Source organism: Ischnura elegans, chromosome 9, assembly GCF_921293095.1.
Source record: "Ischnura elegans chromosome 9, ioIscEleg1.1, whole genome shotgun sequence".
NCBI lineage: Eukaryota > Metazoa > Arthropoda > Insecta > Odonata > Coenagrionidae > Ischnura > Ischnura elegans.
The window spans coordinates 115,028,475-115,159,600 of record NC_060254.1 but is presented as its reverse complement, the minus strand read 5'-3'; the positions used below and the strand labels follow the sequence as shown (position 1 = coordinate 115,159,600).

Here is a 131,126-nt window from a genome sequence, read left to right as displayed (position 1 = left end):
CCGTGTTCGCAAGTATATTATAATTATCTATGACCATGGAAAATTTCATGTACCAGACTTCCTAAATAAGGAAGCAAGACATGGTGCCTTACAACCCATGCATCCAGAGCGCTGCAGTGCGAAATTTATTTTTCCCGTGAGTTGACAATTTTTCTGGAGTCGAACCGAGGTCTTCAGTGTCAAAAACTGCCCGTGTTCGCAAGTATATTATAATCATCTATGACCATGGAAAATTTCATGTACCAGACTTCCTAAATAAGGAAGCAAGACATGGTGCCTTACAACCCATGCATCCAGAGCGCTGCAGTGCGAAATTTATTTTTCCCGTGAGTTGACAATTTTTCTGGAGTCGAACCGAGGTCTTCAGTGTCAAAAACTACCCGTGTTCGCAAGTATATTATAATTATCTATGACCATGGAAAATTTCATGTACCAGACTTCCTAAATAAGGAAGCAAGACATGGTGCCTTACAACCCATGCATCCAGAGCGCTGCAGTGCGAAATTTATTTTTCCCGTGAGTTGACAATTTTTCTGGAGTCGAACCGAGGTCTTCAGTGTCAAAAACTGCCCGTGTTCGCAAGTATATTATAATCATCTATGACCATGGAAAATTTCATGTACCAGACTTCCTAAATAAGGAAGCAAGACATGGTGCCTTACAACCCATGCATCCAGAGCGCTGCAGTGCGAAATTTATTTTTCCCGTGAGTTGACAATTTTTCTAGAGTCGAACCGAGGCCTTCAGTGTCAAAAACTGCCCGTGTTCGCAAGTATATTATAATTATCTATGACCATGGAAAATTTCATGTACCAGACTTCCTAAATAAGGAAGAAAGACATGGTGCCTTACAACCCATGCATCCAGAGCGCTGCAGTGCGAAATTTATTTTTCCCGTGATTTGACAATTTTTCTAGAGTCGAACCGAGGTCTTCAGTGTCAAAAACTGCCCGTGTTCGCAAGTATATTATAATCATCTATGACCATGGAAAATTTCATGTACCAGACTTCCTAAATAAGGAAGAAAGACATGGTGCCTTACAACCCATGCATCCAGAGCGCTGCAGTGCGAAATTTATTTTTCCCGTGATTTGACAATTTTTCTAGAGTCGAACCGAGGTCTTCAGTGTCAAAAACTGCCCGTGTTCGCAAGTATATTATAATCATCTATGACCATGGAAAATTTCATGTACCAGACTTCCTAAATAAGGAAGCAAGACATGGTGCCTTACAACTCATGCATCCAGAGCGCTGCAGTGCGAAATTTATTTTTCCCGTGATTTGACAATTTTTCTAGAGTCGAACCGTGGACCATAGACTCAAAATACAGACGTATCATAAATTTCCATTTTATTAACTATTTACAAAAAAAATTTCATGTCCCTGCATCGATTACGTTGTGAGATAACCGTGTTCCCTTTTACCTATGTCTCCCATTTAAATGCACGTAAAATTTGAATTCCCGCCGCGCTTGAGAATCAAGATGGCGGATTACATTGGTCAAGTGCGTGACACGACCTGGCTTTTACCGACCTTGGATGTCCCCAAGGTCGGTAAAAGGCAGGTCGTGTCACGCTCCCATAGTGCATTTCGGTTTGATCATCTTGGTTCCCACCTGTCTGTTGTTTACATGGTGTTTGCATAGGGCATATGAATTAATTTCAAAAAATTGTGTGCTGCAGTGCTCCGATTTGCTCCAATTCCACGAAAAACGGAGTATGAATATTTCGTTTTCCTTCTGATCGTAAAAGAAAGGCTCCTTGGTCGATAGATTGCAGAAGAAACAAATGGAAATCTACAATAACATCGCACATTGTGAGGTAAGGAAGTGACAATATTATAAGTATTTTTTGCCTGTATTTGTACTTTGTAAATATTTATATATTCAACGTAAGTCTTAATAATTCTAGCAATAGTCTATGTCAATGAGGGAACGTCACATAGTAGAAATATAGGCTTCTCAAAAGTTGTTGACAACGCTGTTGTCACCAGCATATTTTGATACGGATTCATCACGCTTTGCCTTGAAATTATGTTAAGTAATGCAAAAGTGCCAAACTTTTCAATGTTATTTATTACTTCGGGTCATGTTTCATACGGAATAATACGGAAATGGTGCATTTTCATTGTAAATTAGTAGAATAATCGGATCGTATGTAGGCTCGCTTGCGCCAGTATACATTTCTTCAATTCAGTTTTATACGTGCAATGGATAATGCCTTCTCTGTTCAGAAATTCCTCAATTTTTACGAATATTATTATTTAGGTTTGTTTCACTGCGGAGAAGTTAAGAGTGTCGTCAACAGGATGGTCGCAAACTACATAAACAAACTGCCGTTCCAACAGCGATTTCTGGAAAAAGGTATGTATTCTGAAGATAAGTTATACAAAGTTTGAATAAGTTTACATAGTTTTAATATTACAAATTGGCGACAGTCGAATCTAGTCTTTTCTAATAATTTCAGTTTTTTATGCACTTTTGGAAGTCGTAATAAGATGTCCTGTTAAACTCGTGCATTCGTTATACGTTATGCATAGAAATTCTTGCATCCAAACAACTCGGATATCAACCCGTGTGCTGGAGGAGAGTTGGTGGAAGAACCAGACGTTCCCGACTGTCAACAGGACGAGATGTTGGTGATTAATTAGGAAATCCGGATGCTGAAAGCAAAAGTAAGTGTATTATGATATTATGGAAAAGTATTTACAAATTATGATTGTGAAGTTCAATGCAACCATGTACGAGAAAGTTATATGCTTTACTCGAGTTTTAATTCTGCTAGTGTGTAGTAAATTTATGAGTTATGTAGTAGAATATTGAATTATCACTTGTTACGTTATTTGTTTGGCTTTCAGTTAACTTTTTTGTATCAGTGCTGTTGAAGTGATATTTTCATGATACTGGATATTATGCACACCGAATTGCAGTAACCTATAACTTCATACATGGACTCCTTCGCGTATAAATTTATATAAAGCCTATGTACCGTTTATAAAGTTGTCTGGTAGTTTTTGAGAATGTCGCAAAGTATATCTTCATTTAAAGGAAGGGTCTATTGACAGGAATTTAATTAAAGTGTGGGCTATAGGGATATCAATATATGGCAGTTCAATTATTTGACAGTTATTTGAGTGCAGTCATTGTGTGTTGAATTCATGGGAATAAGGACATGTGGTATTATGTGAGGTTAAGTTATTGAGAGTGTAACAGTAGTGTGGGAAAAATAGACCTTAAATCTATGCTATCATTCATTTACTGTGTAAATGGTGCAACAACATCAGCCCATTTTATTGTGGATTAGTGCAAAAGTTGAACATTATATGGCCAAATTCATGCAAAAAGTAATAAATATTCAACATTGTAATAGATACTAATCATTATATGTGTTAATAGATTACCCACTGTAGGATGTGAATCAATTGATATTATTACGGTGTTAATAGTATTAATACGGTGAAGCCTAATGAAAATGACCACATACAATTTATAATCTGATATTATTGTGATGAGCATTGCTTTTCGCAGGCATTACCTGTCCTTCCTATGCAAACTATTTCCAAGGTTGTTCCTATTATTTCTGCCATTTTTTCAGGTTGAACTATGATGAGCTAGTCAGGTGAAGCAGCAACAAAATAAAAATGTACTCATGAAAGCATTTGAACTGTGGAATGACTGCTGGATAAATTAAGGAAGCAAGTGACCGTCTTATGAGGAATACTGCCTAAGTCTTGGAAGCTGTTTCATAAGTACACAGGTGTAAGTAGATGTTTTTTTCCATTGTCCTCCCTTGCAATCGCAAAATATTGTTATAAATTTATAACATATTACCAAGGTTGTTTTTATCATTATTGTCATCCTTCTAGGTTGAATGGTCTATGGTCAGTTGAAGCGTGTACATATTACTCATGAGAGCTGGTAAAATCATTGGAATTGTAGAATTTTGCTGGATAATTTAAGGACAATGTGACAGTTTCCTGGGGGAACATTATTGAAAGAAGTCATAGATGCTGTTCCACAACCATAAAGGTGTAAGTAGATGTATTTTTTCATCCAGTCCTTCCCTTGCTACATATTTCCATGGTTGTTCTTTTAATTCTAATAATTCTTCTAGGTTGATATATGATCCATGGTCAGGTGAAGTGTGAACATGTTACTTATGAGAGCTGGTAAAATCATTTGAATTGTAGAATGTAGATAGAGAAATTAAGGAAGCAAGTGAGAGTCTTATGGGGAACATTGTCGGAAAAGTTTATGAAGCTGTCTCATAACCACACATGTGTAAGTAGGTGCATTTTTTCATCTTGTGTTCCGTTGCAACATATTCCTTGTACCTATACACACGGAGCGCTGTAGAACGAATGTTTTTTTCGCTTGGCTTGTAAATTTTTCCAGAGTCGAACCGAGGTCGTCAGACTAAAAACCGCCCATGTTATCAAGTATACTATAATTTCCTATGACCTTGGGAGATTTCATGAATCTAATTTCATAAATAAAGGAATAAAACATGGTTCCTTGTACCTATGCACCCGGAGCGCTGAAGTAAGAAAATTTTTGTCGCGTGGGTTGACAATTTTTCTAGAGTCGAACCGAGGTCTTCAGTGTCAAAAACTACCCGTGTTCGCAAGTATATTATAATTATCTATGACCATGGAAAATTTCATGTACCAGACTTCCTAAATAAGGAAGCAAGACATGGTGCCTTACAACCCATGCATCCAGAGCGCTGCAGTGCGAAATTTATTTTTCCCGTGAGTTGACAATTTTTCTGGAGTCGAACCGAGGTCTTCAGTGTCAAAAACTGCCCGTGTTCGCAAGTATATTATAATCATCTATGACCATGGAAAATTTCATGTACCAGACTTCCTAAATAAGGAAGAAAGACATGGTGCCTTACAACCCATGCATCCAGAGCGCTGCAGTGCGAAATTTATTTTTCCCGTGAGTTGACAAATTTTCTAGAGTCGAACCGAGGTCTTCAGTGTCAAAAACTGCCCGTGTTCGCAAGTATATTATAATTATCTATGACCATGGAAAATTTCATGTACCAGACTTCCTAAATAAGGAAGAAAGACATGGTGCCTTACAACCCATGCATCCAGAGCGCTGCAGTGCGAAATTTATTTTTCCCGTGAGTTGACAATTTTTCTAGAGTCGAACCGAGGTCTTCAGTGTCAAAAACTGCCCGTGTTCGCAAGTATATTATAATTATCTATGACCATGGAAAATTTCATGTACCAGACTTCCTAAATAAGGAAGAAAGACATGGTGCCTTACAACCCATGCATCCAGAGCGCTGCAGTGCGAAATTTATTTTTCCCGTGATTTGACAATTTTTCTAGAGTCGAACCGTGGTCTTCAGTGTCAAAAACTGCCCGTGTTCGCAAGTATATTATAATCATCTATGACCATGGAAAATTTCATGTACCAGACTTCCTAAATAAGGAAGCAAGACATGGTGCCTTACAACCCATGCATCTAGAGCGCTGCAGTGCGAAATTTATTTTTCCCGTGAGTTGACAATTTTTCTAGAGTCGAACCGAGGTCTTCAGTGTCAAAAACTGCCCGTGTTCGCAAGTATATTATAATTATCTATGACCATGGAAAATGTCATGTACCAGACTTCCTAAATAAGGAAGAAAGACATGGTGCCTTACAACCCATGCATCCAGAGCGCTGCAGTGCGAAATTTATTTTTCCCGTGAGTTGACAAATTTTCTAGAGTCGAACCGAGGTCTTCAGTGTCAAAAACTGCCCGTGTTCGCAAGTATATTATAATCATCTATGACCATGGAAAATTTCATGTACCAGACTTCCTAAATAAGGAAGAAAGACATGGTGCCTTACAACCCATGCATCCAGAGCGCTGCAGTGCGAAATTTATTTTTCCCGTGATTTGACAATTTTTCTAGAGTCGAACCGAGGTCTTCAGTGTCAAAAACTGCCCGTGTTCGCAAGTATATTATAATCATCTATGACCATGGAAAATTTCATGTACCAGACTTCCTAAATAAGGAAGCAAGACATGGTGCCTTACAACTCATGCATCCAGAGCGCTGCAGTGCGAAATTTATTTTTCCCGTGATTTGACAATTTTTCTAGAGTCGAACCGTGGACCATAGACTCAAAATACAGACGTATCATAAATTTCCATTTTATTAACTATTTATAAAAAAAATTTCATGTCCCTGCATCGATTACGTTGTGAGATAACCGTGTTCCCTTTTACCTATGTCTCCCATTTAAATGCACGTAAAATTTGAATTCCCGCCGCGCTTGAGAATCAAGATGGCGGATTACATTGGTCAAGTGCGTGACACGACCTGGCTTTTACCGACCTTGGGGTTTGTCGAGTCCGTTGGCGCATGAGACACACAGTGGAGACCTCGCGGACGAAAGAAAGAAAGGGTCACCAACACACGCGGAGGGAACGGGGGAGGGGCAAACAAGCAGCACGGGAAATGTTTCCCTCCGCCGCTGGAATCAGTTCCGTTTCCCCAAGCGGGCCCGCGCGTATTTGTTCCGCGACCGACCGCCATCGGGGAGCCGTCCCAGAGGTGTTCGCCGGCCGACGCCGCCGCCGCATCCGATGACGACAAACCCCCAAGCGGGAGCGGCATATCGCGGGAAAATCAGCCGCTGGGCGTCCCCAGACCGCACCACTGTGTGCGTGCGGTGCGGCTCCAGCGTTTGCTTTATTTGCACGCTTTGCGATTGTCTCTTTTTTCTCTCCTTTCCTCCACCTCTCTTTCTCTACTCACAATACGCGAGCCTCGTAATGTCTACACACACGCGAAGGCAAAACGTGCGACTATGGTGAGCGCGATAAAAATAAAAAGATTTACATTTCACATCAGATCCCAGCCTGCTTCCTCTCGCCCCAGCGACATCATCGGCGTCGATGAAACGGGTGCAATGCACATAACATACGCACGCAAATGAGTTATTCTTTTCTTTTTCGTAGGCCGGGAATAATAAAAAAAATAACCGTATCCTTCCTCATAGTAACACAATGGAGCAACACTCAAACAAATGACTTACAGATGCCGGCCCGTGCGTTTCTCCTCATCGCCGTATGCATGGGAGGGGATTGCTGCCTCACCAAGACAATCGACATGCGCCATGCATTATAGAATAGGCCCTGCTTTGGGGAAACAACGGTACATTTTTCCGGCACAAATATGTATGCATATACTGTCGGAGAATGATTTGTTCGGTTCCGCACTTTTTTTCCCCGCATGTGCGTGGCCTGCAGACTCGCGGGGCGATAGCCTATAGCCAGCCTCCGTTTCCCTCAGCTCAAAACATTTCGCCCGAAAAGCGTCCGCCAAATGCGAAAGGTGAAGTCGGCAGGGTCCGCGAACCCAGGGATCACGTCGGGCTTGAGAAAATGTTTATCGTATGGAATGTATAACGACTCTACAATTGAAATGCCAATTAAGGACTTTGAATTACCACTCCACTTAAACGTTGATTCATGCCAAACAAAAGGACCCCGCGGCCTGTGACCAGAGCTCAACGCCTCCCCGATCGCTGCACCCCCCCCTCCTAATCCCCCTAAAACTATTCCACCTCCCCCGTTGCCCGAACACCCCAACAGATTGATTGTATCGGAGCAAAAATGGGGGGGGTGAAGGGCGGCGGTAATGACGATTCGTCTCATCACGAGTTTACTTCGCTCTCTCGAAATCGGACGCGAGAAAAGAAGAGTTTTAATTAGACGTGGAAATTCGCGTCCTGCCCCGAGGGTGGGGGAGGTAAACGTGTGTAAGCGCTAATCGAGCGGCGAAGCAAAAATATGTGACGCGATGGACGGAATCGAAGCTTTATTATGGCGGAAAAACAAAGAAAGGTCCTTTGCTGAGCGAGTGTGGATTTATGCGAAGAAGGAGCTCGCGAAATAATTGGCGTTTCTCACGCGCCGATGAGCTCACAGGGCGAGAGAGAGAGAAATGCAGCGGGTTCGATCCCTACGGCACAGGATGGTTCACGGCCGAAATTTTTGGGCGCCGCGTGCACGTCAAATATCGAGAAAAGGTCATTACGAGCGAGCAAATAAAGACGAATGCAATGGAAATGATGGAATATATATCCAAGCTTGACCGCACCTCAACCAATAGAACTATTCTCATCAGGAAACAAAACGAAATACACGCATCCTTCCAAGTGTGCATTCCCACCGCAATAGTTTAGGCGGCAGCGCAGCTGAAGAAAGAGTGAGTAAACGCTACCCAAATGTGGAACAGAAACTAACATGAAGGAGAGCGCATGGGCCACATAACGAAAAATGCTGTATGTAAGCTTCATCATAGTTGAAACAGTTTTAGATCTAATTCTCTGGTTTACTTTTGAAGACTAATAAGGACCAAAAGATTGATACCTACGAAAATTTGATTCTCTCTTCCTGAGGTAAAAAAATCTCCGAGTTGTAAACCAAACAGTTGTGTATGCCCCGAAAATGTCAACGCAAAAATGTTTAATAGGCATAATTCAGCGAATATTTACAAGAACACGATTTCTCCTTCCCACCATGCAAAGATTTTGACTTATCTATGCTATTACTGGTTAGGATTGCACCCGAAATAAACAGTAAACTTCCTGCAAAGTAACTCTCATCCTGGCATCTTCCTCTTTCACCAGAGCATTTTTCTGGTCCGATATATTTTATCTCACTGTTAGGTAAAGTCACAGAGTGACTAAGAGGGTACACCGCCCAATACCCCAGTCTCTGTTTAGACACCAACATTATATTTTCCTGTTTTGACTTTATTACTACCATTTTTATTATATCAATGGTAGGTGCGTTGCTAATATAGTCAACAATCATGTTCTTGCTCCAAATCCCAACAAATAAGACATGGCAAGGTGAAAGCAATGGTAACGCCACACTGTGACCACACGGTTACACTTCCCATGACTCCGGTCATAGCTTACACCAATTTTTTTCTAACCTTTCCCACATGAATACCATAAATAATAAAAGAATGGTAGGTGCCATATCGAGTTGCTACCATATTCCACAATCATGTTCCTACCCCAATGCATCACAACAAATAAATATGGCATAATTACAGCCAATCATCGGATATATATTCGAAGAAAAAAATATCTATGACATATGGAAAACAAAGCAGTCCGCAGCAGAAAACCATGATAAGCGTTCGCGATCTTCCTTCCACCTCACCCCACCTTCGGTCCCAACAAACCCTCCCATTTTTTTCTGCCTTCCTTACATCGTCAAACATGAAAACTAAAGATACGCGTTTATGAAACAGCTCGGGCACATGCGAAAGGATGGGATTACGGCGAAAAAAAAATTAAGAGAAAGAGAGTACAGAGATTCGAACAGGGAAAATACAAAAAAAGAAGAACGGAAAGTACACACAGATGCCTACCACGTACGTAGGTAACATCCCTCAAACTTTTCCCATCCACCACTGACGACCACATAACCAACTCTCCCTCCTCCTTCCACATATAACGAGCGAAAAACTATAGAAGCGACCGAGTGATCGATAAGGTTTAAGTGCGGGGAAAATGGTGGGATGGGTTGAAACGGTGCGAGGATCGCAATGGACAGGGTTTTGCCGGAGAGGGAGGGTAAAAGTTGGGTGGGGGTGTAGGGAGGGAGGGGGTGGAGAAGGAGGGGAAAACCTAATTGTAAGCCGTCTCTGATAAGGATTAAAGAGTGATTATAATGATAAAAGGATGGGGGAATGGGCCCATCGCAGCGCGGGAGGACGGGCGACCGCCTTTCCGGGAGAACAAGGGAAGAGCGGGTCTCGAGGGGCGATAGGTCGTAGATCGTAGTCAGCTCGGTAATGAAACATCTAGACGCGCAAAACTTATTAATGGGAAATCAACATGGATTCAGGAAAAACAGGTCGTGCGAAACTCACTTAGCGCTTTTCGCCCACGATATTTTAGTCTCCGAAGAAGACAACATTCCAGTAGACGCGATTTTTCTTGATTTCAAAAAGGCATATGATAAAGTACCCCACGGAAAGTTAATAATAAAACTGAAATCTTATGGTCTAGACGAAGATGTCATTTCCTGGATAAGTGAATTTTTGAGCGACCGCGTCCAAAGAGTAGTATTAGACGGTGCAGTCTCCAATGAGGTTAGAGTCACTTCTGGCGTTCCTAGGGTAGTGTCATAGGCCCACTCCTATTCCTTCTTTATATAAACGACATTGGCGAAGTAGTACACAGTAAGTTACGATTATTTGCAGACGACTCTGTAGTTTACAGAGAAATCCGTTCCAGCAAAGATATAGACGAACTAACGAATGACCTTGCTGCTATCCAAGCTTGGTGCGATGCTTGGCAGTTAGAATTAAATTTGGAAAAATGCGTCTTAATGAATTTCTGGAAGAAGAATAACTCCCTACAGCGTAACTATATCATTCGGGGAACCCAGTTAAAGGGAGTTGAATCCGTGAAATATCTAGGGGTTAGACTCAATAATGATCTATCGTGGAATAAACATATTCGAGTAATAACCGGTCAAGCTAATCGTACAATGGGTTTTGTTAAAAGAATATTAGGAAAGTGCGACGACAAAGTGAGAGAAATTAGCTACTTTTCCCTCGTTAGACCACATTTGGAATACGCTGCCAGTGTTTGGGACCCTCATGAAAAAGGCTTAATAACAGAGTTAGAACGCGTGCAAAGAAGAGCTGCCAGGTATGTGAAAGGTCGTTACGATAGTCTTGTTAGTGTAACTGACCTCTTAGATAAACTCGGATGGGAATCTCTGTCGGACCGTAGATTGAAAAATAGACTAAACCTTTTAGATAAATTCAAGAGCAGTGTCTTTTCTGACGAAGTTAACCATATCTTGCGGACGCCAACGTCTTACGGAAGATCAGATCATATAAATAAAATAAGAGAGATAGATTGCAGAACGGACAGATTCCGAATTTCATTTTTTCCACGATCGATAAGAGATTATAACGGCAGCAATAGAACTCGTAAATAGATTGCATGACTTGTAGTGTAGCCTACTAACCTATGTAAAACTTATTGCATGTTTCTGAATTTCTATTCTATATTCTATTTCTAACAGCATATAGTAGTATAGTTTGTTATTATACGGGACGTTTTTGGATGGTGTGGTGTGCATGTGGGAGTCCAAATGCATGCTGCATGCTGGTGATTGATCACCCCCCGCCAAACACCCTAGAGGTGGCTCGCAGGGTATTATGTAGATGTAGATAGGATTTGCTTGGAGGAAGGAAAAGTACAAGGACCCTGGGTAAGGACCATCGCGGAGCGTCGCAGTGAATAAAACTACAATTTCCCGAAGTTTGAAATCATATTATTAAATTACACTCCTAGATTTTGACGAACGCCAGTGTTAAAAAACTTAAATGTCTGACATCAAGTGACATTATATTTTAATTAAAAATTGGTCAAAATAGTACAAGCCCTATAGTAACTTTGCCCTTTCAACTAAGCCACTGGGCATAACACTAATATTAGAAATAGGATTAAGATCTTAATAACTCCTGTAGGCAGCAATATCAATAAAATCTGAGTTGGTACCTATATCTAGCTCTGGAGGAGCAAACACTTTCAGATACATCCTCGATGAATACGATAAAAATATCAGTTCTTCTCCACATCATCCATGTTAGGAAAAGGTATACCTTCAGAGGGCGCGAAAAGCTACCCAGTCAACGCCTCCCCAATCGCATGAGTGTTACCAAATAGACGTCATTTTTATTTTCTTCGAAATATTGGTTCACTGGCGAGCGATATATGTACTACTCTTGAGACACTTTTTTGTGCAGCCAGATCTACCTTTCCGACCACCGTACGTCTACCGGGAGGGAAGGTGCAGCGGGGGAGGGAACCGCGGAAGGTTGGCCGAAGAAAGAGCGATGCATGGGAGGAGATGGGTGGGTGGGGCTCCACCAAGAGGAAGAGGAGGCGGAGGAGCACCAAACGGCCTAACTTGGACTCCACTCCGGCGTACAAATAAAGGGAACTACCCAATCCCACAAAGCACGCCGTAATTGCATCTGCATTATCGCACAGTACACGATACAAAGTGCATACACAGGAAGCTTGTGCTCGGTGCAAATGGGTTCATCCGTTCGTGCGTACCAGGGGGTGGGGGGCGGGTGGGAGGGTTTGAGGGGGGAGGGATGAGTGGGGGTTTAGGGAGGCCAACGGTGTGGGAAGGTGGAGTAATGGGGAGGGCCGTGTGTTGCTGGGAAGCCGGACGTTTGGGGGCGTAAGAAACGCGGAGAGAAGGGAGGGTGGGTGGGTGGACAGGGAGTGAAATGGGAGAGAGGCCATATGGAAGGAGGCCAGAGGGTGAAGCGAAGTAATGAAGGCATGTGAGAGGCTCACGTCGGAGCAGCCTAAAATCTCAATTGTGAATGATGTTCTACAGCTCAGGGCATACAGGTCATATGGGGCACACTTCTACCCTCTCGCAATCTCTACCTTGAAGCACCTCTTTCCGACGATGCATTTCAATCTACCGCATAGTACATGCACTCCTTACATACCTCACTCAGTCAAACGCAGCAATTTATCCTTATTCTTCTTAGCTCGATTGATAAAATTTATCACTGACGTTATATTTCCTCTAGTATTAATAGGATGTTAATTTTTCCTTGCCTGACAAGTACAAAGTGGAGACCAAAGGGTTTTACAGTTATACGAGCATCCACTTTTTAATTTACACGTAACGCAGTCGAGTTGGAGGAAGATTCAAGCGTCATAAGGATAAAACTTAATTTTGAGGAAGAAAAGATTATTTTATCATTCGGTATTTTATCATTATTTTATCATTCGGTATCAGTTGAAGAGTTCGGGTCATCGATTGAAGCCTGCAATCCCGATATTGTGATTGGTACTGAATCGTGGCTTAGTGATCATGTTGATTCCAATGAGGTTTTCCCACATAATTTTGAACCCAAAGGAGAGATAGGGATGGGAGAGGGGGAGGAATATTTATCTGCGTAATAAACAAACTAGTGAGCACTCTAGAATGGATAAGAGATGATTGTGAGATGATGTCTGTAAGTTTTAAAGGTCAGAAAACCCTAAAAATTATTGCTATCTATAGAAGCCCAAACGAAGGGATGCGTGCAGTGGAGGTTTTAGCGGACGCATGCTCGGAAAGTCCGGAGGGTCATACAATAATAGCAGGGGATTTAAACCTTCCGGGAATTCACTGGGCTGGCGACGCTGTCGCGGTAGGGGGCGGTAAGGCCCAGGAATTTGCTAGTCGCCTTGTAAATGAAGAGGGCTTTGTGCAGGTGGTGGAAAAACCCACCCGTGGGGCAAACATACTTGACGTCATGCTGGTGAGACCAGGAGGGTTGGCGGGTGAAGCAATTGTCTCTCCGGGAATAAGCGACCATTCGGCGGTGTGCGTACAACTCAACTGGGCCAAGGCTCAGTTTAAAGAACCAGACAAGGAAAAGATAATATGGCACTTTGGGAGAGGGGATTGAGAAGGATTCCAGTTATTTTTAAGGGAGAGATTCTCTGAATGGATAAACAAGGGACAGAGTGTTGAGGAAATTTGGGAGACATTTAAGCAGATAATGAATGAAGACCTAAGTACCTTCGTTCCGAATAAGAGAATCAAAGAAAATACCGACCCAGAACACTACAACCATACAATTAGATCACTGAAGAGAAAAATAAGAGTGATTCACAAAAAACGGGATCGGAGTCCAGAGTTATCTACCATGTATAAAATGTTAATCCGCTTATTAAATAATGAAAAGAAATTAGCCAAAGAAACGTTTTTGCGGAATGTTATCTCTAAAGACAACGGTAATAAATTTTATAAATATTTGAGAAGGAGGAAGGGGAGCAGGGACAACATCGCAGTTTTATTAAACAAAAAGGGGCCTTAGTTACAGATGATAAAGAGAAGGCTAATGAGTTCAGCGACTGGTATTCTAATGTTTTTTGCGAGAGCAATGAATAGAATAGATAATTCAGATATTTCACTGGTTTCTTGGGAACGGTCGGGGATGACGAACACACAGAACCCTATAAATATTTCCACTACCAACTCAGAAATATATAACAAAATCAAAAAAATGAGGCCAAATAAATCAATAGGACCAGATGGAATTTCAATCGATTGAAACTGGGAGGGAGTGCTGTGACAGGTTATATTCTTCATTTATTCAATGTAACTATGAACAACAATACTCTACCCAAGGACGGGAAGAAGGCTAACATAAAGCCCATATATAAAGGTGGTGACGAAAAACTTGTTGAGAATTATAGGCCAGTAAGCTTAAGCAGTGGTTTGTAAATTAGTTGAAAAGATAATTGCTGAGTACCTCTGGGATTTGTGGGAAAGTGAAAATTGGCTATTCGAACGAGAACACGGTTTTAGAAAAGGACACTCATGTCAAACCCAACTCTTAGGGCTCTGTCAAGAAATGGCCGACTCCATGGATGCGGGTTTGGAAGTGGACGCCGTTGTAGTAGACCTGTCTAAAGCCTTCGATAAAGTCGAACACAATCGACTCATACTAAAGATGAGACAATTACCCCAGCAAATAGACAAACGGGTGATCCTGTGGGTTGAGGACTTTCTGAAAGGTCGAACTCAAAGAGTACAAGTTGGGGATACGAGTTCCGATGAAACAATGGTTACATCGGGGGTGCCTCAAGGTAGTGTTCTTGGGCCAATCTTGTTTTTAATTTATATAAATGACCACCCAAACAAAATTAACTCGCATTTTAGACTTTTTGCCGACGATTGCATTATTTATAAACAGATAGGAGGAGAGAGCGATCATGAAACTCTGCAAGTGGACATTAATAAAATGGCAGATTGGGTGACTCAGAACGGGACGGATATAAACGTTAGTAAATGTAAGCTTATATCCTTCGGCAACAAGATAAAGTCTACCAAAAGGGACTATCAGTTCTTAGGTAACCCTATTCCTAGGTGTGACAACTGTAAATATTTAGGTGTCCACCTGTCTAAAGACTTGAATTGGGGGCTGAACGTTCAATATACTACAAAATTCACTAACTCTTGGTTAACTATGTGGTATTCCATTATTTCCTGGATATAGACAGTTACTTATACCACTTATTTTATAAGAGCGCGACCCGGGTTTCAATGAGTAATCATCATCATCAGGCGCTAATTATAATTTGTTTATCTTGTTGTTAATCTTGTTGTTACCTAGTTACTTGATGAATTTTAAAACAGACGCCAGAATAGGTGAAAAGGATGGGTAGAGGTATTCATTTATAAGGGTACTATCTTGATTGTCAATAATTTTTAAAATTTCTAACTGTTCCCTAGAATCCAGTTCTCCACGGTCATTGCAAAAATTTAAAATATTCATTTTAAAGTCGCTTCTGTGGCAGTTACATATTAAGTGCTTAGCAAAATTACTCTTTTCATCTTTATTATGTTTGTAAGCACTTAAATGTTCTTTTTTCCTAATTTCAAAACTTCTTCCTGTCTGTCCCACGTACACACCATTGCAATCGCTGCATTTCAAAGAATATACTCCACATCTATCCAATCGGTCTATATGGTCCTTGCATTTAACGATCAGTCTCCTTAAGGTGGAATAAGGTTTAAAAGCCAAGCGGAATTTGTCCTTGGGTAAATGATGAGCCATTTTCAGAGAAAGTGCATCGAGGTACGTCACTGTGCACCACTGCTTCTTTTTATCCTCGTCCGCCGAAAACATTTGGTCGATAGCCAATCTTCTCTGTTTTTTTAAAATCAGTTTATCTATTAAATTTTGAGAATAACCGTTGGCAGAAGCAATTTGTTTAATGGTGATGATTTCTTTCTTAAAGTCTTCTTTGGAAAGTGGTATGCTTAACAGGCGATGAATCATGGAATGAAAAGCCATAAGTTTGTGAGAGTAATGGTGTCTTGAACTTGCTGGGATGACATGATCGGTATAACAGGGTTTCCGAAAAATGGAGAAGGAATGCCGGCATTTATCGAGTTTGATTGTAAGATCCAGATAATTTAAACAATGGTTGGAGTCTCTTTCACAGGTAAATGAAATTGTGGGATGGATGTCATTCAAAAAACTCAAGAACATATCCAGTTGCCGATCAGTTCCATTCCAAAGCACAATAATATTGTCAACGTACCGGTACCAGTATACCACAGAATTTAGTAGGCTATGCCCTGAGCTAAAAAATTTCCTTTCCAAACTATCAACAAAAACATCTGCCAGCAACGGAGAAAGTGGTGAGCCCATAGCGAGGCCACTACTTTGTTTGTAAAATTTACCATCGAACTTGAAATAATTTTGTGCCACACATATTTTGAGAAGGGTGGATAATTCGTCCTTCATTTTCTTTGCAATATTGGCTGCCCCCAGGAGATCTATTGCTAGGCCGGTTGCTTCCTCTGGTGGCACACAAGTGAAAAGGTTGACGATATCAAAAGATACTAGTCTTGAGTTCTTCGGAGGTATGATGTCTTTAATTTTGTCCACAAGATCAATCGAATTTTTGATACCACGCTTAGACATAAATGCAGAGTGCTGCGAGATCAGTTGAGTCAAGGTATGGGCAAGTTTGTGCGCTGGAGCGCTTATACTCGACACCACTGGTCTGATTGGTGCGTCCGGTTTGTGAATTTTAATGAGCCCATAAAGTCTAGGAGGAATAGGGTTTTTAGATAACAAAAAATGCCTATCTTTGGGTTGGAAAAGTTCTTTTGAGCTTCGTATGACATCTCTGATAGATTTTTGGTACTTCTGCGTAGGGTCTTTCTCCAACAGTGACAAATTTGATTTTTGAATAAATTCATAGCACTTCTTAATATAATCCTCCCGCTTCAAAATCACCAGGCAATTTCCTTTATCAGCTTTCTGAATCACCAAATCTTCAGTCACTAGCTGTCTTTGAATTGATCGAACTGTTTTCAGCACTTGCACTGCATCTCTAGAAGGTCGTGAGTCACAAATAGCTGGATAAATCTTACATATCTCGTGGGCAACAACATGTTTCAGGCTTGTATCCGCTCGTTTAAGGGCAACATCGAACTCAATCGCTAACGTTTCCAGGTCACTACGGGTTATAGGAATCGGAGGGGCGTACTTTAGCCCTTTAGAAAGGACATCCATTTCTTCCACTTCAAATTTGTGATGAGATAGATTTAATACTCTCTGGTGGAATTTATGGCATTGTGGTGCTCCATTGACGTCGTCGATCGCTGCCGTCGTCCGTCCTTTCAACCGCAGTATTTTACGATTTAGTATCTCACGTTTCTTAAAAGCTGCAACACTGCTGAGTTGACGAACATAATCATCTATAGCTGACCATTCCACAGTGTGCAAGGAATGCGTAAGTTCAACATGCAAAACGAATAGATAGTAAGAGATGCTATCTCGGATTCCGTACCATTTTCTCAATTCTCTCCGAATCCATTCACTTGAAGCCTTCCTAACGGCATGGATGGCAGCTGGCGACCGTGAAGATGTTGTGATGTTCACGTAAGATGGGGTAAGATTCTGCCGGAGACACATGCTGTTGAAGTAAATATTGAGAGAGGCGATCCGTTTCTTGATGGATAACTTTCGGTATAACTTTACTTGAGTAGCCGTACTTGCTTCACGAACAAAATTCACTAACTCTTGGTTAACTATGTGGTATTCCATTATTTCCTGGATATAGACAGTTACTTACACCACTTATTTTATAAGAGCGCGACCCGGGTTTCAATGAGTAATCATCATCATCAGGCGCTAATTATAATTTGTTTATCTTGTTGTTAATCTTGTTGTTACCTAGTTACTTGATGAATTTTAAAACAGACGCCAGAATAGGTGAAAAGGATGGGTAGAGGTATTCATTTATAAGGGTACTATCTTGATTGTCAATAATTTTTAAAATTTCTAACTGTTCCCTAGAATCCAGTTCTCCACGGTCATTGCAAAAATTTAATATGCGTAAATACGTGACTAATGAGTCTCTTGAGACTCCCACTCCCCGTTTGACCCAAAGCAGTTTTTGACGCCTCGCGCATTTTTTCTTTGCTGTTAATTTGGTTCGTGGGTTAAATATTTATGCGGTGTATCTCATAAGCGTGCAGTACATTCGGGAAGAGACTAGACGCATGCGAAGTAATAACTCTTCCATTTTTTGGTCCGAAAACCTTCCCATAGAGCCAAAACGCTTGACGAATCCTTGCTCCTTCAGATCTATGCTACAATTATTTATAACTCATAGGAGATCCCCACGATAGATTTGAAGTTATCGTAACTCCAAGATATGTGACTCCTTCATGTTGACTTTCCATATTAGGCGATAGGCAGACATCCTACGGAAGTTACGTAATGAATGCCGCTGCAATGGATAGGGCTCAGTTCTTGTCTTCACGCCTGGTTCCACGCATGATCGTTGCTTGAACAGACGATGTCAACGTCAAGGTCTTCTGTCAACTCATTTCGCGGTAGGTGACAATTTCGTAAGAAAAATAACGAACGATAACTTGATGAACCAACCAACATCGTAACATACTAATGACTGCTGTGCATTTATGTCATCCACGACGAACATCACTGGTTCATTAAGTAATCCAACGTCGAACGATGCGATTCACAGGAAAATTAGAACGAAAACTCTGTGTCAGTAAAAGAGTTAATGACTTCGCCGGTCTCGGTGCCGGCAGATTAAGTCCTCCCCTGCCACAACAACGATCGCGATTTCGACTCCCGCCTACATATGATTTTATTGAATGTGTTGCCCGACTTCATTACAATTATCGTATCTGAATAAAGTTCATTGAGCTCTACGATCACTTGAGATCGCATCGCATCGCATCGCATTTCTGGTTAACGTATTCGTTAATGTCACGATATTCAGCATCAGCTGGTAATCGGCGAGTTGGGTTTTAGTATATAATGGCGTTTGTGTGATTTGTGGTTAATTAGTCAATTTTGTTCAGCGGTTTGGATGTGTAATGGCTCTTTTGGGTTTGTTGTATTTAAAGTGTGGGTTTTCTTCGTAGTTCCAAATTGGTGTGAGTAGCGTGTTGTTTGTTCTGTGCAGAGAGTGTTCGAAGGATTTGGCTATGTCGTGTAGGCATTGTGTAAGTGTTTTAATTTTGAGGTTGTCGTGAATGTATTGGTTGCGGACGAACCAGGGGGCGCCCGTGATGGTCCTTAAGACCTTGTTTTGTAACACTGTTAGTTTTTGTAAGTGAGTGTGTGCTATTGATCCCCAAGCCGGGTAGCCATAGGTGAGATACGGTCGAATCATCGCCGTGAAAAGTAGTTTCTTGGTGTCCAGCGCCAGGTGCTGGCTCTTTAACAGAGGGTAGATGGACGCTGCTGCGCCCCTTGCTTTTCGGATGGCTGCGGATGTGTTGGCGCTCCAGGTGAGTTTCTCATCTAGAGTGATGCCCAGAAATTTGGTGGTGGCACTACGGACGATCCTTTTGTTCCCGTAATAAATTGGCGTGGACAGGGATTTTTTCCTCTTGCGTGCAAATTGCATGACCTGGCTTTTGGTTGGATTCAGCTGAAGTTTCCATGTGGACATCCATTCTTCCACGTCATCTAGATGATCCTGGATGTGGTCGGCGGCCGTGTCTGGATCAAAGGACTTGGAGAGAATGGCAAGGTCGTCTGCATAAAGGTAGGTATCGGTGTTTGGATGGGATGGCAAATCGTTGATATACAAGTTAAATAGGGTAGGGGAGAGGAGTGATCCTTGGGGAACGCCAGAGTTGATAGGGTATAATTTGGATTTTGAATTGGAAAAGGATGAAAAGAAGGTTCGGTCAGTTAGGTAGGATAAAATAATTTTGGTGAGGTATGAGGAGACGGGGGAGGTGTGGAGTTTGTGAATAAGTCCCTGATGCCAGACACGGTCAAATGCCTTCGACTGATCGAGGAATACGCCAACGATGTATTTTTTCATGTTATATCCTAATTGGATGTATTCCACGAGCCTGGTAATCTGGTGGGAAGTGGAGTGACCAGTGCGGAAACCAGCTTGTTCGTCACGGATGATGGCGTTGTCGATGAGCTCAGGTAGCAGGCGATTTAGGATAGTCTTCTCCAGGATTTTGCCAAATGCCGATAGAAGACTAATTGGTCGGAAGTTATTCGGGTCCCGTGGAGACTTTCCCGGCTTTGGGATGTGAATGACCTTGGCGGTCTTCCAAGGTTTGGGGAAGTAGGATAGCTTGAGGCAGGAGTTTAAGAGGTGTCTGAGGAACATGGTATAGTTTGGAGGCAGTTGCTTGATCAGGTGGTTGGAGAAGAGGTCCGGGCCTGGGGCTTTCTTTTTCGGCATCTGCTTGACAATGGATTGGAGCTCTGATGGAGAGACCGGCGGAAAAGGCGGTGTAGGACATTGGAGAACGGTGGAGTGGGAAATTTGGCAATCTTCCGCCATGTCTGAATCTGCTGAGTCCCGGAAAGTTTCTGCAAGCAGTTCCGCAAACTTGTCGGCTTTCTGTTGATCGGTGGCCGCTTGTGAGGTACCGAAATCGACAGGCGGAGAAGGGGTTTTTCTATTTTTTAAGGAACGCGCTAGTTGCCAGACGGAATGGTCCTTATGGCTTAGAGAGGCGATTTTATTATCCCAAGACTTTTGACGGTGGTCCCTGATGAGACTGGTAACTCGGTTGCGTAGCGCTTTGTAGAGATTCCGCATAGCTGGATCATGAGTTCTTCTCCAGCGGAGAAGTGCATTGTTTCGGCGCTGCATCAGCGGAAGAACTGACGGCGGCAGAGAGTCGTCAATGAGGGGAGAAGGTTTGGGCGTGAAAGAAGCTTCAGCAATGCAGTGGTTTAAACTGTTGTTCAGGAGGGTTACATGGTCTTCAAGATCCGCGGTGGTGCTGCAGGTGCGTGGGTCGGGAAGAATGACCTTCGAGGCACAGGCTGTAAATTTGTCCCAGTTCACTATAGGGGAAGGAAGAGTCATCGGGTATGAGAGAGGTAATGAAATTGAAATCGGGATATGATCAGATGAAAGTTGTGGAAGAGTTGTAGGCAAGAGGAATGGAGAAAGGTTTTTGGTAAGGAAGAGATCTAGTATGTCAGCTGAACGGTTGGGATCGGCAGAGATGTGGGTGGGGTTTGGTGGTGGGAGAATAGTGAACGGGACTGTTAGCTCTGCATGATGCAGATCTCGTCCTCTTGAGTTTGTGATGCGGCATCCCCAGGCAACGTGTTTACAGTTGAGGTCACCGCCGATGATTGCGGTGTTAGTTAGTACAGATGCAATGGCGTCAAGATCGGTGCGGCTGATGCCATGCTGTCGGGGGGGGAGGTAGGCACTCCAAACATCGATACTGCCGTTGCAAGTGGAGAATTTAGAGCCGACAATTTCCAGTCTATCGGTGGTTGGTGACTGTAGTGGCGTTTCTGATAAGGACTTCTTGTAGCCAAGCATCACACCGCCTCCATTTGTCCCTTCAGCGCGGTCCTGTCTTCTGATGTTGTAGTTTGGGACTGAAAAAGCATCTCTCTGTTTGAGCCACGTTTCTTGCACGAGGAAAATGTCCGGTTGGTTGCTGTGGACTAGGTGTTTGAATTCCTGGGTTTTTGGCCGAAGGCTGCCCGCGTTCCAGGACAGTATTCGGAGATTGTGGACTGTTCTGTTTTTATAATCCATTGAGGAGGATCATGGCGCCTGCGATGACTTCTTCTATTAAGATGTCCATTCTGGATTTGCCCTGTTCCGGGGCAATGATTTTTTTAATGAGCCCGGAGAGCCAACCTTTCAGTTGACTCTTCCAGGAATCATTATGAACATTTGGGGCCGATGGCGGCTGGCTGTTTTGCGGCGTTTGTGGGTTGCGGCGGGGGAGATTGGTAGTAGCGGAAGATGTCGAGGGTGCTGAGGGCATTGTTGTGGTTGAGGGTGCAGTCTGGGTCTGAGGAACTGTGGGCGGAGTTGTGGCTGGACGGTTTGTCGTCCGTCGCTGCGTCCAGGCGTTCGTAGGAGGGGGTGGAGGAAAATTTGTTTCGTTGTTGACCGGAGCTGCGGGGGCTTCTTCGGTTGGAGCGTGTTTCAAGCGCAGCGCGAGAGCGAGCTCTTTATATTTTGGGCAGCCTCTGTATGTCGAGATGTGCGCTCCTTCACAGTTTGCACATTTCCCCGGCTGTTCCTTAGGCTTAGTGCAAGCTGAGTGGTGATGCGGGCCTGCGCACTTTAAGCATTTGATTGCCAGGGCACATGCTTTGTGTGAGTGCCCAAACGCTTGGCATCGTCGGCACTGTATGGGACCGGGAGTTGCTTTATAGACTTCGACCTTGGCAGTAAGGCCAAGCATGTGGTTGATTTTGGTAAGATTAACTCGTTGCTCCGGGTTGTCAAGGCGTACCTGAAACATGGGCAGCGGTTTCAATTGGATCGGTGGCAGTTTTGCGTTAGGATCATCACGACGCATTTGAGTGCGTTCGCGATTCTCAGCTGGCGTTAGGCGCGACGTGTGCAATTGATGCACGTGTTCTGTGCGTACTCCTTTAGATTGGAGTTCGTGAGCGATTAGTTCAGGCGGTGAGTCGGCTGGAAGGCCACGTATCACAAAATGTTGCTTTTTATCCTGTTTGAGTTGATAAGAGTAATGCGGAATCTTATGTTCCGCAAGAATTTTTGTTGTGGCTCTAAAATCGTCCACTCGCTGGCATTTCACCATGATGTCGTTTTTCCGGAGGGAAGCGACGGGCAGAAACTGGCAGGCCGATTTAATCAGCCGCCATTTTTGTGACCATTTCGTCGTCTCGGTAATAAAGATTGGAGGGATATTGGAATGGCCTTCCCTAGCGTTTTCGGCTTCTTCATCTTCCTCGGCGTTGCCTTCCTCCATGTCTGTCGGGGCGATGGCTGCAAACTGGTTGGCTGTTTCTATAGATGGCTGCTGCGGCTGGTCTGCTGGCGGAGTGTTTGGGCGAGTCCGTTTGGTTCCCACAACGGGCGTGAAATCAGGTGGAGGCGCGGGTAGAGATTGGGCTGCCTCTGCCTGGCCGGCAAAGAAGGCACGCAGATCGGCACTGCGTTCGCTTAGGAGCGCCAGAAAGCGCGGATCTTGGTCGATGGGTAGATTGGCTACCGCGGCGGGAGAGAGTGGAGAGTCGAGGGACTCCATATTGGCGTGTATATGTGGGTTTGACATATTTAACCTATTGCATGTGTGTGTAGTCCTAGCGAGGGGACCCGGCGGGTCCCCCAAGACGTGCAGTGAGGTTTCCCTCTGCCTTGGGGTTGCCGACCGAGAACGACCAGGGTGTAGGAACGGTCAAAGCGCCACCTGGGGATTGCACCCGCCTCCCCCCAGATGCCTTTGCCGAGTGAGTGTACCTAACGTGTGAGTATATGTGTGTAAATAGGCCTCGGAAGGCCAATGTTGGTTGTGAACAAGTGGTGAGTAAATTTACGTGAAAAGGCCCTTAAGAGGGCCGATGAGCTTAAAAATTGGGTCTTTATACGAACCAGAAGCCACGGAGGGCTTAGTCCTTGAGGGCGCTGTGCCCGTCTAGGTGTCTGGGTGCCGATGCGATGCCTTCCAAGAAATTTTCAATTTCTGGCGAAAAGGTCCTCTTAATGGCCTCTGCGGCCAAAACCCGTGAGGGCGCTCGACTTCTCTTGGAGTCCGGATGCCGGTGCGATGTTTAGTAGACTCTGACCAAGAGTCACCAAAATGGTCCTCTTCAGGTCCTTGAAGGCCTTTACAGGCAGGCGGAGTTAGTCGTCGGGTGGTGGCAGGAGACCTTCTCGACTGCCGGGGGGTTGGCCGGAGTACGTTGTTAGACGTCCTCAACGGCCGGGGAGTTGGCGCCGGTTGGCGTCGATGCCGCGCTCAATGCCGCAGCAGAGTTGGCTGACGCGGAGCGTCGATGGCGTGTCTGATGGTGACCAAGATCAATGACCAAGTGAACCAGGTAGCTACCCAAGCTCTTAAGGTTGTAAGCATTGGAGTCATTCCAGAGCATGTCGATGATGTCGATCACTTGAGATGAATCCGTTTATTTATTATATAGATAGTTTCATGTATTGATCGTAATTGGGGGAACCTGTGATCATTGGTCAGACATTACTATTATCATTACTCCTAGGCGTGAGGGTAAAAATCAAATATTCCACCGCTGAGAAGTACGAAAATTCTCCTCAACACTTGCTGTACCACGAGTAGAAGGGACAGAGGGGACAGAGGCTGCGGAGCGGAGTTGAAAGAGTCGGAGATCGGATGGGGGTCGGAATCCTTTCCCGCCGACAGCTTTACGAGCTCTGCGGGCCTCGTTACCGTATCGAGATGGTCCTCGCAGTGAGGGAAATGTATCGAGCAGATAAAGTGCTGTTCGTATGCGAAGTTAGCTGCGGAGAGTGGAATGGGTTAGTGGGAGAAGTGAAGGAGGGGAAGAAGAGGTGTGTACGGACGTTGGCAGTGAAGTTAGCGAGTCCGAGATAAGGAGTCGAAAAGGTTAGAGAAAGAGATGGAGAGGGACGGGGGGCTGGGTGTGGGAGGCGGCGAAAAAACAAACACGAAGCGTAATGAGGATTGAAGACGCATGGAGGGCATAAAGCACTTTGGGGGAGGAGGGCGAGCGGTAACAGCAAGTTGTGTGCGCGGGGGTGAACTTATACGGGTGGAGAAGCGGAGGAGAGCGGAAGCAGATACGGGTGGGACGAACGAAAGAATCCTTTTCATCCGGGACGCATTGAAAAAATGAATAATTAGACATATTGGAGGTCCAAAAAACCACTGTCATACGCAGAATAATAATTCTCGGGAAGTTAATAATAAAACTGAAATCTTATGGCCTAGATGATGATGTCATTTCCTGGGTAAGAGAGCTTTTGAACGACCGCGTCCAAAGAGTGGTATTAGATGGTGTAGTCTCCAATAAGGTTGAGGTCATTTCTGGCGTCCCCCAGGGTGGTGTCATTGGCCCACTCATATTGCTTCTTTACATATAACGACTCTGGCGAAGTAGTACACAGTAAGCTACGATTATTTTCGGAAGACTCTGTATTAATAGACTGCAAATCAGAGATATTTAAATCGTTATTCTTCCCTCGTATTATTAACAATAGCAATGGTGTCTCAATTACTAGAATTATTCGCGTCACTCCCTCGGACGACTCTCTGCATGTTTTGTATTTCTTTTTAGTTCTACACTTGCATGGAGTTTCGTCTTCAATGCTGCATGTTGAAGATTGGTCGCCCCCTGCCAAACACCATGGTGTTAGGTGTAGATGTAGAATTTACCAATAGGTTTGTTGACTTGTTGTGTATCCTACTAACTTATGTCTTCCTTAATTCATGTTTCAGAAATTTTCCTTTTTTAAGGCCGCTTTACACAGTGAATTTTCATTCGCAAGATCATTCTAATGATCTTTCGAATGACCATCATTAACCGTGTATAACAGAAATTTCCTGCGTTCGAATGGTAATTTGAATAAAATTTACGGCATGTTCTAATTTGCTTGAATGATTTCATCTACATCTACATAATACCCTGCGTGCCACCTCTAGGGTGTTTGGCAGGGGGTGATCAATCACCAGCATGCAGCATGCATTTGGAACCCCACATGCATACCACACGGTCCAAAAAACGTCACGTATACTAACATACTATACTACTATATGCTGTTAGAAATAATAATTGAATTAAGAAACATGCATTAATTTTTACATATGTTAGTAGGCTACACTACAAGTCATGCAATATATTTACAAGTTCTCTTGCTGTCGTTATAATCTCTTATTGATCGTGGAATAAAATGACATTCGGAATCTGTCTGTTCTACAATCTATCTCTCTTATTTTATTTATATGATCTGATCTTCGTAGTATGTTGGCGTCCGTAAGATATGGTTAACTTCGTCAGAAAAGACTCTTGAATTTATCTAAAAGGTTTAGTCTATTTATCAATCTACAGTCCGACAGAGATTCCCATCCGAGTTTATCTAAGAGGTCAGTTACACTAACAAGACTATCGTAACGACCTATGAAACACCTGGCAGCTCTTCTTTGCACGCGTTCTAACTCTGTTATTAAGCCTTTTTCATGAGAGACCCAAACACTGGCAGCGTATTCCAAATGTGGTCTAACGAGGGAAAACTAGCTAATTTCTCTCACCTTGTCGTCGCACTTTCCTAATATTATTTTAACAAAACCCATTTTAAGATTAGCTTGACCGGTTATTTCTCGAATATGTTTATTCCACGATAAATCATTATTGAGTCTAAGTCCTAGTTATTTCACGGATTCAACAGTCTCTAATTGGGTACCCCGAATCATATAGCTACGTCGTAGGGTGTTGTTCTTCTTCCAGAAATGCATTACGACGTATTTTTTCAAATTTAATTCTAACTACCAAGCATCGCACCAAGCTTGGATAGCAGCAAGGTCATTCGTTAGTTCATCTATATTTTTGCTGAAACGGATTTCTCTGTAAACTACAGCTTCGTCTGCAAGTAATCGTAACTTACTGTGTCCTACTTCGCCAGTGTCGTTTATATAAAGAAGGAATAGGAGTGGGCCAATGACACTACCCTGAGGAACGCCAGAAGTGACTCTAACCTCATTGGAGACTGCACCGTCTAATACTACTCTTTGGACACGGTTGCTCAAAATTTCTCTAATCCAGGAAATGACATCTTCGTCTAGACCATAAGATTTAAGTTTTATTATTAACTTTCCGTGGGGTACTTTATCAAATGTCTTTTTGAAATCAAGAAAAATCGCGTCTACTGGAATGTTGTCTTCCCCGGAGACTAAAATATCGTGGGAGAAAAAAAAAGCGCTAACTGAGTTTCGCACGATCTGCTTTTCCTGAATCCATGTTGAGTTCCCATTAATAAGTTTTGCGCGTCTAGATGTTTCATTACCGAGCTGACTACGATGTGTTCAAGGACTTTGCATGAGATGGACGTTAAAGATATCGACCTGTAATTAGATGGCTCTTCCTTGTCTCCACTTTTAAATATTGGCGTTACATTAGCAATTTTCCAGTCATTAGGTACTTCGTGTTGCTTTACTGGATTTACTGAATATTAACTGCAAGTAATGGGCGATTTCAATATATTTTCTATTCCGAGCGTACTAATGTCAATAGCTGGCATCTTATGTATACAGGGATTGTCATCGGTCTCGGGTGAGTTCTCGGAAGGCTCGGTGAACACGCTCTTGAAGTAGGAATTTAATAAATTGGCTTTATCGTAACTGCTTGTCAACACATCTCCATTGTCGTTTCTCAGCGAACATACGGTAGATCGTTTACCTTGAACTTCCCTAACATATGACCAAAACGCTTTTGGGTTATCCTGTAACTGCTCTACTAGTGTTTTTCTTTTAAAATTCGTGAACGCATTGCTGAACGCTTCCCGCGTGGTGGCTTTAGTCATCCTATATTTTTTAATTATTAGCTCGCGTTCATTTGTGGATAAATCCGAGCTGACTTTTTTCATTTTAGCATGACACGCTCTTTTTCGCCTAAATGAATTTCTCACCTCCGCGTCATACCATCTCGGCTCGCTGCCTTCTTTTTTGTTTTACTAGGGATGCAGCTATTTATTACCGAGATTACGAGCGAAAGAAAAGCTTTCCAAGTACCCTCAACATTTAACTTTATTGTTGATTCTTGAAACGCTGGGAAAGCAATTTTCAGATGACTCTTAAACCCATCAAAATTAGCTCTTTTAAAAATGGAAATTTTACGCTCTTTTTAAAGTTTACAGCGGTATTTAGAGAAAGCTTTGCAGTTACTACCCTATGGTCACTTATTTCTTCAACAGTGCCAATGTTTATTACCTGATGTGGTATATTTGTCGCTAATAAATCAAGAATACTTTCTCCTCTGTTTGGTGCGGATGCTATTTGAAGCAATGAATTAGATGTAAAAGTGTGTAATAAGGCCTCGCAGATCACTTTATCCCTCCCACCAGGAATGAAGCTATAAGTCTCCCAATCTATAGAAGGTACGTTGAAATCTCCACCCACAATCAAGTTTCTTTCAGGATACTTGGATGCTACGCTGTTTATTTGATTTTGAAAATCCAACATTGACGTTATATCTGAGTTAGGTGGTCTGTAATACGAACATAATAAAATAGTTTTGAATTTTGGACATTTAATTAAACACCACACAAATTCAACGCGATTCAACGATTTCCGTGAATGATATGAGCGCACGGCGTCCATCTTGCCATTGGCATGCACCTCGGAATTTTAAGATCATATTTAAAATTTTAGAAGCAAAGTAACCATACAAAGCTCGAATAATAATATGTACTTTGAGAGAACATAAATTCACAAACATCAATTGTCTACAATGGGTAATTCGGAAATGACATTCGGGATATTCAATGAATAAAAACGTCCTTTTTCTCCTCGATTGCTTCAATATTTTGTATAATTTCCTATTACTAAAATGTATTACATGAGATGAGCGCTTAAGTTTGGGTTGAGAGCCCCAATTAATGACAAAATCTCTGTTTAGTCGATGAACACAGTAGAACGAAAATGAGCCGTTACGTTATCTTGGCTCCCCTATGAAATCACAGTATTGCCTATCTCTCATCATTGAAGGAACACATAAGAATTAAATTTCAAGCATGGCCTAATTTGCTTGAATGATTCCGTGAATAATATAAATGATATGGTCATTTGAAGAGTAAGTTTCCTTGTGATCAGAGCGCACTATCTTGAAGCATAATCATCGTTGCCCTGCAGCGAAAACAACTTATTATGTACTTCGTTACGAGATCACAAAACGCACGATTTACTAAAATGGTTTTCCGCTATCAATTCGTACCGTTCGAATCTCCACTTAGTACGTCATACCCCACCGAAAGACGAATGAATTTAATTCGAATGATCTTTCGAATGAAAATTCGCCGTATAAAGCGGCCTTTATGCCTTCTCATCTTGTCTGTTTGAGCAGTTGGCAAGTTTTTCCTTTGCATGAATGTGGACGTATTTGTTAGTATGCAATTTTCAATTCTTTGCAACTTTCCAATTCCCAGGTCATAACAGGGTTTGCCATTGTTGAGCGTCGAGTGAGAGGGCTAGCCTATCCCACCCCAAAGTTAATGGCTGCAGCGTTGCCAAGTCAAAACGGGACTTCTAGCGCAGATTGGATAAAATTCTTGAAAATCATCGTAGAAAGACGATCAAAAAAGGACCGTATTTCTGGTGTCATCAAGAAGACGATAAAGGCAATAAATTGTTGATAGCACGAGAGGAACTGTAAAATCAAAATTGTACTACACGTGGCCCACTTGGGTGGGGGCCCTCCCGGTGTTTTGGGTCCATCCGTCGCGAGCTCGGACCCCGGGAAAGGGTCGGATTAGGCTCGGAGTCGAGGACGAACCCTCATTAGAGGGACTGACCGTCGGTAGTCCACGCGAGAGCGACATTAACCGCAAATTCTGTTTTACAAGGGATCTCTAGCCTTTCCCTCCCAAACCTATTCCAACTCATTTATGTCCATTGCATTGATTTTCGTAATCAGCAAACTCCAGACCGAAGAAACACTGGATTAACGCCGTGAAGACATAGATTCGTAACTTAGCCTCATTGGAATATTTATTACAACTTCATGGACATGGACTATGATTTTGTCTACGATAAATGGAGGCTTTAGGACTCCATATATAATTTTCCGTGAACATCAGCAGAAAGCAAGCTACTGAATCTCACCTCCCCATGCTACAAGGGCGAGAACGACCAAGTCCCCCGTATCCACCGCAGCTGGGAGGCCGCTGGACCGTGCCCTTGGCGTTATCGCTTCACAGCAGGAGAAAGTTGGCGCGGCCCAGCCGAAGGATCCAGTCGGAGAGAGCTCGTTTTAAATAACTCGGGAGCTCATCATTCCGATCTGCATCCCTAAACTACGCCTGACCTCAACCGAGAGGCACGACCCCCCTCGTGTTCCATTCGCGCACATTACTCTTCCGAATGCCACCGCGAGAGAGCGATGGGACATAGAGGTCGGACAGCCAGGGCGGGGAGATGTGGCCCGCTCCCAACACGCTCATCATAGACTGGTAAGCCCCCACGACGGTAATATTTTGAAGCGAGAACGGAGGTGACAACCATAGAGCATCTGGAGAGGGCGTTAGCTACCCCTCCTACGGTAGGAAAGTGAAGCCAGGGTGGCGTGGCACTTTAGCCGGTCCGCCATATTCCATTACCCCGGGTGGAGCAGAAATACATGGTTCCTTATGGGGAATTCGTCAAAGGAAACTCAATATTTTACCTATTGACAGCCGGAAAAAGCCGTTCCCACCGATGAGGGAAGGTTATCTGTTGAATATAAAACAGGAAAAAATGCATCTTTTGGATGAAATAAACGATTCAACCACGGTGTAGCAAATTAAAAATATGACGCACGACAAGTCATTTGCGACATTAGCAACTAATTTTCAGCCGTAAGGTGAAAAATAACTGATGAATTCATGTGAAACCACAACGTTATAACTTGAGATGATCACAGTAGAACTTTTTAAACAAAATTCAGTTATGAAAGTAAATAAAAAAGGATAAATGGACGAGAGAGGAATGGGAGGACACTGAATGCTACGATAATAACGACGTTTAATTGCTATTGCGTGCACTACAAGATTTTATTTGGCTTATAATCCGTCAAAAATATAGGTGCATAAATCGTGATTCAAGGAAAGAAATGATTTAGTAAGACTTAGGAACTTTGACGTGGGAAGTAGACGCGTTCATGATGCTGTTGGCCTGGGAAGGATACGAGAGTCAATCGATGATCTTTCTCAACAAGTGCATCGAAAAGATAGTCGGTTAAAAATTTCTGCATTGAGGGCTTGGCTCTATCTGATTTTCATCAAACAATAATCACAACGGAAATCATGCCTACAATTACTTATCAATGCTGTACTAAAGTATTGATGGAAAAACTTTGTACACACAGAGGTCAACCTTCCATTCTTATCACCGGACTTTTTTTCGGATATGTAACTTCAATATCCAAGTGTTTCACGGTGTAAATCATTTCCGAAACTCCTGTTAAAAACCTCATGTCCATTAAATGGAAAGGGCTTCCTCAACAAAGGACAAATTTGCGCATTAGGTAAGTAAAATATCGGCTAAGAGACAATATCGAAAGAGTTTTTGCTTACAATTCCGAGTAAACTGCTATCAAAACAGTAGTATTTGAAGAAATTGAGGATGGGTCTGGTGAATTTCAAGTGCTGACAAATCAGAAATTATTTTCCTTCCCCAAAATCAGACGAACATGCACCGTGGATGACAGCTGTATTAAATGATATCTTTGAAGGAGGTATTAAAAAAAGAAAACTATTGCCATTTTCCAACTTATATAATGTACACACCCATTAAATGTTACATTTTCAGATTTCCAGAATGACTTAACAATGTTATTCAAACTGATTACTTATACAATTCATACAAAGTAACCAAATTAACAATAAATCTTAGGCAGACATGATGTAACATTCCATTATAATGTATTCAGATTAACAAGAGAACTATGAATACACGATGAGGCTGCCACACACCCAGGATTATTTCCAATTTCTGTATGTTCATACACCCTCAATTACATTGGCTACTGGATTAGCTGAACCTGCAATGAAAAATATGTAAAAACAATTCAGCTGTATTACACCTAAATAGGATATATTTGACAATTTCTATGGACAGAGTCTGTGTGATATATCAAATTCTTAGTATCACCAATGAGGTAAACCTCTGGATGTTTATGAAAAATGCTATCACTTAAGTTTCTATTTCATCAGTAGAACAATGAATGATCAATTACAATTTGCATACAACTTTCTGCAAAATAATTCTTATGTCGAGAGGGTGATCTTCCTACTAGCACTGTCTTTCTGCTGGACTTCCCCCCCCCCTCCTCTGCTAAGGAGCTGAAATGCAGTAATTCAAGAATTCCGTTAAAAATTTAAAGGTCCACTGGGAAACTATAAAACAGAACAATATGAAATCACCATTCCAGAACACTATCACTCCTTGACAAATACATTTCATCATTTACCAAAATATCTGCATTTATAATTTCATTAAATAACTACAATAATAATAAAATATTCCATTGTTTAATGACCACTATAGTATGCTTTCTGACTATTCAAGCTAACTCACGTCTTAAAATTAACCACTTACCAAACAGCAGGATTGGTGATTGAATTTCATATAAAATAGGCATTTCCAATCATGTCCTCCATATTAATGCTTCTCACCATTAGGAAAAGGAAACCTAACATACATACAAAGTACTTTCATGGAATGTTTTGTAGATGCACTTCCATCACTCATCAAACAATCTTAACTTTCAAGGTAGCATAAAACAGTAACATTTCTGGAAAACAAAGAAAATTTAGAGTCATTTAATATAGGCAGTGAATTTATGCTGGTAAAAAACCTAACCTATTGGAAAAAACATTTTCACCATGAATAGGATATTTCGAACAAATATTGCAATTCAGCAAAGACCTCAAGTCAATCTTAATCACTCATTCATCATCATCATTAGCCACCAATGCTAAGATTGGTTTAACACAGCTCTCCATTCCTCTCTCCTGTCCGCTAACCTTTTCACAGCAATGGATTTCTTCTCTTTCACATCCCTTATAACCTGTCACATTTCCCTCATTAATTCGGGACCTTCCTCTGCCCTTCTTCCCTCCCATCTGACCTTCCTTTTTGCAGAAAGCCTTCTTTCAATGAGCTAATCTACTGACTATTTACATCCTGCATTGTCCATCCTTGATAATTGGGTTTCCCAGGTAAGGAAACTCTTTCACCCATTCTAGCTTATGCTTTTATGGGTTAATGTTCGTCTTAGTCTCCTCTGCTCCACTGCATACTAGCTTCTTAGTCTTGCTTTTATTGATCTTCAGGTGATATCTGGCTATTATCCTTTACATATTTTTCAATACGATGACAAATCATTCATATATCTGACACAAGACCGTTATGGAACACATGATAAATGTTCCTCACGTACAATATCCAACACAGCATTACAAGCAGCAGGATGACTTCCAGCCATTTATGAAAAGGCAGTACATTTTGAAGAAGAATATCAGCTGAAAAATGGCTGAGAATATTATCAAAACAAATGGAAAACTTACCAATAGGAAGTGACACTCCCATTTCTTAAGAAGTGATCTCAAATCCAGAATACAGTTTATATCTAATGTTCCACATCAGCGTGGAACGTGCCATAACCATTCCTCAGGTAAAAAATCCAACATAGCATTACACCAAGTAGAATGGACTCAAAAACATTCCTGAAAAGTAAGTAACTCTTGAACAGTACTCTAACAATGGCTGTGAATATTATCTAAACAAAATGAAACACTTACCACCAGAAAGATATGCCATCAATTTTTTAGACGTGATTTCAAATCCAGACTACAGTTCAAGTACAGCATAATGTCATTCCCCCACTTAGTGACCCCCATCATTTCATATTTCATACTCAACATCCAAGCGGAATATGTCATACATATTCTCGTAAACATAGAAATTCTTAAGGAACTTAATTTAACACAGCATCACTCCAAGCACGTTGAAGACGATCACATTTCTGAAAAGTATGTAACTTTTAAACTGGAACTCGGAATTTCTGTGAATATTATCAAAGCAAATGGAAAACTTACCAATAGGAAGTGACACCCCCATTTCTTAAGAAGTGATCTCAAATCCAGAATAGAGTTTATATCTCATGTTTCACATCGGTGTGGAGCGTGCCATAAACATTCCTCAGGTACAAAATCCAACATAGCATTACACCAAGTAGAATGGACTCCAAAAACATTCCTGAAAAGTAAGTAACTCTTGAACACAACACGAAAAATGGCTGTGAATATTATGTAAATAAAAATTACCTTACCGATAGGAAAAGAATGCCATCAATTAAAAAGAAGTCGTTTCGAATCCAGAATACAGTTCATTTTAGACTTCATGTAGATATCATTAGGTCAGCCTCCAGTTACAGACACCCTTCAAGGAGATGAAAGCCAGGTAATTATGATTCAGCTTACAAGGGGAATACACGACCTTCGCATCGCCGATCGAGCTCAAATTTTGCGATTCGGTAGTTTATGGGTACAAATGTAATATGCCGAAGCGAGACGACGCACTTCTCGTAAAATTCCGAAAAAAAAGCAATTAAAAATCGTAAAAAATGAAGGTACGCAATATAAACTGTTTTGAACGCCTTTGTTAAACAATTGGGTGACAGCCCAGTGGATACGGTGTCCAACTGTGAAGGTGAGGGTAGCGAGATCGATGCTTGCTCAGGGAACTTTTTTTGTGTTAATTTTTAAGAATTTTATTGTTTAAATTTTTAAGGTTCGTTTTCTTATCTTCGTTACTACTATGGAATATATTTTTAAAAGTTTTTTTTTTTTATATTTAAATCAGGAATGGATCAGCTTGGGATCAGGAACTGAGGATGAAGGGTGGATAGAAACCCGGCGTCGGCATTAGCCTGCTCTTAACGAAAGGCGCCAAGGGGACCACGGATTAACGTCCCATCCGACGGACGGTGTACTGCACAACTAGTGTAATCCACATTACACGCAGGGATTGAATTTAGGAATGCCCCTTAATTCTTTACCGAGATTTGGATGTGGAAGGCCAGTACCTGCCTGAATTTCATGCTCTTTTGCTGCTGAGTAAGTGATGCTACTGGTCATCGCTAATGATCATAATAACTTTTCGGTCGATAATTGTAATATTGCCTGGAATTCCTATCAAAACATGAGACGCAATTGTAAGGCCAGTATAATAACTTATTAATTTTGCATTTTAGATCTTATTTCCACAATTTGTGGAAACCAAAATAAATTTGCCAATGCTTGGTTGAGAACCACCTGAACATATGTTATGTTTTTAACAGACGTCGAATTTTGGTGCCTTAGAGTGCCATGCGTATCTCCGCTCTAAATAGACCTAATATCTGAACACTAAGTGTTCAATGATGCACAGTATTCACTCACATCTCACAACTTGCACAGCGAATTGGTACCTTTTTTACCATTATGTCAATACACCAAAATGTTCACCAGCGAAGGTAGGCAGAGATGAAAAGAGTTCCAAAAACGAACTGATATTTTTTTAAATTTCTTACTTCATTATGATAAGCATTATCGCTCATGACAAAATCCAACATAGAATAATATAATTTTAGCACTGATAAGTATTAAGTAGCAATTAACCTGTAAACTGCCGCACAGGAGTCCACCTGCTGCACGTGGCACATACATAGACAATTAACAAGGTTCACCATGCACTTCAAGCAAATGCTACAGATATTACTAATAATTGACTATTTTGCAACTTACCGGTGGAATGTAATTCCTGGTATCCTTTTATCGGGGCAATTACTGCACCCGTAAGCCGCGCAGCAAACCATCTGCGAAGGTTGAATAAAAATGTCGTTTTCAAGGTTAAATACTCACTTTTTAACGGAGAAAATAATATATCAGTATAAAGATGAATTCTAGAATATCAGCATACGTTCAGAATGCTTCAGCAGCATCGGATTACTGAAAATTAGGTGATTTTCTTAACACGTACCTTTATGAGAAAACGAGCGAGCGGGGTAAAGGAATATGGCGGACGAAAAAAAGCGCATCGGGTAAACAGGTTTCTGCTGGCTTCACTTTTTTCACCTAACGCCCTCTCCAGATGCTCTATGGTGACAACCGATGTAACCCGGGTTGTCTGACGCATCGTGGTGGAAACGCTAGTTCAGTGACTGCGGCAATTCATATGATGGCTTGCGCTTCTCTAACTAGTCCAGGAACTTTATTCCGTTCTCTGTGTAAGGATAGATTAGAAGCATAATTGGCTTATTGGCAAGGGGTACATCTGAAATACTCGAGAAAAACTATTGATCTATCCTCAATCGTTCTTCGACAATAAGGATCTATGATTTTTTATTCGTGGCGGTAAGTTAATGTCGAATAAATAAATTTTCACTTCATTTAGGGCTTACGTAGAAATGTCAGGCTATGACTTGACACTCTTCATTGATAGGCTTCATTAAAATTAGCACTACATATTTCCAGATTATAAAAAGCGATAAAATAAATAAAAAATACTTATCCGGAAGGACAAGCAAGGGACTTTGTTTTTCTCCCGAGTAACGAAGGAATTAAATAAATGCATGGTAGAATTCAGACATTAATATAATATAAATATGCAATTCTCTGACTAGTTGACTTTCAGTGTCCCAGAACCTCCCACTGGACGCCTATTGAGGCATCTTGTAGATATAGATTTGTTATTTCTTGTTTTGATAATAACGTCGAAATTTCCTGCAGTTAAACTTGGATTCAGCCACTTCAACTACACTGTCACCTTAGGCACCCTGTTTATTTCTCAAAGATTTTGACATTTCAGTCCATTCCAGCAATGATTCAATGAAAAATACCTTTCCGCTACGCGGGTTCACTTCGCATTACTCAGAATGCTGGGCGGATTACCCATCATCATCCAAACCAAAGCAGAGGCCGCGAGATGGCTTAGAGGGAGTTACGAGGAGGTGTAGGAAGCATCAACAGTCCATTCGCGATGCGTGCTGCCACCCGCACGGCAGCGGGGCGAGACAAGCGCACGACCCCGCTGCTCCGAAGGGACCTGAATCGGGAGGCGGTTTATAAATCAGGGGAGGGCGGGAAATGCAGACTGCGGCGTGGTATTGAAGGTGCAATAATAGATAACATCCTCAATAATGTGCGGAAGAAACAGGCCTTATCAATGGTGTCCTCGCTCTCCCTTATCAACACTCCAAAAAATTGGTGCAGGATTCCCTTCATAGGAAATATTTCTCATTCTGTTACCTCCTGCTTCCCGAAAGAAAAATACAGAATTGCATATAACACCCCCTCAACTCTCAAAACATTGTTACCCAACTGCAAAGATCGTTTCCCACCAGAGAAAAGAAGTGGAATTTACTGCCTATAGTGGGACGAATGTGGTATGAAATACATCAGCAGATCGGAGAAAAGTGTTAAGATCAGAGTAAGTGAGCATCACAACTGTTTCAAGAAGAAAAAAGAGCAATCCAACTTCGCCAATCATTTACTAGATGGCAAACACAAAAGTGATTTCAAGCCGGACATCCTCCACTCAGAAGAAAACAGGAGGAGACTCGATGCCCTGGAAACGTTGGAGACAATGCAACATTTAAAGGACAACACCCCCCTTGCCGACGAACAAGTGCTCCCCTCCCACTCCTGTTCCTTTTCCATCCCCATCAGTGAACTCCTACAGTGACAACCTTTAAATTTTCAAGTGCCTATCCACCTGTGTGCCGTTAAAAATTTTCAAGAACGAATACTACGCAGTGCTTCTACCAAAATTCCCCCAGTGACCCATGTCCTTTCAGGAAGTCATTAACCCATACCAGCACCATCCGCAGCCGGACTCAACGACCTATCATAGACTATTATGGTTTAGAAAAACCCAATGTACCCCGCTAATTCTCTTTTTCTTCCCCAACACCGCTACCTTCCTTAGCTCTCGTCTCCTCACCCACTTTAACCCCGCTCTCCCCTCGCTGCTCAGATACCTATCCTCACAGGAAAAACCCTTGTCCCAAATCAAGGCTGCCCCTTCCCCAATTCCCCCTCCCCCCCCATTCCGTGCTTTACCCTCACCCCCTCCCTCTCAACCAGCCCTTTTCCTTTCTGATTAATGTCCTCACTGACTTATTTGTGTACTTTGTGTATAAATATAAGTTGCATGCATTACCAGTCACCTCACGATGTAACCAAGTTACGAAACCCGGGTCTTGCCCATAATTAAATAACAGCGAACCTTACAAAGTTTTTATTTCTTTATTTCATTAATGCTATCATGGTTTCCGATAGATTGTGCCATCGAATGATCATGAATTCGTCACCTAGATAAATAGAATTGGTGAAAATATTGCATTCATACTTCCCATAGCATTCTACGTTCTGTCTTAATCCTGGCATAAGATTCAAATGAATGAAAAACAAAAATGGCACAAAAATGATTTGTTCTGCTGTATTAAAAAACGATGGCAGATAAGACAGTATAAAGATGAAGTAATCAATACACATTAGCATTATTACCACGAGTATAAATATTCCATAAAAATACTAAATCTTTGTTCGCAAATAACCTAATTGACGAAATGAGTGATGAAGATAGGGTCTTGGTGTTTGTCGGGATGTGAAAAGAGCAATTTTCCAGACCGATCATTAACAAATAAGGGAAGTGTACGCCAACTCATGCCACCCTGGCTGGAAAAGATGCAAGTACTAGAAAGTCATCGATACGCCAGAAAAGCACTTCACATAAAATTAATATGTACCGGAAGCTAACTTTCCAAGAAAAGTATATGTAAACCCCAATTCGCCTAATAGCAGTAAATCCAACTGAGTAAAGATATCAGTCAAAGAAAAAACCTTTCTTTTTCTCCAAGCAATTCTCTGACTTGACAAAGGAAACATCTAATTACGAAACACGAACAAAAATCCTTCAAGTAAAATATAAAACACCAATAGCTATTGCTAGCTATTTTATGTGGACAGTCGGGACTTTAGGAGTCAAAGAGCATCGGTTGAGCTGCGAAAGAGAAGGGCGTGAAGGGGAAGATAGGGTCGGTAGGGGTGAATGAATAAGTTTTTTAAGCATAGCTCGTAATGGTCAGCAGCTGGAAAGACGAAGTGACGATGTGAGATATCATGATCAGTAGTTGAGTTCTGTATTTAAGTGTGAAAATTGCCATTTGTAGTTTTTACCTTGGATATATCGAATGTCCACCAAGTCAACCCTGAAACGGTTTTATGCGCTTTTAAATACGTAATCAGCGCCCAGGGGCCACGCTATATAACTCGGCGGAAAATTAAGCTTCTCCACTTCGACCTGAAGACGGGAGCAGGATGGCTCTCGAAACCGTCGTCACCCAATACCGACGAACGCGGCTGGAGCGCCCGGAAACCCATACGCACCATGATCATCGCCGCGGAAACCTACGCTTTTGTACCAGGATGGATTTCTACACGATATAAATAGATACAAAAGTCGTCTGAACACTTTTTGAAAAGGCATCAAGTGACTAACTCAGAGGCAGATAAATCAATTTCCCCTTTCTTCCAAGGGTCACCAAGAATGCTCCGACTAAAAAAATGAACGAATCGTCTCATCATCTCATATTTCCGAGTTGGCACGTTTATTTTCCCCGCGAAAATGTCCTCGCTTAATGTCAGTTTTTGTCGCCGCCGGATGGAAAAACGGGGAAGCTCAGAAAAAATTAGCCTGAGCATGAATATTGCTCGTTGTGGTATTTTTATACATGAATTGAGACTTAGAAAAGCTCCTAGGGACATATTTTTCGTTATAAGGCAAAGGATTCCAACGTTGGAGATGGTTTTATTTTAGGGGTGTGAGTCAATGTGGGAAGCAGGATTGGAATGAATTTCGGGATTTATAGCAAATATTCAATACTCCCTATCTTAGGTATCAGATAGCTGGAGTGGGAAAAAGAATAAAATGTACAACCAAGGACAAAATTTTCCCACAAATATTACTGATTTGCATTAATTTATGAAGGTGACGGTAAATATTAGGATGCTCTGAGCAGCCCCGAGAATATGGAATGCATGATCAAAGGGTGTGAAGTTTTAAAAAGGATTTCGTGGCAAAACAAGAAGGAAAAAAGTATCTTGTTACCATAGAAATAATTCAATTCATCAAAGAGCCGTTCAAGGATATTAGGACACCCGAGATTTAAATTTCTCAGAAAATCACAACTTTAGATAATCCGTTTTTTTTATGTTATGCTATCCCGGTGTTTATGAACCAAACACCAATTTACCACTTTTGTATATTGATGATCAATACACTATGTAATATGTTTGTAAGTTTCCTTTGAGTGATTTCGAATTTTACGAGGGAACACCATTACAAAAGATTATTGGACACAAGTGACTCTAAATTACAGCTGAAAAATAAAATGTACACCATGATGATAAAATATTAATTGTTAACAGTCTCCTAGGTAACAAGGACGGCTACATTGGATATAAAGATTGAGCCCAACTCATGGATGCGAAAATGAAGAAGAAATGAAAGAAATAATATAACACTGTGGACCTCCACACAATTCAAGGCGCCCAGCAGCATAATTTCCGTTCCCGTAACAAGTAGAAAATTAAGGGTTTGATCTGGGCAGAGGCTCGTGTTTCGCATCTGACTGAGACGAAGTTAAGATTAAAGCTTCCGCATCTACAGTTCTCATTACGGGGAAAAATCCTATTCACTATGCTATTTACGCGCACAAAGCCGTAAACCTGGACCACTAATATCTCACGCCACGGGGAAACTCATTCAAAATCATGTCATGAATTGGCTTTAAATATAAACAGTAGGTATGTATGCAAAATATAAACTGCATGTATAGGATCTTCTACCTCAATGGTAATTTGTGTAAAGGGACTCATCTTTTTACGCATATGAAAGGAGTATAATTCCATCTTATTAGGAGTATTTCCATCTTACCATAATTCCGTCATTCCATGCGTCCCAAAGACAATCCCAATCCTACATACGCGCACAAGGCCGTAACGAGCGGAGAAAAAAAGGGAAAAAATCCTCCGTAAAATAAGAATATAATGAGTACAAAAAGTTTCATTATATTCACCATGTTGCTACTAGAGATAATCTGAGAAAAGAAAACACTCAAATCCGCTGCAGAAATTGCAAATTGGTGAATATTTTAGCTAAGGGGAGTATACTGAACCGTATCAACCATATCGACGGCTAAAAAATTCGGACTCAATTCAAGATGGTGTCATCCATAAAAAGGGATCATTTAGACTGTATGAATCTATCTTAAATCGTCGTCGTCGTCCATCATTCGCCCTGAAGACGATGGCAGAGAATGCCATCGAAACGTTGGCAGCAATGGCCATCATCACCCGGCTGATTTCCCGAGAAGATTTCATCAACAGCATTCGCCGGGAAAGAACCAAATCCTTCTTTATCTTAAATCAATAACATATTATGGAAATTACTCAGCTATTTTAACAAATATCAATATTAATGCATAGCTACCTTCCTGAGGCTTCGAAATAGTCTTTATGATCCGTCCCCTCATCTTTCAGTAAACGCGATTCATTTTACCGTAACCGCATATCATGACACAACTGTACCCGCTATTCCTATAAAGACGTAAACAGTAGATGCGTTTGTAGTGCTAAATATATTAGGTTCAACATGAGAAATTCTTTCACGAGGAGCTTACTAGGGACCATTAGTATCTCACTCCAGACCTATCCAACCTCACCCTGGACAAATAGATTCAATTTACGTGTTTATTAGTCGAATAAACTTGCTCAAAATCATGCCATGAATGAGCTTCTCCGAGTACAATAGAAACGGTATGTCGTCGGTATACCGGGGTGGTGATGGAAACTAGTTACCACATCAATCGTAAAGTGCATAAAAGAACTGAGAAATATGTACACATGAAATGAGATTAACTCCATCTTACCAGAATTCGGCCATCCCTACGTACCGAATACAAAAGTGGCTAGTACTCACGAACCTCTGCCAGTTTAGGAGATACTAAAACAATCGAATCAGAGAATCGGTTTCCACCAGAGTTTCCAAACTTAGAATTGGTTTACCATCGTAAAATGCTGGTGATGGGAACGAGGTATTAATGATACGAGGTTTTAGTGGAAACGTGGTGGGGGTGGATGAGGTGAAGGTGAGGGACAGACCAAAGGAGGGAAAAGTAGCAGCAAAGGATGTCTGGCAGGTGATACAATCGTATGGGACTGAAGTAGATTTTTATAGCTTTCCCTGCCCATTGTAATAGGGTAGCTTCCTTTAACAAAGAAAACGAAAGGCATTGATTGCGATTCGTTACCCACAATTAGTGTATTCTTATTATAAAAATTATTTAGTTTTAGAAATACCGGTTTAGACGAATCGCTAGGGTCAATTTTATCCTCATTTGAAAAAGGCCAGATTGGCGCCCATACGATGCCACTCCACGTGACGTCACAGGGACCTAGTTTCTATACGAGTAGATAGGAGTTTTACATCGTCTGAGATTACCAATGCATGCATGAGGCACAGGGCTCAGGGAATCACCTCTTAAAAATCACCTATTAAAACTGGCTAAGGTCGGAAAGTTTTCTTCGTAAGGTATTAATAACCCTTATTTAAGCCAACCGCGACCCGCTAGCAGCCTGCGTCGTATCAGCGCTCAGAGCCTCGCCCCAAGGTCACCTCACTTGCGGCAGCGGGAACCAGAACGATGTTACACGGAGTTTTTTCCCGGCATTCATACTTGCCAGTCGCGTTTTCGTGCGCTTGAAAATTTTCACTCTTCATTTAATCGTGAAAAATAGATATCGTCATTAAAAAATCTAAAAGCGTGAAATAAATACTCCAGTAGTAATAATTTTCGATTTAGGCATAAAAAAATGATAGGAAAGCACCCCATTGTTATGATATGCCCTCCTTTACTGTCGCTCCTTGGCAACCCGAATCTGATGCCACGCCCCGAGAACCCCCTGGCGAAATAAGGGGAACTAAAGCCCATGGCCGAAAACTGAAATGCGATTACGTGGGCATGAAAACGGATTCGTGGGTTCTTTCTCGACATTGGTATGCAGCAGGGATATTTTTATAATCCGTTTCGCACGGCTCACTAATAAAAAGTAGCATTTACTCGACGTTCTCGTATTTATAATTATGGCAAGAGGCGAGAAGGACATGAAGGTTACCCAAACATAGAATGACTTTCGTGAGCAAAGGAAGTCGTGGAGCAACGATGAAAAGAAAAGCATTTGTTTTTTTTTCGTGTGACTTCCTTCAATTACAAGAGAAGTAGGGCTCCATATTAAAGTTTAATATTGGCACCTAACGTAAAGGGAAACATTTTAGGAATAAACTGCTACATTAGGCGAGGGTCACCAGAACAGAATAATTAAGAGTAGACAATGGCGATACCGACCGAACAAAATTCGTATTTCAGCCATTTATTCACGTTGCTGAAGTGATTTTACGTGATAAAAATCCAGTTTAGCATTTTGCATTTTTAGTGAACAATAACAAGCGAATTTTTTAGATAAATAGGCAGTGTTATTGTGAATGCCAGGGTGAAACCTTCAGGCTAAGAAATCATGCATATGACTCACCTATAATTGTAACATTTTTCCTTCTACGATATTTATAAAATAAATTTTCCTTTGGCCTCACCTTATTCTCATTCGATGTGTTTTTTAATGTACCGCGGGTTGCATCAAGAGCACTTTCTTACCACCATAATGAAAAATCATCTCAGGCACGAGTAAGGCCAAAGGAAATGTTCGAAAATCCAATAACTAACACCGAAAAGTAAATGTGAAATTAAATGTAAATAACACCAAGAAGAAAAGTAAGATATAAGTAACTTTAGCGATTTTGAAAAAAAAAACACATCGAATGAGGCATAAGATGAGGAAAATTTATTTTATAAATATCGTAGAATGGGAAAACTTTAAGTGCCAACGATATCAACTTCTTTTTATTTATTCCCACACCACCAATAATAGCACATACTGACTTTATACAGAGGGTTTCAACAAATTTAACAATTACATGTGTATGAAAAACCATACCCTGGATAAGAACAAAACTATCCTGGCGGGAATCGAATCTGCGACCTCTTGTCTGGAAGGTGAGGATATTACTCCGCCACCACCGAGGCTGGAATTCTCTTCTCAAAGACATTTTGAGAGCGTATTTTCATTTTTACTAGAAGTGAGAAAATTATTCTCAGAGCTACATACAGACATGCTGTTCTTACATTAGATGGAAAAATGACATAAGAACACTTCCTACGACAGTGAACTTATCCTCGCTGGCACAGAAAACCTTATCCTCGAGAATGCTAACTATCCTAAACGCCACATCACGAGAATGGCCTTTAAGACTTTTGTTTGCTCTAGTGTTAGCATGAGAATTCCCAATGACTATTTTTGTTTGGTATGTCTCCACCTTCAGATTGGGTGCGGACAGATGCTCGTTTCCCCGGCCGCACCCAAGGGGAGTGTAGACACACAAAGGACGTGACCGCTCCCCCGCATTCGGAAGAAGAAGCATTATTCAAGACCTTAAAGCGAGTCGCGCGTCGTGAATTTGAGGATGGGTGTCGCCGTTATTGGGATGCAAGATGAGAGGCGGAGTCGCGGCTGCGAAGCGGCGATGGACAGCTGAAATGTACCCGCGCGCGCTCGCGAGAGCATACGTGCATTAGCCACGAACACAGGCTGGAATAGCTCTCTCGCCGGAGCACATTAGTCAGAATGATGAAGTATGCGGGACGGATGAAGACGACACGAGGAACAGAGGCGCTCCATTCAAAAATTAAAGGCAGTGAAAAATCCTGTTTGCCTATTCAAGCTCTGTGCCATTCTTAAGAATGCTATTGCTTTCTAAGAAAAATCGTGAGTGATACAATATTTCGTACACACTGAATCTGAAAATAATTCTAAGCGATAAAAAGTTTCGTATACAATGAGCATGAATGATCTGCTGAGATGAAAACTGTAAATTTCCGCAATGGTTTCAACTGCTACTGTTTTATGTTCGTAGATTTAGTAATGAAAGTAATTTTTTGGAGAGAAATTATATCTTTTTACCAAACACATCATATCTGAGGACTTCAAGGGCAAGTACAATTAATTGTGCATGCACACGAGACGGCAATAATGAACTCCGTGGAGCTTCATATCCAATATTTATAACATAAAATGGATGCTATTGCTTTCTAAGACAAAATTCTAGGCGAAGCGATGCAATATTTCATATTCAATTTCCAGGAAAATGAAGCCATATACCTATGGGTGTATGCTGCGCGAATGATATTAAGGAAAAAGACAAATGAGGGATGTATGCCAACACATCAAAATTCCTAAGAGGAAATAACGATGAGGCATAATCGCAATATCGGCATTGATTTACTACTCTCAAGAAAAATATATTAGATCAGATGATAGTCATTCTCTTTCACAATAAGTGCATATGTAACATGATCATACGATTACCGAGCCGTGATAAGCTCCTGATAGGTTTCAACTAAATTATGCATATGTAATAATGTACTTAAATTTCTTAATTAAAGCAATTTTTAGGAGAAAAATGACATCTTTTCGACATAAATAGCCTAAAATACAACACATTAGAGGGCTTCACGGCTATAATTTATGCGTGCCTACACACGCAGGTGTAATTGTATATCTCGTGTAGCTTACGTGTAAATACATATCAGTAAAACTATCCACGCTCTACCTAAGCTTTATAAAAGGTGTAAGAGCAAGCTGGTGGTTTTACATCTACATCTACAAATTACCCTGCGAGCCACCTCTAGGGTGTTTGGCAGGGGGTGATCAATCACCAACATGCAGCATGCATTTGGACTCCCACATGCACACCACACCGTCCAAGAAACGTCCCGTATAATAACAAACTATACTACTATATGCTGTTAGAAATAGAATATAGAATAGAAAAAAAAAATAGAAATTCAGAAACATGCAGTAAGTTTAACATGGGTTAGTAGGCTACACTACAAGTCATGCAATCTATTTACGCGTTCTATTGCTGCCGTTATAATCTCTTATTGATCGTGGAAAAAATGACATTCGGAATCTGTCTGTTCTGCAATCTATCTCTCTTATTTTATTTATATGATCTGATCTTCCGTAGTACGTTGGCGTCCGCAAGATATGGTTAACTTCGTCAGAAAAGACTCTTGAATTTATCTAAAAGGTTTAGTCTATTTATCAATCTACGGTCCGACAGAGATTCCCATCCGAGTTTATCTAAGAGGTCAGTTACACTAACAAGACTATCGTAACGACCTTTCACATACCTGGCAGCTCTTCTTTGCACGCGTTCTAACTCTGTTATTAAGCCTTTTTCATGAGAGACCCAAACACTGGCAGCGTATTCCAAATGTGGTCTAACGAGGGAAAACTAGCTAATTTCTCTCACCTTGTCGTCGCACTTTCCTAATATTATTTTAACAAAACCCATTTTAAGATTAGCTTGACCGGTTATTTCTCGAATATGTTTATTCCACGATAAATCATTATTGAGTCTAACTCCTAGTTATTTCACGGATTCAACAGTCTCTAATTGGGTACCCCGAATCATATAGCTACGTCGTAGGGTGTTGTTCTTCTTCCAGAAATGCATTACGACGTATTTTTTCAAATTTAATTCTAACTACCAAGCATCGCACCAAGCTTGGATAGCAGCAAGGTCATTCGTTAGTTCATCTATATCTTTGCTGGAACGGATTTCTCTGTAAACTACAGCGTCGTCTGCAAATAATCGTAACTTACTCTGCACTACTTCGCCAATGTCGTTTATATAAAGAAGGAATAGGAGTGGGCCAATGACACTACCCTGAGAAACGCCAGAAGTGACTCTAACCTCATTGGAAAATGATGAAATTTACTGATGGACAAGGATATATATTGGATAATATAAAATATGGGAATAAAATACTCCACTTTCTGACATGTGAAGAATGTAAGTAAGACATGTGAAGAATGGCCAGCTTAAGGAGAGCAGTTCCAAGGCTGTTCAAACCCCGTGGAAAAACATCCCTCAATTATAATCGGAATGATCAGTCCTGGTATAACCAGAAAGAGCCCATTTTTCAAAATGAAATTGATACACCCGAGTTACTGCGGCCACCAATGAAATTTCACTCGGCCAGCAGCAATGCTAAAGTACGGCAGAAATGCGAGCATTATACTTGAGACCTGATTAGAACTCCTTATTTGCAATGTAACCAAGCAGAGGTAATGAAGCTAAAGAGCGAAGGGCGAAAGGGAGCGGGAAGCAGATAAGGCAGGTGAACATGCAGCGAGGGAAACGGGACAGGAAGGAGCGGGTTGGTTGAGAAGATGGTTTTAGTTGAAGCGCAGCACGGCAACTCCTCGTGAATGATGAAAGGCAAGCCAGGAAATGGAGCGGTAATTTAATTATTATTTTTTTTTCTTTTCTTGACCTTATTTAATATATAATATGGTATTTCCTGGAGTATAGGTCATTTAAACAAAAGTTAGCAGCCAACGTTTCGATTTATTTTCTTAAATCATCTTCAGGGCTATGTTAGAAAAAGCGTGAAACAATATAAAATACAGAGAATAAGACGATACACAATATTTATACATAAAGAAGGAACAATTGGGTTTTTTATATATAACACAATATAATTTAAAGAAATATGTATATATAAACATATATATAAGAACAGAATGTAATATACAAAAAATTTTGACATACCTCTTAACTTTGAACATATTTATTTATGTTTTGTTCCTAAGGTATTGCCACAACCTAGGTTACCATTAATTTTGATGTATTAAATAAAAATAAATTTTGCTGAGGTTATCGATGTCTGTTTTTTTATTGCAACAATTTTTCGTTTTTGAAATATAAACCATTTCCTTGGAAAGTCTTTTTTTCAATATAACTTCATGATCTAAAATTTCGGCGTTCTCATAATCAAAACTATGGCCATTGCTTATGCTATGGCTAGCAAGAGCACACAGAGTTATACCACCTTTTACTGTTGATTTATGTTGTGAAATTCTATTTTTTAAATATTGTGATGTTTGTCCTATATAACAAGTGTCACAATCGAGGCAAGACATTTTATATATTATATTACTGTTTAGATTTTTAGGGGTTTCAGATTTTATTTTTGTGTATAGGAGCTTGTTTAGAGTGTTATGATTTTTGTGTGCAATTTCATAATTTATTTTTTTGAATACCTTCGTAATTTGTTCAGATAATTTACCAATATAGATGATTCCACGGTATGGGGATGTTGTATTCGCTGAATCATTTTTGTTTAGTGAATTTTGAGTACGAGAAAAACTAGTGTTGTTTTTGTGAAGTATAGAATGAACAAGTTTCTTTGGAAAATGGTTTTTCTTTAGAATATCCTCAATTATTTTAAGGTTTTTTCCGTGAAATATATTATCGCTCAAATTCAGAGCTCTAAATTTTAGCGCAAGTGCTACATTTACTTTAAGTATAAGAGGGTGATGTGATTGGAAATTTAGAAATCTGTCCGATTTGTGTGGTTTCTTCCACCAGTCTACTTGAATGGATCCATCGTGATTTCTAATTGTTAGTATATCAAGAAATGGTTGGGTATTATTTTTTTTCATATTCCATTGTAAATTGCAATTTAGGGTGGAAACTATTAAAATAATTTAAAATGGTGTCTTCCTTGATGTCATTGGGAAGTGCTAAATATAAGTCATCAACAAACTTGTAAATGAAAGGAATTTTGAAAGGCAAGCTAGTGATTACATTGTCTAAGAGATGGTTCATCTTTGATATTGACGGTCCTTATATTGTAAATATCCTTGATTGACAGTAATATCATACAATTCAAAGAATTCTTCCTTGTTTAATACTGTATGATCAGATATTAAAAGCCAATTTTCTATAATAATATTGTTTAATAGGTCTAGTGGGATGTTTGTAAAAAGAGATTTAACATCTAGAGAGCACAGTTTATGATTTAAGGGAATTGTTTCTCGTTTTATTTTATTATAAAAATGAAATGAATCTTTTAAGTTATATTTATCTGAGGATAGATTCTTAAGAATGCATGCAAGGAATTTGGCACATTCATAAGTAGGACTATTTATGAAACTTACCACCGGTCTTAGGGGTATGTTAGGTTTATGGTCTTTAACTAAGCCATACAATTTTGGAGGAGTACCGTTGTTTTTTGTTAATTTATATTTTGTCTTAAAATCTATTTTCTTTTCTTTAAAAAGTTTTTTAACCAGTGCGGTAATTTAAGCGAGGACACGGACAAATAACTTTCACTGCTAGAATCGAGTTTTCGGGCCGAGAGGAACGTCCTGCGACCGCAAGTGCCCGAGTCCACGGATAAAAACCTTGACGATACTCAAGAAGATCGTTTAGTTAAAAGCCAAGTGCTTTACAAAATAGCCATGGCCAGAAAGAGTTAGAAAGAGGAATCGGGTTGGTGTGACTTACCACCCCGTGGGCAAAGATTTGAATCCAGCCGGTGGTGATTTTCTGAGAATAATAAATAATCCCTGTTCGAGTGTGGTGTGGAGCGTTACTCTTGCACACCACTCAGTCGGTCAGATGTCACCTTAAATTGTGGTGCCGTTGGTGTCGGACCAACTTTTAGCCTTTCCTTTACAGAAACCTTACCCTGACCCCGTGCTTTTCTCCACCCTTCAATTTTCTCCACTCCGAAGGCGCAAATGATATCAGCTGTCGGTCGCCACCAAACAGTACAGCACACGTCAAAAATGTACCACACTCTTGCCATATTTTTTTTAAAGAAACATGATTATTTAATTATGTTTTTATTAAATAATTCTATGAAAAATTCTACGCGATAAATTTGTTCTCGGAAAGTAATGGGAAGAGCCAAGATATTTCGCGCAAAATAGTGGCATTTTAAGAAATAATGAATAAAAATGAATGTTTATAAAATAAAAAAGGCCAATAATGGAAGTAAAGGGAACGATACTTATGAGCTTTGAATAAAATGTCGGAATTTATATAAGGTACGATAGGAGATAGAGGAAGTCATCAAACCAATTTTCATAAAAATTAAAATTGAGGGTAGAGAACAGGCAATATAATATATTATTGCTTGAATAGAGAAACAGAACACCGCGATATGACGTCTTCTGATGTGTATAAAATTTGTCTTCCTTTTGGTCACTTTTTAAAAGCAGAGGAAGGATCTTTTGCATTATATTTAAGAAGTGCTACCTGCTATCTTGTAAACAGCAATTTCTGTTTTCATGACCACGAATATTAAGGCTTAGAACATTGACTTGTAATTATTATGAATAGTCTCATTGTTAGCACGGATTGAAAATCCACGTACCTCAATTTAGGTCAGCGATTTCCTCTAATTAAGATTACTCAGCAGAGAAAAGCATAAACATGAAATCGCTAAGCGTGGGACCTGGAATCATCAACTCGCCTCATATGGAAATAAATAAATAACTAAATTAAAGCGATCAAATTAATGAACTGGAGTTCCTTTGGCGAAATTAAGCGAAGGAATTTCAAACGATAATAAAAATCCTCGGAGCGTCCGATGATCGTTTGGGACGGCCGGAAGTTGTGACAAACGTGGCCGTATCATATGATGCCGGGAGCATAATATGGACGTCCACGTGCGCAACGGGACGCGACGTGGAATGCAGCGGCAAAAGAATGAATCGCAATCAATGAATGAGCGGGAGGGGAAATTCGCCGGCATGGGGAGGAAGATTGCGGCGCATGAACAAAAGGTCAAAAGGTGAACAAGTCGAGGGCGGGCGGAGGACGGCTACCTCATGGACCATGCGTCGTCGTAAGAACAAATTGGGAGATAGAGGAAGCCGTCATTGCAAAAGGTGAACTCAGCGCATGAATAATAATATCGCGAGTTTGCTGGCCCCCAAATTTTTACCATTGCTTCAATTACATTCATGCACTTACCTGCAAAGCGCTTCAATAGGCGAGTGATGTGAGGTGTTAGGTCACTAAATTCTTAACTGGCCTCGAAGACTTTTCTAAATTTCAAGGGGAGCATGGTGGCCTAGTGAGTAGAGTGCTTGGAGGCTGACAGAGGGGTCCTACGTTCAAATCCAGGGTGAAGCCTTCGGACCACCCCCAAAAAAATACTGGAAGTGCGAGGTGAACCAGGGAAGGAACTGTCCCTCCTAGCCTTAATGTGTGATAGTCGCACGCCTGATGATAAGTTCTACCCTTACCTATCCAAACCAACCTTCGGATTGAATCATGGAGTGAGTGAGAAATATGCGAGGGAAAATTGGATGAGTTTGGAATAGGTGAAAGGGAGAAGCGAGTTCTGAAGGAGATGAAAATTATAGTATATTACAATATAATTATTAAATAATTCATAGTAAAAATCAAAATAAGGAGAAAACTATCGAATATTTCTTCTAAAATTTACTTAAATCGCTAATTTCCACATTCGTATGGATTTTGAGTGCAGTTAAATTTAAAATTCGAACCAACTATAATTTCATAAATATTCTGAAAATATTTCTTCCCCTTAACGTATTACATGACCAAAACTACCCTATATTAAACTTATTCTACAGGTATCGCCAGCAAAAATATCCTAAGGCAAACGGCCTCTAGGTCGGTGACATTCCCCCACTTTTAGCAATGTCCCATTAACCTGGCTCTCAAAACTTCCCCCGCAATCGAGATATTCCGATGGCCTCCTGGGAAGTGGCATCCGGGGGCAGAGTAGAGCTTGGCAAGGGGAATGGGATGGAGAGAGATGAACTACCGGGGGACCAAAAAAATAATTGACCGGAGACGGAGGTGGCGGCTTCAATGTTGATGGCGATGACGATGAAGGCTGAGAGGGGGGGTAGAGAAGGGGAGGGAATCCGGTGGGGTCGTAAAGGAAGCTGTGGGAACTAGAAATGGAGGATCGACAGGATACGCACTCTCTCGCCAGTAAGCGATGATGTAGTCCATCTCGATTTACCTTTTCATAACTCATTAATATTGACCAAAAAACATTTAAATGTATCCCTATTTACTGAGAAAAAGATAAAATCGTGATAAAGTGGCATCGTTCTTTTCAAGATTTATTTTGAGAAATAAATAGAATAAAATAAAATCTTTTCGTAACCCTACATGATTCAATACAATATACAACCCCCCCCAAAAATGTCACGAAATAGCTGTGAAGTTTTGTTCTTTATTTTTGTACGCATTTAATATCCATTGTTTCAATAATGAATAAAATAGCTATTGGATGGAATCATGCAGCTTGTGGATTTTTTCGCTGACACTTCGAGGGCATTAGTAATAGCCTTGAAATATGCGCTCATACGGGAGAATGATAAACTAGGGAGTAGAGAATTATGCGGCCGTACGCGGGGTCCCGATTTCAAATCCATAGTGAAGACTTTGCTCATCCCGACACAAACATTCTAGCTGAATGAGCCGGCACAGGAAAGAGACTAGCCTCAAACCTTGAATGTGTGAATCAGATTAGATTTCGACGAGTTTACTTTACGGAAATTCATTATGATAAGATACAAACAGCCGTAGTAATGTCTCCATTCTTACGGTCGAGGTTAAACCACAACCGACACAGTGGCACCGGAAGAATACAGACATTGGAACCTCGACACCGCGGAAACCTACGTAGTCACAGCCGTAGTAATTTTCTGCACTTATTAATTTACTCATTATTTTATTTAATGAATATTTAAATATATTAATGAAAAATGGTGGACAATTACTACAGCTTTTTCTATCATATTGAATGTGCGACCTTCACTTACTTGTGTGGCTTATTCTGAGGTGATTTCTAACCTCGTCTGTCCATACCAACCTACGGATTGAATCATTGATATTCCATGATGTAAAATTATGACAGAAGCATAGAATTTTCACAAAAAGACAGGGGGGAATGATTGCTGCGATTACTCATCGAGCGTTACTCTTTCAGCCGAAGTAATGTGCACCTGGAGAAGGTGAGAGTACGATAGGAAGGGAGTTGCTGTGAAATGCGATGGATGGGGTTGGAAGGGGATGGGGCGGGCACAAGTGGGAACCAGACAATGGAGTGGAGAATGGATGGCGTCCTGCCACGCGGGAGAGAAGCATGTCCTTCGAACGGAAAGTGATTGCCATCCCACAGAAGCCCTTAAGGAAACGCACCGAACTGTATGAACATCAAAAAATGACTGTTATCAAGCGACTCTGCACCATTACTCAAGCGGAAATACGAACGATCTTCCCTAGAATTTGTAATCAGAACCGAGGGCCCTGTCCTATGTTTTCCAAAGAAAACAGCTGGTAAAGAAGTCGTATTGATAGAACACTATTAAAATTTCACCAGAGAAAACTGCCTCCAACTTATTTCGGAAAATAATGCTACGCAAAATTGAATGCGATGAAATGGATTGAGCTATGCTTCGATAAAAATGAATAGCAAAATTCCACTATCGAGCACCCATTCCGATAAAGTTAATGGCTGATTATGGCTCGGAATAATTTTTAATATTCACCTTGCACGAGATGAGTGATGGAATGACTTCAAAGTTTGCTATCTTTATTAAAAATACTTGTATTATTTTGATGGCCGAACCAAAACATTGTTAAGATGGAACTAAATATAACACTGGCACCTCAAAACGTGCTTTGGACTCTTATCTTGATACCAAATCCCTCGCTACTTCCTCTCCTTAAAATTTTCACTCCCTATACTCAAATTCGCAATGCTGACACCAGGTCTCTCTCCAAATTTCTTCTCCCCAAGTTCATACCCTTGAAACGTCCGGCAAGCAAACGATATCATGTGATTTAAGATTTTGATCTTTTCCGCGTACAAATAGGGACCATAACACCTGCGATAATGTAGCTCCAGGAAAGCTTGACTCTGAATAGACTCTACACGTATAGTTGATATGTTACTTTAAGTTCCAATACTAGCCATCTGCATGAATTTATTGGCATTATATAACAAATGCACGAATCAGTTACCACGTTTACTTTTCGTCTTCTATTACTAATTAATAGTTTTATTTGCATGCCAGCTTGTTCGTGTCCTCAGAACTCTCCTAGTTTCTGGCCTGACCGCATATTGCTGTCCGGTGTACTTGGCCTGTGTCCTGCTGGCGAAGATTCACACTATACGCCCGTCTTGTTTAGCTTTAAACCATCCATCTCTGATCTTTACATAAAAATAAAAAAGGAATCGAGAGAAAACCGCACCCATTTATGACATTATAGCATTCAAACTAGATATTAGAATAGAACGAAACTGGCTAAACTAAAGCAACTCGTACATTGCGCTGCATAAGAGTGCTGCGTATACATTATATATTGCTTTAAATCACGGATATAAACTAAATAAACCTACTGGATAAAAATAATGCACTCCTCAAGCACCAAGACAGTGCTTGAATTTTCGGCAAAATCAAGTACTGTCTTGGGCCATTTTCCATCGCCTTTAATGAATACATTATTTGTTATTGTTATACAGTTTGTTTGTTGATAATAGTGTCCGTTTCCCTACTTAAAGCGCACGATTTAAGTGCATTCTCCGCAGTAGTATATGGAATGCATTCAAAGAAAGAAACCTTTCAGTGCACTTATTGCAGTGCCCAGCGATTGCATAATAAGAGTCATTCGTAGCAATATTTATTAATTTTAGTTTCTGGTGATTATTTCCCATTGCCATTATATCTGTTTTTCACATATAAAAGTGAATAAGACCATATTGCGTCCACACGCTTGCCGCGTCGCCGTACTCTCCGCCACCGCCGGCCAGATCCGGAGTCGAAAAAACGATTTAAAATTCGGGGTTGCAAGTTGGTGCAACGTTTAACTTTAGATGCACAATATAGAAACTTCAAAGTATCAGTCACTTGGCGGAAGTCCGGGGTAATGTATACTTTTTCTCTACGTTTATGTAAAAAGGGCTAAAAACAGGCTCCATCATTTTGTTATATGTCTCATCTACATCTATAAATTACCCTGCGAGCCATCTCTAGGGTGTTTGGCAGGGGGTGATCAATCACCAGCATGCAGCATGCATTTGGACTCCCACATGCACACCACACCGTCCAAGATATGTCTATGGTCATTGATGAAACAAACTCTTTAAAAACCCTTCCAATTAAATAAAAAGCAGTGTCAATGAAGACGGTATGACAGTTTTGTCGATAAAACTATTCATGAAACCAGTGAAGGACGATAAAGTTGGCAATTTTCCGAAAAAATCGAGGGTGGTCGTTTTTCGCTAAATTTGTTCAACTTTGACCTCACATATATTGTTAACGTGAAGCACAGGAGAGAAATAATCTGGAGAGTTATGCACACTTTATTTGGGAATATGTATGCGAATTTTCACCTTCCTAGCTCAAAAAAATCGATTTTGAGGATTTGGCCAGCTTTTTTCGATTCTAGCCCATTGTGCGACGTTTCCCTTTGGAAAGAGAACGCAATCCCCCGGTCGCTGTCCGGTCAACCAGAGTGGCCCTAGCCGCGATGACCCGCGAGTCGCTAAAGCGGAGCCAGCCAAGAGGGCAAGAACGAGCCCCCGTCACGTGTGGGGCAATGAACGTCGTGGACATTAACCAAAAGACAGAGGGGCGGGAGGGATAAAATAGAGAGATGACCGGGGAAGTGGGAAGAATTTAACTTGAAAGTTCGGAACAGTGAACGCGGTCAACGGATATCTGTGCCGCTCCAATTTCATGATCGCGGAGATGATCAAATGTCGATGGGAGAGGGGAGGGGTTCTGTGGTGTAGCGGATGCCGAGTCTAGGCGAGTGACTAAGGTGAGTGATACATTAATTGCGTAAAGCCTTAATTCAAACGTTCTGAGCGCTGGTTGTAAGCCTCATCAAAGACGTGAACATCGTCCCTGTTGTACTTCTGCATTGAATGTATCATCATCTCTATCTGAGGAAGCGACCAAGTAGATGCGAGAGTGATGATATCAAACTGCTTTATGACCTTTTCTTACCAAAGAGAACAGGGTACTTCCTAAAGTCCCTTACTGCAAAAAATTAAATAGTTAATTCGGCAAACGAATGTATTTTTACGAAAACACGAAAAAATTTTCATGAATATGAAAAGTTACAAATAAACAGCTCAGATATACAAAGATACAAAAATAGTACAGTCATCAATGTTAAGAATATTTTACGTCTAACAGCACTACCCCTAAGCTGAATATTGATTCTATAGACGGTCTGGATTGAAAGAAAGGGCTCATACTAACCATAAGTGTGACGCGATTAGTTTTTCATTAATTTAAGAAAAAATGGTCACACATATGCAAATACTTCAGGGATTATTGAGAAATAAATGGTAATATTTGGAATTCACCAACGAAACCTAACAGTAAGCAAATTAGTGATTCTATGGGGTTGCCATTAAGTATGACTGACGGGACCTTAGAAGGAAAAGTTACGGGAACACTTTCTTCAACTTATGCGCAGGGGAACGTACAAAATTATTTTTATGACAGATTAACAAAATGATCAAGATCACGACAATGCAGTGTTGAAAATTACTTGGAATCAGCCACATGTATTCCTTGACGCAAGGAATAAGAGGAATGCGGTAAGATGGATTGCAAATGTGTCGAGGAAAAGTCTCAGAAGAAATTATTTATCAAGTTGGAAAGATGTGCCCAATGAAAATGTAGCAAAGTACAGGATATAAATTTTTTGGGCGTACAAAGTATTTACATGGGTTAAGAGATCATTTAAAAGATATAAAAAATTGCTCATACATTGCCTTCCGGAAAAATGTCAAGATATACATCGAGTCGTGGTATACGATTCGTGTTAGATAGAATCGGTATATTTATATTTACATGCAAAAAATTGGTTTGAAATGCAAAGCACCCGTTCAAAGCTATATTATCCATTAATATCACTCCCTCGAATCTTTAGATACTCAAAGCCACCCACATTTACTCAGGCAAGAAAAAATACTAATTCATCCTCCACGCATTATTGCTCCTGATTACAATCTAGCGTCCAATTGAACACACTATCCTCTCGAGTGCTATTAGACATTTTATTGCTAGCCATCCAAATCACCCTCATCATTTCTATTGCTGCTATAGCGTCATTGCAGAGAAAAATATAAACGCTCCACCTTCGAAAGCTCTGAGGATATGCAGACAAAAAATAAGTACCTATCCTGAACATTGTTAGCAGCGAACAAACATTCGAATGAGGAATTTATGAGAGCAGTTATTCTTTCTTTTATAACGGTTACTTCTTAGCGATATACCGGGTAATTCATACGTTACCATAATAAAAGTGGTCCTCCATGATAGACTGAAGAAAGGTGTTTCCTTACCTGGAAAGAAGAATATGAAAAGTTACAAACAAATACCATTAAATCTTTTTCAAATTCTTTAAGAGTAAAATTAGATCATTGTTAATATATTTGATCTAGATTCATCGCGATCATTATACATCTGAGTGCCTAATTTCAACCAGCCATACAGACAAATTCTTTCGAAGAAAAATTTCCTCAGCCCTTCGCTTTTGACTGCAATTGTCTCATAAAGGAAAATATGCGGCATGCGTGCTAAACTTTTTGCATGAAAACATTTTTTGAATGAAATTACTCTGTAAAACTCTGTACAAGAGCCCTGGGTCAGGGGAAGAGAGGCCGTATAGTGGCTTCACCAGGACCGGGTAAAATAAAAAACAAGTCAAGTCAAGGTTGGCAATGGATTAATTAAAAAAACGCATGAATATATTAATAAAACGAGTGAATATAGACGTTCAATATTATTCACTAAATGCATTAGAAGCTAAAAATGAATGGTATTCAATTTGGAAGCGAGACAAAACATTTCCATCGGATTAGTGGGAAGAATTTCTCCATGTTCCCTTTGCTACCTGCTAACCAGAAGGAAAAATGGGTACAAATAATATTCCTTTGGGCGACGTGACACTCTCCCGATTCCCCCTCTACTCCGTTAACAATCCTCAGTAAAACTCTTCTCCCCTCTTAACGAGGACTGCCCCTCTCAAAAATGTTGAGCATGAGTCAATGGTTGACAAAAGATCACTTTATAACGCAATTCTCGCGGGGCAAATAAACCAAAAAAACGCCCTCTCGCGAAAGCGGCTTCGATTAAGGGAACGTTTTGTCTCCCCTCAAGATCGTCTCCGAGGCATGATCACTTGAAAGATAATACAACCGGGTGTACCAGAAGGGGTTTCTGGCGAGTGACGGAGAGTGAGAATTGAAAAAAAACACAGTCGAGCAGAAAGAATTTAGACCGGAAGCGTTTAGAAAATATCCACCTACGATTATCTAGCATTGTGCTGGAGAAGAAATCTATTGTAAGGCTTCCGATAATAACCGACCTTTCTATCACACTGGTGCAATCTGATTTACTTTGCATAAAATAGGTACAAAGTAAGACAAGTCATGCTGTTATAAAATCTTTGGTAATATTGAATTTAAAAAAACATTGTGTTACGGTTTATGAAAGAGGACCTAAGTACCAAATGTCAAAATACGCCATCTAATGATTTTGTCTCTTACCACATTTAAAAATATGAAAATGCGGAAATTTAGATAAAAAGTACGTCATAAAATTACTCGTTCCGTAGAAAATTTGTCAGACTGTATGCGCACACTGCAGAGTACGAGTCTTGTCGGCATTATTTAATTCCAAGATAAATTTATGAAAAAGACAAAGGTAACATATATACGCAAAAAGAAACATAGTTAAATTTCTAAAGAATTCAATGTGCTCAATCATAAAATTAGAAATACTTTAGCTAAACTTGTGATGGTGATGAAATGGCTACATGATGAATTTACCTGAATTTAGAAGTTAAACCCTGGAGTATGGGCGCTCCTGACGAGCTGCCCTAGGCGCAACGGGCGATCGGGAACTGTCTGGCGGGAGGGAAGTCTTCAATCTTACGGAGGATTCATACGCAGCGGTCACATAGATATGGTTTATCCCGTTCTTGACGTCTTCGAGAGCTTGAATTTCACCAAACACAAAGAGGTGTCACAGGAATACGGCTGAATCACAAAGCGGCCACGCCTAGGTTCAGAGAGGCGAGGGACAGACACAACAGGATAAGGCCGACATCAAGTACCTTATTAATCCGTCGCCGACATCAAACAAAGCTGACAGCAAAAACTGCCCGTGTTTACCCCAACGATATCGAAATGGGACAAAAGATCTATTTTTTCTTATCTCACTTCCACGAAGAAAAATGTCTGATAGGAAGTTCGCAAACCACTAGTTTCCTATCTCTTCCCGTCGTTTAGACTGCAATCTTCCATCAGTGGGTCTAGGAGGAAAATCACAGTTAACCCCTTAACTGGGGAGAGCGACTATAGTCACAAGCGGACTGCGCTCCCCGTGCGGGGAGCGCGACTATAGTCGCGCGTGCCGTCGCGTCGCAATGTTATGCGGAGAAGTCGTGAATATTCATTCTTTCTGCATCATTGCATATTTTTTGCTTTGTCAGAGGCTCTATACCAATATATTTTAAGTACATTGCCATTATTGTGCGATAGCTTTTCTATAAATTTTTTTTCGAAAACGGCATCTCCAAAAATCGGTGGATTTGCTCCCCACCAGGTGAAAGATTAGAAAATTTCTGCCCGCAACCAAGGGGCTAATGACAGCACGAGAACACCACTCCGATACTCCGTCCGCTCAGGCTAGTGGGGGGTCCTTGTCACTGAATCACACAACAGCACTCGAAACACATCGTAGTGGTGCTCTCCTCCCAATCGGCACAGTAGCCGGCAACACTTCCGTGCCCGACACGGGGACTGAACGAAAAAAAAAAGAACCACGCCGCGAGAACAAAAACATCAACAACACCACGGCACGTGACGTTCGTGAAGCCTCCGCGGACGTCGCATGCTTGTTCTTACTCGCGGCCGCCGGCACAGACTGATGCGATTATAGTGGGACAGCGAAGCCGTCCCCATGGGATAGATTCTCATCTTCCCTCCGCAGTCAAAGCCTTCTCCTCCGAGAACCTATCGTCCGCCCTCCCCTCCCGCGCTTATCCACCCCCCTCCACCGCCCTTCCCTCCGAGTGCTCCGCCTACCTCCCTATATCTGCACCTGCGTAACCACGCGGCGAAAAACCCACCCCTCCCCGCCCTTAGCCCCCCCCCCCCCAACCCTCACGTGCTTCCCCGTCCTCTCAACGGCCCAACTCGTTCCCGCCCCCCGCGCTGCCCGCCCTATACCACCACACTAGTACTCGGTACTACCGAATACCGGTATTTTTTGCCCATGCCTATTGTTGAAGCCGTTTGCTTATACCATAGATCTTCTGGGGAGGGCGTTAGCTACCCATCCCACGGTAGAAAAGTGAAGCCGAAGGGGCGTGGCACTTTAGCCCATCTGCTATATTCCTGTGTAGCAGAAATACAAGGCTCCTTAGGGGAAATTCGTCAAAGGAAACTCAATATTTTCCCTACTGACAGCCGGAAAAAGCCCTTCCCACCGATGAGCGAAGATTATTCGTTGAATATAAAACCGGAAAAAAATGTATATTTTGGATGAAATATACGATTCAACCACGGTGCGGCAAATTAAAAATATGACGCACAAAAAGTCACTTTGCCACAGTTGCAACTAATTATCGGCTGTAGGCTGAAAAATAACTAATGAGTTCATGTGAAACACAAAGTATATAAAATTTGATATTCACAGCAGAATTTGTTAAACCAAATTCAATTATGAAAGTAAATAAAAAAGAATAAATGGACTAGAGAAGAATTAGAGGATACTGAATGCTACGATAATAATTACGTTTAATTGCTATTGCGTTCATCACAGATTTTATTTGGCTAATTATCCGTCAAAAATATACATGATCGTGATTCAAGGAAATATGGTTTAGCAAGACATAATAACAACAATAACATCGGGAACCATGCATACCATTACTTATCAACGCTCTACAAAAAAAAGTATTGACGAGAAAATTGTAGTAGAAAATTGTAGAAGTCAAGCTTCGATTCTTATCACCAGGCATTTTTACGGATATGTAACTTCAATATCTAAAAGTTACATAGTGTAAATCATTTCCGAAACTACTGCTAATAACCTCATGGCCATTAAATCGAAAGGGCTTCCTCATCAAAGGAAAAATTTGAGCTTTAGGAAAGTAAAATATCAGCTAGGAGACAAGATCGAAAGAGATTTCGCATACAATGCCGAGTAAACTGCCATGAAAACAACACTATCTTAAGAAATTGAGGATGGGTCTGGTGAATTTCAACTGCTGACAAATCAGAAAATATTGTCCTTCCCCAAAATCAGACGAACATGCACCGTGGGTAACAGCTGTATTAAATAGTAGTATAGTTTGATAGTATACGGGGCTATCGTACCGTATACTATCAAACTATACTACTATATGCTGTTAGAAATAATAGTTGAATTAATATATTTTCCCCCACCCCATTTCGGATTCCCTATAGTTTCCCTCACTCTTATTACTGCCGCTTTGGAGCTCCTGCCTTCAGCCTTCTCAAGACTTCGGGGCTTGCTCGTGACTCCTCATACCTTAATTTTAGTAGAAAATTTCTTATCGCGACTGCCAACACATATTATTGACAATCCATTCGGCAAAGGGTCCGGTGAAGTACTTCAAGCAATTATCACATGGGAAAGCATTGATCCGCAATGTTCCCCGCATTGACGCAATTTCCGTGGTTGTGAAAAGGAACCCCCGGCTATTCACATAAAGAAAAACGAACAAGTATATTCTCAGGAATGGTTCAGAGCAGGGGTCTCCAATTCACTTCAAGGGTCTACAATTTAGGGGCTTCAGCATTATCGAGGGATATGAACACAAACTTCACATTTTGCAATTTTTGGCAAAAATAAAGTGAGGTGAGAAAGACAAATCGATTTTTAGGCATGCTTTTTATGGTGATACCGTGATTTAAGCTAAATATTTTGATGAGAGAATTGAACTGACCTAATTCGTTGAGAAAAGTGGAGATGGTGGTAAAAAGGACCAACGGGAACCTCAAAAGAGGACCACAAAGAATTGCTCTTTATGGTCCTCTTGAGGTTCCCTGAAGCTCTACGATTGACCGGGAGTATTCGAGGCAGGAGATCACTCTTGTTCGGCAAACTCCATACCTTTCATTTCTCTCCTTTAACTGTCCCTCCGAGAGGTCCACTACCTTCGCAGTCCGGAAGCCCTCAGCGTCAGTCAAGATCCCGAGTCTGAGTCGCCCCTGGTAGAGCCGTCCACGAGAGAACACGACAATATGCTATTAAAAATACATAATTTATGGAAAGTTATAAATAATTTCGGCAACTATCGGACCAAAGAAATAATTCTTCAATTTTCTAATTTTCACGAGAATCACTACTTTTACCCTCATAGCGCTGCCTAAATTGGTGTACCACAGATCTACTATTTATTAGTATTGATACTGGGCATAAATTGGAACTTTTAAGATACATATGCTTTCAGTATGACTTAGTATAAAATATTTTTTTTTAATAATGAAAACTTCAAAAATAAAAAAAACTGCAAGTCTCTTAGCAGACGCTGGGAGTGCTAGCCGGTGAAAATAAATTCATCCCCGATGAAAGTTATTGACCGCTACAGCTATATTATTACATAGATGACGATTTTGAATATTACCTGAAATTACTTAAAAGGAGATAGCTAAATGTTTATTTGACTTTCTTTGATAATCCTTCAGGGTTTCATCAAAGTCATAGGGGGCTACATATTAACATGTATAAAAAATAATTTTGCTCTTTTTGAATTTTTGAGCATGTTGCACAGATATACACAAAAATTCAATTGAAATAACTGATTTTTCGTCTGAAACCGCGCCTAAATTCAATTTTCAAGATAGATTTATGCTATGCCACGTAATGTTATGTGCCCATTCATAAGATTTCTTGCCCTGGCTCTCACTGATTTTTAAGCAGGATATTCAAATAATTGATGATATTTCATAAATTACAGGCAGTACAAAACTGCTTAGTGACGGAATCTCTGATCGATTTGGTTGTTAGCAAAATATTTTATTTTGCATCGTCAAAAACTTTCTTCACATCTCAAATTTAATTTTATATCTCACTTGCGGAAAGCCATAGTGCACTTGAACTGCCTGATATAGCTAGATACACGACTGATATACCAAATTACCATAGGTGGCTACCACTCATTCGGGAATACAGATATTCATTTTGCTAGAATTGACCACGTATTCGGGAAAACAGAACAGTTGATCATCGGCATAGGAAGTAGAAAAGCGCCACTACTCAGAAAGAGAAAGAGGTAGTCTGTACACAAATGGAACGAGACTCCAAGGCGGGCTCACAAGGATGCACTCCTGGGGCAAGCGCTAGCTTTTCACCTCTACACCGCAGAAGGGGGAGGAGGACAAGGAAGGAGAAAGGAAGGAGGCGGCGCCGCGATAGGAACCCGATGACACCTCCAGGGAAAGGATAGGGAAGGAAGAGATGGGATCCCGCACCGTCGCAATGGCGGGCGGGTCCTAACCATAGAGGTTCCTCCTCTATGGTCCTAACATCCTAGCGAAACCAGAAAAAAGCCATTGCTGTACCAGCGATTTTAGTCTGTACAATTGAAGAGAGTGAGAGATAAAATATCGGGTTTAAAGCTAGTGTTGGTAAGAAAAGACTCTTAAAACTGGATATAAACTGATAATTCCCCAGTGTAAGTACACATAAAGGAGATAAGCGGAGCGAAATATTTGGAAAAGTGAGAAAAAGTCGAGAAAAATAAACAGTGCACTTTAATGCATATGAACACCTCAGCTTTGCCAATCATTTCCCGATCACACGTGTGGATTAAAATATAGACGTGCCAATCGCTCAGAAAGAAAGAAAAAACATCCGAACTTTCCTGCCATTGTGTTGGATATCCCTCCTCTTTACGTGAAGTGGAACGAGAATCAGAAAGTTGAGCAGAAGAAGCAGGATGGAGCGAAATATAAGAATTGATAAGTGGAAAGGAGTAGGTGCATTATCCTGACCCATGTAAGGTCATCCCACGCCCCAGGGAATAACGACAAAATTATGCTAATACATAATGCTTTATTATACTGGTATACAAACGGCTTTGTTAATGAAACTTAGTATTTCACCTTAAAATCGGTTAATTTCTTCTTTTAAGTAAGAAAGTTATTCATTTTTCTTACAAATAGGCAGGAAAAACCCTCTAACATATAAATGCAGGCAAATTTTCACTCGGTCATTTAATAAGACAAAAAAACCAAACATGGTTAACAAATGAGCTTAAAGTATAGATAAATAAACAAAATTTATGTAACAGAACATTTAAACCTGCAAAAAGGATAAATATGTATAAAAAACATGTTCAATGCTAGGGCGCTATCCTGATATCAGTCCCGTGGAGAGCGCAAGTAAAAGCAACTCTCGACACTATTATTATTAGAGTAGGTATTCTACCGATTAATGTAGGTTTGCATGGAGTACTAAAGAAGTGATCTGGGAGCCTTTACAGCACAGAGCCAACTGAATCCATCCTTAAATTAATAATAAACGTTGTATCACTAAATAGGACATTAATAAAGGACTTAAATGTATCCGTTGAAGAACCTTTCATGATGAAATACTTAGGCGCAATCGAGATATAGGAGAATCGTGATAGGGGACTGCAGCGTATATGTCACTGGGTCATTTACGGTTTAACCTATGCGACATATCCACAACTAGAATTTTTAAATAAAAGACGATAGAGCAAAATTATGGTGACGTATCATTCCTAAAACCCAGAAATAAACATAACAAAAACGACGGTAATTCAAAAACTAAGGCGCTATCATCATTACGTGACCAAAGTAAGCGCATATTAGACCACAATTAGAACAAAACATCTAAAAATGAGTATAGAATTCCATTTAAAATTTTCCACAAACTTATTAATAATGAAGAAAAGGACCGCAATTTTTTAAATTAGATTTAACTCATGCGCGACACGGAAGAAAAAGAATTTAAAGACAATAAAATCAAAGTAGAGTTTTAAATGTGTCATTATCAAAATACTCTATTAGAATTTCACAACGAAACTAATCTACATTACGAGGTAACACATCAAAGATTACGTACACCCATAGCCCATACCGATTTACATTACATAGGGATACCACGAGTCGACAAATACTAGGTCACCCACCCCAAACCACCCCGACGGAAGGTAAGTGACATGAATGGGAAAATATTTTTTCCGAAGACTGTGCCGGGTCTTCAGCTGGATAACACCTTGATTGTAGAAAAACATGTTCAACCAAGGGATGAAAGAGTAAAAACGTCATCTATTTACTATTTCTATTTGTAACCAAGGCCTGGGATGGCCCGACCCACAACCTGCGGAAACCAACTGCATTCCGGAAAAGTGAATTTTTTTTTAATTCTTTATTTTCGCTATTGATTAAAAGAAATTTTCTACAGTCATAAAAGAAATAAACACTTTAAAATTTAACTGAAACATATACGAACCAACCGGGAAATAACTGACCCTCAAAAAAATCGAAGTGAATATTTAAATTTGTCATGTTCAAAGCACTCTTTGTGAATTTCACATCGAAACTCATTTACAATACGAGGTAAGATATCAAACATTATGTAACACCCGTAGCCCATACCGCTTTACATTACATAGGGATACCACGAGCCGTCAAATACTAGGTCGCCCTCCCCAAATCACCCGCACGGCAGGGAAGTGACATGAATAGGGTAGTTTCTTTCATCGGAGAAAACGAAAGGCATTGATTGCGATTCGTTACCCACCATTAGTGTATTCGTAATATACAAATTATTTGGTTTTACAAATACCGGTTTAGACGACTGGCAAGGGTCAAATTTTATCCTCATTTGAAAAAGGCCAGATTGGCGCCCATACGATGCCACTCCACGTGACGCCACAAGGACCTAGTTTCTACACGAGAGGATAGAGTTATACATCGTCTGAGGTTACCAATGCATGCTTGAGGCACAGAGCTCAGGGAAACAAGTCTTAATAATCACTTATTAAAACTGGCTAAGGTTGGAAAGTTTTCTTCGTTTGATAAGGTATTAATAATCCTTTTTTAAGCCAAGCGCTACCAGCTAGCATGGTACTCAGATACCCGCTAGCATTCTGCGTCGTATCTGCGCTCAGAGCCTCGCCCATGGTCACCTCACAAGGCGGGAGGGGAAACAGAAATGCGTCACACGGACTTTTTCCCATCAGTCTTACTTACGCGTCGCGTTTTCGCGCGCTTGAAAATTTTCACTTTTCATTTAATCGCGAAAAATAGATATCGTCATTTAAAAATCTAAAAGCGTGAAATACGTACCCCAGGAGTAATAATCTTTCGATTCAGGCAATAAAAAATAATAGGAAACCACCCTATTGGAAAATATTTTTTCCCGAAGACTGAGCCCGACTTACAGCTGTGATAACGCATTATTTAGGAAGAAAACATGTTCAACCGAGGGATGAAAATAAAAAACGACAATGTAAGTGCATAAGAAGAATGATATAGTTGTATATGAACATAAGTACGATTATGATATCTTCGGTTATGTATCATTAAGTTGAAAGTTCGAATATCACAAGGGGAATATCAATGTGAAAACATACCATGTTATGAAGGTAGGGTACATACCATTACTTTAATCACACCACTTCGCTTATAGGACATTTTGAGCTGTTCCTATATCCATGGAAATTGTTGTACACATATTATTATATTGAATTGAATGGAGTACTTTAGTGCTTTTTATTTTTAATGAGCGTTGGGAACTTTCATTGCAACGGATTTTGATGAACGCTCTTTACTCTTATTCTCAGAACGTGGGAATGCGAATTCCTTCATGTATTGGGAAATATTTTTGCGACTCCCCCCTCCACATCAATACTGTTGTTACAGTTTGGGATAAACCGCTGATGGCGTTAAAAATTATGTCTGCTTATCCCTCACGAGAGGGCGTTTTTGTTTACTGCCCCCATGGGACGTCGTCTACCATTTTCCGAGAATGCAAATAAATGGAAAGTGTACCCATTTGGGGGGTAAGGGGTGTGCATGGCTATAGGGGCGGGTCTTTTTTGTAAGCAGAGAAGCGCCCCTGGTGTTGACCCTTCCTTCGTTCGGGTGAAGGTCTCTGACGGTCGCAGTGCGGTTGGGCGATGGGGTGGGAACTGAGTGAAAGGGATCGTGATCGGGGAAGCCCACGCCACTGGACGTCTGGGAAATTCCTAGTTTTCCATTCTTCAACCCTTGGGAACCTCTGGGGCCCAATAGCCTACAATTTAAAAATGCAATTCTCATATTTTGGAGGGCTTGTCGGTTTATAAATTATTATATGTCCCACCACACACGTCCTCGCCACATGCACACCGCAAGTGTCACGGAAATGTTAGGTCTCATGAAAAAATATGATCATATGGAATAGCGAAAAGTGTATATTCATGCATCTGCATGTACATAATACCCTGCGAGCCACTTCCAGGGTGTTTGGCAGGGGGTGATCAATCACCAGCATGCAGCATGCAATTGGACTCCAACATGCACACCACACGGTCCACAAAACGTCACGCATACTAACAAATTATACTACTATACGCTGTTAGAAATAATAATGAAATTAAGAAACATGCATTAAGTTTTACATAGCTTAGTTGGCTACACCACAAGTCATGCAATCCATTTATGAGTTCTATTGCTGCCGTTATAATCTCTTATCGATCGGGGAAAAATTGACATTCTGAATCTGTCTGTTCTACAATCTATCTCTCTTATTTTATTTATAGGATGAGATCTTCCGTAGTATGTTGGCGTCCGTAAGATATAGTCAACTTCATCAGAAAAGATACTGCTTTTGAATTTAGCTAAAAGGTTTAGTCTATTTTTCGATGTAAGGTCCGACAGAGATTCCCATCCGAGTTTATCCAAGAGGTCAGTTACACTAACAAGACAATCGTAACGACCTTTCACATAACTGGCAGCTCTTCTTTGCACGCGTTCTAACTCTGCTATTAAATATGATTCTTGTCTTTGAGTCCCCCTGTGCTTTAGACGGAAAGAAAGCAAAGAAAACGAATTTTTACCTTCACTGCTCTAAAGCTCTGAATAATCAATGGATTCTAGTGCAGCAAATTCCTAATCACCGAACTTATAATTTAGGATCAAAATCGACGAGTACTCGTGTTTTTTGCGTGTTAACACTCGGGATATCAATGCTCCAGGTTGAATTCCCCATTATCATGCTCTATCAAAGTGAATTCTAAAACCGATAAAGGCCGATCAGCATTAAAACACACAAAAAACCACTTCAACATTCATGCAAGAGAATTCATTATTATTCCTCCAAAGAGCTTGAAGAAAAGTTTATTTATCAAAGAAGAAAAACGCTCCTCTGGAACATTGATACAAATTTCAACCATGAAACACTACCTTCAAATCAATAAACCTCTTGAGGTTTCAAAATTTCGGACGGCGAAATGAAGTGGGATTGATGTTTTTGCCGGATTAACAACTTCCTCACGAAGCACATTTCTAAAACTGACAAACGAATGCGGGGTGAGTCTCACTCGTTATTTTTTTAAGACAAGTAAAAAAATAATGAAGAAATAGATAACCTTTTTGCGATTGAATGTTATGAACTTTTATGATATCATTCTCATAACCTCATTTCCCTTGGTTAAAATTGCCGCTGAAATTGAAAAGACTGCAAAATAAACTATTTCAGTAATAACCAAAGTTCAAAAATGGTGACCTACGATAATTCACCGAATTTAATATGTAGTTATATAAAGAACGTTAGATCTAGTCAGATTCTGAATGCGGTATCGGTATTTCCTAATTAATTGTTTAGAGTTTGCCAGAAGGATGCATTAGCCACACAGTGATTTTCATCCGCCTTCTCAAAGCCTTTACTTCAGGCTGCTTCGAGGAGTGATTTAAGTATTAAATATGAACATCAACTCCACACATATGACTACTGTCTTTTCTTTCAGATGAAAGGAGGGCATACCTGCTCTTGGTGGCCTTCGTATTAAGATATGGTGTCTGTATTATGGACACCAAGAGTATCGAAATAACTTCAAGTCTATTAGCTGATGAGAAATATTAAAAACAATCAGAAGGACTCGTAAGATTTAAGAACTAAATATACCTCTTAAATTTAAAATAGAATATAGATATTTAAAAACCGGGATATGGTGATACGTTCAAATGTGACATGATTTTTCATGGGCGACATTTAATACTACCGGTCAAAGGTGTGAATCATAACCTTCTCCGCCGAAAATTTTGGCCATCTATTATAATGGTACTTTTAAGCATTTTGCCCCAAAAGTTGATTTTGATATACAAGGTCAAATTTCGATGAATCAATTTCATTCGCCGGAGAGAACTTGCTCATGCATATATAAATGAATGACCCCGCCAATTCTCTCATGTAAATTACACCAACGTGAACATCAACTTTTGTCACGCCAAACAAAATCCCTTTCCTGAGTCTTTCCCGCCGCGGGGAACTGCTATAGCACGATCTGTGATAAGTCGGGCAATATCCACGAAGAAAGTGACATAGTCAACGATACACTCCACATTCCTATTTATTCCTCTGGGCTCACCCCTACGATTGATAGAAAATTTGGCACGGGCACACCTCATGGCGATGTGAGCCTGATTCGCTCAGAGTGAACGCACAGTGAGTTAAATCGAACCCTAAATTGTATGACCAATATGTTTTTACCAAATAGGTTCCTGTTACCGTTGGACGGTGGAGCAACGGGTCGTGGGATTTCAGCCCATCCACCATGCGAGAGTATCCCGGGCGAAGCCAAAGAAACACAGGCTTGAGTCTCTTAAGATAATCCTAAGTCAACACTCGTGAGATTGGCTCGACGAAACTCTCCATTCCATTCTAAAATCTGCTATCTAGACCTTAAATGGTGACGTATTTCGTGCCTCCCTTTATAATCTGTCCCGTGCTATTCATCGTCCCTTGCCTTCCTTCCCGTCCACCTGCCCTTCCACGCACTTTATCATTACTATTAACTTATCGATCCATTCCACCTTCATCATTATTCGGCTGCTCCGCATTTTGAGAATTCCACTCTCGACGTCACTGCTGCTTTCAACACCCTAGCTCGCTCTTACATAAAACAATCATGCCCCATATGTAGTATCTGATGGGTTGTATACCTTCTTATGTGCATGTGTGTACCTTACTTCTATGTCTGTATTCCTATGATGAATATTTTTATGATTAATATGCCCTAGAAAACTTAAAATTGCCTTCAGATTACTTCAGCAGACTCGCATTCAAGTACAACCGATTTGCTCAATTTATATGCACTCAACGAACGTGTTTGGTCAATATGGCTACTGCTGTCTTCAAGTTAAAACACCAAACCTCTTTCCAGGAACCTGGACCGTTTTCAGCCGCGTGTCAATGGGTTTAGACTTGAAGTGAAGTGTAGACTTAACTGGCAATTAAGGGAACATATATGGCGTAGAGGAAATGACGGTACAGATAAACTAAGGGGAGGGAATCTAAATACATCGAGAGGGATGGAAATAATACCGATCTACTTGCGGAGTAGGGATGGAAATATTTAAGATATTTTGACATCCACCACACTTGATGACCAACGCGCTCCACGGTCACAGCGACGGAAGAAAAAAGAATTGACATCCTTCCATAGTGCTATTCATTCCGGCAAAAAAGAACGCTTCAGGTTAATCAGTATCTTAAATATCAATTGCCAACACTTCCATAGCCAAATTTGGTGAGGTATTAAAACAGATAAGTGCCACAATTACATATATAAATGACATATTTGATAAATGATTGGGCAATAATAGAAGCCCAAGAGAATTTTTACATTGCAGAGAAATGCATTGAAGTGTACCCCATTTTTAGTACATTCTTTAGGATTCTGTAATTCAGCCAAAGCTGAAGTTTAGGCATAGGTAAGAACTATGAGGGAAATTTCTCGCTAGAAGTATTCTGCCTCAGCTGCTACGATGTAAAGGATTACTGGCTCAAATTACAGATCCGAATACTGCTTTTATGAAAATTATGTCCGTTATAAATTAATAAAAAATAAAAAAATCCGGTAAAAGGGAAGAACGACAGAAGAAGGCCTCGAGAAAGAAACATAGAGCATGCGACGAATGATTCATAGCATAAATATTTTATGGATAAGTACTGAAAGTCAAGCTGATGGAAGAAATGCCTGAAGAGCTAGGTCAAACCAATCGTTGAATTGCTGAGTGACGATAATGATGATGAAACATTAATTAAATGAATTAGAGTTGACGCATCAATATAAGAAATGAGAGGAGAGACACAATCACACACTGGAATAAGAGATAGCTTTCACGATTCCGATTTTCTTCATGGGTGGCCGTCGAACACAAGATCTTTCACATTCGCCGAGATGTATTCTGACGAGTAATTGTGACGCACGGATAGAATAATTCAATGTGCTCCCTTGCTTACTCCACGACCCTAGTCGGTGAAATTTATTCTCGTCGGCGTCGACGAAGAAATGTGGAGAGACATGAAATAATTAAATTCTTCGAGATCGCAATTCATTTCGGGAGGTCTTGTTTTATTTTCCGTCCAACCCCTCACACCCCCGCCCTCCCCCCCCCCCTACTCCCCCCGCGCGCATTGTATCGATACATGTATTATTCCCTCCATTTCCCTATCGCCCCAACACCCCCACCCCACTTCCCCCCCTCCCGACCCTGAATCTCTCACGGAAAATATTGGCCCTCCCCCCCCACCTCCCAACATTGGCACCGATTCGTGTCGCCCAGCAAAGATTGTTCCATTTTATTGAATCGCATCCAGCTACTTTTCTATTCGATTGAACCACGCCGAATCCGTAATGCGAAAGCGAATGGAGACGGGGACCTCGCTTGCCAAGAGACACTGCCGCGGCAAATCCACCTTACTCATAACTCTTTCTTTCCTTCCCTTCTATTCTCTATCCTCTAGTGTCGCTAGGAGACCAACGGGGGAGGGACAACAACGAGGCAGTACAGGAAACTGGATGATGGCGCACCTTCTAGGCGGGCAAGTCCACTACGTTATCCTCTCATCCCGTTTCCAAAAACAAAATAAAAACACATGTCTTTTCAACTGTAATCTGACCCTAATGATCTTCTAGCCTGTCGGGGTCTTTCATATTAAAAATATTTATCGAGCCTTCACAGCTGGATAACAATTATTCTCTCGTGATGGGTCCGATTCGGCTCCCGAAACGTCGGCAGCAATGTCAACAGTTACCCGGTGGGATAACTGAGTGGCCTTCCAAGAAACTCTTGAATAGTTAATTATGTATGAATATTGATTCCCGTCACATTTTTACTTAGCTACTCACAGCAAGGTAGACATAGGCAGAAGAATACCTGCTTCAAATATTTGACGCAAATAAATTTTGTTTCCCGCCATTGTCAATTTGGATAAAATAGGAGTCACATCTATTGTAGGTAGTAGGATTTATAAGTCAAAATATTGTTTAATCCGTGGCTAAATGTATATTAGAAGGGTATTCGTACCGCAATAAAGATATACATGCACTGCATCATAGTAATCATATATCATCAGAATTCGCGATACACTCCCACGAAAAGCACCTTGCTCTGCCATCTCCATCCTTCATTCTTCTTCCCATTCTCTCTCTTCTTGTTTGCAATAATCATCGCTAGGAAACTAACAGAGGGAGGTGGGCTAGGAAACACGCCGTCGCTTTCCCTAAGTGGGTGCTCTCCCCAGTCAATCCCAATCCACCTCTTCATTGATTCCCAAAAAGTCCACACCTCGTATGCTGAGAGAGTTTTTCTACTGACGGAAAAAGCATTTAAAAAATGTAATCGGGCCAACTTCAAAGTAGACAGTCAAATTTGCAAGGAAAAATTAATCTTAAAACGTAATCTGTATCATTTTAATTGCAATGTTATATGCAACAACGATTACTTTTAATTTTTATCCTGCATGAGATGCAATATTTGCCAATATTTCCTCAAACGGAAGTTCTAACATGGAATTCAATTAATATTTTACGTAATTTCATGGCAATGTTTTATTTCGGCACTTCAGGCAATAATAAATACGCTCCATCAACAACTTACGCACGTGCATCAGTTCAATGTAGCTGCAATTGCCTTTCGATCAGCGCGCGTGGAATTCCAAATTTCACTTTTGACTAGTAAATTGTAACGATTACTGAAACAAAAGGGTTATTCACAGGAGCTTTGAAGTTGACCCTACCGGTAAAAATTACATTTTTATTTATCGCTAACAAGCATCACCCAGGATGTAATCACTAATAGTAAATCGATTGCTTCTGCTTTGTTATTTCACATGACTGCTGTTTTTTCCTTGTGGACGGCCAGGGTGGTTTGGCGCAGGAAGGGTTTGTTTATTCTGATTCAATGAATCGTAGAAAAGTACTCCAAAGGAGCCTCATGTCGTTACGATTGTGGAAAACAAAATGGGAATTCGAGGGATTTGGCGCTTCAAAAATATGGGAAAGTGAAAGAGTGAATTCATGGATGAAAGCAAAGACTTACTAGACGCATTAACCGAGGAAATAAACTGCCTTGAGCAATCTCATTTTCAAAACATACGCCAAGCGGAATTTTAATATCCATGCCCGTAAAAATGTTTCGGATCTACATGTGGACTGGTGGCCCGAGGGCACCGTAAATCGCACACAAATTCAACGAAATGAAGACCCTACAGTCAAACACAAAAATCTTAACACTTTCCGGAGGAATATTTCTCCAAAATACATTCATTTATTTTATAAATTATACAAAATATTCTTAGCATAATGGGTTTATGGAAGAATTATATTTTTCGAGAAATTGAAATTATTACTAGCTGCCATTGTGTGGCAAGGTCATTTTAGATAATACATTCAAGTATTGGTCATTCTGAGATTGATAAGCAAATAACTCCATTAAAGTTGAGAAGATGGATGAAAATAGAAATCGCACAGAGAAATGGGAAATTCCAATTTTAGTTTCGTTGGTCCGCACGGCGCGCCAGTATTGCTAAGTGCTGAGACAGTATTTCCAAAATATTAATCAATTTGAATTCCTGGTTTTATTCTTCTATTAATGTGTAGTAGACAAAGTCAAAGAGCAAAATCATAAAACTATTTGAAGGTTAAACTAACATAATTCATTTTACTATTACTACATTAACAAATAGTTTTCTTAATGGTGCTAAAAATGATAGTCTTATAATACGCCTTCAGACTGATTGTACTCTCAAGGCTAATACGATTTTTACCGAGAGGAGATTTTGGTAAAAAATTCGCAATTCCATGCAAATCAACGATACTTGAAACACGTGGAGGGTACAAATATAGACAATTGAAGTCCGTTCACATGACTTTAGGCATTTCACAGCAAAAGTAAGCATCCTTATTCATTTGATTTCTCAGAAAAATCCGTTTAGTAATCTATTTCATTTAAGAAAAGACTCTTCAGCTTAACTGAAGTATTTGTGAAAATGTGGTGAATTTCCTTCTCTTTTGAGCTTCTTCTCTTTGGTAAGGAATATGTTCGAAAGACGCTAGTGCATATTACAAAAAGGTTACATTAGAACGCTAATTCCTCAGGATCACAAGTGTGCGTGGTAAGATTGAGTGTCGTTTTAAAAATTTCAACATTGCTGTTGGTAACCGTGTCCAATATACGGTCTCATATAGATTCCATTGAAATATCCCTTCCAACAAAAAAAATATCCTAAGAATATATTTTCCAAACAAAATGCAAATTAAATTGATATAAAAAAGCAGCGGCCCTTTCCAAGTGAAAGTACGTCACGGGGATAGAGGGTCTCCCAAGGATGGAAAGAAGTTCAAAATGGAAAGAAGTTCAAAATGCCACGTGGGACTTATAAATACGATAAAAAATTCTTCTCAAGTTCCACCAATTTTAAAATACAAATTAGAGATATCAGAGCACCCGATTTGGACAAATGCAAATCTGGTGTATGTATCTTGAAATTAGGGATGGACATTTATCCCTTGGACAATTCTTCGGGAAGAATTCCACATTGTAGAATTTCATGGTTTTTTTAGGTAGATATTTCACTCAACGTTGGCATGGCATAAAAGTCGTCAGTGATTTAAAATCAATTTCCCAGTTCTTACTCGACCTATCAGATTCTCGAGGCTAACGCGTAGATCCTTCTCGCATTTATGCATTTATGTAGATCACTTTTTAGCTGTTGGCTTTTATTTCATTAGGTTTCCATACACTTTAAATTAAACTAAATGAATAATATAAGCAATTTCCTACGACTCTTTTTTCTATAAATTGGACAGGGTTTTATTTATAAGCGCATTTCTGGTGAGAATATTTACTTATCAAAATAAAAAAAGCAGGACCTTAAGGCAATAAAAGAGCCAGCTGGGCTTATTACATTTTGAATTTTAAAGAAAAGGATTAAACGAGTTTGATAAACAAAACTTCTTTGACATAAGCATTGACAAAAATCGGTGTTCCTCTAAAAATACTTTCGCAGCTGCCACAATGTAAATACATTTTAGGGAAAGTCTGCTATAAAATTATGAGTGGCCAAGTTTTCTACTATTTAAGTTGAAATTTCATTCATAAAAATTTATAATTGGGCACGTTTAAATGTGTTGCTTTTACCTTGGATTGCTTACGTTGGCAGAAACTTAAAATTAAACGTTGAAAATATGATTCAGAATGCATTTTTTATGCTACGCATAAACTATATTTTTCACAGACACATTCTTTACTTAAAATGTGGGGACAACATGTTTTCTCATTTAGGGCCAGTTTCACCAACGAGGATAATTGAATTAACTCGGATAATATTCTCAAAAACCGAGATATTACAACAATCGTGTTTCACCAGATGCATTAACTCGGTTTTGGGCTGTTATCTCGGTTTATACTTTTACTGACGATATTCCGCAGTCCAAAGCTTATTATCTGAGTTAATCTGAGGGCAGATGGCATGGCGCGCATGCAGCTTCATCAGCTCTCGGAAAATACGAATGACAGCGATGAAGAATATCGACATTCTATTCGGAGACCACGCTCATTATGGATAAATGAGCGTGCAGATTATTTTAATATATATGGTGAAGTACATTTATTTACTCATCCCAAAATGGCATATGAAACTGCAAAGGCAGTTCTCGCTCTCATCGAAGAAGACGAATTTTACTAATAAGGGGAAGCGGAGGTTTCCAATGCCGTATATTTTATAGCATTCGGAATGGCGAACACATCTATAAACTGGTAGTGGTTCTAATGAATGAGCCTTAGTTTGGCTGTTATTAATTGATTTTCATGCGGTACTTTCAACAAGCCTTATTCAATAATGATGTATAATGCTAAAATAGCGCTTAATTTTTATTTCGGGTAGTTGGTGCAGTGGTACCGTCGTCGACTCTCACCCTGGGGACCAGGGTTCGAGCCTTCACAGTAGCAACTTTTGCATAGCTTTTTTTTCGTGTTCGTTTTGATCATACGGCGACAAGTATATGAATAATTTTAATTGTAGCAAGCATAGACATGAGGAAAATTTTTTATCATCATAATAGGGTACGTGATCTCCCCTTGTCAAAGAAATTTCACGTTTCTTTCTCTTAAACTTGAGCTTTCCCATGCCTATGCTCCTCTTGAGCCAATAATTCCGACAACTCTTGCCAAAATATGTTCGTATTTATAAATGTCACAAGTCTTTCTTTGAATTTTCTTACATATATATACAAAAACCTTTTATCTCTGTCCTCTTCCTGAATTAATACCTATGTAACAGCATCGTTATCTTCGAAATCGCAATTTGACCAATGTGAGACGTAATCAATTATTGTAGCACAAAATAACCAAGAACTGTGTTTGTTTAAATCTGGGAGTCTCGGTAAATTAAAAATTTTCATTTTTAAATAACGATGCATTAAACAAAGGTGCTTACAAGTTTTTTTACCGCAATATTTATTTATTTAAGTAGTTGCTCACATACAGCATTTCTGCCAATTTACAGTGACGCAGTAATATTCTCGCATTCCTTGCTCTTGCTAAACGCGGTTCCCCTATTTGTTTTTTATTTATTTTTTACTACCCGTGCGTGGTATTCGGTAAGGCAAATTAATAAATCCTTACACGAAAACATTAATATTATGTATTAATATTTGAGCTTTTCGAACTCTCATTGTCTATATTAATACTGTTGCTGTTCATTTTATCACTCTGTACTTGATTGTACACTTACCGGCTTATTAAAATTGATTCCATGTCATACGGTTGCTTACCGTCATTTGTTTTTCCCACGTCAGAGTTATGAAAAACGTACGAGCCAAATCATTTATTCTGATTATCTCGGTTTTTGAAAACTAAGATAAAACGTCGTTGGTGAAACACGGTCCTCACATTTCTGAGATAATAATTTTAACCGAGTTTTTGAAAACTGAGATAATAGAGAATATTATCCGTGTTGGTGAAACTGGGCCTTAGTATTCTTCCTTTATTAACTTTTTTTAATATTTCATTTTTCGTTAAAATTAGAAAATTTAATCATTTTCTTTTTTATTTCAAATGCGATTAAAATGGTTAAAAAGGAAATTTTTTAAACTAGAAGAGGTGGAAAGGCATAGAAGAGACTCATATAAGAGAACGTGATCGGGAAGTAAGTGTGCTGATGATACTGTGACGTAGTGATTACATATTTGTGTAAGTAATGTATTTTTTTGTTTCCCCGAGCCTAAACTTAACATTATTGACAACCTAGCTTTGTTAGTTTATGGGCGGAAATGACGTAGGGTATGCGGGATAATTTGTAAAGATTAAGTAACGAATGGAGGGATTTATTTAGGAAGATTTCAATTTCATCTCTAAAGGCCGCTATACACGGTGAATGCGAATGAAATCATATGCCGTTTATAGCGGAAACATTCTCGAATGAACCGCCATGCGCGTGATCATTCAGCCAAAATTAGAACACTTTCTAATTTGCTCTCATGATCCTGTGCATTATCACGTGATCATTCGGCATGATCATTCACCGTGTGCAGCGGCCTTTAAGCGCACATTGTGAGCAAAAATTTCGCATTGCTGAAGAAGTCTAATGATAATGATAAAACCAGAGGCACGTTAAATGTCGAAGTGAGCGAAAGTGGAGAGGTGGGGCAGATCACCGTTCCTTTTCCAATCTCCACATCTTTGGCTCTTTAGAATATTCTTTCTTCTCCATTGTAGTATGCATCACGCACGCATTTATCCGTCTCAGAGGCACCAAATTGGAGTGGTACTACTATCAAGATATGCCAAGACTATTTAAATCAAATGTAACACCTTTGAAAAAGAATCTGTGATGTTAATTTTTTAGCATCAACAATAAACATGCGCTTTTTTCTATTATATTATTATAAAATTAACAGTCATCTTTTGATTATTTACGTTTACGATTTAATCAAAAGCTAATTCGCTGCATAATTATTAATTGGATCAATAACTAATTCCGGGAAAGCCGATATATCAGCCCACGACACAAGATGGGATAAAGAAAGATAAATAAATGCCCCACGCTCACTCGCTCAAGTACACATTTCAGCAGGGTTGGATGACCAAGCAACCCCTCACAACACGACCGGTCGAACATGCAAGCGATGCCCCCCCCCCTGTGGGCGTCCAAACGCAAAAGAAGCGAGCGAGTGATTCACCTCTCCCTCCTCCCGATTGCAGGCATCTCCCCATTCTCGGTGTTCAACACCCCGCTGCGAGTGTCAGGGAGGAAAAAGGGGGTCGCCCTCGGAGAGTCCCTCTTTGGTGGCCGTAAGTCATGCAGTGGAGATCGCCCTCCCAGCCCATCCCAAAGAGAAGAGGCGGTGCTGCTGTGTGGGGAAGAGAACCCTCCAAGGGGCAGACAGTGGAAACGGACGCACAGCTGAAAAGGGCGTCGACAAACACCAAATTCCAATCAATTTTTAGCACATTTTCCAATCCATTATTATGACATTTTTTCCTGCCATAGTAAGTGCATTGAATTCCGGACAGTCTTTTTCCGTCACTTCTTTCTTTAATTACGCGACTATAGTGTTGGATGGAAGTGTACATTATTTCACAAAAAATGAATACTACAATAAATAGGATAATAGGGTGATTTCCTTCATCAAAGAAAACGAAAGGCATTCATTGCGATTCGTTACCCACCATTAGTTTATTTATAACATACAAATTATTTGGTTGTAGAAATCCCAGTTAAGACGAATGACAATGGTCAATTTTAACCGCATTTGAAAAAGGCCAGATTGGCGCCCATGCGATGCCACACCACGTGACGTCACAGGGATCTAGTTTATATACGAGTATAGAGTTTTACATCGTCTGAGGTTACCAATGCATGCCTGAGGCACAGACTTCAGGGAAACATCTCTTAATAATCACCCATTAAAACTGCCTACGGTCGGAAAGTTTACTTCGTTTGATAATACTTATTTAAGCCAAGCGCTACCTGCTAGCATCCAGCATCGCAGCGGCGCACAATATCCTCACCCCAAGGTAACTTCATACGGCGACAGCGGGAACCAAAATGACGTCACATGGCGTTTTCCCATCATTCATACTTAGCCGTCGCGTATTCGCGTGCTTGAAAATGTTCACTCTTCATTTAATCGCGAAAAATAGAAATCGTCATTTAAAAATTTAAAAGCGTGAAATGCGTACTCCAGGAGCAGGGATGGGCATGATTCGTCTTCATGAATCACGAATCATGATTCGCGAATCACAAACTGTGATTTGTGATTCATGATTCGGATCATTTTTTTCATGGAGTTGACTTTTTTTTACTAGTTGACGTGATTCGTGAGCCGAATATTTGTGATGCAGCTCACGATTCACTGACGAATCACGAATTAATTTCACTGCTGGAAACGAACGTCATTCTTCACCGAAAGTTACTGTATGCGTGAAAATCAGGAGTGCAACCACACGGATAATTCAGACTTCAAAAAAATATTTTACACTGTATTACTGATTCTTTCAATACCGTATAATACCGTAACAGATGTGACTTTGAAAAAATGCATAATGCACATTCATCAATACTGCCTTTGATACAATAGGTTTTAGTTTTCTGAGAAGATACAGAACTCTACTGATTTTATAACATAATTTATCAATGTGGGTATCCCAAAACAGCCTCTGGTCTAGGTCGAATTCCAGGACATTGACTGACTATTTCATTGTGTGTTTATTTTATTTTTATTTTATTTTATTCTCAAACCACCGGATACAGCTCGTATTGGCCATTTTACACCGGGGTGTTCAACAAATGTAACAGTTAAACGTACACAAACGACCATGCCCTGGATCGGGGAAACCTACCCAGGCGGGACTCGAACCCACGACCTCTTGTTTGGCAGGCGAGAACGTTACCCCGCCGCCACCGAGGCCGGCAAATTTTTTGTTTCTTTTAGTGCGAGGGTGAATTTTAAGGTTTTACTTTCAATTAAGTAAAGTTCATTGCATTAGAACCATTCACTAGCCCTGCTTAACATATCATTGGCCATTTGCATTGCAATATAGTAATCTTTGTTGGATGTAATTAATCGAAACTTTAGCCACGAATTTTCTTACTCGGCTGGAAACCCGAGAAATTACTTTACCTGTATATTTTTAATTTTTTTGATGGATGGAAATATAATTTGTATTTCATGAATAACAAATTACAGTTTGGAAACGTTTTCAATTTAATCAATCATTTCAAAACCAAATGTTTCCTCCGATTTTTTTTAATGAAACGAATGCACTTCAAACAAGGTGTAACATGCATACTAATGCGTTACATTGCATTTATTATAATGCCACGCATCGCCCCTTGGCAAACGAGTCGTTATCAATCAATGTCATTTTCTTCATTTATATCCACATTACGTGAAAATTGTTGTATTTTTAATACACTTGAACACGTCAACTTATTAAAGAAACATTACAATAACCCTGTTTTAGCTGCAGATACTAATCTTTTTCTTTTTCTAGATTCTCTGTTTGTTAACTCTCTTGGTAACGTACATAACTACAAAATCGGCGTCGCAGCGTCTCTGCATCAAACAATAAACTTAGGAATTCAACTTGATTTTAACATAATTACTTCAACAAAAATCTCGTCTCTTCCTTTGTTTAAAATGTGTTTGATAAGGTGGTTGCTAGCTATACAGTCTCTAAGTTTCCTTGTGTATACTGATATGAATCCTTTCACTGGGAGGGAGGTTCATGTGGACTTTTTGAGCTCCAGGGTTGCACCATGCTGTCACTCCTTGCAAATCAAATGCATCCGTGTATTATGCAAACATCGCCCTAGGCTCAGACGCTTTGTTGTCTCTTGGCGCATATTCCCCCCTCACTCTAACACTATTCAAAATGCAAAGATGGCCCATCAGTACTACCTCACAAGTGAACTGGTGATAAAGTTGTAGGTCTCTTTTAATAAGCTTATACATCTTACCGTGACTTGTTGCTATATCTTTTATTCATGTCTACTATGTGTGAGCAGTAAATTGATCACCTCGAGGAAAAATACGTTCTTATGACACCCTGCTGTATGTTATTGCGAGGGCTATACTGGTTTTCTACCGGGTCATTCGCTGTCGTTTCAAGCTGGGTACAACCGCTACTCACTTACAATTACAACCCGAAGGTTGGTTTGGACAGCTGAGGGTAGAGATCACCCCAGACTAGCCCACAGGTGAGCTAATTTCTCAAGCTCAAGGCGTAGGAGGTGGGTATTCTTTCCGTGGGCCACCTCGCACTTGGAGAGAATTTCATTTAGAGTGGGTCATCAGAGATTTGAACCCCGGACCATCCATTATCTCCACTTCAGTATGACGAATAAAATACAGCAGATATCAGTGTGTCTATTATTGTTTGGCCGTCATTCAACTATTCTACCAGTGAGGGAGGGTTCACCTGGAACATCATGTGAATCAAGCCGGACCGTTCAACCGCCCTCTTTAATTCGCAAGATAATCTAATCCCTTTCATTCTATCGGTAAATTCTATCCCAATCCTTCCTTGATCCCATCTATATGATGTAATAAAATAGAAATCCCGTTTGTAACAAAATACAACGATGGTCCCCTGAAATTCGTTACATGCGAGTTTCACTGTAAATGGAATAGCGCTCAAGGTAGGTGTGCGGTAAAGCTTGAATAACATGATCATTTTTTTACCGTTCCTTCCACGTGATATTGAATGATAGGATAGTAGGGAAGGTCACTGAGAGGTTGGGTGTATGTTCTTGTCCATATCTTGCTTGAATTTGACCCATAGGCGCTAAAAAATGGACGAAAATTTTAAAGTTCACCACCTCAGATAAAATATTTGCGTTAGCACTCAAGGTTGATACGCGGTAACCGAAACTTGAGACTTTTGTTGAAACCCAGACTTAAGAACAGTGATGACCCAGACTAAAACCCAGACAGAAGTAAATTCGGAGAATATTTTATATCAGACGACGAAAATAAGGGGCAGGCACTGCAAAAGAGAGAGGTTCAAAATGTTATTCCTTCCTCGTAGGTACTTTTAAAGATAGTTTACTCGATTAATAAAATTAATAACGTGACTCGATTGAACAACTCGTTGTAATTTGTTTTCCATTTTTCTAACCTTGCAGGGATTTGCTTTATGCTTTCCTAACCGCTTACAAGTATTTCCTTTGCACGTACTTCATGCTATTTTGCAAAACATTTTCATGACCTTATTTGAGTTCATGTGGGATTCCTCTTGAATTGTGGTAATTGATCACCCCCTGCCAAAGATCCTAGAGTCGTCTCGGAGGGTATTTCTAAATGCATATGAAGTTTTTAAATTATGTTTTTTTTACGTGGAAAAATTAGTCTTTTATATAGATTTTAACTGACATGCCGTAACTCTCCTTCTTTGCAAGTTTTATCCATTCCGAATCAACAACGCAAAAACAAACCATCGTTGCCACTTAAGATGGCTTTGAGAAATTCAAATGCATGCAAGACTGAGCGCAACTATGCGACGGGAACGCGAGAGCCAATCAGATGCCATGCCTCTGACGCGTGAATCCGCGCAACCGTTTAAGGAAGCGTCTGATTAGCTCTCGCCTAACGTCACGTAGTTTCGCTCTGTCTCCCGCGTATGTGTATCCAGCTTAGGTCGAATCGTATGAACTAAATAAACCCGCGTCGCGCCTATTACTCTATTGTGTCTCTATTGTACTATGCCTATTGTTTATTTTCGTAATATTTTGCTGACAGCCATCATATCTCTATTTTGAAAGTTTTTTCTTCGGTTGACTCGAGTAAAATACTAATGTTCTATCTTTTTTGTCCAACGTTAAAAAAATACTTATTATTATCTAATGTAGAACACTGATTTCTACTAATGTTGTCCTTGACAGTGAAAATGAATTATCATCAACTCTTATAGATTAAACATAATGTACTGTTGGGCAACGAAAACGTCTGGAAATCAATTAGCCATCATTTCGTTGACCATCGAGGTCAAACAGTGGAAAATAGTCATTGTGAGCAATGTCATGCGCTGAAACAAGATAGCCGAAATCGCCAATCAGAAAAGCGAAACAAATTCACACCATTCGAACATTCCTAGCTCCGATATTGCAATTGTTTTGTGGAGGCACCGTCCAATGGCCATGGTAAAAGATTGAGGGGGTGTAAAGTTGTTGGTCGGATACGCTTGTCTAGGAGTTGTGTGCCAAGAGTCGTTTTCTTCCGTTCCCCATGCTTAAAACGTCCGTGGTTTTCAACATCCCAGGGATAAAACGTGCTGTAATAGTAAGGGCTTAAAGGTGCGCGCGCTGTCAGTATGTACTCGATATGAGCGGCGTGCCGCGGCTTCCGACCAGTGTTCTTTCGGAATACATACAACGCGCTGGCGTCCAATGCTCTTTCCGGAGAGAATTGATCGCTAACTTTGAAAAATTTAATTTCAAGAATTAATAATTGCAAAACTAAGAATAAATATCTGGTATGCATCGCAACAGAGGGAAAGCAGGAAAGTTATACTTTCTTTGATTTAGCATGTTTCACTGAACTCCAGTATTATCAGGATTGAGACAAATTGAGTTTTTGTAATGCCAGGTGCCAGTTGACATGAAGAATAAAAAAATGCGCATACGGGTCCTTTGTCAGTGCAGTGAAGTGTTTATATGAGGTAGAAAACATCTAAATACAATTTTCACAATCGATTAATTGAGTTTAAAAACTCATTTCGATTACGAGAAAAATAAGAGCGTTTTAATTACTTTTCTTTCAATCTTTTATTATTTTTTTATTATTTATTTCTCCGACGAGCATACTCTATTCATTTGTGAAATCAATGGCATTAAAACTGAGGGGTTTTATGGCTGGAAATACGTAAAAAAGACTTACAGGAAATTGATTAGCGTTGGCAGTGTTTTATGTTTTTGACAGTGTTTCCGGTTGTCACATAAAGGCGTTCCAAGTAGCTATCTGTCGCTATAACCACTTTCATATTCTGAGAGATTCACCATCTAATTTTCAGCAGACTAGGCTTCGAGGCATGGACCTTGAGTTTTCCAAGTCCCTCCCACCCCTAGAGCGGGTGTGTTCGCCCACAGTCAGTGGGACCTTTTTCCCCTCTTTTGAAAGCTTTCGTGCTTTCCATTGCTCCACATTCACCCCTCCCCCTTCGGTGCAACACCCCAACCCCTGGCATTACCTCTCCGCAACCAAGTCAATGGCAACCCGATTGTTTTCGGTCACGTGTCACGGGAAGGCATTTCGTATTCGGAGGCGGTATGAGTGGCAGGCGTTTTTGAAGACCCACATCGCGTCGAGGCCAGACGTTTCTATAGCCACGATTTTCTCGCTATGAGAAATTAATAATTTCAGTAGATTCCGGTTAATTGGGAAATATCGGGACTTGTGCACTTTGCCCCACTTAAGTGGCTGCCCCAATCAGGCGAACTCTCTTGTACATGGGCATAAAAAACTTTGAAATGGTAGAAAGAAGGCTAAAGAATGTTTATAATGCAACATTAGTTTATTAAACTATTAACTTGATTAATAAATCAGCGAGTTTAGTTAATTTATTATCATTTTTAAGATTTATAACATTTTTGTAAAAAATATTTTTCACAGCCTCGGGCGACGCTGACGACGCACAGGGAAATTAACATTGGCGAAAAATCTATGGGCCTGGGAACTCACCTCGTGGTAACGTTCGTGATCGTTATGAGCGACTTTTACAGCATTGATTCTGAATAGGTGAACTATTACATTTTCGCCAACTTTTCAGCGCCTGTAGGTCGAATAGAAGCAAGAGAGGGAATGACTCTCCTATGTAAACCCGTCAGGAGCGACCGGGGTCTCAAGGGCAGGAGGGCTCGAGGTCTTTTACACCTGACCTTGCACACGGTCGTGACGGAAGCACACGAATGTATCCCTCCCCCTTCAGGAAGGAATCTCGGTTTTCCGCTAGATGTTCCGGTAAACCCAACGACTCGACCGAGGGAAGGAAAGGTCTGAGGACGGTGTAAATAAAGAGAGCGGCTCTGGCAGTTTGGGGGGGGGGGGGGGTTGGAGAGGGAGTGCTTAGTAGTAAAGCGTGTTTGGCGCAAGGAAAATGCGGGAGTGTTTTTTTTACTGCTCGCGGGACCGGAGGTGCGATTGTGGCGTCACGGCGGCGCTAACGGGTTGGGACGGAAGCAGATGACATGACGGCGGCACTGATGCTCCGCCGCACAGTGGGCTGAAATCGAAAAAAGCTGGACAAAACCTCGAAAATGGTTTTTTTGAGTATGGAAGTTGAAACTTTGCACAGTTGTTGCCAACACATTAGTGCATTTTTTGACGCAAAATATTTTTCATATGTTAATTTTTTATATAAAATACATAGCCTCAAAGTTGAACAAATTTTGCGCAAATTGCCCGCTTTGAATTTTTTTCGAAATTCAGCATGTTTAAACTAATGTCACACCTTTAGTAGCAATTCAATAGCAACAAAAAATTATACAATTGTTAAACGGTTTGTTATCATCGATTACCATCAACTTTCACGACTTAGTTGTCGTAATTGTGACCAAAACGATACAAAATGGCGGACCCTGTTTTTCGTCGAATTTTTGTGTTTATGTAGGATTTTAAAAAAAGGATCACCGAGTTACCTCGAGATATTTACACCACATATAGTACAAAGTGTGTAGATTATGATAATTGGAAGTGCAGCTGCGACCACCTGCGACGCCGAAATTAAGATCGATTTTTCGAACGTGCGGCACCGCCCGGAGCTGGCTGCTGGCCACGGGAATTGCCGTACTCGACGGATGTTGGATAGTGAATCATTTTAAGCAAATTTATTGTATAAAAGCTATGATATATTATTAATACATTTATTTTCCTTTTATTTTAACCTGATTTCTTTACTGTCTTGTAACATTTATCGTCGATGCAGCACAAAATGGCGGACGCTAATTTCAGTAACGTTTTTGCCCGTGTGTGGCTGTATAAAAAGAAGGACAACGAGTTGCTCTCAGATATTTACATCGAAATTGCATAAAGCCTTTAAGAGTCTCCATCCACAGAAATAATCTGCGACCGTTCCCAAAAAACAAAATAAAGTCGATGTTTTTACCGTGCCGCGCAGTCCGTGGCTGCTCCCTGGGCGCATGGAATGTCGTGACGCAGCGTACATCATAAAGCGCTATGAAGTCTTTGCTGTGGATATGTTTAATTTCAACATAATTATTACTATTTCATTTCAAGTTGGTTTGTTGTCACTTTAGGTAAATGAATTCGCTCCTCTATCCATCTCTACTGACTAGTGACTACTTACCAAATTCCCGAATGCAAACTAGCTGTTTTGAAACTCTGACAATTCCGCACTTGCATTTTACCCCTTGGATGGGTAAAACGGCTCTATTAGCCTGCTTCTAACCTCAAAGACAAAATAGATTTTACAACCAGCCGACCAGCCCGCAGCTGGTTGGTATTTGCCCGTCCAGCCCATGCGATAGTCGCGAAAAGTGTCTTTTTATGACTCCACGTTGCTCGTGTGCGGTCCCTTTTACCTTTTTCGGATATTCCGTTTCCAGAAAGAAATGCATACGTGAATTTAGTTTTGAATATACAGTGAAAGAGGTTAGTTGTGCTGTGGTGATTTTGGATGCACTCGGATACACGCGCTTTGGATATTGGTAACTCCGGGGAATCTCATCGGTTTTCTGCTTTAACTGCATTGGCGGTGTCAATCACTCATTCACCAGGCATTTATCATCCAAACTGGTAAGAGATTTTCATTTGTAGTTCTTGATATTTGCCTCGTGCTATAAGCAATTTCCCTTTTTTTATTTACCATTAACGCCTCTAGAATTGACCCTTTCTTTAATTTTAATGTATGTTACTTGTTATTGGTAACTCGTTCCCCTGAAATAGAACCAGTGTTGAATTGAACAACAAATTTGGAGCAATTTTAAAATGTCTGGTCTCGAGGTAATTCGTCTATTGCTACATAAAAATGTTGTCAAATCCGGATGTAAATCCTTTTCGGAGAGATATGAATTTTTAATGTAATATCTGACGAAAAAATTTCACGCGCAAGGTAATATTGAAGCTACGAAGGGCCTTAGTGACTCTCTTAAACGATATTTTTTGATTCGCTACCAAAGCAAATGGGAAGCCTGCAGTAGAAACAATGAAAGATTTTTAAGGAGAAATATTAAGTGGCTGAAAGCACCTATATATGTACTAGAAAACTTTCCAGAATTGACAAGAGCTTCTAATTCTTCGGGTAAGTATATGCGATTTATAAGTGACCTGAGTTGTTGCATTATCTCAACGGATTTAAGGGCGATTTTTTACTCATTTTGATCCCATTATAATCTGGTGGACGCCCGGAAAAATATTTTACGATATTAGCGAAAGAACTAAGAGGTAGAAGACTGAAAATCTTAGATCTTTTCACTCGGCGGCAACTCTATCATTCGCAGCATCGATGACATTAAGAGAGGAAGGAGATGAGGCGGCATCCAAATTAGTGAAGGAAATTACAACGACCACTCCAACCAGAGCAAGGAGAGTCCTAGCTAAATGGAGGATACCCATCTCAGGTTCCTCCATGATGTCAGAAGACGAGGCTCTTTCTGTTATCATATCGATGCAACTAACAAAAAATCAGTACAAGGGTCTTCGGAAAATAGCTGAAAGCCATGGTCATAAATTATACCCGAGCTATGAAAGAGTAAGGCTTGCTAAAAATGCTGCGTACCCGGATGGCATAGAGGTTATAGAAATACCGTGCAAAGTCAATCTACAAAGTCTCCTCTCGCACACTGCCTCACGGATTCTAGCTTGCGAGGCAACTGTTCCTGATGCCAGAAGTGAATTGAAGTGCACTCTGATTTGTAAATATGGTTTCGACGGCAGCTATGGGCATTCACCGTCCAAGCAAGTTTGGCAACAAGAGCCTAGGTCGGAGGAATGTTTGTTTATGAGTTCTATGGTGCCCCCGACCGTTCATAAGGTCCTAATACACGGAGAAGGTATAGCTTCAGAGATGATTCTTCCTCTAGAACGAACTGCGCGGCACGGTAAAAACATCGACTTTATTTTGTTTTTTGGGAACGGTCGCAGATTATTTCTGTGGATGGAGACTCTTAAAGGCTTTATGCAATTTCGATGTAAATATCTGAGAGCAACTCGTTGTCCTTCTTTTTATACAGCCACACACGGGCAAAAACGTTACTGAAATTAGCGTCCGCCATTTTGTGCTGCATCGACGATAAATGTTACAAGACAGTAAAGAAATCAGGTTAAAATAAAAGGAAAATAAATGTATTAATAATATATCATAGCTTTTATACAATAAATTTGCTTAAAATGATTCACTATCCAACATCCGTCGAGTACGGCAATTCCCGTGGCCAGCAGCCAGCTCCGGGCGGTGCCGCACGTTCGAAAAATCGATCTTAATTTCGGCGTCGCAGGTGGTCGCAGCTGCACTTCCGATTATCATAATCTACACACTTTGTACTATATGTGGTGTAAATATCTCGAGGTAACTCGGTGATCCTTTTTTTAAAATCCTACATAAACACAAAAATTCGACGAAAAACAGGGTCCGCCATTTTGTATCGTTTTGGTCACAATTACGACAACTAAGTCGTGAAAGTTGATGGTAATCGATGATAACAAACCGTTTAACAATTGTATAATTTTTTGTTGCTATTGAATTGCTACTAAAGGTGTGACATTAGTTTAAACATGCTGAATTTCGAAAAAAATTCAAAGCGGGCAATTTGCGCAAAATTTGTTCAACTTTGAGGCTATGTATTTTATATAAAAAATTAACATATGAAAAATATTTTGCGTCAAAAAATGCACTAATGTGTTGGCAACAACTGTGCAAAGTTTCAACTTCCATACTCAAAAAAACCATTTTCGAGGTTTTGTCCAGCTTTTTTCGATTTCAGCCCACTGTGCGCCGATCGGAAAATGTCACGAATTCCGAATGGGCCGATCACGGGTGGAATGGTTTGATTGAAGGCGGAGAAGCTTTTTCCGCGCGCAGAGCAGAGGGATTGGGCATTATTTAAAGTTCACTCCAGACGAGCACGAGCGAGGAAATTGGAAGACCCAAGTCGCTTCCTTTTCTGAGGCCTCCACACAACATTTAGTGTGGCGCGCCAACGCACTTTGCGCCACCTGAACTTTTTCACCCCCAAGAGACCTGGAGAAGGAAGAGCTGGGCACTTCGGGAGACTGAATGCTCGCGACGGCGAGATTCGAAAGAAACCCTTTTAGCATTCGATATGCTAGAAAAAGTTTAGTTATCAAAGACGAAATTCATTGAATTCGGAAAGAAAAATGATGGCGTACGTAATGAGGATACTTCAATCCTTATATTTTTAGGTTATATTTTATTCCAATTATCTGAACCGACTTATGAAACTCACATGCTTTCATTTAATCCGTGGCATTTATTAAAAATATATTAAATACTCTTCCAGAGACTAGCCGGAGTAGAGTAATAAATTTTTCATGAGTCTAATCGTGTAAATGACATTATATAAGCATTTATTAAAATGGTATTTAGATATGGCAGTTGCCAACATTGTCCGTATTTCATGCATAACCTAAGGTACGGTGGGCGGAAATTTTAGCTTTGATTGCACTAAAAATTGTACGATATTTGCACTAACTCCTGTGCTACTAGTTAAAAACGATGAGTTTCGTTGTAACAATAGCATCTTTAATTGCACAACGCGTCGTGAGGCCATAAATTAAATGGTAATATTACAGAATATGTAATGCAATCAATAATTATCATGTGCTTAGACGAGTACCTAATGTCCTAAGAGTCCTGGCAAATAGTGGGCATTTAAACGCAATTGCCAGAAAATGTTCCTGCTGATGCCTTTTTTATAAAGGCCGTCAGTCGCTGAGAGAGAATCATAAGGACATATTTTGAAAATTTCATCATCATAGCATATAATTCGTTCCCCCACCAACCTCCTTAAAATAGCACAAAGACATACTTGATCTTGTCCAAACGGTCGCTATCAGAATTCTCCGATAAATGGATTTCCCTCGCTGCCAACCACGGGCTCCGCGAAATAAATAACTTATCCTTTTCAAGGTGTCGAACTGACGGGCATCCCACAGATCTTATATCCCACGCCTACATTATCTTTAAATTGATTTAACTACAACGATTCTCGCAAATGAATGACAAATAGGTCTTGCTCAATATTTCGTCTCCTTTCTCAAAAATCATAATTGAATTTCGGAAGCAAACTAAAGAATGAGAAAAATGAAGAAATATATTTAAATTTTGTGCTGTTCTCAAAGAAACGTGCTCAACAACGGACTCCGAATAGTAAGCCCCAATATTTCCCATCGAAAGCTCTAAAAACGGAGGTAAAGTAGACCGGGAGAAAATTACAAGAAAAGCTAAGCGTGGTAGAGTAAATTGTATCCGTATGCATAGAGGAAGGAAAAACTCTATTTCGTGAAGTCAATCACAAGAAAATAATGGCATGAAATATAATTAACACGTATATTATAGAAACATATATATCATATTTTCTGAATGCAGCCATGAAGGTGAACGAAACGATTCCAATGATAACGACGTCATTCTGAATCACTCACGAAATTCCTTTGATGGGAACGAGAAGCTTCTTCTAGCATCAAAATTCCAGGATTCTTGAACATGTCCAGAAGGAAGCCATTGACTTCACAAGTGGGCGTAATGAGATCATATTGGCCATTCAAAAATGAGAGGAAGAAAGTCTAATCAAGTTACAGGAATCGTCTTTTACAAGAATCCTTTCATTAATAGTTAAATAAGTAAATTTTAGATTTTTAGTATGGATGAACGTTCATTTAAGACCTCTTACGGCTTAATTCATACTAAAAATTTGAATCGCCACGAATTAGAAATTAAACTCATCTAGATTAAAATTATGAGTGGTTTTCCAATGAAAATAGAGCCCTAAAATCTTACTGCTAACTAATGATTCGACTCTAGGAAAGGAAGTAGGTATTCTTAATTTTTTACCGTAGAGAAGCACAAAATTTTTGACTTAAAATTCCTTAAAATTAGCAACAGATACCCATTCGGCCAATTAAATTTCAACAGCATTATAAAATGTTAACTTGAAATAGGTACTTGAAAGCTGCGAGGTATATAAAATTATTCCCTTCACTTGCACGGTAAATACCAATACTCAGATACAACATGTTAATGCAAAGATTGAGAAATAGCATTTCCAATTTCACTCATAGCTATATACATCCTGAAATGAAGATGGAGCGTCAGGTCATTAAAATTAAGGCGGAAATGTTACCGTTGTATAAGGTATAATCGTTGCTGAGGGCAGCGGGAAATCTTAAAACCTGACGCTGAAAACAATTTCGGCTATTTTGCCGTTTAGTCCCAACTTTTCCCAAGAGATGCTGTTGAAAACATAGCGACCAGCATCGGCCGGGAATCGTAAGGACTGTCTCACCCCTGACGCAGTGAAACACACAAGAAGTTAGTACCACCCGCGAAATTTTAATCAAAGAATCTGTAAACCTCATTGCTACGTCTAAAAATTAAAGTTTCCTCTCAGGTCAGACGCGGTTTTATAGATTAGCGTTCTCTACTGTCCCGAAGTAAAGCGAACAGTTTGAAATCATGGGTTAAAATATTCGCAGCCACTTTTAGCCTCTTCAAAGGTAGTAATAACATGACGATTTCCTTGGAGAACATCTGTTTGAGAATTCAGAAGGGCGATTAAGCAGCTACTAGGAAAAATACACAACGCAGCGAACTTCGATTACGTATTTCAATCAAAGTTTTTAAAACTGTACCTAGATACAGTTTACTCAACTGTGATCCACTAGCAGCTAGGTATAGTTGCCCGAAGTCCACTTTCCCGATAACACGCTCGCGCTGATACCTGCAGAAATATGGAGCGAATGCAGCAAATGGCACAAGCGCAGTAGAAATACGATTATGAATGTGATTAAGGAAAGCAAGGTGTTGAGAAAGGCGGATTTCAAATTGAACCTCTTGAGTGATACTGTAGTGTAATTCAGCGCTGAGCAAAAAATCGACCCAGATTATTAAACATGGCAATTCTAAAGACTTGTATACAACCTCATCACCCTGCAATCCGTCGTGATTACACCTTAACGATGCGTTCGGAAGCAGCTTATTCACAAATGAGGACTATTATAGCATCCGGTTCAGTTCGTGCGGTGTTTCGTTCAAGATGCGGTAGTAGACCTAAACATACCATATATGATACTGATTTAATGAAAAAATAACTTAATACGTACTTTAAACCATAATATTATGCTAAAATTGAATTACGTAAAAACACAAGCAAAAATTAACGTAAGGCAACTTGAAGGAAAATAAGTTCTCCGGCAGTGTTCTGAAGACCAAAAAATTTACGGCTTTATTTTCATTACTATTCGTGCAGTGCACGAGACATTTCGCAGCAAGCTAATAGATTAGAGATGGGTCAAAAAGAACCGAACTGCAAAAACGAACTGTTCACTGAAATGAACCGGTTCGAAAATGAACCGTTCTCTAAAACACCCTGTTCACTGTTCATGTCGGCACTGCACAATTGCGGCGTACTCGGTACAGTAGGTATGATCATCAAGAGGCATTTTAAACTGCAGCTTACTCGAGCAAGTGAGTTGTGGGTACAACAGATGGCGGTTACGAGGGAGGCCATCCAAGGCCGCCGAAGTGCGTCGTAGACGACCGAGTCCCTCCCCTTCTTTCTCTACTATTCCCCTCCGTCGACGAAAACTAACAGGATAGCCACTGAACGGTTCGTTCTAACTAATATTTGAACTGATATTTAAAATATTAGTTCTTTCGAACCGTTCGAAATAACTAATATTTTAACTGATATTTAAAATATCAGTTTTTTCGAACCGTTCTAAATATAATATCAAATATTAGTTTCCTCGGGGCGTTCAGTTGGGATATCGCGTTCATCTTGATTTCGTATTTTGAACATTTGTGGATTTGTGGATGCATCTCCAAAAATATTGTTTAAAACGCGATTCATGAACTAAGGAAACGATTGAACTCATGATTGTGGAACATTTTTTTCGGTCCCTTTATCAAGATGATCTTTGGACTTGGTTTTTGGCGCCTACGATGATATTTTAATTTTTTAAGTGCGCTGTATTGTGCAATGTGGATGCATCTCCAAAAATGTTGTTTAAAACGTGATTCATGAACTTAAGAAACAATTAAAGCCTTTGGACTTAGTTTTTTCAGGTGCATCATCTAACTAGGAGTTAAATCGTTTCTTAAGTTCATGAATCGCGTTTTAAACAATATTTTTGGAGATGCATCCACATTTCACATCACATCGCACTTAAAAAATTTCATCGTAGGCGCCAAAAACTAAGTCTATAACTAAAAAAGAGTATTTATTTATTATAGTATTCTACCGATTAAGGTAGGTTTCCATGGAGTACTAAAGAGGTGATCTGGGAGCCTCCCTTTCCTTCCAGCACTGCCTTCTTTAATTCACTGTAAGGCCTACTCTCTTTCAATCTATCTAAAAATCCTATTCTTTTCCTTCCCCTCCCTCGTTTCCCCAACATTCTACCCTCCAACACCATTTTCAACATCCCCTCATCGCTAAGCACTAACTCCATCCAAACCTTCTGTCTTCTGCGCATCTCATCTAAAAGCTGCCTCTCCTCGCCAACCATATCCAGCACTTCGTCGTTCCTTTTCCTCTTCGTCCATTTCACCCTCTCCATTCGTCTCCATACCCACATCTCGAACGCCTCCAATCTTCTCTCGTCTTCTTTCCTCAGAGTCCATGTTTCCGCACCGTAGAGAGCTACACTCCAAACCAAACTCTTCACTAACCGTTTCTTTAAACTCTTACACAACGATCCTCTCAGAAGCTCCTTCCTGCTCATGAACGCCTCCTTCGCTAATGCTATTCTCTTCCTGATGTCCTTACTACTGTATCCGTTTTCCTCTAACGTACTGCCTAAATAGTTGAATTGCTCAACCTGCTCAAGTTTTTCACCACCCACCTTTATCTTGAGTCTCACATTCCTCGCTCGTGATGCTTTACAAAACCGCATTACCTTAGTTTTCTTGTGATTAATCCTCATCCCAAACTCCTCGCAACGTTCGTATAACGCATCCACTAGGGTTTGAAGCCCCCTTGCTGACTGACTGATCAACGCCTGGTCATCCGCGAATCTCACTGATTTGAACATCATTCCTCCCACTTTTATCCCAGCTTCTAACTCATTCCACGCTTCCCTTACCATCTCTTCAGCATACACGTTAAAGAGCAGTGGCGATAGAGGACATCCTTGCCTCACACCTCGGCCAATGCTTGCCCACCCAGATTCTCCGTCCGCTATCCTCACTTGCGCAGTCTGGGCCATATACAGATTACAAATCAGTCGTCTATCCCTCCAGTCTACACCTATTCTCTTGAGAATATCCATTAACTTTACCCAGTTCACCCTATCAAACGCTTTTTCAAAATCCACGAAACACACATATACGTCCTGCTCATATTCTAGGTTCCTCTCCACGAGGGCCCTCATTATTGCTATTGCATCACGAGTTGACTTCCCTTTTCTGAAACCAAACTGATCTTCGCCCAAATACTCGTTTGCCCTCGCCTCCATTCGTCTGTTCAATATCCTCAGCACCACTTTAGCCGCATGGGATATTAGGCTGATAGTCCTATAATCTCCGCATTCCACAGCTTTCTTCTTTTTCGGAAGCGGAATTAAAACCGTCTTCACGAAATCCTCTGGCCAACATCCCTCCTCATAGATTTTGCGCACTAAATCGAAAAACCTTTTCTTACCTTCCTTCCCTAGGTTCTTCAGAAGCTCACACGGGATGTTGTCCACGCCTACTGCTTTCCTAGCCTTCATATCACGGAGTGCTCTCTCTATTTCTGAATCTAATATCTCCGGCCCAAGATTATCCTCCTCCACTGCACTTTCCTCCTCTAGAGTCAATCTCTCTGGTCTGTTCGTTCCGTCATACAGGTCCTCCACGTATTCCTTCCACCTACCCTGTACCTCTTCTCGCTCGGTTAGCATCCTCCCATCTTTAGCCTTAATTTTAGACATGGCTTGTCCTCTTTTGCCGCCCGATAGCGACTTAACTTTGGCGTACAACGCGCCTACTTCTCCATCCTTCTGGAACTTTTCCATTTCCTCGCACTGTCTTTTCCACCAAGCCTCCCTTGCCCTCTTAGTTTCACGTCGTAATCGATTATTCAATTCCCTATACATTCTTTTGCCCTGTTCTGTGTCCACGTTCTTCCACTTCCTCCTCTCCTCCATTTCATTTACCATTGCCTCCGTTATCCACGGCTTCTTTATCCTTCTACTGTCAACGTAACCAATTGACTTCTCCGCCGCTTTGACTATTCCCGTTTTTATATTATCCCATCTTTCCTCTACCGTCTTGGTACTTTCAATCTCCCGTATACTAATGTCCACTAGCTCCTGATATTCTCTCCTCATACTCCCCTTCAGGGCTTCTACGTTCCATTTCTTCGCCTTCCTAACTTTCATAAGTCTTTTGAATCTTACGTTGCATTTCATGAGCACTAGATTGTGGTCCGAATCCGCATCCGCTGCAGGGAAGCTGCGCGAGTTTTTCACACTGTTCCTAAACCTCTGTCTTACCATAATGTAGTCTATTTGATATCTCCCCGCATCCCCTGGACTTTTCCACGTGTACCTTCGCCCTTTATGATGATTGAACCACGTGTTTGTGATGAATAATTTGTTTCTCCTACAAAATTCTGCTGCTTTCTCGCCCCTGTCGTTCCGTACTCCTAGACCAAAATTTCCTATTTCGTTTCCATCCCTCCCTTCCCCCACTGAGGCGTTCCAGTCCCCCATCACTACCAGATTTTTCTTACCCGGTGTGTCTCTAATTATTTCCTCGAGCTGTTCATACACCTCGTCTACTTCTTCCTCCCTATGATTGCTAGTGGGCATGTAAACCTGGACCACCACAAGGTTGGTGGGCCGCGCCTCAATTTCTACCACCAGAATCCTATCGCTTACCTGGTCAATACCTACCACACGCTTACCCATCTTCCCGTTTAATACTAAAGCTACCCCTCGCTGGCTTTCTTCCCCCCCACTATATATAACCCTATACCCATCACTCCAATAGTCCCCCCCATCCCTCCACCTCACCTCGCATAATCCTAAGACGTCTATCCTCCCTTTATCCATTTCCCTTTTGATATTTTCTAATTTCCCCGCCCTCATCATAGTCCTCACATTCCACGTCCCTACATTTAAAGCCGACTTCTTCTTCTCCATCTTCTTGGTCTTCTTTTCTTCCTTCTTCATTGCTGCTGTTGATGATGATGATGATGATGATGATGATAAGTCTCTGCAAGGATTTCGCATGTTGACGACCCCGAGGACCGAGTATATGATGACAATATAAAATGTGTACATTGTATCCACTATTTATGTTTTTCTTAGGTTGGTCGTACAGATATTTACTTTTAACTGGTTTAATCTATATTTTACCCTGCGTCGCTTAATTAAGAGTTCTCAACTGATGGTAGTGGGAAACACATATTTGGCTCCAAATTACATCAAATTACTTGTTTGTATCTGCAAACTTTGGCAAGCTTGTAATAACCTATTAACTTCACAGTGGCATTATAATGACATGTATTTCCAAAGTCGCACATTTATCTAACCGCAGTTTGACTGCGAAACTTACCGACTTTCATTTTCCAGAGAACTGATTGTCCGCAAATCTTTAATGGTTTTTCATGGGACCAAGTAACTGAGTAACGTCGACGAGAAATTCGGATGTTAGGTGAGTCACTCAAGGGCTGATAGTTTTTCTTATCAAGCTGCAAACCGGAAACATGAAGAGTACTAGTTCCCCTTTGTAAACATTCCTTATTATTACCCTTGATGGGTTGTGGTTTATGTGCCCGGACCTTTTTTGGCCAATCAAAATGATGCCGATTCTCTGAAATCAATCTTGCATATCCAATCGGCATATCCAATGAAAAGTTTCATGAAAAAGGGTGACATTTTGATTCTAGATGGAGAATTTCAGGATGTTGTGTCATATTTAGAAGATAATTTAGAGTTCAGTGTGCTGATGCCGACGAGGCAAGCGAGCTCAGTTAACGACTTAAGAATTGAATCAATTTTGATTCGTGGCTAAATTAAGACGGGTAGTTAATGGCAGAGAGGAGAATGGTAATATCAAGGAAAAATATTATTGGAATACAATAAACTATAATTTTAATTTATAATTAACTTACAGCGAATGGCATATGGTGCATGAGGCAGCATATTGACATATCGCTGTGATTGTCGTAATGGGAATAGAAGAATACGGTGTTGCGCTCATATAGCAGCAACAATTTATTATTTATCCAATGGACAGTACCAAGATAAAATCACAAGACCGGCCGTGATTTTAACTAGAATTGTTTTAACGGATAAATGAATATTCAGCGGAAGACGAATAACCTTTCAAGACCGATTTTCATTGACATCCTGGAGTCGTAATAAAATTGTATAGTGAAAATTCACCGAAAATGTATCTGTTTTGCTAGATACTGATCACCAGATTTTTTTTATTTGCATGCCAACTGGAAAAAAAGTTGAAACTCATTATTTTTTTCATTTCAGCAAACAGCTATCAATAACTTATGATTAAATCCCAATGGTTTAGCATAAGTGAGGTAATTTGAATTGATTTATATCTGATAAGAAGGACATTGAAAAAGTTCAATAAATTCTCATGGTTCGTTTATTACTGTAAAATCAAACCAATTCTAACGTTTGAGAGGAGTGACGGAGGGGGTTGGAGGCCGGGAAATTCTTTTAAGCATACTCGGGCGTTTTCAAGGGCAGAGTAGCCATTTTCGGCACTAGTATCCATACATTTCTGTCCCTGTATCGGTAGAATACTATAATAGATATAAAGGGGTGTTGTGGAGGGCCAGAGCGTAGAGCCAAATGGCCAAAATCGCATATTTTAATCGCATTTTTCGCGATGTTCCACCGGCTAAACATTATTTCTTCAACACGCCAGCCGAAAGGTATTAAATAACACCTCTAGAAAACGTTTTTTTCTTTTTGGCCCTCTCAAACGTATATTATAAAAACATGCTTTAGAAAGTATCAAATCGACGCCATATCTTCTTGTCTCGCTCAAAGTTCTTGAAAACAATTCGAAATCTGCTTCATTAAATAAGGTTTCCAATGCGGTAAACCGCATTAAGAAATATGCCTTCTTGACCGAGATATAAAAAAAAGTGAATTTTGTATTTTTTATCTAGCCGGCCCTGGTAGGCATCTAGCGGGCTGGAAATGTGGGGAGGTTTGTTGTATTTGATCCCAAATCGCATGACTTAAGTATGGGAAAATCCTGGAGGGGGGACTTATCACCCTCATTATCCGGCTATGCCCTTCGTCACGGGAACACCTTATGGGGTTGCGAGCATGATTCGCTCAGACTGAAAACACAGGGAGTCAAATCGAACCCTAAACTGTATGACCAATATGTTTTTACCAAATAGGTTCCTGTTACCGTTGGACGGTGGAGCAACGGGTCGTGGGATTTCAGCCCATCCACCATGCGACTGTATCCCGGGCGAAGCCAAAGAAACACAGGCTTGAATCTCTTAAGATATTCCTAAGTCAACACTCGTGAGATTGGCTCGACGAAACTCTCCATTCCGTTGTAAAATTTGCTATTTAGACCTTAAATAGTGACGTATTTCGTGCCTCCCTTTATAATCTGTCCCGTGCTATTCATCGTCCCTTGCCTTCCTTCCCGTCCACCTGCCCTTCCACGCACTTTATCATTACTATTAACTTATCGATCCATTCCACCTTCATCATTATTCGGCTGCTCCGCATTTTGAGAATTCCACTCTCGACGTCACTGCTGCTTTCAACGCCCTAGCTCGCTCTTACAAAAAAATCATGCCCCTTATGTAGTATCTGATGGGTTGTATACCTTCTTATGTGCATGTGTGTACCTTACTTCTATGTCTGTATTCCTATGATGAATATTTTTATGATTAATATGCCCTAGAAAACTTAAAAATGCCTCCAGATTACTTCAGCAGACTCGCATTCAAGTATAACCGATTTGCTTAATTTACATGCACTCAACAAACGTGTTTGATCAATATGGCTACTGCTGTCTTCAAGTTAAAACACCAAAACACCTTCCAGGAACCTGGACCGTTTTCAGCCGCGTGTCAATAGGTTTAGACTTGAAGGGAAGTGTAGACTTAACTGGCAATTAAGGGAACATATATGGCGTAGAGGAAATGACGGTATAGATAAACTAAGGGGAGGGAATCTAAATACATCGAGAGGGATGGAAATAATACCGATCTGCTTGCGGAGCAGGGATGGAAATATTTAAGATATTTTGACATCCACCACATTTGATGGCCAACGTGCTCCACGGTCACAGCAACGGAAGAAAAAAGAATTGACATCCTTCCATAGTGCTATTCATTACAGCAAAAAAGAACGCTTCAGGTTAATCAGTATCTTAAATATCAATTGCCAACACTTCCATTGCCATATTTAGTGCGGTATTAAAACAGATAAGTGCGAAAATTACATATATAAATGACATATTTGATACATGATTGAGCTACAATAGAAGCCCAAGAGAATTTTTACATTGCAGTGAAATGCATTGAAGTGTACCCATTTTTAGTACATTCTTTAGGATTCTGTAATTCAGCCAAAGCTGAAGTTTAGGCATAGGTAAGAACTATGAGGGAAATTTCTCGCTAGAAGTATTCTGCCTCAGCTGCTACGATGTAAAGGATTACTGGCTCAAATTACAGATCCGAATACTGCTTTTATGAAAATTATGTCCGTTATAAATTAATAAAAAATAAAAAAATCCGGTAAAAGGGAAGAACGACAGAAGAAGGCCTCGAGAAAGAAACATAGAGCATGCGACGAATGATTCATAGCATAAATATTTTATGGATAAGTACTGAAAGTCAAGCTGATGGAAGAAATGCCTGAAGAGCTAGGTCAAACCAATCGTTGAATTGCTGAGTGACGATAATGATGATGAAACATTAATTAAATGAATTAGAGTTGACGCATCAATATAAGAAATGAGAGGAGAGACACAATCACACACTGGAATAAGAGATAGCTTTCACGATTCCGATTTTCTTCATGGGTGGCCGTCGAACACAAGATCTTTCACATTCGCCGAGATATATTCTGACGAGTAATTGTGACGCACGGATTGAATAATTCAATGTGCTCCCTTGCTTACTCCACGACCCTAGTCGGTGAAATTTATTCTCGTCGGCGTCGACGAAGAAATGTGGAGAGGCATGAAATAATTAAAATTCTTCGAGATCGCAATTCATTTCGGGAGGACTTGTTTTATTTTCCTTCCAACCCCTCCCACCCCCACGACCTCCTCCCCGCCTCCTCCCCCCGTGTGCATTGAATCGATAAATGTATTATTCCCTCCATTTTCCTATCGCCCCAACACCCCCTCCCCACACCCCCCTCCCGCCCCTGAATCTCTCACGGAAAATATTGGCCCTCCCACCCCCACCTCCCAACATTGGCACCGATTCGTGTCGCCCAGCAAAGATTGTGCTGATTGTGCTAACAAAGACTTGGCTGATTAACGTGTCATTGATTCTGAGAGAATCGATCGGCTGAGATCATAGCTGCCTAGACAGGAAGGTCACCGCTTGTTTAAGCCTCTATATCGGGGAAAGCGCCACAACCTTGCTGGAGAAAAGCTTTGACCTCACAATTCTGGAGGAAATAAAAATACAAAAGCAGTCGTATGCTCTATATTTATCACCATTTTTAGGAAGATTTATCGAAGTAACGCCCGCCTTTTGAAGAAGATAAACGAATTGCTGAATATCTTTGCAATAGCCTACCCCACGCGAGTAAACCAATAAACTCCTAATGCATAAGTATAGAAATTACTGAATCACGTAGTATTACCGCCATGAAAACAATGGAGGGTAAAATGATGAGGAAAGGAACTCACTTCACAGTGGCCTTTCTGGAAATAGTTGTAGGGTAGTAACCACATTCCTAATGACGAAGTGAGTACCACTTTTCATGAAAATATTATCGAATACTCTGGATTATTGAACTAATAATAACCAGTACAAATCGCTCCTTCGGAAAAAAACATTATGGACGAGCATACCGTATATATACTGATAAGCACCGCATCTGCATATTTCAAAGACATGAGGTGATACACAGATCTCTAATCGTGCAGAATCCACAAATCTTTAGAGGTCAAGGCTAATATTGACCGACGTCGAATCCAAATCTTTCACGATGGTTATTCCAGTTCGTGTTCTCCACAGCGATGATTCAGTCCTACTACAGCTAAAACACTTTGAATTCGTTCCGCGTTGAATAAGAATGAAAAAATAGCGGCCCGTTCGGCGGCCGGAATAAACCCTGAGGGCAAATGATAGAAAAATAAACAGGAGGGAATCAGTGAGATTCGGGGACCGTTCCTGGAATATAAAACATCCCCAGTGTTGGAATCACAGTCACCAGTTCCGCGCGGAAAATTGCTCGTATCGGAATGGGACCGACTTTGAGTCGAGATGATTTGATCGATAAGGGACGAACGCATAACTCTGTCGCGTAAACATTAGTGAAGTACACATAAGCTGCCACGGAAAAAAATCGCATTGATCTTTTGGAGATCCAAACGCCCACGGTTCGATTCCAGCGGAATATATCACTCGGAGGATGATTTTGAGCCATTAAGAAAGGTATTTGTTATCAATGCATTAGTTAGAACTTTCATGTGTCAAAAATAAACTGCGATTAAGCGTTGGAAACAATGGACTATTTTTCATTACTTATCTCACTCTGCAGATATTTCATTGCGAGGGAGGAGTCTACCTGTCATCAAGGTGCTGACGTTTACCTGGAAATAAATTGAAAAGGAGAGAATTAGATAAGGCGATAGCAAAGTTTGGACACAATGGTGGGCAATGGAATTTTCATGGAATGGAAACTCAAATTTTCAATGGAGATATGTTGAAAGAGGTGATATGTTTCTGTTTCAAAGACTCAGTCGGGTTCGATTGTCAAGACTAAAAAGTATATATCACTAATAAAGAGTTAGCCTCACATAAATAACCACAATTATTTATCCTGCAGATTTAAAACACACCACAAGCTAACCGGTTATAGTATGGTTAAAATGTGTAATTCCTAAGCTAAAAGTGATCAAATTGTGAAACAATCAATGCTTATCGTTATTTTATTTGCCAGTTTTAACAAATTGAGGTAACATGACTATAAAAATCACAAAATACACTACTTCACCAAATACGTACATGATAACGATTAAAGTAAAACAGAAATTAAGTCAAAATAAAAATAAAATACTCACTAGACTTGCATGCTATTTAATTTGATCTGCATTTAAAGGCGCCTGAAATAATTTTATTGTATAACTGATAACTTAAGGCTTTACTTTTTGAAACCTCTCCATACTGGAAATAAATCAATAAAACTGTGTTAGGTTCACTATTAATTAATAATGGGCACGACCTGGGTCCCGTAACTTGGTTACATCGTCAGGTGACTGACCTTCTTGCCTTTAACAGGCGATAGCATGTATTTACCATATTTTTTTACCTCAAGTGAATCTGATTTACAGAGACTACGACGAAAAATATGACCTCGGAAACTCAATATTTTAAATAATTGCACTTAAACAATCATTTTGCACCACATTTGCTAAAACTTTAGTTGGATGAGTAGTATAAACAACTAGATATTATTAATCAACAAGATATTATTAATCAATCCTAGATCAAAGATATAAATCACCCACTTTATCGATGAAAGCTTTAATGCATCGTACCCTCAGAATTACAGGATTACAAAAAATGAAGATTTATTGCAAACACACGATTACGAGACACACACTATAAATAAGCTGGGCCACTATGATGGCCGCATCATTAAACAGGCTTTTTTACTTGGCTCCCCTTTCATGCACCTACGCCCTCTCCAAAAACCTCAATCCATTTAAAGGTGTGTTTGGTTCGTGGGAACTATTGAGAGCGAAATCCCTTCGCAACCACAAAACAATTCCACATGAAAAAATCTTTCTTCTTCTCCATGAATGTTTTTCCTTCCGCTATCATAACTTTTCCCTTTCGAAAGGAAGAGGGTAGTTTTGTCTGAGCCCAATGTAACCCACGCGAACAAAGAGACGAAGGACTCTCGCACCTCTGACCCTTTCTCACACCGCAATCCGACCGATGAGAGAAGAGACAGTGGACCGGAGGGAAAAGAAATAAAGAGAGAAGCATTCAAAACATCATCCCTCTGCACACACGACCACTCCAACCCCCGAAGCATATCCCGCCTTCAAAGGTTCCAGCGAAATGTTTCCCCCGACCAAACTAAACCGCAGAGAGATTCCGAAATCCACTTCTGCAGGTCATTCCTCTGAGCTCAACTTAGACATTTCTCCATGCAGATCATGGGTTGGCAATTCCTCCATGCGTAAGGACATGCGTATCTTCAAACTGAAATGACTGCGCGAGTTGCTATCACCAATTTTCCCCCGACAAATGTTTACTGATGTAACAATTTTGTGCTACCTGTCATAGGGGCCTATTACGTAACTTTGACTCGGAGCTAGAGCTATCTGTAACTCCGCCCGGATTTGTTTTGATTTGTAGCTCCAACTCTATTGCGTACCGGCAGGAGTTACGGAAGTCTCGGAAAGAATGCGGAGCTACAGTGGCTCTGGAAAATTCGGAAAGCAAATCTCCAGAAATGAGTCAACCAATAGGAGCTAGGTATCTGATAATAAATGTTTCTGAGCCGACGAATTTAACGTGAATTTCGGAATGGAGTCCCAAACTTGTATTTCGTAAGTTAACGTGAAATAATTAATATAAACTACATTGTTGGAATGTTTATACTATAAAGCTTATTCATATACAGTTATATGTCATCCATTGTATACAGTCATTCATTTATCGTCGAATGCAAACCTATTCTCTGCCCATGTTGCTATTATGGCAGTGAATACAATTTTAGATACCGGCAAAGGTCAGAGAAAATGAGCAGGAAGCAGTGCGCGGTGCTCACTAATTTTATGAGTGACCACAGAAGCTTTGCCCCTGGCGTATTCCAACCTCAGAGTACTCTGAGATTCCAACCCCTATGAAAAAATTGTATAAACCTGTTTCAAAATTTTATACAATCTTATACATCGCCATGGCAATGTATAAAAATTTGAAACAGGTTTAAACAATTTTTTCATAAGGGAAGGGATAAACGGGGAGGCAACAATAAATAAAATGTGGGGTGACAAACCTTAATATTTTATCCACAATTAACAAAAATGTGCTACTGAGATTGACAGATGCCTACACAGTACGAAGATATTTGTACACACACCAACACATATATTTAATACCAATAATGAAAATAAAAATGCCTTATGGCAACTCCAGCCCGATTACCTTCGCTTCTCAACTGTCATTTGCCATGTCTGCCGTCGGAAGGTCGGAATCTGAAGGATTTGGCAATGGATGGACCAATAAACATATATTGGGGAAGTATGATGAGGGTGTTTGTGGAGTATATAAGAAGAAGGAGGCATCTGGCATTAGAAAGGAGGCGAATAAGGGGTTCCGACAATCCGATCGAATTAGATGAAGACTATTTTCGAATGTTTTTCAGAGTGTCGAAAAACATTTTTCAATATCTCTACCGATCTCTGGGACCCACACTAAGGAAACGCAGTATATCTCAGATGCAGAATAAGAAGATTCAACATTACACACGCCCATAGTGATATAATGAAAATTCTTAAATGATATTTATGTTTTTCCACGCTTAGTCCAGAATCTCTGCGTTTCCTTAGTGTGGGTCCCAGAGACCGGCAGAGATATTGAAAAATGTTTCGAAGCGCCACGCTATCTACCCGTGTCATCACCAGCAGCTCTTCTCCTTCCCGAGACATTGGTAAAATCTTAACTGTTGGTTATTCTGGACGCACAAATTCATTAATACCTCATGCCTTTTGCTTGAATTGATTTGGAAACTGGGTTTTTGAATGGAAATAAACTTTGGGTAAAAACTTAAAATACTTGTGTGTGATTATTCGCTTCCCGACACCAAGGGCAAGAACCCGCACGCATTACAATAACATTACGCATCCAGCCATCTTGAGAATGACTTACAGAAATAGGCATAGAAAAAAATAAAATTCTGTGTAGAAATAAGGCAAAAATGCAGGCTCACTTGACATTATTCAGTGAGATTGAGGAAATTTTTCCTCACATTCAAATTAATTCATTTCATTCTCTGATAAAACTGGTTAATCTAAAGGAAAGCATTCTTATTTAATGAAATGGAATTGGGCTGTGATTACTACTGACCGTGCATCAACCGAGAAATAGATTTAACATAAATTTTAAAGCCTTGCATGTCTGATTATATGTATTTATATTTTCCTAAATAATGCAAACTTCCAAGAGACATTCCATTTCTTGTAACTAATCGCGATTCCAAGTCGAGTTGCGCCACTAAAAGTTTTTGAGAAGCATTGCAACACTACGGAAGTTATAATAAACCAATTAAAATGCGAGCGAAGCGAAAGAATAAATTCAAGTTTCAACGGGGCGCAGAAGTTGGTAAGAACACGATGCTAGTGATATTAGGTATAAACTATCCTTCATAGCAGCAAAATGACAAAAATACCCTGAATAATATTGAGGTCCTACCTTAATTAACTTGAAGCCTTAATCAGGGTCATTCCTTCCTCCGGTGGCTGGAGATGTCCGATGGAGATAATCCTCGGGCAGGGGCAGAAGGGGTCACACAAGGTTTCATCGTGAGGGACACTTCAAAGAGTAATCAGCGAACACGTTAACACGCTTAGGAACACGCAACCACGACATAAAGAATTACACTAAAGGCGTGGATGCAGATCAACTGAGAATAAGGGCGACACTAACACTACTATCATGAAGACGACACATACACGACGTTTACAGTGGATAGAATACACGCGACGCGTAGAAGACATCCTGGGCGTTAATTCTGGTTGCTCCTTCGATAAGGGTTTACATTAACTAATCATAAAAAAATAAGATTCACTTATTTCACCACCGACACGAGTTATCGAACGATAATAATAATAACAGGAACAAAGCACTCGGCGATCGTTCAGGCGATGGACTCGCCGTCCGGCATATGTCGACGGTCTGAATGACGCGTGTGAAGTGCACCACCCTCTCGACTCGATAAGGAAGGACACACCTGTTTTAAGGCGAGACGCAATGAATCACCAGTTGGGAGGGGGGTGTGTTTGAAATATGCTCAGAGGTAGAATGTCTCCGAGAGTCAAAGAGGTCCCTCCGGAAGCCCTGCGGAAGAAGTAAATGTAAAGGCCGTTTTACACGGTACACGGAATTGCGCAGTCTGACGTACGTGTGAAGGCGCAATCAAAATTGCGTCGTTTAACACAAAAATTTCAGCCTGAATTAACTATCTCAAACTATTTTCTTTAAGAATAATTTGTAACAATTTGTTTTGCCCATATAAATCAGCTAGCCAATTAAAACCTTGGGTGGAGTAAAAAATAACAGGAATAACATTAGGATACATTCTTGAAATTTTCATTTATTTTGATCTTTATATTAGAGAAGCTGTATTTATAAAATATATATTTTCTCAGTAAATGCCAAATATTATTGGAACCATTCAATAATTTAATTATTTTTTCTGCTTTCCTTTCTAAGTGTCCAGAGACTCGCAAATATACTCACAATATAGATAATAATTACTGTAGTAATACAACCAATTCTACACACATAAGGTAAGAAATAAAACAATATCAATTAAGGTCAATTCAACACCACTGACATTCTTTAAATATGACTGATATTTGACTCGATACCGAACTTAAATTTATAAGTCTTTCCGAGAACTCCTTTCAAGTGGCAGATGAGTTAGGGTTTGGAATATCAACACGGCGAACATTCATGCGTCAAAGAATCGGGAAGCAACGTCCTCTTGAATGCCTCATTCCCTCCAAACAGTCAAGATTCGGAACACTTTAAAAACTGCGGCTGTCGTACAGAAAGCGTTACACGGTTGTTAAACGAATTGAGTTGCGAGCCGCTAGAGACTCGGAGAGTGCGCGCTAGGCTTAGATTGCATGAGATATTGAGAATGGAGATCTTCAATTGTAAGAGCGACACGGATATCATCATATTAGAATCCCACTACAGTTCCAGGTACGACCAAAGCGATAAAATAAGTGAGATATTTAGGCGAAGGGATAGGTGCGAAATTCGTTATCTCCCACGCGCGACAAAGGACTTTAATTAATGCAAGGCGTGATTTCGTCAGAACATTTCCTTTATAAATGGATACGGCGGGTGTCCTGACAGCCCCTGCCACACGCCTATTGAGGCAGCTTGCGGGGTAGTATGCAGATGTAGATGACCAACATAAAATTTTTACTGATGAATCTGCTTACTACGTGTGCATAGTAGTCTTTATTTATCAAAGAATAAGCAAAAACCCGTCGTTTTTGAGTCTTGAAAATCCCAAATATCCTATATCCACAAAACCCTTCGGCAGACCCCCGGTCCCCCCCCCCTTTTGTCCAAACTTAGATCCGCCCTTGGTAACAGGTGTATCACGGCAGATTTTGCAGTAGTAGATCGTTTCTTTCCCTTGTTTGACTTACGTATACTTATTGAAAATAGAAACTAAGCGCACAAATACTTAAAATACACGTCCAAAACGAACTAAATAATAAACGCAATTAGTAAGAGAAGAAAGAACGCACGGGAAGTTCACTCGAAACGCGTCACAAGACGGTATTTTTTAAACTAGTAAAATGAAAATATGAATTTTCCAACGTACCTGAATCTGTACTTAAACTCTCATTGTGCAGTAAACCGATGCAGGAACCACTGTTCTTGTTCGCTCAAGCACTTACGTTTATGAAATCTAATTAACACAAAAGTTTTTTTTTCTTCTCATTTCTTTTCTGCGCACCACTTTTGTGAACACTTTTCATATTAACACTTAAATTGAGCATGAAACCTTCTCACTTGTCAAACCAGCTTTCACCGTTGGCATTCACTGAACTACTGAGGATTCAGTCGGATTTCGCAATCTACGTGACGGGAAAAAAAAGAATATTTTTTGCTCTGCGCGCGCAACCTACCCCCTCCCATAACGCTTCCTTCCTTTCCTCCAGCCCTGGGAGAACTACTTTGTGCTGATTCCCACGGTAATAGATACCCCCTATTAAAAAAACCAGAGGAGTGAGATGTGTCACCATACCCAGACATATTATCTGATATTTTTCTGGAAGAATTAATTACGGTATTTATTACTTGCGGGGATATCGGTTTTCGCTACGGAGCTGAGATTTTGGGAAGAGCGGACGAGGGCAAAAAAAGAGGAGACAGAAGGTATGGATGGGGCTAGTATCTAGCGGGGGTGTTGAAAACGACGCACAGTGGGCGGAAATCGAAAAAAGCTTGACAAAACCCTAAATTTTCACTTTTATTTTGGTAAACAAAAATAGTACAGTCCGATAGATCCGTCCAAGGATCAAGGAACTATGGCTATTTAAATATTTGGTTCACCCAATAAATCATTAGAAGCTGTTGAAGACGAGAAAAAATTATAAAAAATTTCAATTCTGAATTTCTGCTAAAATCGAGTATTTACTTTCGCTAGTGAGCCGTTAATATGGTTTTCCATAAATTTTAACGCATATTTTCTAAAAGAATAAATCTTTCCTAAGAATAATAAGGGATAGTTTATTTATTTTTATCAATTTTTAATCAATAATCAAACATTTTAAATTGCATTGTTTTTGGACTATTTTTGACATAAAGTGGAAAATAACTTGGGGGGCGACGAGACTCGATAGTAAAATTCATATGGAAAGAAAGACCTGAATCTTCACTAAATGATCCATCAAAAATGCAACTCTGATAAACATTGGTAATCGCAGAATTATCTTCACTGTAAATAGGAAGCATTTCCAACTCGTAATAACTTCCAATTTTTATTCTTATGAATATTATTCTGTATTCTATTGAGGCTATTCATAGCGCAACCTCGAGCAAGCGAGAAATCTCATCGTTATTTGGTTCAGTTAATTATATCTATCTTCCGCACATTTCCCAGCACAATCGCAGACAAAACCACACTCTGCAGAAACCTTAGATGTTGTTATTCTAAACAACAACCATCGGTGTTTCGTGGACAAACTCTCCTCTTTCCTTTTCATCGAGAGAATGATCTTCAAGCGTCTTTTTTTTATTTTCGCCGCTCCAATGTAATCCTCCCGAACGGCGAACGATCATTCGAAGCGGACCTGCTGCTATTTATTCCGCACTCGATCGGGAGGGGGGGGCGTCGAGAGTCGCTTTCAACGGGGCACTCGCCCAATCGCCGAAACAAAAAAGAAACGAAATGGAATCGGCAAAGAATTGGCGCGCTGGAGAGGCGAAAATTCGAAAGGCAGATCCTGTTATATTTGTCGGGGCCCCGAAGGCCCTCTCAGGAAAAGGCCCAACAATCGGCGGTTGACGCCTCCGGGTGCGTCCAGCACGCTCACTGTAGGACCCCTCCAACGCACGCAGCGAACACTCCAGGGGCCTTGAAGAGCAGCAGCACACAAGACACAGTCCGTGTGGAAGCCAACACAGCTGCCGCCGCCGCGGTAGTCCAGAACTCTCAGTACATCTCCATTGATTGCGAAAGGAGAGAGTCTAAATACAAGAAGGAAGAGAGCAGCTTTGTTCATACGGATGAGCCAATGGGTTTGCATTTTTTTTAAGAATTCAAAGAGCCATTTAATTTCCATAGCTCAAGCCTTCTTCCTGAATTTACATTGATAAAAATCGATTTAAATAGTGTATTTTATCCATTACATGAATTCATAAAAAATATTAACAAATGCAAATCTTAATGCACTAAACTTACTGAAAATAGGGCATGCACGGCAATTCTGGTAGCCACTACCTCACAATGAACGTTCACTCTCTATCATTCATAAAAGCCCGTAAGATTTTTATTCCGAAATGAAATATTTACAGAAAAGAGAGAGAGAGCTCAGTTTCTACAGAAGAGCGACTAACTTTGCATTACTCTCCTCGAATTTGCCGGCAGTAAAATTTAAAGAGCCCTCGAATGGTTCTTATTATCAGCTTTCTCTATTGTGTGGTATTTATTTAAATTAAATTTCAATGAAAAAATTATCAGTGATAGTAATTTATCAAATATTTAACAACTAATCACTTAAAGATATCAGCATGATTGATTCAAAGGTAGATAATAATGTAGGGTATTTCAAATATTAAGTATAACTATGGACTCCAATAATATGCTTCAGGTTACTTGCCTCTCCCTTCATTATTTTTTATTCGTATTGTACCCAAATTTCCTGAATTCTAAACACGAATAATTACTGCTTCGATTATTAATTGAAAAATTACTCATTTCTATGAAGTAAAAATAGCAACGAACGTTTTGGCAATATATAAAAACAGCATGATTTGTCCCCAAATTGGGCGTGTTGTTTGAGTTTGTCAATGTATGTCAGTAATTATTATTTGGTAAGCATATAATTGAATAAAATTCCTTTTTGTTCTAAAATGCTGATTCGCCATATTAGATTCTGGAACCTGATTGTTAGAAGATACCGATGATGTGTTGATCCTGAGCGATGAGTGGAAGGCTGCCCGGAAGACGTTTTTATCGTTGGTTTGAGGAAGATTGCATTTGGGAATCGTTTGCTCTTCTCGTGATAGTCCCTCTCTTTCGCGACAAGCTTACCCCGAGTGATTATTTCGCTGTCCGTTGGCGTTTTGAGGGTGTTAGCATCTGAAGCTGGCCGCCACCGTGTCTCACAATCAGATCAGCGTGCAAAACTCAACCCGAACTGCGAAATTCATTGCGAAGAGGCTTACTCACTGACGGAATGGCTGAAAAGTGCTGACACCGAGAAAGATCGCGGGTCGCATCTAAGTTCAAAATAATCATTTTACTAAAGAGAGTGGATTATTTGTGTTAAATGAGGCGCTCATAAAATATGGCAACCGCTTACATCTCAAATGTGTACTCCATTGCTCTCTAAATCGACATCAACACCTACATACTTCTGCTCCGCAAGTAGCCTCATTAGTCATGAGGTGCGTAGTGTTTACAATAATAAGCGTGTAACTAAAAATTGAATGATCTTAACGTAAAATGACGTTTTGGATTTATTGGATGGCAGCAACATTGTATTCTCCTTTGTTGACTTAATGAGTCCATAAATGACCGTGGGAAAGATCAATTCCTATTCCAACCCATTCCTTAAGATATTTCTTTTCTTTTATATTTGATATCGGGATATCCTGGAACTGTAGTGGCCTCTGGTTTCACTCGTCTCTTTGATATTGCTTTAATAGTACAACCCTGGAGTAGTTCTATATTTATAGTTGTTGAAGCGGTGTGGCACTCTGTGTTCACTCCATGGTGCATCCCTGTTTTTTTATATTTTAACTGCGCTTGTTGATCCCAGTCTGCAGGCGATATATGCCCCGTTTACACCACGATCGTACCGACGTTGATCGCGACTACTGCACGTTTACACGTCTAAAAGTTACCATCGTAACTCAGTGCTGCCCTCGTTGTGGAATTGTGTCAGATAACAACTGACGACGACACTGCGTGAGAAAATTGAAATCCTGGAAATTAAGAAGCAAAAGAATATTAATGTTTTCATGTGCTAAAACTGAAGCTAGACCGAACTGTCGGTGAAAAGTTTAAGAATGTAGGTTTCTTTATGGGAATCTGTCCAAAGTTTAGCAATATTCATGTGGTAAAGACAGTAGATATGTCTCCTTGCTACGTTCCAAATTGGAATATTTTGCTAACTGGTCACTTTATTATAATATCGACTCATTCCGGATTGAACGTGTCCAAAATAAATTTTTCAAATTAAATAATTGCGATTTATTAATCTCTTTGTCTGATTACAAGACTTCATATATTCTTTCCCTAGTTATTTTGAAAACTTGCACGACCAAGGATCCTCCAACAAAGGCATATTCCTCTACAAAATTATCAATTAATATTTAGGTTGTTCCTATCTCCTTTATAAGTAACTTTTAATGGATCCCGTCATAGCTACATAAATCCTCACCAGCTTGTTTTTAATTACCATAGAGCAAATTATGTCTTCAACTCCCAGCTATGATGAGATAAAACTAAAACTAGTCACAACAGTCCGTGAAGTCTTTAAGAAACTAGATTCTTCGAGAGAATATGTCAAAACATTCAAGAATATTCACGCATTAAAGACAGTACATATTGCTGTTATAATTTAACTAGAGAAGGCTTAGATTTCGGCTTGATTTGGCACAAGTATTGATATCTCCATGTCCTCATCTAAATGTTATGGTTATTTCTGGCGAATTTTATTGTGAAATCCTGTATACAATGATTTAATTGGTTAACATTTTGTGCATGTTTGTTATTTTCCATCATCTGTGAAGTATAATTTAAGGATACATGGTTATGGGTTAACCTGTAAATAAAGAAATGCATAAAACTGGTATAGTACAGAATATCCGATATCATTTGGTAAATAGAACATCAGAAAAAACTTTCCCCTAACGTCCTTCCATTACCTGCTGAATAATGTCTTCAATCGTTGCCATATATCATTGATATATTAGAGTTATTTATGAAATATCAGTTATTGTATCAAGATTTCAACGGCGCGAAAGAATCGTATATGCATCGATCTTCATTTCCTAACTCTTTTTTCTTCGCACACTAGCGCTAACCATCGTAAGTTCGGCAGTGTTAGGTACTAAGGCCTACGATGGTAACTCTGCGCGTTTACACGACGTTTTGAGGTTACGATCGTAAGGATCAACGTCGCGACGATCGTTGTGTAAACAGGGCAATACATATGAAGTGCATGCGTCCCTAAGGTTTAATGTCCTCGCATTCACGTAAGAAAATCGTTGCGAACGCTCTTTGGCGCGAGAGCGCGTTCTCTTTATGGGTTTCTCGTCGTACGGAGGTCGTCGGGTTGGGCGGTAGGCGGTGTTGCGCGCTGTCCCTTCCACGCAATATCCCTGTGGAGAGGGGGTTGGTCCCCAGCGGGTGGGTGGGTGGGAGTGGCCTCGTATCCATGGTGACGGAGAGAGTGAGAGAGATCAGTGGGGAGGGAGGGAGGTCGCACAGCATCCAGCGAGCGCCCTCCATTTCGGCCCTGTCCTCTCCATCACCGCATCGGAAGAGAGAGAAGTCACCACTTGGCCGTCATATTTATTGCTCGGAATTCGCGCATTTTTCAGAATGAAAGGGAGACTGGGCCTTATTGCCAATTGAATGCGAGGGTAGGAATGACATGCTTGGTTCATTCGCAAAATGCTCCGTGTATTACCTGTAAAAATTATAGTGAGGTGAAGAAATTGGAATATAAACTTTAGCCAGAAATGTAAAATGGTCGTGAAAAACCATTAGAAAATCGGTAAAGTACTGGGGGTTGGGAGTAAAGAATCTCTCGGCGCCATTATGAGGAAATCTGGTTTTATTTCAATTTTTAAATGCTTTTTTCTCTCAAAGCCGGGCGTATTTGGACAAAACCCGTCAACTGTATTCCCATCTAAGTGTCTACTTTCAAATAAAAAGGGTTTCATCTTCTTTCTTGACATCCGTAAGGCAAAGTCTCCTTGTAAGCCATAGGTGTCACTCTCATTTCCGAGGATTTTTGTTCGGGGCAGTCCGATGGCGAATCCCGCGAACTAAGGGTCAAAGGGAAGGGGCAGTTTCTATCCCAATGCCACCTCGAATTACAAAGATCTTCCTAGAAATTGTTGATTAGTTTCCGGGTTAATACCGCGTCGAATAATTTTTGGCGAAAAAAATGAATCGACGCGATGTTAACCCGGATACTAATCATCGATTTAATCACCGCGGAAGCCTCCATAATAATCTTCCTAGAAACTTTGGGCATGTATGGCAAACATGCGCATATGACATTAGCTGAGTTTTGTTTTTTAAGCACGAGCTATCAAAGTCGGCACTTTGTTGGACCACTCTAATAAAGGTACTTTATTCGTTGAAATAATGAAAAATATTCACGCAATTATTCATTTCCTAATAAAATTGAGGAATGAAACCAGATTTCCTCATAATGGCGCCGAGAGATTCTTCACTCCCAACCCCCAATACTTTTCCTATTCTCTAATGGTTTTTCACGACCATTTTACATTTCTGACTAAAGTTTATTTTCCAATTTCTTCACCTCACTATAATTTTTACAGGTAATACACGGAGCATTTTGCGAATGGCCCAAGCATGTCATTCCCACCCTACCATTCAATTGGCAATGAGGCCCAGTCTCCCTTTCATTCTGAAAAATGCGCGAATTCCGAGCAGGAACCTGGGAGACTCTCCGGTGACAATATGTTTAAAATCTTTTGCTTTGGAAATGAGTTCCCTTCACTTCGAAGCCAGCACCACAGTTTTATCACTCCTGCTTTTATGAATCTTGGCACGGAAAGAATAATTCGAAGTAAGGGTTAGCTAGTGACAAAAATGTCAATTTAGGGCTTATTCTCAAACAACAGTCAAGTAAAAAAAATGTAAAACGTCCTAAATGAACAAATTAGAAGAGGATGGAACGGATTACAAAAAATGGAGTAGGTGGCAGACTGGAAAAAATTTACTCTCACCGAGTTTCAAACCTTGGACTTTCACAACAGAAGCGCGGCACGCTACCACTAGGCCAAATCTCATTTGAACAATAGGCGAAACTTTTTTAATTAAATTCAACGCGACCATATTTTTCAATTTTTAAATGCTTTTTTCTCTCAAACCCGGGCGTATTTGGACAAAACCCTTCAACTGTATTCCTATCCAAGTGTCAACTTTCAAATAAAAAAGGTTTCATCTTCTTTCTTGACATCAGTTAGGCAAAGTCTCCTTGTCAGTCTGGGATGAGCTGTACCTTTGCCTGTTCCAACCAGCCTTTAGGCTGAGACACATTGTGAGTGATTAAGTGAGTTAGCGTAAAAATCTCCATGTGATAGCAAGTAAATCTCTATGTACATATTACATCGCATTCCATCTCTAAGGTGCTTGGCAGGGGATAACCAAACACCTCCAGCATGCAACGTTATGTCATTATTAGGAGACGGCTTTGAAATCATTAATCGTCCAACTTCGAAAATCCAGTGTCCAAACTGGTTAGCTTGGAGAATCACGCGATTATGCATTGCTTGTAAAACATAAGTTTGTCTGGTTAAATACATTTATTGTAAACTTTGTCTCTTCCGCTCATTAATTGGGACACCTCCACCATTTTCGACGCTCCTATGTCATTTCCTACAGGAATTACATATACCCATGAGTAAATCCCACGAAGTAAGCTCTTAAGTAAATAAGCTTTTTGGGTGATCCCGCGTCAGTTGTAAAGGCCTGGTTACACAGTACATTAACGCGTACAAGTTAATAAAATTTTGCGTGAATGATTTTGGTTGACCGAAACGGAACATGTACTAATGCATTAACCAAATTAGAACAGGTTCTATATACTGTGCATGCATTCGCACAAGTTGGGTGGTTACACGTTCCATTTTGGCGTTCATTCTCGAGTTCATACATTTAGACATTGACCCGTACGTGTTAATGTATCGTGTAACCAGGCCTTTATGCACAGCCCACGTTTCTTCTGCTCTGCCGATAACCTCGTCAGGGATAGTAAATAATTTTTCCTATGTTGCGCATTGAATCATATCTGATTTTGGGAGTGGATTTCGAATATTCTGGACCGTGTTTCTTATTCTGGTATCTTCTGGAAGCCGCCCTTCACTGTCCCTTTGTCCTCACTAAAATTGCATGTTGCTTTATCTCAAGGGGTTCTCTTAAACTTTTGTTTTTGCAACATTTTTCTCTTGCGATGATATTTAAGTTCCTTATGTCCGCATCGTGTCCTCGGCCGGTGTGTTCTTGTTTCCATAAAAAAAACAGTCGGATGACGGCGCTGTGCTCCTTGACTCTGATTGTTCTTCCGTTTCTCCAACGTGGACTTTCGCATGTCTTGCAGATATTGTCTGGTATACTCCTTAGGTCTCCATCGATTGTTCTCCAACCAACATGTGTATCACTTCCACGATTGTCACCTCAATATAATGCCCTCGGTTTCATTCTTTTTATTCGAGAGCCGCTCGACTTCCATTCTCGTTCTAAGCTCGAAGAGCTTTCCCCTTTTTCTGATCCACCTGCGCTCAGAGCCAAAGCGGTCGCCCGCGTAAACATGGCAGCTCAGCCAACAAAGCGCCTTGCGTAACAATGGTGGTAGTCATTGCGTGGTAGCAGAGGACTGCGTTTGGAGGGGGCATCCATTGTACGATCGAGTTGCGTGGGAGGGGAGGGGGGTGTCCCCCTTATACCCCCTCCACCCTCCACCCGGATGCCATCCATTCCCGTCCGAGGGCGCCATTTGTTCATCTGCCGCTCCTCATCTGCTGCCGACCACGCCGAGGCTTTTGTGGAGGGCAAGAGGAGGGGGATAGGGGTCAGGCGAATCTTATATCATCGAATATTACGACGGAGGTATCTCTACTCGCCCTCTTGATGTGTTCACAGCCACCGCGCATTTTGGTTCGCGAAAATCGTCACTCGCGTTGCTAATTTGCAGACCTATCCGAATTTATTATTAGAAATAACTAGAAATTAGGGATGGTCGAATCGGATACCTCGGATCCAAATATCCGCGGATATTGCCCCTCGTCGGATACATCGGATTCAAAGTCGCGGAAGGCATTGGATCTGGATCCGAAATTTTAAATAATAGCTTCAGTGAATGCAACGCCCCATAATGGTGGAAAGAGTTCCGATTCTTTCTTCGAATGCGCCGTCGCAGGCGATTCTAGTCCAACTCATGAACTGTTTTGTTTGAAAGCTCTCACAGAGTTTACGTAGCAAAATTTCAGCTTTGGAAAATAAAAATAGCAAAATACGACTGGCACATATTGTGACTCTTCCCAAGAGATTAAACAATCATCGGGGGAATCTCAGCGTCAGGAAATTGAAAATGCATTTGGATCCGAAAATATCCGATCCGAAAGATCCGGTTCCGAAAATCAAGGATCCCATCCGAATCCGGATCCGATAAAAATCCTGGATCCGTCCATCCCTTCTAGAAATATGGCTATTTATCGAAATTTTTATTCTTGATTATGTGATGCGTCAAATTCATAACTTTTAAATGCTATTCCCTGAAATTTCGAACACTATATCGATGGCTAACTTCTAACAACGTACACGTATCTTAAAGTCGGCCGGTTTGAGTCAGATACCTGAAACAAAGTGCAATAACTTAAAAAAAATAGAATACAAGCAAAGAACGATTCTTTATTTGCAAATGAATGCCTTTTTTCAGTGTTATGAACTTTTGGCTTTTAATTTCAGTGTGCAAGTAAAAGAAATTAATCGTTTTTTTCCTCTCCTGAAAAGTTGCTATTTTTGAGATACGTGCTCTTAGAACTTAGCCATCGATATTGTAAGTATTGAGAACAAATTTTTCGCACTGCACTTATCACTTAATCGCGGACTTTTTTTGGAAATCGGTGAAAATGCCCCATTTCATAAATCATAGAGCTAATGCATACAATACTTAAGAAATATATCAAGTTTCTATGGGACAGACTGAGCCCTCATCCATTTAGTCCTCTTGGTTGTGCTTCTGCTTTTTAAGGAGATTCTGCCGCTAATATCATTATTAAATAATGCGATTTCATTAACAATAACAGACTTAGCTGCAGCGTTCGGCGTTTTGATTGTTTTGAGATTTGAGGTTTTGAGATACTAGATTGTTTTGAGATTGTATAAAAATGTTCTGCAAAAATAACGGGTTGCCTAGGGTGGAATTATAGAGCCAATGATAGCTGCGATCGCTTGATTACGAATTTCGATTCCAACAGTAAACTTTGTAGTGTACCTCCTACGGATCTGAATGCTCCCAGCTTTCCGAAGCGGTGCGTTTTTAAGGGTACATCTTTCTTGACGGAATTGGCGTAGGAGTGGCGAGGTGATAGTATCTGCTGCATGCCTTGAACTCTATTCGTCCGATACGAAATTTTCCCCTTAGGCGCCGTAATATTGGTCATCCTGCTTGCTATGATCTCTCTTTTTTCTTTCGCTCCTTTTTTACACATTTCTCCCCATCTTTTCTACGCATCCAGGGCAATTACGTAATCACAATATTAATTCCGTAATCAATCCAATATTTTCTTATCACAAACACCCAAAATTCGTGATATTTGTTAGGCACACCTCTTCAGTTTTACTGAAAAAATAATAATGATGATAATATTCCTCACGGTAGATCAATTGCTTTTCCCATTGAGGAAGTTTGAGTTCCTTCCGAGGGCATGGACCCTGCCTGGTGGTCGAACAGCGACCTCCTTTCAGTCCTATCCTTCGTGTACTCTCAAGGGCTCCGCTCCTCTTTGCGACCCATCGCTCACCAATGCTTGCTCTATCTGCTCCCCGAAACAGCGTCTCAGTTAAATCAATGGGTGAGTGTTTGAGGTTGCTATCCATTATGGATACGTCATTCGCAACCCTGATTATAATTTCTCGGGGAAACACTTGATTTCGATTAATGGGTTTCGATTTTAGTTGTAAAAAACCAATGCGAAAGATCAAATTTTAAGAGGCTATTTTTATTAATTACATTAACTGCTCGTTGTTTTTTTGCGTGTGCTTAGTATGGTTAGGAACAATTTTATGCTTTACCCTGTCCACGTTGAGTTCATCTTAATATTTTCAGACACACGCGTCGGTGGTCTTTTTTTCACGTAAAATGACTAAGAAGTGATCGGTCGGGAAACGCTGAGACCAACTAATTGTGGACTCGGCGAAATACTCCAAATGGTTTTATTGTTACGAACCACTTGATTTACTAAATTTTGACATAAATGACGCTCTAACGGAGTTGAAAAATTTTAGCCAGTAATTATAATGACTGCTACCTAACGTGCTATAATTATTCATTCGCGCATCCGCTACTCCAAAAATGAACAATTAAGGCTGGGAGGCGCTAGAGAATCGGAGGCTAAGTGATTGGATTGAAACTAGATTGCTTATTAATATAAGGATAGATAAATTTCAGAGCGAAACGGAGAGGACCGTCGATGAGCCTAACTTTCTTTCCAGATCCGAGAGAAGCGATAAAATTAAGAGAGATATTTTGCCGAACGGATAGGTTGAACGGAATTATTTCTTTTTCCCTCGAACAATAAATGGCTTTCTTAAACGCTAAGCTTGGATTTGTTTCGATGCTAAATTTAGAAAAATCGCATTTTCTTTTTATTTGTTGACGGCTGCGGTCCTAATACCCCACACGCCTTTCGAAGCGGCTCTCAGGGGAGTATGTGTGTGCAAATCACCCTATTGGCTACTTGGCCTCCTCTCCGTGGAATTGTGGTGTTGCGCAGTCTCTCGAAGATGCGTTTGAGACAAACAATCGCTGTGCCCATTCCCCATTCATCCGAGAGCAAACGCAAGCACGAACACAAACACATGAGGCCACTTCATTTCGAGACAGTTTCATCCTCTTTCATTCATACGTGTATAAAACGTAAATTAGACCACACAAAGAGACGGGGTCCGGCGGCTAATGAGGCGCAGAAATCGGAGGGGGGGAAGAGGAAGGGGGGGGGGCGAAATGAAATGAGTTGGAGGTGGGAAGGGAGAGAGCAGGAAATGGAAGACCCATTGCCTTATTTTAGGGGGGGGGGGAGAAGGGAGGGAGAGGGAAGAGAAGGAGGAGAAGACATCCCCCGTCTCACACGGGCCCTGCTTACTGCTCGGCTGTTGCTACCACACAGTTAATACCAGGGACAATAATAGCGTTTAAATATAATTAATCTAAATGCATTTTAATTTAATGCGCAAAATCAGGCAACGATAGATGCTCATGAAGTAATTTCCCCAAAAGTATTAAACAAAATACCGAATGATTTGAGAAAACTGACCATAGAAGCAAAAGTATGAAGATAAGCATGAAAGAATGGTTGCCAAGTAAATAATTATTTGTTTTTGTTTGAACTTGGGCGTGGCGTTCGATTGGGTTACGTTTTTCAGCTATGGAATATTTTCGGGTTCGATTTGATTTAATTTCTCTCTTTTTTCCCGCTGCAATCCGTTCATTTGTCTCATACTCTTTTTCCCAATCACTTCCTTTAGTTGCCCTTCGCACTTCCCTCCTGGCCTCCCTCGGTGGAGTTTTCATTCCTTCCCACAAGTTTCGCTCTAAAATCCCCCATCGGCTAATACTTTATGATTAGTTAACATTTTTGAATTCTCTCGCGTGGCGTTGGTTCCTGAGGAGTTTATTTTAAAGCCACATACATTTATTTCCATGCCCTAGCCTCGACACCACTAGAGAATTCGCTCCTCTCGTGATGTCTCGCGGGGGTTAAGAAACCCCCCCCCTTACCCCCCTCCTCCCCTCGTCTTCGAAAAGGTTTCCCTCCGTTATTAAATCCGCCGAAGGGTGTCGCGCCCACCCCCCTACCCCCACCCCCCCTTGGTCCATCACATCTCGGTGCGGTCGGGCGCCAGAAAGCCGCTCTGCAAGCCTCTTCACTTACCGGAAGCAGGAATTCCCCCCTCCAACACTCAATTGCTCTCCCCGCCCCCTCGTTCAAGGCCACACGGAGAAAGAGAAAAATGAAGCAGGAAGAACATGGAGAAGAAGAAAAAGAAGCAGCTTCCCTAAGAGTGCGAGTGTGTGTGAATGTCGTTCGTGGGTGAGAGAGGTTCCCCTCGCCCCCAAATCTCACAATCAGACACTCGCCGCCTCCATCCACCTCCCCATATCCTCCGAAAGGGCCGCGCAGTGCGGACCACGGGAGTTTTTACGGCTCCATTACGACGCACTGCGCCATTCAAGCAGCGCTCTCTCTCTCTCTTTCACTCTCTCTCTCTCCTTTCATGGGCCATGATCGTAACCAACGCAACCGCCTCCGTCCCATCCCACGCTCTCTCATTCCATTTCTTCTGATCCATCTTCCCGTCTTATTTTCCTTTGAGTACGGTCCTCACGAAAACTTCGCTCTACCCGCATACATGAGAATAATAACCTCGAATATGGTTTATAGGGTTTCCCACCTCCTTAGGGCAAATGCCGGGCCAATGCCACTCCCGTGCCAGTGATTCATTCGCAGTAACACTGATGAGGCGCAAGCCTAGACCAGCTTCACGATCTTTTGTTATTGTTGTTGTTATTTCACTTTCTATGAATCTGTTTTGCTCGTGAATAAAAGCATTTTGAACTGAACTAATAAGGGATTCTACATCTACACTCTGCCTCCAGGTGTAGTATCATCCGCCGCGCTTTTAAATTAGTTCACAAAGTCGCAAATCGCAACGCTGACGGTTGAGCAATCGAAGTTATCAAAATGCCGACACGACTATTACGTCGAGAACATTGAATTTGAAGGATATAAAATTTCCAATGGAAATAAACCTCGCTAATACAGCAGTTGCTGTCGTAGAAATCCAAGCGAATCCATCGCAACCATCTCGAGTTCTCATTGCGCATTCGCCGTTTCAATTATGGACGCATGCGCAGAAGACGCCCAGCACACACCCGCAAACATGAATATTGGCAAAGAGGAATCTTCAGTCGGCCCACGAATATTTCAAAAGAGGATCCTCGAGTCGGACTCTGAATAAGTATGCTTTTCAAAGGTATTCCTCGCAACGACTAATCTTATTCTGCAAAATATAGGGCAAAAGTGGATCGCATTGCACTCATCACCGCGCCGCGGACATTTTTGAAAACCGATTAAAATGCGACCGAAGTGGCCACAGGAATCAGCCTTCTTATGGGATGGAATTGGGCTTCCTCTATGTAGCAGTCTCCTTGTGCCAGCTTCTAGATTTGCTGTCTTCCGCAGCGCATTCAAATGGGCTTACTTAAATTGTCCCATGTGGCGTTGACGGTGGCGTGATACTCTTTTTACCGGGAAATTTACTATAATAATTGAGAATATTAACCAAAATTGTATTCACGTTGATATGATTATCTTGAATCCAATTATGATGAATGATTGACCATCAGGATTCAAGATGATACACTCATGTCGCATTTTGATTGCGCGTGGTGCTTATGACTTTAACCGTAGGTAGCCGTACCAATGAGTGGTCCTGACTTGAGATGATTCTCTATTCGGTCTTCACATTGGACCAAGCGTCGCTCGCCTCCTTCCAAAGGGACACTGGTTTCACTCGCATCGCCTTTAATCACGTCCGCTCGAGGGCTCTCGCCACCCGTGCACCCCTTCCAAGGGGAGGGGGGGGGGACGAGCAGCGAGGGGTGGTGGTATGTGCCCGTCCGATTCATTGCAATGCGCGCCATAAAGGACCGCTGTTGTAATCGTCATCTCTAGTCGACTATCCTGAGGGCCGTATTTCAGGACGCAACTCAAGCCTTGATCCCGACTAAAACTCGATTTGAGTCGCGCAGATCAAAGATATCCACCGTCATATACTCACGTTTTCAAAATGTTCAATATCTCCACTAACACTACTTCCGCAAGTGATATTATACTCTAATAATGCTAGTGTTTCAAGTGCGGAATACCATGAATGAAATAATATTGGTAGGCAAATGCATTATTTTATAATTTATTACAAATAAAGGTAATAAAGTGTGTTGAAAGGGGTTAGTTTTTAAAATACGAACTCTTCAGAATTCAAATTCAACTTGAGTTTGAGATGCGAACCGCTGAAGCGGAGTGAGGACTTCACATTGAGTCAGGATGTGGAATGCGGCCCTTAGCTTGCGTTGACCCACCTCTCCCTCAATTCTCCCGTCAGCCGAGATCTCCACTTGTATCTCCCACCATCTAATCTTTTCACACCCACATATTCCTTCTCTTTCAAATCCCTCTTTACCTGCTCCGTATATTTTATGTGTTGCATTCCTTTTTCGCTCTGGCCATCTCCTTGTCCCTCCACGATTGTCTTCATCAGGCCATCATGTCTCAAGACATGGCCCATTAGGTTTTTTCGTCTTCATATCCGGGTTTAAACTAGGCTTCTCTTCTCTCCAATTGTTCTTGAAACTTTCTAGTCACCCACTCGATCGATCCGTTTCATCTTCATGATTGTTCTGCAGCTTCACATTTCGAAAGCCTCCATCCTCTATCTCTCCGCTGATGTCATTATCCTTGCCTCGCCTACGTAAAGAAGTAAATGTGAGTTTCGAAAGATAGTTTCCTCACGTCTATTCCCGCTGCATGTAGATTTATATTTTGGTGGAATGCCATCTTCGTCTGTGCTATTCTACTGAATATCAGTGGATCAGGTGGGTGGAAGTGGGTGAGAGTCGGCCGAGGGAGCGGTGGGCGTATTCCCCAAATCCTCCCCTGAGAGGCGGCGGCACCCGGCGCGTCAGTGCAGCCCGCATTCAAATGAGCCGCTCCAGCCTTCCCTCCTTCCTTGTGTGCATCGAGGGAGATTTGGAGGAGCGTGAAACGTGAATTGAAAGTCGCGGAGCGAGGATTTGGCGGAGAAATGGAGCGGAGGACGCGAGGATTTTCGAGGGGGGGAGTTTAGCCCCCCTTTGGGGGGAGGGCTTAAGGGGGCCCTCCTTTCACTTCTCATCCCCCCTCGACACCCCAGTCCCTCCAACACATCGCATTACGAGGCCAAACCTCAATACATGCAGGCGAACCGAAGTTCGATTTTCGCTTGAACGCGTGCAGGTCACATTGACATAAATGCTCCATATAATGATCAAGAGAATACTCTTCAAAATCAAGTACGTTTCGTACAACTCTTGCTTTGCATAATAAGTCCTCACCTTTCAAAGATAAACAATTACAATAGATAATGACCTGATTTCATCCACAATAGATACACATAAACACAATTTCGATGGACACAATATGACTTAAAAATATATCGGATGAATGATTTTGATTATTTAGGTGCACAATACAATTTTGATTTAAATTATTGAACTTTTTACAAACATGTTTGCAATTATAACCACTAATTTGCTGTAGCAACCGGAACCCAAACTCAAATATTATGTTCTTTTTTATCAATGTAAGTTCAATTTGGGTGTTCGAGTATTGTTGTTGGGGAGGTTGGCCGAGTGCAGGGGGCGTGGCGCGTGATTAATGCGTGGGCCCTCTTTTCTCCTTCTTCTTCTTGTGTGTGCGTGCCTCCCACCCCTTTCCCTCCATCGAGATATAGGGGCGGTTGGGTGTGCGGGTGGGTGTTCTTTCGGCCCACTCTTTTCACTCGCTCCCCGCCCCACTCTCCCACATTCAAATCGGGGAGGACGAGCAGGTGGGCATGAGCAGCGGATATTACCACGCCCCCTCCCTCCCCCTCTTCACCGCCCCACCCCCCTCCGAATCGGAATTCCCCCCACCCCCACATGAGATACGTCCCTCCCCTCCGTCCTGCCGAGTCGACCGCCGTCTGTGCACCCAATAAATCGCCACCCACTAACTTACTTCGTGTCATCATTACATGATTTTGCGTGGAATAATTCACCTACTGATTTTTCTAACGGTTTAATTGCTCTCCTCCGGTGTCGAAGGAATGGCGGCATTTACAGGAGGTTACAAAACTACTTGTAAATCAAAAGTTACTGGCCATTTTCCAAAAATACTTTAAATTCATTGCAGACACGGCTTCAATATATTTCTGACCATCTTCGGGTGACTTCTTCCATAAAAAATATAATATAATTCTCTGGCGGGAGATTATTTCCTCGAAAGAGACTTACGCCTTCCTCTTCCACAATGCATTGTTCGTCCTCCTATTCCACCGCCCCTCCCCCCAGTGAACTGCGTCCGAGATCTGGAGACAGGAATTGAACTGGAATCGTAACCGATGATGAAAGTGCAACTGACCAATGCTCAGACATGATAGATATGAAATAAAAAAAGGTATTAAGGAATGCAATGCCTTTGATGCAGGAAACAGATTTTGCATGAAATATGCTACCCGCCATACTTTAAGCGGAAATATGGGGCAATTCTTTACTCTCCTTAAATGTTTGACGCTATGTGCGGCAAAAAACACTAATATTCAAAACTATCCGCTAATGATAACGGCTGTCAATTGCCTTACTTGATGGATCTCTTGAATTGATAGATGAGTGCTGTGGACATTTTTTCTAGAAGACGTGAATATTTTTCAGACAATCATGTGAATAATATTTTCTCTTCGTGTCATTTTTACGTTGTGTATAAGTGGTGCTGTTGAAGAATCATGAAGGAAAATAGATAGATAGTTTGATTGACAAGGAAGTTCTTTGAAGAAGGAGCAGGAGAGAAATCTTAACCAAGCCGCCACCGTTGATGACCCTTTGTAGAATGCAATGGGACAATCAATCGGCCACGTTATGATACACTGGATTAATAAAATTGCCGTTCCATGGTAAATATAACGAATGAATGCCAGAGATATCTCAAGGATATAATGCATAGACATGCTGATGATTTAGGATGTAAATCCAAAGAAAGATGTCGGTGTTAAGTGATCGGAGAATTGAGTGCGGAGCTGCTCTACACAAATCTTAGGATTGATTACATGGTTTGTGGTGTTATTTTTGTTACTTAACTTATGCTGAGTATACTATTGAATAATGGGCTGGCTTAATCACACTTTTTCAATCGCAATTCTTGAATTCCCATTGCAATTGTATAGATGCTCGTGATGGTTGATGTTAGGCCCTCGCGGTCCCTCCAAGATGGCAACGCGAGTGAGAAAACACTTCAACGAAGCCACAACCGGTTGATAGCTTCAAACTCGGAATGCCGTAGGTCCGTGGTTCGATTTCCGATCCTGGAATTTTTCTTGGAAATAATGGCGTAAAACTTTGTCAGGTTAAATATTATATGAATGTGGGCACGACCCAGGTTTCCTATCGTAGTTTTACATCTTTAGGTTACATCACCACCTGGTGATGTAGCTACGTTACGAAACCCGGGTCGTGCCCATATTAACATAATAGTGAACCTGACAAAATTTTATTCCTCTTTTTTCAAAATGGAGTGGTTTCACACAACTTAAGCCTGAAGTTATCAGTTATATCCTGGAATTTTTCCCATGGTAATCATTGTGAAACGAACGAAAATCATTGTGCGCAGAACGATCCAATAATTCCCAATGTTTGAAATACGGTTTTGAATGCATTAATTGATTTGAATGAATGAATAGCATTGAAAAAGGTATGATTTCAATGAGGGCCACCCTTACGTCGGTACCACTGGTAGCGACTTACGTGGCGACTTACGAAGGCTGCGCGTTTCGTCAAAAACGGCTACGGGCGTACAGACAGCGTTACCTATACGTTAAGCGAATTAGGCTGGGAGCCGCTGGAGACTCGGAGACTGCGCGCCAGGCTTAGATTGCTTGAACAATTGAGAATGGCTATCTTTAAGAGCGACACAGAGAACATAATATTTGAGCCACACTATATTTCCAGGTCCGATAGAAGCGAGAAATTAAGAGAGATGTTTGGCCGAACGGATAGATATGGGAATTCGTATTTCCCCCGAACCACAAAGGACTTCAATAAACGCTAGTCCCAACTTCGTCGGGGCACTTAATTTTTTTCAGCTGTAAACGGCTGGTGTCCTAACACACCCGTACAGGCGGCTTGCGGGGTATTATGTAGATGAAGATGTATTCCCATTTATTCAAAGGTCTAGATAAGGATGTATAGGTCCTGCTCTAGCTTATATTAGCTTTTCTCCCTATCTAGAGACTTGATTTACAGCCAGCAGATGTGTTGACGGGTGTCAACACATCTGCTGGCGGGCTGGAGAATCCTCTGTTAGTAGTCGCCACCGAGGAAGGCGCAATTTCCAGCCGATCCTGGTAATATTTTGAAAATGAAAACTGATTAACGAGTAAAGGGAATGCGAATGGGGGACGCCTGAACACACCATCCATGGTTTGCCAATAAATACCCTCTGATTTTCATGTTTCTCTCCGCTATCAACTATCCATGATGCAATAGATCGACTTCTCTATCTCCCAGTTACCTTCTTCAGACATCGAGTGCGCGGCGCCATCACAGACTTCAGGCAATCATCACGGGATTCAAAGATCACCTCCCTGGATCTCGCTGACGGCTCACTTTGGCGCATGGCGAAAGCTTTGCGCGATACATCGGCGGAGGAAGCACCACCTCGAACGGAAATCGGCCCGATCTACTCGAATCAATCGAAAGCGGACGCAATGGCAGAGTGTCTGGAGAGAATCTTCTCCCCTCTTCACATAAAGCTGGCATTATATGCCCACTGCAGCAACCTGTCTCTTTCCCAAGCATAGCAGAGAGAGGTGGGGGCATTACGGACAACCAGCGGTAAAAGAAGGTGGGGGACTCGGGCGGCGAACCGGAGCTCCCCGCCCCCACTCAGGCAGCGGCGGAGGGAGCACAACGCTACGCGCGCCCGGGCCTTTGCCTGTACTCGACCGGGTCTCCGATCACCTCCCACAATCCTCCCTCTCCCCCCTCAGCTACGAACCACTCACAACAACGGCCACGCGACTCCCATGCACCTGCATGCGTGGGACCACCACAGGCAGAGAAGCGGCGACGACCCATGCACTTGGTTCTCACCGTTTCACTCATCCCGCCTCCCACCACCCGCCCCCCAAAGCAGAGGACAACATCACGGCCCGCACGTGCACGCGTGGGAAGCCAAGGGCATCGAAGCAGCTAAAATTCCAACGCGGCGAACAATACCGACTGTTCTCGCCGCTATGCACAACCTGCCATACACCCGGTGACCAGCATCCCATCTACGAAGAGGAAGAGGCGAGTTCGAGACGGAGGAGAGAAAGCGCCCGATATTTCGGCATCTCATCTTCTCCAAGCAGTGAAAAACACCACGGCAAAGAAAGCACCAGGACCTGACGGCATCACCGGCGCCGCCATCCGAGCCATGCCGCGCTCAATGGCATTCATTCTGCTGGGCATAATGAACGCGTGCGTCTCTATAGGATACCTGCCATCTCAATGGAAGCGCGCACGCGTCATTTGCACAGTTAAGACTGGTAAATCGCCAAGCCGCTTGGAGAATTATCGGACGATTTCTCTTTCTAGGAAATAATTATTGGATTAAGTCTGACTATTTTAAAAATTCAGCCCTTGAGCTGACTTGATGAGGACATTGTATAGAGCTTGATTTTCATGGAGAATAAAATTTTCTATTAGCGCAGTCCAAACAAAAGAATCTCAAACTTTCATCCGTTTGGAACTCCCGCTTTTAAATCAAATTCCCTTTCTCGAAATTTAATCGAAACTTGAAGCACTGACGTGGTAAAGGGCTCCATATTAATGATGAAAAACACTTTGTTACTTCCACAAAATTCACAGTTTATATTCTATTACCGGTTTCGGCTATTACGCCATTTTCAAATACGTACAATATATGGTGGGGGCAAGTATAACGTCTCATCGCCAACGCACAAACTGGCATACAAGTTGAACAGTCCCTTTTCCGCAGCATGTCATCATGCATCCCGAAATTCGGAATTAAAAACTCATTTGAGCTTTCACGAACTTTAGACTCCATGATTCTTCCGAGCAATTCAATAATGGTTTCTTTTGATGTGTCTAACCTTTTTACATATGTTCCCGTAAACGAAGCTCTCACAGAGGCGAAAAAAATTCCTAGATAATTCGGAAGCCGCCACCGAACTCTTGAGCCTAATGCAACTCTGCACAAGCCAAAATTATTTTTCATTTAACCATAAATTATATCGTATGAATGCAGGATTGGCCATGGGCTGTCCGCTTTCACCTCTTCTTGCCGACATATCTATGGACAGCAGGGAAAGAAAACATTTTAAATCTAAGGACGTTTTACTTAAGATTGTTTTTCATTGGTATAGATGTGTTGATGATATAATTTGTTTGTGGACGGACAGCAAGCGACAACTTGACCGATTTTCATCCCTAATAAATGGTCTCCACCAGAAAATCACACTAACCACAGAAGTTGGTGAGCAAAACTTTAAATTTTCTAGATTTGACCATCTCCATTGAGAATAATAGGCACAGGTTTTCCATTCACAGAAAACCCACCCATACCGATGCCATAATACCCAACAGTTCCTGCCATCCTCACTCCCATAAACACGCATCCTTTCATCCTTTCATCCGCCATGGCTCATCGCCCACTTAACATCCCCCTTCGGGAAACTGATTTTAAAGAGGAATTAAATACCATACTACAAATTGCTCATAATAACGGATATGAGCAATCTTTGATCACAAGAATTTTAAATAGGAAATTAAAACATATTGCTCACACCAAGTCAAGTTCCTTGCTACCCGTAAAATCGAAAACTTCAACTAAATGGTGTAAAATACCTTTTATAGGCCCTTTGTACACTTCTGTATCCCAAGCTATCCCCATAAACAAATACAAAGTTGCTTTTTTATAATAATAACACCTTGGGTAGACTGTTAAATAATGCTAAAGATGTTATTGAACCAAAATTAAAATCTCGCATTTACAAATCAAAATGTAATGATTGTGATTCATGCTACATCGGCCAAACGGGACGAGACTTCAACACCAGGGTAAAGGAACACGGCATGTTGGAAAAACCAGGACGATACGTCAGCTTTCGCCCGGCACCTCCTGGAAATGGGGCACGGAAGTAATTTCGACCCCGATATACTCCAATTTACTTGTAAAGGAAGAAGGATACCTTGGAAATTCGAGAAATAGTCATAAATGGAAACCTTGTTAACGACATAACCTTTCCCAACCCATCCCCCTTATTACTCATCACCCTCCCAAATCCTCCACCCCAACAACCCACCTGACAAACGGTGTCCCCCCCATATTTTTTGCCACGAATTACCAATCCCAGCTTGAATCCAAACCTTTTCCCCCACCCCCACATACACAACCACTATATATTGTATGTATTTGAAAATGGTGAAATAGCCGAAACCGGTAATAAAATAGAAAATGTGAATTTTGTGAAAGTAACAATGTGTTTTTCATTATTAAATCCCTTTCTCGAATTCATTTTTCACCTTTCTAGATAAGGTGATTTATACTATCCGATCAACTTCCGGCCGTAGAAATACCGCACCGATCTTCGGTCTCAGGAATATGATTTTAATAGGAAAATGACATTAACGGATGTTAAACCTCCGAATATTACGAATTTTAATTTCTCTTTGCATGCACCACTTATTCTAGTATCCGAAAATGCTTGTAACCTATCATTCGTCTTCGAAGTGTCTTCGAAGAAATGGCATCCCCAAACAAATTCCTCAATTTGGATACTTTTTCTGATCTTGCTCCCTACCTCTCCAGCCTCCTCCTCCTCAGCCCGATCCACTAGACACTATTATGTAGACCCTAACGATAACATGTAGCCAAGGAGGATGCTATGGAAGCATAAGCACTCCCTAGAAATTTTGTAACCTTTCCCTAAAGCAAAGGATACTAGCGAAAAATCTCAACGACAGAGTGCCATCATTTACATAAAAACTATTCTTTGTTTTAATAAAAAAAATCTACATTTCTGGTATATCTCTCAATACAGCAATCCATTTTATGATGGATTTTGTTCACCTTCGTCATTTAAAAGTGTCTTGCAAAAGGACTGCATAGAGGAGGCCCCATTTCAACCCATAAAATGGTGATTTCTGTTGCCACTTCGGTTGCGCTTCATTTGGTTTTCAAAATAGTCCGCGATGCAGTTTTGAGTGCAGCTATATCAATTTTTTCCCAATTATTTGCAGTATCTTTTTGTGATTGCGAGGAATGTCATTGCGCTTTTATGAATTTGATAGATAACATCATCATCATCTATATAAATTTCGGTTAAAACGGCAGATTACACCTCATTTCCTTCTGAAAACTGGATCGATTT

At 40.7% G+C, this 131,126-nt stretch overlaps 1 long non-coding RNA gene across 2 annotated transcripts; it reads right to left on the bottom strand.

Moving 5' to 3' along the window:
- Nucleotides 1-31,274: 31,274 nt before the first annotated feature.
- LOC124164842 lies at nt 31,275-106,410 on the bottom strand. 2 transcript variants are annotated; one of them, XR_006866098.1, is made up of 7 exons: nt 105,911-106,410; nt 35,309-35,379; nt 33,620-33,779; nt 33,089-33,247; nt 32,118-32,313; nt 31,756-31,861; nt 31,275-31,560 (listed from the first exon to the last, which is right to left on the bottom strand). It is a non-coding gene; the product is annotated as an uncharacterized LOC124164842 (long non-coding RNA). The 2 variants fall into 2 exon arrangements; XR_006866099.1 differs by lacking the exon at nt 31,756-31,861.
- Between the last annotated feature and the right edge of the window lie 24,716 nt (nt 106,411-131,126).